This window comes from Lissotriton vulgaris, chromosome 7 (assembly GCF_964263255.1).
Source record: "Lissotriton vulgaris chromosome 7, aLisVul1.2, whole genome shotgun sequence".
Lineage (NCBI taxonomy): Eukaryota > Metazoa > Chordata > Amphibia > Caudata > Salamandridae > Lissotriton > Lissotriton vulgaris.
Genome location: NC_141695.1, coordinates 168,428,704 through 168,572,882, shown reverse-complemented (window position 1 = coordinate 168,572,882; position 144,179 = coordinate 168,428,704).

Below are 144,179 nucleotides of genomic sequence, written 5' to 3'. Positions count from 1 at the left end.
ACGCCTCGTACAACTCTAGTCTTATGATAATCGGCATCTACAGTAAACGTCGGAGGCAACAGATTTGCAACGAAACATGAGCCCATGAAGTCTGCGGGCAACCATGTGTATGCACGATCATGACAGATAAAGTATGTACCCTTGGCAGCCAGAAACACAGGGGACGGGGACATTGGCAGAACGTAACTTTCAGTGCAAGCACTTACTCCAAGTGAGGCTTGCGAGCCACGACCCACAAGACAAAGATTACCAGTGTGGGGTACGACCCATATTGGAGACGAGCTTTTAAGCTGCTTTTCATTAGTGAACATACTATATTCCCCTCTACTTAAGACCCTATAGGCTTGTACCTCTTCTCTAGGGATAAGAAAAGGATCATGGATCTCATCTTCCATATCCTCTATAGCCATCGATAGCAGCCTCTGATACGAGGTAGGACCAAAGTTGGGGGAACGTTGTTCTTGCGTGGGGTGGGAACCCAGTGCGCTTCGAAACATTGTTTGGAATGCTCGAGCTGACCCTTGGGAACTATACGGTAACACCAGATATGGAATTCCCTTACCCGTAGTATGTGGCATCAACCCACACACCCAACAATTAGTAGTGTTAACCACTAACTGATGCTGATGGAGGAGCTGGATAAAGGAATTATTGCGGAATTCTACACGTCTAGCCTGTTCGTGTTCTGGTAACATATGAAAGGAATGAGGAGAAGCAGTAGAAGTAAGGTTAGGGTAAGGAGTAGGAGTAGGAGTAGCAAGGAAAAAGTAAGACATAGTGTAATACACCCCACCCGCCAAAAATGCAGAAGCAGTCAAAAACAAAACAAACAATTGGGATACAAAACATTTCGTACGACTAAGTTTCTGCAGCTTGACTCTATACGCCTGAGCTCTTTCCAAATCATTCAGCTTCGAAAATGCCATTTCCCTACGACCGTCCGCAACGTTTCTTGACGCACTTCGTTCTGTGCAGCAATAGTCAATCCCCAGGAGTTCCTAGGAACCGACGGTCTTTAACCTAGCGTCAAGACCTACTGTCCAGAAGGAAGTACGCGCGCGGCCCTACGGCCCTCAATACACAACATGTATTTATTTAGCACAATATTTCTCAGCTGTGGAAGGAAAAAGATACAAGGAAGAAGCTTGATATATATATACAAAAACTTTCAATGATATGAATGTTCAAAATTGATCATGGGAAACGAGGATATTGCAGTTATCAATCTCAGCAAAGCAAGCAAATTTATTTGTCCTTAGTGTGAGATCGCAAAGAATATCGATGTTTCCCTGGACGTGTCTGCTCGTCGAACAAAGGATCTGTTGAAGAGACAGCGTCCTGCTGATCAGTTCGTTGATCTGGTCTTGAGTCTTTTGCTGACAAATGTTCAACAGTGGCTTTCTGCTGCGCTGAGGGTTCTCCAACAAGCTGTGCGTCGCTAAAAGGTACAAACGCCGGCAATGTTTCTGTTTCTGTTGATGCGATGCCTTTCCTTATCCACGGGTCTGCCGGCAAAGGAATAGGGACTCGCTTACAATGGGTAGCATGTACCCAATTTTTCCGCCCCTCAAGACGAACGGCAGTCCTCGTGGCCAGGAGCACCTGGTAAGGTCCGGTGAATCGGGGGTCCAGATTGTTTTTTCGTGAAAAGTTACGAGTAACCACCCAGTTCCCGGGCTGGAGCTGGTGGCCTGGACCCTCCGTCTGCGTCAGCAAGGCGTCGTAAACCTGTTGATGAATTAACCTCAGTTTAGCAGTCAAGTCATGTAAGTAATCGATCAACATCGGAAACTCAAGGTCAGAGAATATTCCTGGCCTAGGAACCCCCCACACATTCGCAGGACGGCCGAACACTATTTCATAGGGACTAAGCCCTATTCGGGAGTGTACAGTCGCCCTAGTTGACAGTAATGCTAGGGGCAAAGCATCAGGCCACGAAAGTCCAGTCGTAGCTTGAATCTTCGCTAATTTTAGTTTAAGGGTGCCATTGTACCCTTCAACCAATCCAGCTGACTGAGGATGATTGGCGCTATGGAATTTCTGATTGATTCCAAGGCCCTTACACACACTCTTCATCACACTTCCAACAAACTCACTTCCGTTATCTGACCACACGACTCTAGGCATTCCATACCGAGGAAAGTATTCCTTCAGTAGGATTTTCGCAGTAGACAAAGCAGTATTGTCTTTGAGGGGATAGGCCTCAATCCATCGGGAGAATGCGCAAACCACAACCAAAACATATTTCAGGTTATTGCATCGCTCCATATGGACGAAGTCCAATTGGATCACCTCAAAGGGATACGAAGGAGGAGCAAAACTGCCAGGAGGAGTTGGGGTTCCTTTGCCAGGATTGTACATTATACACACCATACAATTCTTCACCAAATGTTCAGCACACTTAGTAATTCCATCATTCTTCCACACATCAGCCAGCAACTTGCAAATACCTTTCGCGCTAATATGTGCTAACCCATGTGCCATTTGCACAACGGCCAGTACATACGCGTCAGGCAACATCCATCTTTTCTGATCCGACAAATCAATCCAGCAACCATTCACATCCAACCTTCCCGTACTTTCTTTCCACTTCATCTTTTCAGTGTCGGTGGCCTCATTCTGAATAGCTTTCACACTCTCTATGGTATTTTCACACATACTTGATTCTGTAGGCCACCTAACCGAACTTGTCACATACATTCGAGTGCTAAGGTTCCGAGCAGTCTCCTTAGCAATCTCATCTGCAAACGCATTACCACGACCAACATCATCCGTCACTTTACGATGCGCACTACACTTAATAATTGCAATTTGAGCAGGCAAAGTCAATGCATCCAAAAGATCGTTCACAAGCTGGCCATGCTGTATTTTCGTGCCATGCGACGTCAAGAAACCACGCTCTCGCCACAACCGTCCAAAACTATGCGCTACACCGAAAGCATACTGACTATCGGTGTACACATTCACACGTTTACCTTTTGCTAATACACATGCTCTAGTGAGAGCAATCAGCTCTGCAGCTTGGGCAGAATTCTGATTCAATCTCGCAGTCTCAACAACAGTATTCAATGTCACCACAGCATAAGCAGTAGTCACATCACCATTCGGCAACTTAAAACATGACCCATCCACATACAGGGTGCCATCCGGGTCTTCCAATGGGGTGTTTTTAAGGTCCACACGACCTTTTGTTTCCTCTTCTGTCCGCAAGTAACAGTCATGTTCTGCTATTTCATCTGACTCTGCACTAACTGGTAACAAAGTTGCCGGATTTAGGACATTACAACGTTTTATCTGAATGTGGCTTGCCAAAAGCGTCAATTCGTACCCAGACAACCTCGCACTCGTCAAGTGCTGAGTTTTCGTACGATTCAAAAGAGTATCGACTGCATGCGGAACCATCACCGTAAGCATATTATCCATGACCAATCCTGCTGATTGTCGGATGGAGACCGCAGCTGCCGCAGTTGCTCTCAAACAACTCGGCAATGCTCTAGCTACTGGGTCTAAGGTCGAGGAAAAATATGCACATGGACGCTGTTTACCACCAAAAGGTTGCGTTAAGACACTCAAAGCACAACCTTCCCTCTCGTGAACATATAACGTGAACGGTTTACTGTAATCAGGGGTACCTAACACAGGAGCCGAACACAATGAATCACGTAATTCAGAAAAACTTTTCTGGCATTCTTCCGTCCATGGTAAAGGAGTCGAAACATCCTTGCACGTAAGAGCCACCAATGGTTTCGCTAGCAATGAAAAATTGGGAATCCACTGCCTGCAGTACGACGTGATACCTAAAAAGGCACGCACATCTCTTTGGGTTTGTGGCACAGCCATGCGTGCAATCGCTGCAATTCTCTCTGGGGTCAATCTCCTTCCCTCCCTTGACAATAAGTGACCTAGGTAGGTTACTTCTTGACAACAATATTGGAGTTTAGAAGGTGACACCTTGTGATTTAACTCACAGAGGTGTTGCAGCAACGACACTGTAGCGATTTTGCAGATGTCCTGAGTATCAGCAGCCACCAATAAGTCGTCGACGTATTGGATTAAAGCCGCACCAACCGGCAACCTAAACGCATCTAGTTGACCCTTCAAAGCTTGACTGTAAATCGATGGACTTTCACAGTAGCCCTGAGGAGCGCGTTTGAACCGGAAGCTACGTCCACCAAGAGAGAAACCGAAAAGGTCCCTACTCTCTTCGGCAATCGGGATGCTGAAAAATGCATTTTTCAAATCAATCACCGAAAACCATGAAGCAGTAGCTGGAATCAGAGTCAGTAGCGCCGTGATGTCAGGCACAACAGGGAATTGAGGAACCACAATTTTATTTACCTCCCGTAAATCGATAACAAAACGATAAACAGGCGGTTTGGTAGGATCAGTACGTTTAAGAATGGGCAGTACAGGACTATTGCACACGTTTCCCCGAGTTTCTTCAATGACATCTTTCTCGATCAAATCATAGATGATCGTTAACAAAGCTCGTTCACCATCAAGGGAGATACGGTATTGGGGAATACGTGGCAAGCGCACATTAGATTTCAACTGAACAACATAAGGGGAGATATCAAGTAGGCCCACATCATTCGGACCCGTCGCCCACAAAGACGCAGGAAGAGAATCCAATTCCGGTGGAAGCTTATCGAGAGACAAGTACATGGGAGAGACTACTCTCTCTCCTAACGTAAGCTTTACACCCGCAGGAGAACAATACAAAGTTGCATACAAGCGTTTAAGCAAATCCAGACCCAAAAGATTTTCGCCACAACCAGTAGACAAAATCAATGGAGCTTCGAGCTCACGAGGCCCAATTTTAAGGGGCAAAGGGCGCGAAACTGGATTGCTAACGGGGGCGCCAGAGAATCCAACGGAAACATTTGTCAAGCCAGACAAAGGTGCGCCAGGGAGTTTCGAATGCATGATAGAACTTTTCGCTGCACCAGTGTCCAACAGAAAAGGCTCAACGACGCCCGATGTAGCAACTGCGACGTAAGGCCCTCTCTGATCAACCGGAACTGATACCACTCCCTCTCCTTGTCTTTGGCTGTCCTAGTAATTACTATCGTCAGTTCCCTGATCGACGTAATAATCGTCTACATTGTACTGCGCAGATCGTCCTTGCGATGATCCACGTTGATCGAAACAGTTATTAGAATTTGATGAATGGTCAGAGCGATCATTCTGAGCACCACGACCTCTACCACGTGATGCGTGCTGTGCACCACCACGGCCTCCTCTAGACGAATTACCACCACTACGGTCATTTAAAGCAGGACAATTGAATTTAATGTGTCCCTCCTGTCTACAATAAGCACATTGGTTGTACCCTAATGAAGATCTTTGGAAAGAAGAATCATTACGCGGCTGCGATCGATTCGATTGCGACTGCGATCTATTCTGCTGAGGCGCATTCTGATTAGAACGCGGCGGATATACTTGTTGTAACAACACTTTAGTTTTTAGCTCTTTCGTTTTTTTATCGGCACGGTCATTTTCCTCTTTTTCTCTATTTTCGTAATATTGTGCCGTAGCCAATATCTGAGCTGAGGTAGAAACGGCCCACGCACTTTCAGAATTCCTTAATTTATGGCTCAAGTCGGGCAATAAGTTTGACACAAACTTATCCACAAACAACCTCTGTCCACCCTCAGTACCCATATCCTGTCCACTATGATCAACGAATGCTTCCTCGAACCTCGTAAAGAAGTCCGAGACACTCTCATCTTTCTTTTGCTTACAGGCTGACAACTTATCCCAATTTACCTTCATAGCTGGCATAAGCGTTTTCATTAATGTAATGATTCGCTGAGGAAGTTCAGCAATCAACTGATCGGGTTTAGTGGCAGCCACTTGTCCAGCGTCTGCCGCTGTAATGGCATTCCAATCGCCACCTAATTCATTTGCGTGATCTTGGTGACGAATCTTCGCCCATACCGGTTGTGGTACGATATTACCAAACAACATGTCGATATCGGCAAGATTCATTATCGTAGCGTCTACGAGCTGCGATAATTCCTTGTAATACCCAGCAGGATTTTTGCGAGGATCGGGCAAAGTTTGTTTCACCTGAAGCACTTCCGATCGTTTCCATGGGAGGTGTATCCACACTCTCTGGAAATGTGCCGGAACTGGCTGGGCACCAGTATTATCAATTGGTATCCAAACTGGCGGAACTTCACGCATAGGATATTGGCCAGACTCGGTTTGTTTTTCAATGTCCTCAACGAACAATGCATGAGGAATAGGAGCGGGACGAAGAGATAGTAAGTGCTCAACAGCACGTCGAACATTAGTGTCGACTATCAGTCCAGTTGCGAACTGGAGCCGAAGTTCAGACAGGGCGGTCAGCACCTCGTCAGGCGCATTAACCACTATCTGATCATGTAAGAACTTGCACATTTCATCAAACACATATCTCTGAGTTGGTATGTTGAATTGATCAAACGTTTCGAGGACAACACGAGGTGGATTTCTAACAGGGTTTATCATCCAACCCATCGCCATATTGTATAGCGCAACACGTTCTCTATTACCAGGAAGCTGGCTACGTCTCTGAGGACCATCAGAACCAGCAGACCCAAAAACAGGTCCGAGCGACTGGAAGAAGTTTGTCGCAAGGGGAGAATTACGATTACGAGTAGAGGGAGAAGAATAAGACACAGGACTAACAAGAGAAGGAGTAGAGACATTAGCAGCAACAGGGGTTAACAACACAGGAGCAGTAGCGGGAACAGGAGTATGTGGAAGCGGAGGAGCAGTAGGAATAGAAATAGGCAAAGGAGCAGGAACAGGCGGAAGAGCGGGTGCAGGTTGAGGAACTGGTGGAGGAATAACAGGTGGAAGAACAGGTACGGCAGGGACCACAGGAGCTGCGGTACCCTGTACGTACGGAGGTGGCGACTTCATAAGATAAGACATTAAAGAATCCTCAACTGCCTCTTCCTTCTTATCCGACTCCGTAGGCAAAGCAGGATAGCATTTGTCTATGGACATACGCTGTAATCTCTCAAACACTTCCTTATCCTTATCCTCCTTATCACGCTGAAACTGCTCAGCTTTCTTCACTATAGTAGCAACAGTATCTCGCTGACTACGTTTATTTTGTCTGATCTCTTTCTGTCGGGCTTCTTTGCGCCAGAACCGAAAGGCATCAAACATGGCCGGCCTAGATTTGCGTTCGAACAACTTTATTTCCAAATTATCTAAGATCGACGCTTCGAAGCTACCGTGAGGTGGCCAACGAAGATCGCCGTCTTTCTTTGTATATTTTATCCAATAATCGTTAAAAGCAATCGGGCCTAGCCCATGTTTGCTATATAAATCATAAGTAGGAGTTCCAACCGGAGGTATCGGACACGAGTCCTCCAGCAGGGAATCCGCACCACAAGGTCTAAAGCAACTGAACAAAGTACTACGACCAGGCATCTTGCACACTAGCCGAGTTTCACAAACTTCAAGGGTTACGGGATTTCGGGATTTACCAAGTCCCAGCAAAGAACTAAACCCTCGGTCTTTGGCGGCTGCAGGCGTCAAACAAATACAACAACAACAAAGTACGCTAGCAAAGTGTCACCGACAAAAACACTCACACAGCGTGTACAACAAAGACACCCGCTAAAGTGTCTACAACAAAAACACTCGCTAAAGTGTTTACAACAAAGACACTCGCTAAAGTGTCTACAACCAAGAACTCTGGGAGCGACCCACAAATACTTAACTCAAAGATCAATGGCGTCCTCAGGAAGGCCCGTCAATCGTCTCGCTATACCAAGGTCTACGCCAGGCGCCAAAACAGGTCTACAGTCAGGGCAGCAGTCCGTCGCAGCCGTTAGGAGGCGGGAATCTTCGCGGGAAAAGTCTTCGGGCCACTTATTTCGACAACAGGATCGATGAAGCGGGGTGCACCTTCCCTCGGAGATTTCACACGAAGTTCCTCACGATCGTCGGGCTTGGACCGGTACCACTGATGAAGCCCCACGTTGGGCGCCAACTGAAGGACTGGGTTCTTTTGGACCCAGCGGTGCCAGGGCACAACACCTGAAACCTTCGTGGGTAACCTGCTCCGGCGTACAAGTCACAGAGACACGGGACACTTCCTTCGGCGTCAAAGAGTCAAGGTTTATTTACTGCAGGGAACACAGAAGTCACAGGAAGTACATCGAGTGTAGTTCGGGGAGACTGCTTCAAATTGTATTTGTGGATCGCTCCTTTTATACAGTTTTTACCCATAGGATAACATGATACACAATAGTTTACAACCTGGTTCCCACAAGTTGCTCTCAGAGGGGTCGCTTTGGTCACTTTGAAACACACAAGGTCCGGAACATAAGTGCGGAAACATTTGGCGGTTCCCAACTGTAAAAACCCATCTTCCCACCATTAGCAAATTCCAATCAGCAGTAAAGTAGATCGAAATAGGAACGAAGACAGGTGCAGAGGAAGACGGAGACAGTAGGGAGATCGGAAAGGGTGTAAAAAGGGGAGGTATCGAGAAGCACGAGATACAGGCATCAAAGGGACGTGCCTAATGAGATGCACAGCTGAGACAATAAGTCCGTGCGGCAAGATGAGCCTCGAGCGGCGTCATCTGCCTTACAGCAGCAACCCCCTCGTCATAAAGACACTTTCAAAGAACATGTGTCTTCCGCAAATATCTTGGGAATCCCAGGGTCGCGAAGCGAACAGCGTCCGTTCGCTGGCTACTTGAGGGCAAGAGACAAAATGGATGCCGTATCTAAGATGGAACCCGTGGGTACAGATGAAAAACCCACGTAACAAACGAACGGTTTAAGTTAGCACAGCGAAACTGCGCACACTTACTAAACTCGTCATTTGCGGTTCATAGATACTAGACTCGCCCATATTCGTGCGAGTCGAAAACACCACTTACAATTGTCACGGAACCTCAACTTGGAACAGTCCGCTCTGCCTCCGGGAGCGCGGAATAGAATGTTGATGTGAGAGACTGCCGCCAAGCTGGGAGCACCTGTATGATCGTACTATAATAAATCTTACTTTGGAACTCACGTCGAGTAGTGCATTATTACTACAATTTGTCATATTCCAAAGAGACTTTTTTTAAGGTTCTATTTAGTGCAACTTTATATACTGGGTGTTAGATTGTGTTATATCTAGAACAACGGTGTCTGTGCTGGACGTGGAATAAGGGAGCCAAAGTACAAAGAGCTGTTAGCACCTTCGAAGGGTGAACAGTTATAAAGCTAAGCTTATTTAAGGGTTGGCTTTTTGTTGAAATCTTTATACCACAATCATATCCAGAATGTTGGTCTTCCTGTGTCCAGGACGAACCAAGTGTTTTAAGCTTTTTCTTAGTATAGAAGGAAGGCTGTTCCTCAAAGCCCCTGTAATAACATACAGTGCTAAAGTTCGAGCAAACGCAATCTATGGAGCCCTCCGCTGGTGTTACTGAGCAGCACCTGCTTGAGCTGTTGTCGTTTGCAACTTGTAAAAGAGAATTCTGTGGGTTCCTCTGGGGAATAATAATTCCATAGTCCTATGGAAGCTTAACTTTAAATGTATAATTGACTAGAATGGATCTGAAAGCCCTCCTGGACTGAGCCAAGGTAGGGATAAGTAAGTAGTCTGTACTGATGGTTGTCTTTGTTACCTGATGAGCTCGAGTGTGGATGATTGGCACAAGGATCGATGTCATCACACAGTTTATCCAGCTCACATCAGTGTATGGAATTGTGTTAAAATGTCCTCATTTTGTTCACATATTCACTCCAGTACTTCTAAAGCCAGGACACCATATCTAAATATTCATACAATTGAATATAAATACTAGTGAGGCTGAGTCATTTGGAAATTTAAGAGAACCAAAACAATTGACACAAAAAATGGTGATATGAAATTGATTGTATTTTGTTCTTTTGATTGCATAAACCTTTTTCTGCCCCTGGTTCTCTTTAAAGCAGGTGCTAGCCGATAAGCCTATAAAGCTAGCACACTAGGTCAATATCCGGTAGACTAAGACGAGGTCACTTTCAGAACTTGGAAATGAAACCTTTAGTTACCGTAAAATGACAGAAAGAGAATAGCACATCCACAGAGTCAGACTTCTGTCCACCATGGCACTCTTGGTATGGAAGGCTTTGTGAACCAATGATATTCAAATAAAGAAAGATGACTCCCTATCGACTTGGCTACCTGTCCTGTATGGCATGGTGGGTGTTCACCGAGAACTGTTTTCTCAAGCTAGGCGGAGGGCACTGGGGATGCTCAAACTAATTTAAAAGGTAGTTTGGTTGATGAACAAGACAGCTGTCCCTAGCTTTTACTGCAGTGTACAGAATAAAAAGGTCATACATTTCTGAAACACCTAGTTGCTGACTCCGGAGGGAGGATAAAATGATAACAAAGCGGCAATTTACCAACAGTTATGTATTGAGATACATTTTCACTGTATTAAAGCCCTTAAATGGCTTGTAATTACTGGCATATGTCTGGAGCTCCGACATTCCAATGTTTGTCTTCATGTTTTTTCTCTTTTTAATTTAGAACAATCTACCCTTAGTGGGTGGAATCTTCTGATTGCCTTATATTCCTTCTGCCTCTGGATATACCAGTCGTTAAAGGCCCTGAACCCGTTACAGGCCCGAGATGCAGGCCCTCGTCAGCGGGCCATAAGGCTATATTAAAGCCTGCCTGACCAGAATAGTATGTTTGTCAATCATGTATTTGATTGCATTCTTAAAACAGTACTTAACTGCAATGTTTAAATGAATCTAGACATATTTAAACATTGTTAAATGGATAGAATACTTGTGAAACATTCTGAGGGGCGCCCGACGATCGCTGTGGGGTTAGGGGTGTGGCATTAAAAGTCTGGTCTAGGGTGTTCCTCATCGGAGAGGTGTGAGGGGCCTGATGTAACACTGTTGGTTAGTCAAATCTTAAAGGGGAGGGCACAGAGACTCAACGCCGATGGATTTCAATGTCAAACCTGTTTATCGCCACTTAATCATCCTCACAATTGCAATAAGTGACTGGATCAGGCCCCCTCCAATCATGTCCAGATGGGCTGCAAACCAAACCTATTCTAGACCCTCCCCAGCAGCACCTGCAGGCGGCTGGCCAGTGCACACTAAACTCTCTCTCAAAAACCCACCTTTAGCAGACAGGGGGGTGAGCACTTCAGGCAAAAACAACAAAACTAGGGCTGCTGATCGACCCCAATCACAGGCCCAGAGTGTTTGGTCCTAGAGATCCACGAGAACTAGTTTTCGTCCAGTGTGGGGCTGAAACGTAACCGGTTCCTTACAGAAATGCTGAGTGGAAGAGCATGGGCATTCAGTGCTTATGACCAGGGGTTGCTCAGCCCTTTAAAATAATTAGAAAGTGCGTAAACCACTAGGACAAAAATACCTTAAACTCCACCCTCATCCCCCTCCCACCTCCCTTTACCGTTCCCATCCCCTTCTCATCCCCCTTCCCTCCCTTGATGAACTCGAACTTAGGAGCTGCGACTGCAGATCCGTCTGAGAGCAACACAGAGGTTTTTCATTTAAACAAGTTATGTCAGGAGAAACTTGAGTGAAACTGTGAGAGAAATATTAAAAAGATGGTTGCTCTTGCGAATATAAGAATGAACATTTTGGCTATTCTGGCCTGGTCAGGTCTAACTAGGAACATCATTAAGTATTCTTAGTCCTCAATGCTTAAACATTAAACCCCAAGCCTCCTCAAACCTTAAACCTCAAGCATATAAACCTTAAGTACTTATAAATTGAGTAACAGAAAGTGCCGTAGCACTTCTTACGAACATTGAACGTTGGGAATTGGAATTCCAGTGATAAGTGACAATGATAACAGTGTGTTGGCACCGCTAATTCAGGAGCAAAAACTAAACTCGCGGTTTAACATGGGGTTTGAAAATTAACAGGACTTACCACACTTACACCTCTGAATATGTCTAACTGTATAGAAGTACATCATGCAGGGCTTCTTTGGATGACATTTGTGCAAAAGCAAAGTAATGGTGTAAGTGTTGTGTGACAAAGAATACAAAGTAAAGGATATCAAGTTTTTCGCTTGTTTGAGGAGCCGCCAGAAAGGTCCATCTCCTGGGCAGGGTTGTCTTCCAGGTGACGTGCAAGGTCTTGGGGGTTTGTAAAGATGCTTGGTTTTCCATTCTCTAATATTCAGAATTTCAAGGGTCCTGCAAAAAAGAATTGAATGTTCTTCTTCCTCAGAATGTCCCGAAGTTGTAGGAATCCTTTCCTTGTGTCAACTGTGTCTTTGGAGTAATCCTGTGTAAAGGTAATCCATTGGCCTGCCCAGGTGACATGATGATTTTTCCTGGCGTAGTTTAAGATGGCTTCTGTCTGTTGGTAGCGGAGCGGTTTGCAGATCATGGCACGAGAGCCTTTTCTATTTAGACGGTTGAACAACAGGATTCTATGGGCTCTGTCCAGTTCAAGGCCCTGTTGGAAGTTTATCCCCATTATCATTGGTATCCAAGCTTCGAGGAAGGCTACGCATGATATTGCATCAGACTCTGACCCTTCCGGAATACCGAAAATACGTATGTTCCCTCTTTCGGTCTTCCAATTCCGCGTTCTGTTTCTTAAGCTCACTGGTGATGTTGAGGAGGTGTTTGATCTCTTTGGTGGCCTGGGAGGTCGTGTCTTCAACATTGCTTATTCGTTGTTCCGCTTCATCAATTTTCGTGTTCATAGTATTCATATCGGCACGGATGTCGGTTAGTTCTAGTTGCATTGCATCAGTGTTTTGTTTCGTTGATTTGGCTAGGTCATGGACTTCTGCAAATTTTTTTAATATCATGTCCATTGTGCTATTTAGGTCTTGTCCGGCTTTTACCAGTAATTCTGAGATGGTTGTTAAGGGCAGGCTTACTCTCAATGAGCTATATCTCTAAGGCTGCAAGGTCGACAAAGATCCCAGGGACTGCGCTTGTCAATATTAGCACATAGATACAGTTAAAGCCCAGGTAGGTCCACAGGTAGGATGATGAGTGTGCCTATGATATCAGCAGTAGGAACAATTGGGACAAGTAGTCAGTGCAGACACAGTAATGCAGATAATGTTAATGTCCAATTGGCAAAGTTAACATCCAAGCCAATGGGTTCAGAGGAAGCTGCAACCTTGATTCTGACCGTATACCACCTGTGAAGGCTTTATAAAATGTTGTCTTTCCTGAATGATAGGTATTGTAAGGCAGACAGACTTAGCTGGCAATGGAGTTGGGTCACCATCAGAAGAGGCTTGCCCCTATACTTGCGCCCAGTAATTAGCGACAACAAACACCTACATGACACAGAATAGAGCCTTATCAGAGAACCTTAATATTGTATCTCTGAACGTTAAAGGCCTCAACCATCCAGTGAAGCGCAGGAACATTTTTTAATACCTAGAGAAAACCAAAGGGGACTCCTCCTACAAGAAACCAAACTCTCAGAAGAAGACATAGGCTTCATAAAACATAACTGGATCTCTCATGTCTTATGCTCTCCAGCAGACCATAAGAAACAAGCATTGGCATAGCTAATAGGTCTCGAATTTGGGACCTTATAAATGTTTGGTTATCCAGCACAATATCCTTGGTGCAACAACATCAACTGTTGCATGGCTAAACACTTATAAGGTCCCAAAGGCGAGACCTATTGGCTATTCCAATGCTTGTTGGTGATGGGAGGAACTCTGGTGTTGTACAGGAACAATGGTGAAAAGGCTGGCACCACTGGGAAGGTGAGAGTTTGAAAGAATGCAATTAGCTTGGTGATTTGGGGTCCAGGAGGAAGCTTTTTGCAGGAAGAACGTGTGCATTACCGATGCCAGGTCCTACCCAGGCAGGTCATAAGGTAACGTTAGTCTAGACAAAGTAAGTGTGCAATTTCACAAGGCTAGGTGACTGCCTAAAATGTATGTTATAAGATGGTGCGGGAGTGGGGTTAGTGCTTACTCATTTTCTGGTACCTACCAAAAGACAACTTACACTCTGATGCGTCTTGTGAGGGCTATGGATGACAATGCTTTCAGCAAATTGAAGCAGGAAGGCAGGTCACCTGTCTGGGGCTGGTGCATGATATACTGGACTATTGTTGATTCACATATTGATCAATAATGCAGGCAAGACATACTCAGGCTTTATCAGTCATGAGAGGTATGGCACACATGCTGTCCTGTTAACAAGAAGGAGAACCCTCTCTGAACAGAAATTTGGAGTTTTAACTTTTGTTAAAGCTAAAGTTACCTGCAATTATTATATTCAAGCTCATTAGCCACTCATGAGCAGGAACAGCCCATATTTAAAATATGCACTGCAGAAAGGGCTTCAAATCTTTGGCCATGTGTATTATGTATTATTCAATGGGCAGAATCATCCCAACCAGTTACTCATTACATGGTACTGAGGGAAGGCAAATCCAGAGAGAGAGAAAAGTAACTCCTTTTAACCAGATTTTCAGAGGTGAAACTGTGCGTATAGTAAAAAGATTGATGAGTTAGGGGTCCGATTCAATCATTGGCCAACAGAGCAATCACCATTGGCCTAATAAAGGACTTTACTTCAGGCAAGACAAGACTACTATACCCGCTAGATTTATAAATACCACCCAGCAGGCAGTTCTTTTCAATGAATTTTACTGTTTGTTTCGATGGAGCCCTGTAACAAATAGTAATCATATTTTTTTTCAAAAAGAAAATCCCAAAATTAGATTTTATTTATGTAAAGAAAAAAACCTAATGCTCCCCTAGCTATGGGAGGCTTCTCCCATGGCGGGGGCAGTCTAAAAAATATTTTTGCTGCAATGCACGTACGTTTTTGGCAGCCAAACTGAATTGATGGCTAAAGGTCTTTTCCTAATGTAGCACATGCGTGTTGCGTATGCGAGACATAAAAAGTACATTTAGTGGGGCTCACACAATTTCCCATTGCCAGCTTTTTACTGGTAGTTTCTCCCTTAACTTTCATCAGCCTCTGACAAACCAAAAAAAGTTACCCAGGAAACTTGGTATATCCACCAAAATAAGCTTCTTGAAGGGTCTGATTGGGTAGCCAACCAATTAACGGAGGCCCGAGGCCCAGGGCCTACCAACCATTGGCTTTCTCCCCCGAATTGTGTGTGTGGGCCAACTATCACAGCTTCCACGCAGTCCAACAGCCTGCCGCCACCCTGAACATGCACACACTCTGGCTGGCTCAGTGTCATACTGAGAAGTATGATGGCCTGACCTGGGATGGCAGAACATAAAGTGGGGCTTGTGTCTGCTCTCTTGCAGCACGGCTCTGAGCAGAGACACTTCCACAGAAGAGATTAAGTTAGAGCGTGTGTTTAAGGAGGTTAATTTGCCCTAGCACAGAACCTTTCCTGTGTTTCTTGAGGTATGTTATGCTGCTAATGCTGGTCAACACACGAGGAGTGGTAGGTGCAGCTAAAACTACATTTAGGTAAAGTTTTGTCAGCAGGCTCATTTGTTTTTTAAAAGTGTTTACGTTTGTTCATTAGCTTTGGGATGGGATTCGCCTTTGCAGGGTCATCTCTGCCCTTCCCCTGCCGCCCTGATTAAGGATTCTGAAAAGAAGAGCAATCCAAGTTGAGAATGCAGTCCAAGAAGAGATGTAAGTCATATTAGTACAAATGATCCTGCTGAAAACTGCAAATGTGGAGATGATCAGTAGAGGGTTATTATCATGAGCAAAGTGTCGCTTTTCAAACCACATATTAATACAAAACCTAAATAAAAAGTATGACAGGGTGGAGGAAAAATAGAAAATCAAAAAAGCATTTTAGCTTGCTTTTTAAACTACTGGGAAGTGGCTCCATGTCATGTAAAATCATCAATCTGTCTTGGCTTTTGAAACATGGATTCAAATTCCCTCACATACAAAGTGATGTTGCCTAAAACAACAGGACAGACTGAAGATGTCACATATGAAATGGAGTCACTCATTTTACAAAGCAGTCCAGTCAATTCGAAAACAGTTTCATATGCAAAATCAAAGTAAACTCTGTTGATCTATTGTGTCTAAGTTCATTCTTTGGCATCATGCATTGATTGTTGTCAATCCCACTCATTTTGGCGTTTGTGGAACGAAAATATATATTTCAGCCTTCACCAATAGTCTAATTAGCTTCCCCACCACAAATAATAGTTAGAAGTCAGGAGGCAAGAGCATCAGGGGCTTTGGTGTGGGCAAAAGGTACTGTCATGTACATGGACGCTGAAAAACCAGGTAGCAACCGGGCGAGCTTTTTCCCTCTCAGAACAAATACAAGAATGGAATGACAGGGCAGGAAGGGGGTAGGGAAAATGAAAGAAGAACAGACAACGTAGGAGGAAAGACACACAAGTTGAATGGAGAATACCGGTGGGGTGAGACGGTGAAAAAGAGGGATGAAGAGCTAGAGTGCAGTACAGAAGGTAGAAGAATGAGAGTTGCATGAGGGTAGGTGAAGAACTGAGTTGCATGAGGGTAGGTGAAGTAATTAGTAGGGCCGGGCAGAGGTAAGGGAAGAACGCTTGTCATTTATCAAATATGTTGCCACAAATTAGCCCCCAGCTCTAATAAAGTCACAGTTCGCGAAACATTTTGATCTACAAATGTGTGACACTTTTTTGTGGTGTCCGGGCCTACTTTTGGTCTCAGTTTACCCCTGGTTCCTTGCTACAGTAACACTTTAAACATACACAGATGCCTTCAGTGAATTCATGTGATATTCAGTGAGTATTTGTCAAAAAGCAACTGATCATCTACCAGCAAAATTACCGCCTGGGTTAAACGCAACAAACGAAAGTAAGTGCCTAATTTGTAAAAGAAAGTATGCCGGTGCCCGAAGCTCAGCGGCCGGTTTAATAAAAAGTGGACGTGCCAAGTGCCAAGGCTGGTAGACTTAAATACCCTACCAGACACCCTCACCCCCCTCCCTCCTCCTCGCCCCTTTCTCTAACTCTAGAAGGTTCCTGCTTTCTCCCTCTGTTATGGTTGTTTCATCTTTCTGATCTGTGTGTTTTCCTCTCTTCAGCTCGGTAAAAATCAGATGCGTTATAAATAGGTACAGGTGGACGCCACCGGAAATCACCGGCTCAAATTAAGCCCTGCTGAAAGCTTGTTTCATGTACTCTTATGCCAACATGGCCTCCTTGGCCTTGCAACTTTCCTTCTCTGACCTTGCTAAATCAAAAATATGTAAGAATGTGAATAGTACCCTCCTTGTCAAGCAACAAATGTGTGAACAATTTATTGCAACTTGGGAAGAAAACAAAAGAAGCATGTAATCAAACCCAGTGAAATAAAATTAAATAGTTCAAATTCTACAAATTGTGAGTAAAATTATTTACAAAAAAGCACAGATACATTATTTTACATTTTCCCAGTGTCCCATTAGCTACAGGAAGGATTTACTCAGTCTGGGGCTTCTTAGTTGTGATTTGATCTAGATTCCGGGCTTAAAACTTTTTTTCTAAATGTTAGAATGTCACAAGCCTGTTCTCTGATTGGCACGCACTTCTACCCACGTGCTTACCACTGTTAAAACAGATCTTTTCCGGGAACTGCGTATCCACATAGCCATTGCAGTTCTCAGGGGATCGATGCAGAGGAAAAGCGACCACACGGATGAGAATTCTTCCAGCGAAATCGGATTGTTTCAATTCCCCGAGCTGTAGAAAAATATCCCATGCCAGTGTTTACCTTTAAAGTGTACAAGTGCATGACTGAAGGAAAAGTTTGTGAGCCTGTTTGTGGGAGCAGCACGAGCGTTCGCAAAATCTACAGAAGAGTTCCAGACTCGTGCACAGCAAATGGCACCCTTTACTCGAGGACGCTTGGATGAGACCCCTAAAACTGTTAGAAAACCCTCAAGCAAACTGAACAAGCGCGCCACGGCTAAATAAAATCCAGATGGCCCTGCACTCCTCTGCTGGCTCCCGAGAGCAAATCGCTCTGGGAGTAAACCTTTTAAAAGAAGCTGGGACTTCCACACACCTTTGGCCAATTGTGTTCTAAAGCCACACATGCACAAGCTTTTAGGAAAGCTGTGCTGATGGCAAGAGGTTGTTTTCCTAGTGCAGCGCATGCGCTGCACTAGGCTCGACATAAAAAGGAGTGATTACCCTCATTGCTAAAAAGACCAACATCACAACTGTATCGAGCTCCCACGATGATGATGGTAGACTTTTAATAACACACTTCCACAGAGTTGATGACCCCATCCGGAGTTCTGGGAGAAGGTCTCCAGTAAACTTGAGAGCCTTCCGCAGGATGACCTTATCATAGTCGGAGGGGACTATAATTTTCCGCTAGACCCACACATAGAGCGCCAATCTAAATACAAATACCAGCCCTCCCGCTCACATGAAATCCTCAAAAAATATGCTCTAAATATAACCTAAGGGATTTGTGGCGCCTCCAACACCCAGACGCAAGAGACAATACAAGTTACTCAGCCCCTCATAACTCCTACTCTAGGATTGACTACATCCTACTCTCAAGTGCTTTCACACATCTCATAGACGAAACAGATATAGCCCCCAAACTAGTCTCCGATCACTCTTGCATTAGTGCCAAACTCGCAGGTACACACTCCATTCTGACCCCAAAGAGATGGCGGTTCAACAATGACATCCTCTCTAACCCAGCAAACAAAACAAAGATCGAATCCGTAATTAAAGAATACATTGAACTAAATGACCGTCCTGAAATGAGCTCATCCACTTTATGGGATGCTCTCAAAGCGACTATTAGAGGTGTCATTATCAGTATTAAGACGCAAATTACTAAAAAACGAAATCAAAAACTGGAGTCGCTAGAGAAAGAAATCAAATCACTCAAGGTAAAACACTCTGCGAATATAGATAATAAAGACATCCTTGACCTTTTGATCAAGAAGAAATATGAATACAACAAGATAATGAGTAAACGCGCGGATGTGTGGATTAATACATTTAAAGCACTAAAATTATGTGAGGGAAATAAGGCAGGCAAATTGTTAGCTTCGTATCTCATGCACAAACAGAAACAATTCCCCATCCAATCGACTAGAGATTCCAAGAACATTGTCCAACCTAAACAAAACGAGATGCTAAAGGCATTCCAAAACTTCTATGAGGACCTTTACAAAAATAAACAAACAATAGATCTAGAGATCTGCACTAAGTATCTAGAGACATTGAGCCTACCAAAATTAAGTGAAACTGAGAGCTCAGCGCTAGGGAAAACCATTTCTGAAAAGGAACTCTCTATATCCATTAAATCCCTCAAAAGCAATAAAGCCCCAGGCCCAGATGGAATCAAGGCCTCCTTTTACAAAGAATTTGATAAGTCACTAAAACCCATCTATTGCTAAAGAGGGCTGTGTAAACCAAATCAATGGGTGAAGCCAACATCATTGTTGTTCCCAAAGACGGTAAGGACTCCCTTTTAAACAAAAATTACAGGCCAATCTCGCTTATCAATCTTAATTGCAAGCTCTATGCAAAAATCCTAGCCAATAGACTAAAGGCAATTCTGCCAAAGCTGATAATTCGCAGGTGGGGTTTTTCAAGCATCGCTTGTCTAATGATAATACGAGATTCTTGTGCCACATCCTGGAAAAAGCTAAGATAACGCCCGTCCCTTCCATCGCCATTACCTTAGCCGAAGAAAAAGCGTTCGATATAGTATCATGGTCTTTTTTAAAACAATGCATGTCATCTTTTAAACTAGGTGAGGCATATATCAATATGGTCCTGGCCCTGTACTCTTGCCCTACTTCCCGAATAGCTATTATTGGAACCCTGTCGGAACCCTTCCGCTTAGAACAGGGAAGCAGACATGGCTGTCCCCTCTCTCCGGCATTATTTATTTTGGCCTTGGAACCACTGATCACAGATATCAAACGTAATAGCGATATAAAGGGTGTGTCATTTGGAGATATCAAAGTGAAGCTGGCCGCTTACGTGGATGATATCCTAGTGGTTACAGAGAACACGCGTGATTCCATCAGAGCATTTATGACCACCATAGAAAGATACAGTAGTCACTCTGGATACATATAAAACCGCAACAAGTCCGAAGTCAAACCCCTGAACATCCTTGGTACCCGAGATATGTTAGGTGACTCTGGGCTTGCTTGGAAACCTGGTTACATAAAATATCTAGGGATTGAATTTGGCAGTACGATCCTCTAGACATTCCATCGCAATGAGGCTAACACCCTTGAGAAAATTAAAGGTCTCCTTGATGCAGGGTCGCCAAGATTCATAACATGATGGGATAAGATTAAGACCATCAAAATGATGATCTCGCCCCTAGTTAACTATATAATCACTATGCTCCCCCTCCATTTAACTGAGGACTTCCACCATAAATTAGACGCCCTGCTCTCCAAATTCCTGTGGAAAGGGTAGAAAGCGAGAAGTCACTGGGTGGGATCAATCTTGCAAATTTCAAACTCTACCAGACGGCTTTTTTAGCAAAACAAGGCTCCTATTGGCTCGTTAAATCAGAGGACTACACCCCAATTTGGCTGGATATTGAGAAATCAATCCTCATGAATCTCTCCCCTGCGTCCCTGCTGACCTCGAATCTCAAGGCGGTTACATGCTCAAAGTCCTTGTTTAAGAACACAAAATGGGCCCTACTGAAGATCGATAAATTTCTGGACAATAGTATTAAGAGCTCCAAACTTGAATCACTTTAGAACAATCATAAAATGTCCTACAAGGGAAACCCTCTATACAATGACTCCTGGGTTAACAAGGGCATCTTTTTTCCACACCAACTCTTCAACGCCGCTTACCCCCTCTCGTTCAAAGAAATACAAGCTACTTATAACCCGGAATCAATTGAGTTCTATAACTTCCTAAAAATAAAATCAGCACTAAATAAAGCGAAGTTACCTCTCCTCTCTCCTTCCCTCCCGCACTATCTCTCGAAGTTAAATAAGCTAGGTCATCAGGTCTCCTGGATCTGTAAGCTAATACGCCCTCAACAATCTTCCCTTAATAAGAAGTTGGTAACCTTTTGGGGATCGCAGTCCTCCTCCCTGATCTCAGAGCTAGACTGGCCCAAAACTTGGGCCTCAATGCTGAGAATAAAATTAGCCCGGTACTCTCCCAGACAAAGTTTTGGCTCTTGCACAAGGCCTACTGGACAGCAGCCCGACTCCACTCACACAAAATTAGGGAGGACACCATCTGCTGGAATTGCAAGGACAAAGTGGGTGACCTTGATCATCTCATACTCCAGTGCATTTGTGTGACACCATTCTGGAATAAGATCTTCGATTTCATATCTAACCTTTTCACTAGTAGAGATATCTTGTCACTAGTTTTTGGTTTCCTTAGAGCAGAAGCATTGACTGAAAAGGACAGGACACTCTTAGACTTACTTCTAACTGCAGCAATTAAGATTATCCTCAACAATTGGAAAGACACACGAAAAGATTCCTTTAATTGCTGGTTAAACTGGGTCTTCAATCTAAGAGGCGCAGACAATATATCCCTCCAGAACTCGCCATGGAAATCTTCTACCAGACACATGTGGGACACTCTCGACTCATATCTTTGCTCACACAAACCGCCCTGATTCACCTCAATCACGCTAGACCGGCTCACCTCAAAGATCTGACTATCGCACCAAGACCTACTAGCGGCACCGGCTATCTTAACCCCCCGCTCTCTGTGATAAGCCTCTCCAACCGGGTATCTGTTCACACCTCCTGACGCTACTGTCATGACGTGCACCTTAAGGCACTCTCCCCTGACACTACATATGCCTCAAAATTGGCCATTTCTGAACTGGGGCGACTTGGTGAGCAAAATAACGATGGATTAAACCCAGATCTGGGACTGGGGGTGAATGTTTTGCCATTGTGCAACATTCCGTCTATCTTCTTGTCTGTGATTTGCTGTTCACCCTATGTGGGAAGGGTATACCCAGACGTGGGTCCGGTGCTCACTAAGCCACTGGAGTCAAGCTATCCTGGCTGAAGACAGCTGATAGTCAGAAACCCATCCTAGGATGCTTGATTCCGCACCAGGGAAGACATGGCTTGGCAGTTCAGTCTGGACTGTTCCCATGAGGCACAGGGTCAAGACTGATTTGCATATGGCCATGTCTGAACTGGGGCGGCTTGGTGAGCAAAATAACGATGGATTAAACCCAGATCTCTGACTGGGGGTGAATGTTTTGCCATTGTGCAACATTCCATCTATCATCTGGTGTGCTTTGCTGTTCACCCTATGTGGGAAGGGTATGCCCAGACTTGGGTCCCGTGCTCACTAAGCCACTGGAGTCAAGCTATCCTGGCTGAAGACGGCTGATAGCTGAAACCGGTCCTAGGATGCTTGATTCTGGTCCAGGGAAGACCTGGCATGGCAGTTCGGTCTAAACTGTTGTCATGAGGCACAGGGTCAAGACTGATTTGCATATGGCCATGTCTGAACTGCGGCGGCTTGGTGAGCAAAGTAACGATGGATTAAACCCAGATCTGGGACTGGGGGTGAATGTTTTGCCTTTGTGCAACATTCCATCCATCATCTTGTGTGTTTTGCGTGGTACTTGTCAGGCCTGTTCCCCTCAACGCAGTGGTGCAAGGCTGCCTGCATTGGTGCTAGGCAGCTAAATTTAGCACCAGCACAGGGTGAAATGCAGGGCTGCACCGTATTCTTGTAACTACGGTGTAGCCCTGCATTTCAGAAGTGGAGAGCGTGGCGTTAAGCCAAGGAGGCCAACGCCGGGCTCCACCACTTCCTTGTAAATATGCCCCTTAATGTCACCAACCTGACCTATTTTATCAAGAGACAGAAAATCCTCTCATTTCAGAAGATGCACCACCTTGATGTAGCATTGCTCCAGGACACACACCTGTCACCTATTGAACATGATGAACTCAGAAGGGATTGAATGAGTACGGTACTACATGCCAGCTGGATCCAGACTACCCTTACACACCCACCTACTCCTTTGGAACATAGGGATAGTGGGTTGGACATCTTATTTTACAACTTCCTGGAGGTTTGCATACTGCAGACATGGCGGGACCCCCTGGGCAGATATATTTTTTACCAAGGTTCAGATTTTCAATGAATTTTTATGTGTGGGCTCTATCTATGCCCCGGCGGCTGACCAAACTCCTGCTCTCTTTTGGGACAGCCAGTGTATTCATGAGGGGGGTGCTGGAATATGGCACCTTGACAAGTCCAGAAACCACACGACCAGGTCATCCCGAAGATAGATTCATCCTCTCTGACATTATTGATGATGGTGCCTTGATGGATCCATGGTGGTTGACGCACCTGAGGGACGTGGACTATACTTTCACCTCCTGCGTCCTTTGCAAACGTTTATGCCTTGATCCTCCCAAACGGAACATAATCTTCGATTGTTACAAACCCCTCAGGCCCGTTGGCATATGTATACAGCACGGTATAAAGCCCCTGAAGACAAGCACAGACGGTGCCAATATCTGAGCCAAGACTTGGAGGAGAACATTGGCTCCATCTCCTCTGCACAGGTGCTGTGAGAGGGCAGGAAGGCCTCTGAGAGGTAATCTGATGAATGATTTGGCTGCCTATAAGTGCCCCTGTGAGGCATAACAGTGTTGGTTGACTGACCTCACGCTTCATCTGACTCAGACGTATAATGCATTGCTGATCCCTGCTCTTCAAGGCGCTGCCTGGAGCCAAGTATGATCTGAACTCCCATTACACAGTGGAGGACCAGAGGGATACGCTCTGTGGACGATATAGTAAGGGACGGTGAGTTGGCCCCCTTTACTACTCTCATGCGTGATTATAGGCTGCCACAGTCGCATCACTGACAGTTCTGACAGCCCATGTATAGCCTGCGAAACATGCTGGGTGCTCCCCCTTACGATCTAGAGACTGACGGTTAAAAATGGGGATCTCTAGTTGGCAGCGGCTGGTGCCGAGGACCAAATAGGGATCCTTCTTCCTAAGCCAGAGTAAGGGGGCTACACCCTTTTATAACCCCTGCTCAACCCTTTGGTAACGTAGCCCAAGCAGACAGGCCTATCTCAGAGGCAGTGTGTGAAGCATTGATGACCATACACAATAACGCAGGGAAGACACTACAAACGGACACCACAAGCAGTTATAGAAAAATAGTTATCGTTATATAGATTGAACACGAGGCGTAAAAGAGCTGAAGGAGCCACAATGCACATAATTACAGATTCACTTCAAAAGCAATAAAGGCACTCAAAAAGCATGTGGAACGAACTTAGTGCGAGGCCGGGGTCCACGCGACCCGGTGGTGCACAATGTACCTGAGATTTAAAGGGGCACAGCACGCAGTCTCACAAGGAAGTTGGGGTGAAGACAGATGGACTCGCAGCGGCCACAGCTCCCAGCTGTAGCGGTCCGAGGCATGCACTCATGATAATCCCGGGACCGGGCTTAAAGGCGGGCACCCAGCGCACACGCAGGTGGTAACAAGACCCTCGAAGTGGGGACTAGTGCGGGCACTCGGCAGCACAGCTCCTCAGCTGCAGCTTCCCGCAATAGCGATTTCGATGATTCTCGTAGGTCGGCAAATGCGGGCACTCAGCGGCACAGCTCCTCATCTGTAGTGGCCCACAATAGCGATTGCGATGATTCTCTGAGGATGGTAAATGCGGGCACTCAGTGGCACAGCTCCTCAGCTGCAGCGGCCCACAATAGCGATAGCGATGGTTCTCGTAGGACGGCAAATGCGGGCACTCAGCGGCACAGCTCCTCAGCTGCAGCGGCCCACAATAACGATAGCGATGGTTCTCGTAGGACGGCAAATGCGGGCACTCAGCAGCACAGCTTCTCAGCTGCAGATGCCCACAATAGCGATAGCGATGATTTTGGTAACACAGTCAAATGCAGGCTCTCAGTGGCAACAGCTCCTCAGCTGCGGCAGCCCACAATAGCGATCACAATGACTTTGGTAACACAGGCAAACGCGGGTTCTCAGCGGCAACAGCTCCTCACCTGCGGCGGCCCACAATAGCGATGCGATGACTTTCAGCCCGCATTCCCCGCAGTAGAACCAGAGGCTCTGGAATTCTCAACAGAGGCCTCACCTGCGAGTAGAATCCCCCTCAAATAGGAATCCGAACTGCTGATGGGTGAAGTCTAATGTCCTTGAGACTTCGGCAGGAGGCAAGCTCAAATCAGGCCCTTGGGTAGTTGCTTCAGCAAGATGGGTGAAAGTTTCAAAGTCCTTTCCCTCTAGTTACACGGACAGGGGTTTGTCTTGACATCCAGAAGTAACACACAATGTGTAGGGGTGTTTGCACAGATCTTTATACCCCAAAAGCCTTTGTTCTCAAAAAGTCACAAATCACTGAACCCAGCCAGAACCAGTTTGGTGTCGTCCTGGAGCACTTTGTTTACAAGGCTGCATCCTTCCCTTTCTATCCCTCGGTTCACATCATTCTTGCCTGCCGCCGAGTCCGACATTTTGGCCATCCTTAGATCTCTGAAGTCTGGCTCATCCACTGATCCATGTCTGGCTCGTGTACTTGCTTGGTGGCCAAGGAGGTTTGTCCCGAAGTAGTGGCGATTGTCAGTCTCTCCCTTCAGACCGCCACGGTTCCTGTGAGATGGAAACAGGCCAAACTGTTACCCATGCTCAAGAAACCTTCGCTGGACCCTTTGGTGCCAGCTAATTATCGGCCCATTTCGCTCTTGCCTGCCATGGCCAAAGTCTGCGAGAAGGTTGTTTTTCGGAAGCTTGAGACTTTTGTTGAATCCTCAGGGGCTTTATACCCAGCCCAGTCGGGGTTTAGAACTACCTACAGCACGGAGACCGCTTAGGTGGAGATGTCGGAGGCGATCAGGGAGTGCCTGGATGGGGGCGGCAGGGTGGCCCTGATTTTACTTGACCTCTCTTCCGCCTTTGATACGGTGCCTCACCAGATGCTTTTTGCCTGGCTCTCTTCTATTGGCATTACGGGCCTGGCTTGGGAGTGGATTAAATCTTTTTTGGATGCTCGCACGCAGCAGGTCTGCATGGCTCCCTGTCTATCCTCTGTCAGGAAAAACGCTACGGGGGTGCCTGTAGTTCTGAAAATTCTGGACTCATGCAACGAACTTTGTCGTAGCATGACGATTTTTATATCAAAAGACCGATAATGGCTAGTACACTATGCACAAGCATTTTCGTCATAATCGAGTAATGATTTCACCTCGAAATCGTCATTTTCGTTTTTGAACCCTTGGGTTCCATTTCACGCTTGGCAGCCATTTTGTGAGTTGCCCTTCACATAGGCTTGTAACCACAGCTGAATTCGATATCAAACGACACATACACCTTAATTGACTTCTCTGTGACTTGGCCAAGCTGGAACCATTGCTCCAGGCCAAACCTGTTCGGTCAGTTCCTCTCCCAGTGGCCGAACGAGATAGCATCAAAGCACAACAGGCCATAAACTGTTCCCATCGCACACACACCCCGCCCAAATCTTGCTCACACCTGTCCCTGCTCTTTTCTCTTCTTTTGCTTTATGATGAGGAGGAGTCCGGTTTTATTGGGGGTACACCGATATCTGATGAAAATGTTGGGCCTTGCCGGGTAATTGATCACGAACTGGACACATTAAAATGTGGGCTTGTCATCATGACTCTGCTTTTTCTTTGTAGTGAAAATATGTGAATAGCTCACTGTAAATCCAAGAATGTTTGCACTGTAAATCTAAGAATGTTTGCCTGAGGCTAAATATTTAGTATAAAAAGAGGAGCCTGACTTTGTAAGGTTGAGCAGTCTCCTGAGAATATACACACCGTGTTGTTGTACTTCTGGGACGCTTGTTACTTGGTTGCAGCCAATTAATTCGATCTTTGACTTCACCTAGAAGACTCGTGTTTCTGTGGTCTGAATCAGGAAAGTACTCGAGGTCTTTGGGTGTTGCCCCTGACACTGCTGGGTTACCGGATCAGTACCGGTTCTGAAAAACCCAGTACCTCATGCCACAGGGCTCTACTCTGAGCCCTCTGCTTTTCAATGTTTATCTGACCCCTTTGATTTATCTGGCAGAGGAGGTTGGGGCAAAAATCATAGTGTATGCGGATGACACCCAGTTGTTATTTACCTGGAGGGGCTCGGATCTGAACACCAACATCGCCCAGACATGCCTAGCGTCTGTATTTCGCTGGCTTGCCGATGCCTCTCTGAAGTGCAATGAGGACAAATCGGAGATCCTCTTGTATGGCCAATTCCCTCTGGCCTTTAGACAATCTCTGTGGCCCCCTGATTTCCCGTGTCCTAGCTCTGTGGGAGCCCCAGCAAAGAAGTTAGGGGTATGGTTTAGTGCGGATCTTCGGTTCGCTGAACATGTTAAAAAAACTGACTGGTGTCTGCTTTGACACCCTCAAGGCACTTAGAAAGTTCTTTCCCCTGCTCCCTAGAGAGGCCAAAGAGACAGTAGCCCGTGCTTTGATTCTCTCTCGTCTTGATTATGCCAATGCCTTGTTCATTGGCATTCCTGGGTATTTGCTGAAAAAACTGCAAACTATACAGAATGCCGTAGCTAGACTCCTTTTTAACATCTCCAGGAGATCTAGTATTCAACAGCATTTGCGGGGTCTGCACTGGCTGCCTGTAGCCCAGCGAGTACAATTCAAAGCTCTCACCCTCGCGCACAGGGCCCTTCATGGTCTTGGTCCTTTGTATCCAAGGAGGCGCTTCGCCCTGTATGTACCCAATCGATCTCTGCGGTTTGCCTCTTTACGCCGGATGGTAATGCCGCGTTTCCGCAGAGCTCGTTTGGGAGGCCAGTCTCTTTCTGTGGATCGTCAGCTTACTCAAGACTTCCAACTTTTTAAAAAACGCCTAAAGACACACCTGTTTAGTCAGCTCCCTTAATTGGTTTCCATCTGTTCCGCTTCAGTTCACTTCCGCGCCAGGACACTAGAGTATTAGTGCGCAATACAAGCTTTCTATAACATATAACATAACATCCTGCCTTTTAGGAAGAGGGGGTCTGCTATCAGACGCACAGTGGGAGGTGGAGCCATCATTCACCTTGCCAGGCACAGCCCTGCTCAGATCAAAGGGTCACCCCTACCATACTCCAACTGCATATATCTTTATTCAATCCAGGTCGGGATCAGCCTGCCCTGACCCTCCAAACCCAGACAGCCAATACACATAACAGCAGAGCACACTGGAAGGTTTAGGCAAGAAATTACCTTCTTTCTAAAAATGGTATTTTCAATCACAGAATATAAAAATAATCATCACTAAAAGATGCACTTTAATATTCGGAGCTCAGGCACACTAAATTCGACTTTCCTATCATGTTCCTTGGGTCAATTAGGATTATACTAATTCATACAGTCAATTTACAATAGGGAGCATTCGCGCTGTGGCACTTTATGGCAGTGGCACAGCACCCAGAGCATCTAACACCAGCAAACACAGAGGAGACAAACGCGAAAAATGGAAGGACGACCCACGCCAAAGGTGCCAGGTCTAACTCTGACCCAATGTTGCATTATAGCCTGATGCGGAAAGGATACAAGGACACTATGGTGGGATTGTATGTTACAGCTGGGAAAAGCCTTTTTTCGAGCACCACTGCCCACAATTTATGCTGTTTGTGGAGCAGAGGCTGGGCCTCTCACTCTCTGAGCAGGACTGGCACGACCTTTGGAAAGACCAAGGCAGTTTCCTTGAGGAGGTCAGGTTGAAATTCAGTTATTTCAAGTTCCTACTCCACTAGCACTGGATGCCGGAGTGGGTCTTTAAAGCACATACAGCAGACGATTCCAAGTGCTGGATGTGTTGACGGTGTGGCGCACTCGCTTATGACATTTTGCATTTCCTGCAGACTGCAAAGAACTTTGTGCTACTGGGGCTCCGTTTGGGATACCTTGATGACTAATCTAGATCTGGCACCACATTTGATGGCCCGTCTGACCTTGCATCACAAAATGTCAATATTTCAGGATTTAACACACCATTGTAAGAGTTATGTGGCTACGGCCTTCGTAATGGGAGTTGGCTTTTTGGGGGGTGACCATGGGGCCTGGCACCCTGACTTTTCTCTCCTGTTCCCATGTACCTTCACCCCGTGTTCCCCCTCATCCTCCTTCCTTGATAATCTGTGGGATCTTCTGGGCCACATCAACTCTATCTGGAGGAGTTATTTTATTCATTGTTTTTCCTGTTATCAATGTCTTCTCACATGTTCTAGTTTATGCAGTATATTGGACTCTGCTTAATCGATAAACTTCCATCCCTGTTATGTGCTCATTGTATATGAAATCATTAAAGAATTGAGGAATTTACAAAAGACACAGGGAGTGGTGTCACTTAACATTTGACTTTGACAATACCAAAGGAAGAGTCATTACTGAATTAATAGACAAGATCAGAACACATGTAAAGTTATAAAATTAACAACCAAGTCTCACTAAAATTGACATTCAATTTAACAATCTACTGAACTGTGTGCAGTACTCATGGTGAAATATGAGAAAGGCTTTGCCAACAAAATGTGCTGCTCTGTGCCGACTAATCATGTGCGAAGTTCTAGTTAATCCCTATAGTTTTGAAGAATGGGCCAGGTTTGAGTGAGACCTCAGCACGACCCCCAAATGTGTTTGTGTCACTCGTGATGGGTGATGCTACAGGGCTCTGATGTATGCACGTCCAAACTAATGTCGCTGTCGAGGCATTCAAGGCTGCTTGCATGACAATGCTACAAAGAGTTGACGCACTCACTAATCAACGGTGTATTGATGATGAGTGTACTGTGATATAGGGGCCTATGTGAAGGAGTACAATATTTTAGAGTAGTGAAATGCCCCTCCCCTGTTCTTCAGACCAGTAACACCCACTCATTTTTATGATACAATGCAAACTGTGTGAGACATTTCTGGTTCTAACTTGATAACACTATCTTAGCAATTAATTGTTTCAAAGACAAATTGCTTTATTTTTTGTCAGTGAATATTTGTTGAGAGAGAGAGGTGGTTACTGTAAACAAAACAACAAAGCCTGGAAGAGGCCGCTATCTTGATAATTTAGGAGACAGTTGTGCTCTTAAATCAGAAACTCAAAACCTAATTAGAGCCTAAATTTCAGTCTTGTTCGAGGATATAAAACCGTATCAAATATAAGGAATAAGCCACAGACACAGGAAAATTGGAAATAAGCTGTGCCTTTAATTGTCGCTTTGACACATGACCTATGCCACATTGTACTTGATCTGGTGTTTAAAACTCCATGGTATTTTCCTTTGTTTACTTTGCTATCTAGCACGTTGTGGATTTGAAAAACTGCAAATAAATAAGCTGCCCAGTTTAATTGCAAAACTGACCCATATATTAATTGAAATACAGATATATTCATTTGAATTCAGATATATTCGAAATACAGATATATTCATTGAAATACAGACTCCCACTTCCAGTTGTCACCTTTCTGTAAATACTCTTTAGTTCTTTACATCAGTGTTTGGAAGATGCTCATCTGAAGTGAAGCTATAAATACTTTTTTACAGCAGCGACCAAGTGTGAGGCCCTGTACTTGAACTGTCTGACCCTTAAAAACATTCACGTCTGTGACATCTGAAATCCCAGGTCTTTACAGGTATAAATGCTTGTTTGTGTGAAATATATTCACTGCTGGAGCCTGGAGGCGGCGGTTCCGTCAGCGGACACCAGAGGGCGCTCCTCGCCTGCTGATGAAATCCACGAAGATACACATGGAATAAAAGGGTGAAGAGTTTCCCCTTCCAGGTCAGCGGCGGCAGAGACAGCGCCAGCAGCGGTGGTGACATCACTTCTAGCCTCTCCTCGTGTGTGCAGCCTGCTGCAGAGGAGGAAGGAGCCCTGTCTGGTGTGCAGTTACCTCCATCTGCAGACCCTCACAAACTCCCCCTCTGACCCCAGATCTGCCCCTGCCCCCCCAGACCCCATATCTGCCCCTGCCCCCCTCAGACCCCAGATCTGCCCCCCCAGCCCCAGGGGGAGGAGAGAGCCTGGACATGTCTGCACAGGTCTCTGCTCAGGTAGGAGATTGTCAGCACCTTCTGCTGTGTTTGTAGAAATAGACTGAATAATCTTGGAGGAATCTCTGCAGGAGCCGGGCTGAGCTGGGCTCTTCTATCCGGGGCCCCTGGGGCTGAGCTGGGCTCTTCTATCCGGGGGCCCCAGGGGCTGAGCTGGGCTCTTCTATCCGGGGGGCCCCTGGGGCTGAGCCGGGCTCTTCTATCCGGGGGGCCCCTGGGGCTGAGCCGGGCTCTTCTATCCGGGCCCTAGGGCTGAGCTGGGCTCTTCTATCCGGGGCCCTAGGGCTGAGCTGGGCTCCTCTATCCGGGGCCCCTGGGGCTGAGCTGGGCTCTTCTATCAGGAGGCCTGGGGCTGAGCTGGGCTCTTCAATCCGGGGCCCTGGGGCTGAGCTGGGCTCTTCTATCCAGGTCCCCTGGCGCTGAGCTGGGCTCTTCAATCCGGGGGCCCCTGAGGGCTGAGCTAGGCTCTTCTATCCGGGGGCCCCTGGGGCTGAGCTGGGCTCTTCTATCCGGGGGCCCCTGGGGCTGAGCTGTGCTCTTCTATCCGGGGGCCCCTGGGTCTGAGCTGGGCTCTTCTATCCGGGGCCCTAGGGCTGAGCTGGGCTCTTCTATCCGGGGCCCTAGGGCTGAGCTGGGCTCCTCTATCCGGGGCCCCTGGGGCTGAGCTGGGCTCTTCTATCAGGAGGCCTGGGGCTGAGCTGGGCTCTTCAATCCGGGGGCCCCTGGGGGCTGAGCTGGGCTCTTCTATCCGGGTCTACTGGAGCTGAGCTGGGCTCTTCTCTCGGGGTCCCCTGGGGTTGATCTGGGCTGTTTTATCCGGGGGCCTCTGGGGGGCCGGGCTGAGCTGGGCTCTTCTATCGGGGCCCCTGGGGGGCTTTCCTTCCGGCCCTGGGTGTGTTTGTGGGCATCATTGGTGTTAAAGAAGGGATCTGTGTGCTGCACTGCATCTCACTGCACTGTGAGGAGTCTGTGCAGGTTGCACTGTATTTCACTGCACTGTAAGAAATCTGTGTGCACTGCCTCTTAGTGCACTCTGAGGAATCTTGGCATACTAGACTTTATATTACTGCACTATAAAGAATCTGTGCACACTGCTCTCCATCTTACTGCACTATTAGAGGTGTGTGCGCTGCATCTTAGTGCACTGTGAGGAGTCTTTGCACACTGCACTTCACCTTACTGCAATAAAATGAATCAGTGCACTCAGCACAGCATCTTACTGCCCTATGATGAATCTGTGCACACTGGATTGCTGTCTACTGCACTATGATAAATCTGCATTCCACTGCACCTTACTATGCTGTGAGACGTCTGTGCCACTGCTCTGCCGTTTACTGCACTGTGAGGTAGCTGTACATGCTGCTCTGCATCTTATTGCACTGTGAGGAATCTGTACGCACCCTGTGCTCTGCTCTCGCTGTTAATTTGTTGACTTGGTCACCCCTACCCCTAGATTCAAGGCATGTCCCCCAGACAGTTGAACGTCAAGGCAATCCGTGCTCCCGCGCGCCCCTTTTCTCCCTTAGTCCTGTTTCCATCTCTCAGATGAGGCAAAAGCTTTAGTCAGTCATTGCAATAGTGTCCGGTGCCTTAGGTTATGAACCCGAAACCGGTCCCAGGATGCTTGTTTCCGGTCCAGGGAAGACATGGCTTGGCAGTGCGGGCTGGACTGTTCCCATGAGGCACAGGGTCAAGACTGATTTGCATATGGCCATGTCTGACCTGGGGTGGTAGAGTAAGCTAAAGAATGGTGATGGATTAAACCCAGATCAGTTGACTGGGGTAAGTGTTTGATTTTCTCTAATGCTCCGTCCATCACCCCCTTTGGTATCGCTTAGGTTGGCTTATGGCATTATCCGCTACATAGGTTGTGTGCCTGCTGCAGGGATTATGTGTGTGTGTGTGTGTGTGTGTGTGTGTGCACAGACCTTGGGCGTGCCATGCAGGAGGCCTGTCAAGCAGTGGAAGGTATGTGTCTGTGTTTTAAGGTATCTCTGTAAGGGGGTGTGTGTAGGTTGGATGTGTGTGCATGTAAACAGGATAGGGTTGTCAATCAATCAATCAAGGATATATAAAGTGCGCTATTCACCCGTGAGGGTCTCAAGGCACTGCCTGGGAAGAGGTGTGGTGCAGCGGCCAGGGCGGCTGACTCCGGAACTCAGGGGCTCACGGTACAATCCCCGGCGCGGGCGGCAGATCAGCCCAGCACCATGTGACTCTGGGCAATAGCTCGCTTAATCATCCAGACGGCCCCCAGCGCCTTGACACCCTCGCTTTACAAATAATGGACACTTACATTTACATTGTGTAGGGTGTGTGTGTGTTTGTATGAGGCATGTCTGCTGTGTGTCACTTTGTACACTGTGTGTCTGTATGAGGCGTGTTGAGGTACTGGGTTTTTCAGAACCGGTACTGATCCGGTAAACCAGCGGTGTCAGGGGCAACACCCAAAGACCTCGAGTACTTTCCTGATTCAGACCACAGAAACACGAGTCTTCTAGGTGAAGTCAAAGATCGAATTTATTGGCTGCAACCAAGTAACAAGCGTCCTAGAAGTACAACAACACGGTGTGTATATTCTCAGGAGACTGCTCAACATTACAGAGGCAGGCTTCTCTTTTTATACAGATTTTTAAGCTTCAGGCAAACATTCTAAGATTTACAGTGCAAACATTCTTGGATTTACAGTGAGCTATTCACATATTTTTACTACAAAGAAAAGCAGAGTCATGATGACAAACCCACATTTCAATGTGTCCAGTTCGTAATAAATCACCCGGCAAGGCCCAACATTTTCATCAGATATCGGTGTACCCCCAATAAAACCGGGCTCCTCCTCATCATAAAGCAAAATAGAAAATAGCAGGGACAGGTGTGAGCAAGATTTGGGCAGGGTGTGTGTGTGATGAAAAAACGGTCTATGGTCTGTTGTGCTTTGATGCTATCTCGTTCGGCCACTGGGAGAGGAACTGACTGAACAGGTTTGGCCTGGGGCAATGGTTCCAGCTTGGCCAGGTCACAGAGAAGTCAATTAAGGTGTATGTGTCCTTGATATCTAATTCAGCTGCAGTTATAAGCCTATGAGAAGGGCAACTCACAAAATGGCTGCCGTACATAAAATGGGTGCCAAGGGTTTCAGAACGAAAATGGCGATTTAGAGGCAAATTCGCCATTCGAATATGACGCAAATGTTTGTACATAGTGTACTAGCCATTATCGGTCTTTTGATATAAAAATCGTCATGTTACGACAAAGTTTGTGGCACGAGTCCAGAATTTTCAGAACCACAAACCCTCCTTTTGCCCTTACATAGGCAATTTAACCTAATCTCATGCTAATCTGAGTCCAGGTCTATATTCCTAAAGTCATTGAGATGTTGCTGTAACATAATTCTGGTACTTAGTTCGTCTTTTGACACAGGCTTCCTTACACATGATGTAGCACAGAGGCCACATATTGCAGGAGCACACTGCGCGCACAGACAGAACAGGAAAAGAATGGCCAAGACCATCCCAATGACCATCAGAATTTTCCATCCCCAGCCGGATATCAGTTCCCAGAACCATCCCATGAAAGACCAATCTCCTTTATCCACATGAATAGATTCAGAAATCTTATGCAGTTTGGAGATGGCCTGGTATACTGTTGGAGCGTTGTCTGGAATAAAAACACAGCAACTCGATTGGATCAGTTTACATACCCCACCTCGGTCTGCAAGTATGACGTCTAATGCAACCCTTTCTGAAGGGTCATAAGACGGTCCGACTGGAGCTCAGCAGTCAAGTTACTAAGGGCACCAGCAGTTTCAACTATGGTGGATTCAACCACCCTTGCTAATTGCCTTATGTTTCTGCTGTTAACCATCGGTCCCTAGAACGGCAGAAAACCCTTTGCGAAATCCCCAAATTCTTGTCCTGCAGTGTCCTCATTACTCAAGACACTTCTAACTATCCTTGTCTTATGGTAATCTGCCGCTGCTGTGTAGGTGGGAGGCAACAGGAACGAAACAAAGCATGTGCCCGAAAAGTCAGGGGGCAACCATGTATAGGCTCTATCATGGCAGATGAAATAGGTACCCTTAACTGCTAAAAGCGAAGGGGAAGTCTGAGATGTAAAAACATACGTTTCAGTACAGACACTCTTCCCTAACTGAGCTCTGGGATTCTTGCCAGTACCTTGCAGACACAGGTGACCCTGATGGGGTACAATCCAAATCGGGGAAGATCTCTTAGCTTGCTGTTTCACACTCAGAGTAGTTCCATATCCGGTCACGTTCCATCCTATGTATACTAGTGTCTCATCTCTAGGGATAATCTCATAGGAAATATCTTCTTTAATCATATCTACTATACCCTTAACTAGAGCACTATTCTTAGGATTGTCTGTTTTAGAACGTAGGGGGTAGACTTCAAGTGCATAGATGAACATTGTTCTGTATGCCCACACAGAACCATTGTGGCTAAATAGCAGGACAAGGTAAGGGATACCTTTATCCGTTGTGTGAGGCCTAAGACCACACACCCAACAGTTAGTCGTGTTCATTACTAGTTGGTGTTGGTGCAAATGCTGAATGAAGGAGTTATTAGTAAACTCTAATCTCCTAGCTGACTCATGTTCAGGAAGGGGTTGAAAAGAATGTGCAGAAACAGTAGGAGGGGGTATGGGCGATGTAGTCGGTGCAAAGGTCGCTTGTAAAGAAAACAATACATATCCTATTAAAAACATCATTGCACTTAATAACAGGAACATGCATAATAATAAAAAACGTTTCTTTGTCATCAATCCACATATTCTGGCTTTAAAGTTCACAGCTTTGGCAGATCTCTCCATTTTGAAAAACTCCATCCTCTCTAAAATGCTGCCCGCGATGGGAGGTTGATTCTGCTAAGGAATGCTTCTGTTGATCCAGGGCAACTCCCTTAGAACAACCAGAACTGTCGACCTAACGTCGTTAGCTGCACCCCAAAGACTTTGGGCAATCGCGGCCCTAGCAGCGGAACCCGGATGGCGGTTCGAAAAAAACAAAAAAAAGCAAGTTTCTCAGATGGGAGAGCTGCGCTTTCAAAAATAGTACTTGGGGGAAAGAAAAACTTTTATTAGTTCATTTTTATTAGTTCGTTTTTCTTGGCCTCAGATTATACCGTTGTTTTCCTGGTATTGTATGGTCTTGAAACAAGACTTCAGGTTCTGTAGTGTCCAATCGGGCTGATGATGGTACAGCTGGTTGCAAAATGTTGTCACTCTCTTGTTCAGTAATTGTTCCTTTCACACGAGCATCACTGAAAGGTAGGAACCGTGGCACAGATTCAGTCTCTGAGTCGGCGACACCCTCCTGGACCCACCGGTCATAGGGCAAAGGCAGGGGGATCCGTTTGCAGTGGATCCCGTGGATCCAGTTCTTCTTTCCTTCCACTCGGACGGCTGATCTTGTGGAAAGAAGGACGAGGTGTGGGCCGGTCCACCTGGGCTGGTCGTTCTTTGATCGCTGAAAGTTTTTCACCAACACCCAGGATCACGGATCGATTTGATGTCCTGGAGCTTCAGAGACCAGAGGCAGGGAGTCATGGACCTGTTGGTGTAAAACACGCAATTTAGCCGTCAATGCGTACAAATAGTCAAGCAAAACAGGGTGTTCAATTTCACTGAACTTGGTGGGTCTGGGCACCCCCCATATGTTGGCCGGACGGCCCAAGACAATTTCATAGGGACTAAGTTTCACCCTTGAATGCACGGTCATTCTGGTGGATAGGAGTGCTAAGGGCAGAGCGTCAGGCCATTTAAGACCAGTGCTCGCTTGAATCTTGGCCAATTTCAGGTTGCCATTATAGCATTCTACTGATCCAGCTGATTGGGGGTGATTTGCAGCGTGGAACTTTTGTATAATGCCTAGCTCTTCGCATACTTCCTTATTCACTCGTCCCACAAATTCACTCCCATTATCACTCCAGATCATTCTCGGCATTCCAAACCTGGGGAAGAATTCTTTGACAAGGGCTTTCGCTGTGGACAAGGCAGTGTTGTCCTTTAGGGGATATGCTTCTACCCATCTTGAGAAGGCACAGACAACAACGAGTACGCATTTTAAATTGTTGCACCTCTCCATGTGGATGAAATCTAGCTGCAAAACCTCAAAAGGATACGTAGGAGGTGCAAAATGACCAGCTGGAGTTGGGGCCCCCCTACCAGGATTGTGTTTCAGACATACCATGCAGTTCTTGACCACGTTCTCTGCACACTTAGAAATTCCAGCATTTTGCCATACTGGAGCCAACAACTTGCAAATCCCTTTCACGCTGATATGAGCCATTCCATGAGCCATTGTAACCACTGCAAGTACGTACGCATCGGGTAGCAACCATCTCTGATGCTCTGACAATTCAACCCAACAACCATTTGCATCCATTCTGCCCGTACTTTCTCTCCACATGCTCATCTCTTTCTCTGTAGCCTCGGATTGGATCGATTTCACACTCTCTATCGTGTCCTCACACATTCCAACATCACCAACCCATCTTGCAGGGCCTGCAACATACATTCGGTTTGTCAAATTCCTTGCTGTTTCTTTTGCAACTTCGTCAGCAAATGCATTCCCACGACCAACATCATCAGTCACCCTCTTGTGGGCACTACATTTCACAACTGCAACTTGCAGAGGCAAGGTCAGTGATTCAAGAAGCTCATTCACCAACTGACCATGTTGGATCTTAGTACCATGTGAAGTCAGGAAACCACGCTCACGCCACAAACGTCCAAAACTATGAGCCACACTAAACGCATACTGACTGTCAGTGTACGCATTCACTTTCATTCCTTTTGATAACACACACGCTCTTGTAAGTGCAATCAATTCTGCTGCTTGAGCTGAATTATGTGGAATATGTGTGGTTTCAACGATTGTATGCAAAGTTGTGACAGCATATGCTGCAGTCGTGTCACCATTCGGAAGCTTGAAGCATGAACCATCCACCCATAAGGTACCATCACATTCAGCAAGAGGAGTATCTTGGAGGTCTATTCTCCCTTTTGTTTCTTCTTCTGTTCTAAGAAAACAATTGTGCTGTTCTTCAGCATGCTCTGTCTCAACTTGAATTGGCAACAACGTGGCTGGGTTTAGTGTGCTGCATCTTTTGATGTGCACATGACTCGCTAACAAAATTAGTTTGTAACCTGACAATCGAGCACTAGTTTAGTGCTGTGTCTTGGTTCTGTTTAACAACGTGTCCACTGCATGTGGAACCATAACCACTAACGTGTTATTCATCACTAAACCAGCAGACTGTCGAATAGAAACAGCTGCTGCTGCTGTTGCTCTTAAACAACTTGGCAATGCTTTAGCTACTGGATCCAAAGTCGACGAAAAATATTCACATGGGCGCTGCTTGTCTCCAAACAACTGTGTCAACACTGATAATGCACAACCTTCTTGCTCATGGACATACAATGTAAAGGGCTTACTGTAGTTGGGGGTACCCAACACAGGAGCCAAACATAATGCTGTGCGCAATTCAGAAAAACTTTTCTGACACTCTTCGGACCACGGCATGGGATTGGGTGTATCTTTACATGTTAATGCCACCAATGGTTTGGCCAGTAAAGAAAAATTTGGAAACCACTGTCTACAGTACGATGTAATACCCAAGAAAGCACACACTTCTCTCTGTGTTATTGGCACACTTAATTTTGCTATTGCCTGGATTCTTTCTGGGGTCAGTTTCCTTCCCTCCTTCGATAAGAGATTTTAGGAGAGTAGGGTCTGCAATCCTATGATCACCCAGATTTTTTGCTTTTGTTTCACTGGTTTACGACTTTCTCTGGCTGTGGGCCTGCTAATCAGACCCACAGCCTGGCTGTTCTCTCTCTAAATTACAACATGTACCTTAGGTACATTTACCAATTGGTACTGGGCCGCCTTATCAGACCCTGTAACTCAGGGCATAGGTGTACCCAGGGCTACCAGGGGCTGCAGCATGTATTATGCCACCCCTGGCTGGCCTACTAAATTTGACACAACTGGCTGCATGACAGCTGGGGCAAAGTTGTGTAATCACCCTTTGCTGTAGGTGTAGTATACCTATACCTAACCCTAAAATGGACGCACAGATTCCTATCAGTCACTCCTATGGCAGGCCTTGACAATCCTGAAGGCAGAGTGCTTGGAATCGTGTGAGATGGTGCTCTGGCATGAGCTGAGCCTGTCTGCAGCTTGCGGAACCAAGTCCTAATAGCTGTTCCATGATATCGCATACCATATACTCTTAAGTGCATTATAATCCTCGCGGTTAAATGCTATCTTTGGTATTGCTTTATCAAAACATGTCGAGTAAGGTGTCATACGAATTGGAATACTAACCCCTCGCCAATTCTGGTGACGGGGTTAGCATTCCACCCTTCTAGAGGGACACGACATGTATGTAACTGTGAACCCCGGTTAAAGTTAACTAAAGCCTCAGCTCCACAAAATGGATGCTGCCACCACAGACACGAGTCTGACGCCCTGCAGCTGGGAGTCCTTCCAGCGAGGGGAGCCTGGACAAAGGGTTTCCTGTCAGGGGCAGTGCTAGCACCGTCCCAGACATGGTTTTGTGTATCCTGGGTAGGCAGGGCTTTTCAGGAAGGTGACTGCTGAGTGGCACCCCGGTGCTCACTACGCATAGGCCGGTCTGAACCAGTTCCAGGGGCACACCAGCCCCTGGCCTGGGGAAGTCCGGCATGGCAGAGGGGTGTAACCACCCCCCTCCTAGTCCCACCCATAGGCAGGACCTAGTCACTGGGTCAGCCCCCTTTTTTAGTATAAAGATGGGAGCGGGCCCCCTGTTCAAATTAGATCATCTTTGGAATCAAGACCCGACTTTCTGCGAAAGGCATCAAGATTTCCTTCTTCAAGATTCTCCCTTGTGGCTAAGGAGTAGTCACCCTGCATCAAGCGGGCACCATCCTAAGAACACTGCGGTCTGCTGCAAGTCCTTCTTCACGAATCCGACAACCCAGCTCGACGAGACCCGGCTTCCCTGGCACCTCTGACCTCTACTCACCTCTACAGCAAAGCTGAGAACTGTGAGTGCGACGAGACCTCGAGGGACCGACGATCGCCAAGACTGCACGACTTCTTTGCAACAAGCCCACCGTGTGCTCCACTGGTGAGTGCTTTGGGGTCCGAGAAGCCCCAACCCTGAGCAGCTCCAGCACCGAAGATCAGCCCTCCAGCATCTCCACGATCTGCGTGGGGCCCTTCTGCTTTTGCGTGCTCACCGCGCTGTGTGGCTACTAGCCGGCTGGCTTGTGGCCTTCTACACGACGCCCGACGACATCACTGCTGCTGGTCTGGTTGCTCCAGACTGGCCCTTGCTTCCTTCTTCAAGAGAGGCACCCCGGACCCTCCTGGTCCACTCCAGACGCCATTTTGAGTCCACCGCGTGGGCTTGAATTTGCCAAGGCTTTGTTGCCCAATCCTGGGTCCAGCGACGCCGACAGCTTCAATCTTCGTGGGACAGCTCGCTCCTCCATCCTGGTCACCGACAACGCCTCCTGGTCCGTGAGATCTGCGAGCACAGCGTCACCCACTCACCTAGTCGAGGTGACTACCATCCGGTGCCCTCCTGGTGCCACCTGACTACTGGCTAGTAGTCTCGAACTTGGTCCCCTCTGCTTTCAGGTGTCATCTTCCTTTGATCCAGGCTTGGATCCATCGAACTTTCTTCACTGGTCGCCTGCCAGCAACTTCTTTCTTCCAGGCTCCTGGTCCGTCTACGAGGATTCCCGACGTCTTTTGAGACCTATGCAGCTGCAGCCCCTGGGCTAGGTAACTTCGGCATTTCGGTGCCCCAGCATAGCCTCACTATCCAAGGGTCAGAATCCACTTTCGTTTTCCTCCCACCAGGTCGGGTTCGCCCGAGAACACTAACTTTGTCTTTACTAGCTACCATAGACTTTGTCCCGCATCACGCGTGAGAGTGCACACTCTGCACCCGAGTCCCCTGGGTCTCCTAGAAGTAATCTGAAGATTCTATAGTCAAGATCTAGCGATTCCAAAGCCTATTAGTACTGTACTTACCTGCTAGTAATTTCGCATTCCACTTTCAGAGTATATGGTTTTCCGTGCCCCTCGGGCATTTGTATATACTGTGCTAACTTAAGTATTTTCGTAAGAGTTTTGTTTTGTGCTTAGTACCCTGTCCTCATAAAGAGTACAGGGCTGTTGTGATTCTTAATAAATATCTTGTTTATTTTCATAACACTTGTGTGGTGTCCTTTCACTTGGTGTTCAAGGGGTATATGTGTGGTAAACAGCTGGCTTAACACGCCCTCTCGAGTCTTTAGCCTTAGACTGCTCGTATCCACGCTACTAGGATAGCTTGTCTATAAGGTTGACTTACAACCAATCATCAATAAGGGTTGCTGGACTGATACATAGTGTTCACTAGAATAGTGAGCACTGCATATCAGGCCACCTTCTCACAGAGATGACCTAAGTAGGTCACTTCTTGTCGACAATATTGCAATTTAGAAAGAGACACTTTGTGATGCAGATCACACAAATGACGCAACAAGGACAACGTGGCTTCTTTACAGATTTCCTCAGAATCTGCAGCAACAAGCAAGTCATCGACATACTGAATGAGGGTAGCGCCTTCAGGTAAAACGATCGTATCAAGCTGTGTTTTTAGAGCTTGACTATATATTGATGGACTTTCACAGTAGCCCTGGGGAGCGCGTTTAAAGCGGAAGCTTCGTCCTCCTAAACTGAAGCCAAAAATATCCCTGCTTTCCTCAGCAATTGGAATGCTGAAGAAAGCATTCTTCAAGTCAATCACCGAAAACCATGTTGCAGAGGCTGGAATCATAGTCAATAGGGCAGTAATGTCAGGAACAACTGGAAATTGTGGCACTACTATTTTATTCACCTCTCTAAGGTCAATCACAAATCTGTACACAGGTGGCTGAGAGGAGTCAATTCGTTTCAAAACAGGCAGAGCAGGACTATTGCAAACATTGCCTCTTGTCTCTTCAATCACATCTTTCTCAATCAAATCATTAATGATCGCTAACAACGCTTTTTCACCTTCATTAGAAATTTTGTATTGGGGAATTCTTGGCATCCTAACATTAACTTTCAATGTCACAACGTATGGTGGTATTTCCAAGAGACCCACATCGTTAGGATCAGTAGCCCAAAGAATATTAGGTAGAGCAATTCTGTCGGAATTTTATCCCTTGACAAATACATTGGAGAAACCACATTCTTACCTAGTGTAAGTTGTACTCCTGAGGGAGAACAGTACAAAGTCGCATACAATCTTTTTAACAGATCCAATCCCAACAAGTTTTCACCACAACCTGTTGTTAGAATAAGGGGTGCTTCGAATTCACAAGGACCAACAGACAGGGACATAGGACATGAAATCGGGTTCCTAACCGGGGCGCCAGAAAAACCTACAGAAACATTCATTTCGCCAGACAAAGGTGCGCCGGGGAGTTTTGAGTGCATCATAGAACTCTTTGTAGCACCAGTATCCAACAGAAAAGGTTCTGACAAACCTGATGTAATCACCTCAACGTATGGTCCACTCTGGTCTACTGGAACTGAAACAACTCCCTCTCTTTTTCTATGGCTGTCCTAGCAATCATTACCTTCCATATACTCATCTTCTGCATAATAATCATCAGCATAGTATTGAGCTGTCCTACCAGATGCGTTATTCTGCTGATCAAACCTATTCATAGAATTTTGAGGTGGAAGGGAGCGTGCATTCTGAGGGACGTTTCCACGTCCTCTACCTCTATGTGTTTGCTGAACACCTCTACCTCTTGTGTTTGACACACTATTTGCGCGTTATAACAGGATAGGGCAACTATACTTAAAATGACCCTCTTCCCTGCAATACGAACACTAATTGGGACCCACAGGAACGCGTGGCTGAGTATACTCTACTCTTGGCTTTTGAAACTGTGGAGGTTGCTGATAATTATTCTGACCGCCATTATTCTGACCACTATCACCACGTGGCGGGTATGCTTGCTGTAACAGGACCTTTGTTTTCAACTCTTTAGTTTTCTTTTCTGCTCTATCTTTCTCATCTTTGTCTCTATTTTCATAATATTGCGCAGTAGCCAATATTTGTGCTGGAGAGGAAACTGCCCATGAACTCTCCGAATCCTTCAACTTCTTACACAACTCTGGAAGCAGATTGTGCATGAATTTATCGACGAACAGTCGCTGACCACCTTCTGTGCTCATATCTTGATCACTGTGGTCGACAAACGTTTCTTCAAACCTGGTGAAGAAATCGGACACCGTTTCATCTTTCTTCTGCTTACATGCAGACAACTTATCCCAATTTACACGCATTTCAGGCATTAATGTCTTCATATAAGTAATTATTCTACCAGGGAGTTCGGCAATTAAAGGCTCGGGTTTAGCACCACCGACTTGTCTGTTATCTACAGCAGCAATATTAGCCCATGTATCACCTAACTCCTGATCGTGATCGGTGTGGCGAATCTTTCCCCATAAAGGCTGGGGAACCACATTCCCAAATAACATATCGATATCGGCTAAGTTCATGATGCATGAGCTTGCAGTTTGTGACAATTCCTTATAATACCCTGCAGGATTCTTACGAGGATCAGGCAATGTCTTTTTGAGGGCTAAAACTTCAGATCTCTTCCAAGGAATATGTACCCACACACCTTGAAAATGCGGTGGAATGGCTGGATTAGCATTTGCGTCCCCTTCCCTCCAAACCGGAGGAACCTCCCTCATGGGGTACCGTTGCTCCTTTTTCCTACCAGGTGCGTCACATCCAGACAGTGATCAAGAAGTGCCCCCTCGACTCCTATATGACAACAAGGTCGCAACCGCTTTTTCAACATCGGCGCCTACAATCATACCCTCCGCGAACTTGAACCGTACACGGCACAATTCAGACAGGTCATGTTCTAGATCATTTCCCACCAGATCTTCACGGAGAAGTACACACATCTGTTCAAAAACATATCTCTGCTTCGATGCTTCCCATTGACGGAAGACTTCTATGATAGACTTTTCATCATATTTTGCAGTATCGACAACCCATTTACGCGCTAACCTATCTAATAATTCTCTCTCTCGATAGTCAGGCAGCTGACTCCCCAACTGCCTTCGTTCTGTATCAGGGGTCGTATTGGGCGACCCAAAGAAAGGTGAGAAAAGGCCAGTAACAGTGTTGGTCATCCTCTGTCGAATAGAAGGAGAAGCTGGCGGAAGGACAGGAGGAAAGACAGATTGAGGTAATACAGAAGTGGAGACAGACACAGAAGGAGTATCAGGATAAACAGTTGGAGCAGTAGGCAAAGTCGTAGGAAACACAGATGGAGCAGGTAGCAGCAGTGGCGGCCCCTGAGGGGGCTGCGCCGGGAGAGTCGGGACCAGCTGAAGAGGAGCTGGCGGTTGTGGTAGAACCTGTGGTCCAACAATGGGGTGTTGCACAACCAAAGGTTGCTGAGGTGCAGTAGCACTCTGCGCATAGGGAGGTGGTGAACTTAGTAGATGAGACATTAAAGGGTCTTGATCAACTTTTTCTTTTGACTCTTGTCCTTTACGTGGTAAAACCGGGTAGCACTTATCTACCGCTAACTTCCTACTTCTAAGCATTTGTTCGCTTTCTTGTTCTTCCTCATTATCCCTGAACGCAACAGCAGCTTGTACCATTGACATACCTCGTTTATTTTTCTTTGCTAATTTTATTTCTTTCTGTTTGGCTTCTTTGCGCCATATGCGAAAAGAGTCAAACATTGCCGGCCGGGCTGTTTTCTTAAAAAGTTTAACTTCGAGATTATCTAGGATTTCCGTATCAAAGCTACCATATTGGGGCCATTTTAAAACACCATCTTTTCTGGTGTATTTGATCCATACTTCATTGTATGTGATGGGGCCTACTCCATGTTTCACATATAATTCGTAGGTTGGAGTTTCAATCGGAGGAACCGGACACGAGTCCTCCAGTCGGGAGTCCCTATTATTACAACCAAGACAAAACAAATTTCCAAGTCTGCTAAGACCAGGCATCTTTGCTCTTTAGTCTAGCTTCAAACTTCAAAGGATTATCGATTACGATATTCTCGTGAATACACGAGTCCTTCAGCTTTGGCGCTTGCAAGTTCCAAATCAAAGCGGTCCCAAGGGGACACCAAACAAACTAAGGACTTGGAGACGCTCCACTTATACTTAACTGAAGTATCGATGACGTCACCAGAAGACTCGTCTATCGTTTCGCTCTACCAAACATCAAGGGTCCAAATCAGGGCGATAGTCAGGGCAGCAGTCCTGACTATCGCCCCGCGTCCCGACTATAGCCGTCGGGACACGGGGAACCTCGCAGCAAAGACCTTCGGATCCACGTCGACATACAGGGGTCACTGAAGTGGCTGGCCGTCCTCCGGAATTTTCACACGAAGCTCCTCACGAACCTCTGGCTTGGACCTGTACCGCTGGTATCGCCCCACGTTGGGCGCCCACTGAGGTACTGGATTTTTCAGAACCGGTACTGATCCGGTAACCCAGCGGTGTCAGGGGCAACACCCAAAGACCTCGAGTACTTTCCTGATTCAGACCACAGAAACACGAGTCTTCTAGGTGAAGTCAAAGATCGAATTTATTGGCTGCAACCAAGTAACAAGCGTCCTAGAAGTACAACAACACGATGTGTATATTCTCAGGAGACTGCTCAACATTACAGAGCCAGGCTTCTCTTTTTATACAGATTTTTAAGCTTCAGGCAAACATTCTAAGATTTACAGTGCAAACATTCTTGTATTTACAGTGAGCTATTCACATATTTTTACTACAAAGAAAAAGCAGAGTCATGATGACAAACCCACATTTCAATGTGTCCAGTTCGTAATAAATCACCCGGCAAGGCCCAATATTTTCATCAGATATCGGTGTACCCCCAATAAAACCGGGCTCCTCCTCATCATAAAGCAAAAGAGAAAAGAGCAGGGACAGTTGTGAGCTGATTTGGGCAGGGTGTGTGTGTGATGAAAAAACGGTTTATGGTCTGTTGTGCTTTGATGCTATCACGTTCGGCCACTGGGAGAGGAACTGACCGAACAGGTTTGGCCTGGGGCAATGGTTCCAGCTTGGCCAGGTCACAGAGAAGTCAATTAAGGTGTATGTGTCCTTGATATTGAATTCAGCTGTAGTTATAAGCCTATGTGAAGGGCAACTCACAAAATGGCTGCCGTACATAAAATGGGTGCCAAGGGTTCAGAACGAAAATGGCGATTTAGAGGGAAATTCACCATTCGAATATGATGCAAATGTTTGTACATAGTGTACTAGCCATTATTGGTCTTTTGATATAAAAATCATCATGTTACGACAAAGTTTGTTGCACGAGTCCAGAATTTTCAGAACCACAGTGTCTGCAGTGTGTCTATTTGCAGGGTGCCTGTCTTAGCAGATGTTTTCAGGGCTGTCAGTCACTCTTCCTGTCCTCTCCTCTACTCTGTACAGAGATCTTTAGGATCACTGGCTGAAAAGAAGGTCTGCTCTGTGCAGAATAGTCGGGTACTACTCGGCACACAGCAGACGTCTGAGCAACGTCACATGTGAAGTTCTAGTTCTTCCCCATAGTTTGAAGAATTAGCCAGGTTTGAGTGAGGCTTCAGCCCGACCTCCAAATGTGCGAGTGCCCGAAGCACACAGGATCACTTGTGTGACAATGCTACAAAGGTTTGCTGCACCCTCCCATCATGCATCGATGAAGTGTGTACTATGATATAGGAGCCTATGTGAAGGGTCCAAGAGACTCTTGAAGTCATTCTGCTCTGCTTGTCACTCAAAATATGAAAGAAATAGGTCTGAAGGGGAGGGAACCAGAGTTAAAAAGGAAGAGCAGGAAAAGAAATGGAATTAACATTATTTATACATTGTAAAAAGTTGAATTGCTTGTTGTGAGCTAAAAATTAGAAGTAAGTGCCATGTGAATGTGATTCTTCAATAGTTATCGGTGTCATTTGCTGTTGAGAGGCACCAATACTTGAACCAACTTTAGTGCTAAGAATCATGGATTTAATTCAAGTCATCAAACATTGTAAATGCATCAACTAGAAGGATCTATGTATTTTCCTGTGAGGTACACATTTCAACTCAAGTAAGATAGCTTAGGGGTCCCAGGTTCCAACTGTTGTCCTGTACAAGTGAGTTAATGCTCAGACTGCACAGATCTGTTACCTTGGCATCACGAGTGCCAATACTAATAAATTCCTAATAAAAATTTAAATAAAATGTACCCCACCAATTTTGCACCCAATACCCCCTCAAGCTGACCCAACTCTAGACGTGTTTGTACTATTAAAAAATAACTATAAATGTTTCTTATTGTCCAGCTAATGTTTAGGTAGTAGGTTGGACAAGTGGATTTCTTTAAAGGGCAAGCTGATTCCTGTATCAAGTTGCCCTTAAAAAAGCAGATTTTTTAAATAATTCCACACCCCTGTAAGGGGTAGACCTGTACGGTGGACTGATTATCACTCACTGTTAGAGGGTGTTTAGAGTACAAGTAGGCTATGAATAATGTTATGTTATGTTATGTTATGTTAAGTGTATTTGTAGAGCGCTCTATCACCTGGGAAGATGCCCTGGAGCTGTGCAGGTGTGAAAGTCTGTCCTTGAAGGTGGCATTATTCAAAGAGCCAGGTCTTCAGCTTCTTGCTTAACTCAAGAAGCGAGGAGGAGGCTCTGATGTGTTGAAGGAAGTCGCTCCATGCTTTAGGAGCGATGTATGAGAAGGTGTGGCCTCCGGATCTGTTTCTGTGTATGTCTGTGATGTGTCTCGGTATGAGTACGGCTGAGCAGGGGTACATAGGGTGTTGTTGGAAGGAGTTGTGGTTGTTAATGTAAGCAGGGCCTTTTTTGTGTAGTGCCTTGAATGTGTGGGTGAGTAGTTTGAACTGTGGATGCATATGTATCTGGAGCCAGTGGAGCGCTCTCAGGTTAGGTGTGATATGTGTTCTGAGTGAGAGGTTGAGGATGAGTCTGGCAGCTGCGTTCTGGGTGGTTTGCAGCTTTCTGGTGAGCTGTTTGATGATTTCTGCATAGAGAGAGTTCCCGTTGTCCAGACTACTGGTGATGAGTGCATGGATGATGGGCTTCTGGTGTTGCATGAGAGTCATTTGAAGATTTTCTTCAGCATTTTTAGAGTGTGAAAGCAGTGACGACATTGGCCTGGGCGATCATGAGCCCTAGGTCACGTGTGTGCAAGCTGGGGGTGGAAGTAGGTCCCAGGGTGGCTGGCCATCAGGTGGGGTCCTGTGGGCAGGTGTTGTTTCCAAAGATCAACCCATCTGTCTTGTCAGTGTTGAGTTTGAGACAGTTGGATTTCATCCATGTCCTGCAGGCGGTAAGCGTGTTCCTTGTGTTGTGGGTTTTATTCAGAGAGGGCAGTATTAGTTGCATGTCGTCGGTGTAGAAGAGGATGGTGATGTAGACATGGATGACATTGGCCAGTGGGGTTATGTACGTTATGAAGAGGGTCCGTCTGAGAGATGAATCTTGAGGTGCTCTGTAGGTGAGATTTCTGGTTTCCAAGGACTATGATGTCAGGTTGACTGTCTGAGTTCTTTTTGCCAGGAAGAAGCAGATCAATCAAAAGGCAGGCCCTTGAATCCCGATCTGGTTAAGGTGTCCGATGAGGATGAGGTGTAATACCATGTGAAACGTTGCCGAGACGTCCAATAGAATTAAGGTCCCACTCGCTCCACTGGCTATGATCATGTGCATAGCATAGGTGGGTGCCATGAGTGCTGTTTTCATGCTGTGGCTGGGCCTGAATCCGGACTTGGTGGCCTTGAGGAGCTGGTTGTTGAGGAGGTAGATGGTCCTACGCTTGTTGATGGTTTTCTCTAAGACTTTGGCCCTGTATGGTAGGAGAGAGATCGGTCAGTAGTTGTGGACTTTGATGAGGTCCATGGAGGGTTTATTCAGCAGGGCTGTACCAGCTGCCTGTTTTAAGGCTCCTGGGAAGAGGGCTGCATTGATGGAATCATTCAGGAAGGGAGTGAGGAACTCACTGATAGTGATCAGGCCTTTTTAGGTATTTTTAGGCCTTTTATGTCTTACCTACGGCAAAAAGACCTTTTCCGATCGCTATGGCTTTTTCAGCCAAACACGTGCACGCGTCCCATTGCCTTCAATGATTGATTGATTGATTGATTCAATGGCAACGCGTGCACATGAGGCGGTTTACTTGCGGGAGGGCGCGCCAACATATGGTAGCAATTATCGCTCCTGCAAGTAAATCGTGCAAGCCTCCCTCCTTCCCCCTGCTGCAGCGCACGCTGGTTTATGTTGGATCACACCCTAACCACTGACGTCTCGTACATTTCTGTTACGCTGGGTCCCCACAATCTTCGCTTGTTACACACTCTTGCCAGCATCGGAGTGTAATGTGCCGCTACGATATCCAACCGTGTCCACTCTCTCAAGGTTCACTGCAGCGGTACGATTCAGTCCCCAATGCGTTTTTGCTGAAGGACCTTCTCACCTTATCTGAGGGCTCTAATTCACAGCGTGTTGCTCCTCCACTTGCTGTATTTCGCTCTGTTCGCCCCTCTTGGTGGCTGGCCGTACGCCTCCTCAGCACTTGGCTCAGCCGGGGCCCATTCCTCGCCACCCCGACCGAGTCACGGCGCCATCTGTGTGGGGGGCTCTGGTGCTATGTGCCAGTGTCTTTGCTCTCCCACACAGGTTTAAGATTTTGGGGTCTGAACCACTGGTTGTAGATGGGCAGTGTCCCTGTGTCTTCCTGCACGCCGGACCCCGTGCCATCACTCCTCCGGCTGCCCGTCGTCCCGGGCCACGATCACTGATTGCTGAGTCGGATACATTGCTGGCGGGCACTCGTTTGCATTGTAGCTGTTTTTTTAAAGCTGTAAAATGCACAAATATTTTTATCTAGCAATAGCAGACTTAACCGAATGAAGGGGAGAATATGACGCTTTACAGTGTCGATCTCTTTGCGGCGCTTTGTTTCCAGGTATTCTTTTTTAGGTCTCGCCTAGCGTATTGCGTAGCACTCGCTCTGCGAGAAATATAGAGAGCTGCTTCACGAAAGCTTGCCAAGGGGCTTTTCAATGCGGATTATCGACAGTGCATGTGCTTCGTGCACGCGCTCGCCATTCACACCCTCTAAGACAAGCCAAGAACATCAAAGCGACCGGCCGCTTTGATTCCATTTGCCACCAGCCACTTCACGCGCTCCACAGGTCATAAACAGGACCATCTTCTTGACGAATTTCACAGATGCATCTTTCTTTGTTTAGAAGCCTCTCCCGTTTCCAGTAGGTTTTCTGCTTTCACTGTTTTTTGTTTCCTAACAAAATGCATCATTGTCCTGAATATGCTTTCTTTATGTTGAGTGAAGTCGGAGTGTCCTCATCGCAGGTTCTCCAAAACATGTCTAGTATTCAGTGCTGGTGGATGGCAGTCTCCTCCTGTGCACGGCACCGCCTAAAAATACAACTTCACGATCCACTCTATTGTGCAAAGAAAATGTTTTTCTTAGCATTATTTATTAATTCATGACGTCATGCAAGAGTAAACTCCTCGCATAATGTTTTATAATGCCAGTGTAATTTTTTCCAATATATAGTACATGCGAGAGCCCCCCATCCACCCCCCTCCCACCCAAAAAAAAACACGCGTGGCTCCGTTACCAGCCTAATAATCTGTCTCTCTTACACACCCATGCACACACACTCTCCCCCCTCCCTCCCTCTTTCCCGCTCACTCCCTCCATCCCTCTCTTGCTCTCTCTTCCTCCCTCCCTCTCTCCATTCCTTCTTTCCATCCCTTCTCTCTTTCTCTCTCGCGTCCACATCCTGTGATTCTGGGCAAATCACTTCATCCATCCCACTCTCTGACTCCCTCCGTCCCACTCTTTCTTTCTCGCGCTCCCTCCCTCTCTTTCTACCTCTCCCTCCCTTCTCTCTCTCTCTCTCTCTCTCTCTCTCCATTCCCCCCTCCCTCCCCGTCTTCCTCTCGTTGATTATGGCACTCCCGGTTATGGATATGACAAGACGTATTTCATTCCCTCCTGCGCTCTTATTAATCCCCATTAGTAGGACCTGATTCTAGCATTCGGCGCATGCGAGCGTATACACACATACCACTGCCCTTGAGTGCGTTCGCCCTTTCAAGTCAAATCATGTGATTTTAGAAGTCCAGGCAGTGAGCTAAACGCCATCTGATCACACAGCTGACTCGGGGGAAAAAAACTGTTTGGGCTTAATGAATCGGCCGCCTTAAAGGGCCCTTGTGGTGCTCTCGAGCCAACCCTCTGCTACCCGTTCTTCATAAGCAGAGCGCGACTGAAGCCTGGAACTCTGCAATAAAGAAGCTTTATGGAAGCCGTTCTTAAGGACCGGCCGTGTAAGCAGCACAAATGCTTGCTGCAAATCCTGTGAACTCCCTGCGAGTGAACTCCAACAAGCGCCTGAGGCTGCAAACGGTTTCCTGCCTTCACCTATCCTAATTGTCGGTGCTCTAGCTTGCTAGGATGCCCACTAAATAAACATTTCAGCCTGCAGGTAACTTTTCTGTGTCGTTTCTCAAGTTTACATATTTGAATTCTTCCCACGTACAAACAATTTGTCCCTGCCAGTCAAGTCGCAATAAAACGTGCAGTGTATTTTGTGGCAGAGTTCTTTCTGTATTTAATTTGTTTTTAGACAATACGTTGCTGGGAAGAGCGGCCTAGAATAATTATCTTCTATTGTTGTCTTTGACCACTGACCACGACACACTGCTGCAAGACACACTGCTGCACGACACACTGCTGCACTTCACACTGCTGCACTACACACTGCTGCATGCCTCACACTGCTGCAAGCATGCAAAACAATAGTTGATGGACAAAATGCAGAACAATGACATACATTCTCCCCAGTACAGAGATCTGGGCCTAAATCCATAGTTTTTTTGCACTCAACACCACCCCAGTTCAGACATGGCCATATGCAAATCAGCCTTGACCCTGTGCCTCATGGGAACAGTCCAGCCCGAACTGCCAAGCCATGTCTTTCCTGGACCAGAATCAAGCATCCTTGGACCGGCTTCTGGCTATCAGCCTTCATCAGCCAGGATAGCTTGACTCCAGTGGCGTGGAGAGAATGGGACTCAAGTCTGAGCATACACATCCCACTCGGGGTGACAAATGCCAAAACAACAGTTGATGGACAGAATGCAGAACAATGTCATACATTCACCCCAGTACAGAGATCTGGGCCTAAATCCATCGTTTTTTGCACTCCACACCACCCCAGGTCAGACATGGCCATATGCAAATCAGCCTTGACCCTGTGCCTCATGGGAACAATCCAGCCCGAACTGCCAAGCGATTTCTTTCCTGGACCGGAATCAAGCATCCTAGGACCGGTTTCTGGCTATCAGCCGTCTTCAGCCAGGATAGCTTAACTCCAATGGTGTGGAGAGCATGGGACTCACGTCTGAGTATACCCATCCCACTCGGGGTGACAAATGCAAAAACAACAATTGATGGACAGAATGCAGAACAATGTCATACAGTCACCCCAGAACAGAGATCTGGGCCTAAATCCATCGTTTCTTTTGCACTCCACACCACCCCAGTTCAGAAATGGCCATGTGCAAATCAGTCTGACCCTGTACCTCATGGGAACAGTCCAGCCCGAACTGCCAAGCCATGTCTTTCCTGGACCGGAATCCAGCATCCTAGGACCGGTTTCTGGCTATCAGCCGTTTTCAGCCAGGATAGCTTGACTCCAGTGGTGTGGAGGGCATGGGACTCACGTCTGAGCATACCCATCCCACTCGGGGTGACAAATGCAAAACAGTTGATGGATAGAATGCAGAACAACGACATACATTCACCTCAGTACAGAGATCTGGGCCTAAATCCATCGTTTTTTTGCATTGGACAGAATGCAGAACAAAGACATGGATTTTGGCCCAGATCTCTGTACTGGGGTGAATGTATGACATTGTTCTTCATGTGCGCGCACACAAGGAAAGGTTTGTAGCTCAATCGTTTCACGATGTGCATAGCAGCCTTGTGGCCTAATGGCACTGACCTCCTAATCCTGGGGTTACTGGTTCGAATCCCACTTGGGGTGGGGTAACAAGCAGTTCTGTTTTTTTTTAGTTTTGACAATTGAATACTAATAACCGTCTAATGCATCAGTGTTTCAGGCAAGTTTGTGAAAGATGACAGTTTTTCCCACATCCGTACCAAATTATTTGGTCAATTCCGCTTAAATTCTGACTTGTGCTCCTGATCGTCTTGAAAATAAAACAAGAAGCAGTGTCAGAATATCGTAATAACAAGCATTTGGTCGTCCGTCTCCCTGACTTTGCTGAAGTGCTGTGATGTGGAAACAACTACCAATTTTCATCTAAGACAATAAATAATGATGTCATCAGGTGTTGCTCTAGTACAGACTATATGCAAAGAGTGGATTCTCAGTGCTGCTCCCGGATCATCGAATCGAAATCTGGGGCAGTCTTAAGGGTTTGAATCCTATGTGACCTTTCAAGCCCCATCGTCCAGGATCCTCAGAAACCCCATGCCCCACCCACTCCCAACCCCATGCCCCACCCACTCCCAACCCCATGTCCCACCCACTCCCAACCCCATGCTCCACCCAATCCATAAAATGACCCTAGTTGCTCCATTGTAGGACATGGCATGCTATGCAGCTGTAAGTAATTTTGGGAAACTACCAGTTACTAGCAAGCATTGCCAAAGTCAATAGGTCTGGCCTATGAGAGCTATTGACGTTCACAATGTTCGTAGCCTTGCTGAAGCTGTACAACATTGTGAATGCTTTGCAGTGTGGCTGACAATTTTAAACAAACATTTGCTTGAGCTATTCACATTATAAATGAAAATGTCTTTTATTTATGTTTTGGTTTTTAAAACAAATAAAAGGCCTTGTCATTTGTAATGTTAATAGCTTAAACTCTTGCAAATGCGTTACCTACTGCACTGCAAATGCTTGTTTAAACTGTGGCGGGTGGATCTAATAGAGCACCGGAGTGGATGGTCTTCATGGTTGCGGCAGCCTCGTGTGTGGTGATGGCGTTCAGCCAAGGCCCATTCTTTGGCTGCGATTGGAAGGCTGGCTGTGAGGTTGATGGGGTCAGGTGGAGGGTTGAAGTTGTCGTATATGGATGTGATCTTGTTCCAAAAGAAGTTACATAGATTGTTGCAGGGGTCTTGTAATGGGGGGATGTTGCTGGTAGTGGCTGCAGGAACCATGAATTATCTAATGGTGAAGATTTCTTTGCTGCTGTTGTTGGCTTAGATGCAGTCGGCATGGGGTGTTCATTTGGCATTTGAGACTTGCTGTTGGAAGCATCTGCAAAAAGAACAATTGATGGACAGAATGCAGAATAATGTCATACATGCACCCCAGTACAGAGATATGCGCCTAAATCCATCATTTCTTTGCTCACTATGCCATTCCAGTTTGGACCCAGCCATATGCAAATCAGTCTTGACCCTGTGCCGAATGGGAACAGTCCAGCCACAACTGCCAGGCCAGGTCCTCCCTGGACTGGAAACAAGCATCCTAGGACCGGTTTTGGGCTTTCAGCCCTTATCAGCCAGGATAGCTTGACTCCAGTGGCATGGAGAGCGTGGGACTCACGTCTGAGCATACCCGTCACACTCGGGTGACAAATGCAAAATGAACAATTGATGGACAGAATGCAGAACAATGTCATATATTCACCCCAGTACAGAGATCTGCGCCTAAATCCATTGTTGCTTTGATCACCATGCCATTGCAGTTTGGACCCAGCCATATGCAAATCAGTCTTGACTGGGGGTGAATGTTTTGATTTGCTCTGCATTCCGTCCAACAATGTGTGTCTTTTACTTTCTCGCCTAGGTGCGCCAGGTATGCCCAGATGTGGGTCCTGGGCTCACTGTGCCACTGGAATCAAGCTATCCTGGCTGAAGAGGGGTAAAACCCTGAAACCCGTCCTAGGATGCTTGTTTTCGGTCTAGGGAGGACCTGGTTTGGCAGTTTGGGCTGGACTGTTCCCATGAGGCACAGGGTCGAGACTGATTTGGATATGGCCAGGTCTAAACTGGGGTGGCATGGTGAGAAAAAGAATGATGGATTTAACCCAGATCTCTTGACTGGGGCTGAATGTTTTGATTTGCTCTGCATTCCGTCCATCAATTGTGTGTCGGAAGCATCTCAAGCAGATTTGAAGACTTCCTTGTTTGCGATGTCTTGGTTCATTCACCACTTGCTTACCTTGCTGAATCGCCATCCTGAGTTCTTCTATGTGCCAGATGACTTGTGTTTGTGATTTTGAATAGTTTTGCTATGCTTGAGGGGTCCAGGGTGTCGGTGCAGGTGGTGATCCATTCATTGCAGTTCTTGACGTCTTCCGTTAGGTTGCTGCTGTGCTTGAGGGGGTCCAGGGTGTCGGTCTAGGTGGTGATCCATTCATTGCAGTTCTTGATGTCTTCCGTTAGGTTGCTGCTGTGCTTGAGGGGGGCCAGGGTGTCGGTCTAGTTGGTAATCCATTAATTGCAGTTCTTGATGTCTTCCGTTAGGTTGCTGCTGTGCTTGGGGGGGGGCAGGGTGTCGGTCCAGGTGGTAATCCATTCATTGCAGTTCTTGATGTCTTCCGTTAGGTTGCTGGCATGCTTGAGGGGGTCCAGGGTGTCGGTGCAGGTGGTGATACCTTCATTGCAGTACTTGATGTCTTCTGTTTGGTTGCTGGCATGCTTGAGGGGGTCCAGGGTGTCGGTGCAGGTGGTGATCCATTCATTGCAGTTATTGATTTCTTCCATTTGGTTGCTGCTCGTATCCTTGAGGGGGTCCAGGGTGTTGATGCAGGTGGGGATCCATTCATTGCAGTTCTTGATGTCTTCCGTTAGGTTGCTGCTATTATGCTTGAGGGGGTCCACGGTGTTGGTGCAGGTGGTGATCCATGCATTGCAGTTCTTGATGCCTTCCATTAGGTTGCTGCTATTATGCTTGAGGGGGTCCACGGTGTTGGTGCAGGTGGTGATCCATTTATTGCAGTTCTTGATGTCTCCATTAGGTTGCTGCTGTGCTTGAGGGGGTCCAGGGTGTCGGTGCAAGTGGTGATCCATTCATTGCAGTTCTTGACGTCTTCCAGTAGGTTGCTGCTATGTTTTAGGGGGTCCAGGGTGTCGGTGCAGGTGGTGATCCATTTATTGCAGTTCTTGATGTCTTCTATTAGATTGCTGCTATTATGTTTGAGGGGGTCCAGGGTGTCGGTGCAGGTGGTGATCAATTCTTTGCAGTTCTGGATGTCTTCCGTTAGGTTCCTGCTGTGCTTGAGGAGGTCTATAGTGTTGCTGCAGGTGGTGATCCATTCATTGCAGTTCTTCATGTCTTCCATTAGGTTGCTGCTCGTATCCTTGTGTGGGGGTCAAAGTTGTTGATGCAGGTGGTGATCCATTCATTGAAGTTCTTGATGTCTTCCGTTAGGTTGTGGCTGTGCCTGAGGGGGTCCAGGGTGTCGGTGCAAGTGGTGATCCATTCATTGCAGTTTTTGATGTCTTCCGTTAGGTTGCTGTTGTGCTTGGGGGGTCCACGGTGTCGGTGCAGGTGGTGATCCATTTATTGCAGTTCTTGATGTCTCCATTAGGTTGCTGCTGTGCTTGAGGGGGTCCAGGGTGTCAGTGCAGGTGGTGATCCATTCATTGCAGTTCTTGATGTCTTCCATTAGATTGCTGCTATTATGCTTGAGGGTGTCCAGGGTGTCGGTGCAAGTGGTGATCCATTCATTGCAGTTCTTGACGTCTTCCGTTAGGTTGCTGCTATGTTTGAGGGGGTCCAGGGTGTCGGTGCAGGTGGTGATCCATTCATTGCAGTTCTTCATGTCTTCTGTCTGGATGCTGGTATGCTTGAGGGGGTCCAGGGTGTCGGTGCAGGTGGTGATCCATTCATTGCAGTTATTGATTTCTTCCATTAGGTTGCTGCTCGTATCCTTGAGGGGGGTCCAAGGTGTTGATGCAGGTGGTGATCCATTCATTGCAGTTCTTGATGTCTTCCATTAGGTTGCTGCTATTATGCTTGAGGGGGTCCACGGTGTCGGTGCAGGTGGTGATCCATTTATTGCAGTTCTTGATGTCTCCATTAGGTTGCTGCTGTGCTTGAGGGGGTCCAGGGTGTCAGTGCAGGTGGTGATCCATTCATTGCAGTTCTTGATGTCTTCCATTAAGTTGCTGCTATTATGCTTGAGGGTGTCCACGGTGTCGGTGCAGGTGGTGATCCATTTATTGCAGTTCTTGATGTCTCCATTAGGTTGCTGCTGTGCTTGAGGGTGTCCAGGGTGTCGGTGCAAGTGGTGATCCATTCATTGCAGTTCTTGACGTCTTCCGTTAGGTTGCTGCTATGTTTGAGGGGGTCCAGGGTGTCGGTGCAGGTGGTGATCCATTCATTGCAGTTCTTCATGTCTTCCATTAGGTTGCTGCTCGTATCCTTGTGTGGGGGTCCAAGTTGTTGATGCAGGTGGTGATCCATTCATTGACGTTCTTGATGTCTTCCGTTAGGTTACGGCTGTGCCTGAGGGGGTCCAGGGTGTCGGTGCAGGTGGTGATCCATTCATTGCAGTTTTTGATGTCTTCCGTTGGGTTGCTGTTGTGCTTGGGGGGTCCAGGGTGTCGGTGCAGGTGGTGATCCATTCATTGCAGTTCTTGATGTCTTCCATTAGGTTGCTGCTAATATGCTTGAGGAGGTCCACAGTGTTGGTGCAGGTGGTGATCCCTTTATTGCAGTTCTTGATGTCTCCATTAGGTTGCTGCTGTGCTTGAGGGGGTCCAGGATGTCGGTGCAGGTGGTGATCCATTTATTGCAGTTCTTGATGTCTTCCGTTGGATTGCTGTTGTGCTTGGGGGGTCCAGGGTGTCGATGCAGGTGGTGATCCATTCATTGCAGTTCTTGATGTCTCCATTGGGTTGCTGCTGTGCTTGAGGGGTCCCAGGGTGTCAGTGCAGGTGGTGATCTATTAATTGCAGTTCTTGATGTCTCCATTAGGTTGCTGCTGTGCTTGAGGGGGTCCAGGGTGTTGGTGCAGGTGGTGATCCATTTATTGCAGTTCTTGATGTCTTCTGTTAGGTCGCTGTTGTGCTTGGGGGGTCCAGGGTGTTGGTGCAGGTGGTGATCCATTAATTGCAGTTCTTGATTTCTCCATTAGGTTGCTGCTGTGCTTGAGGGATCCCAGGGTGTCGGTGCAAGTGGTGATCCATTCATTGCAGTTCTTGACGTCTTCTGTTAGGTACTACTATGCTTGAGGGGGTCCAGGGTGTCGGTGCAAGTGGTGATCCATTCATTGCAGTTCTTGATGTTCTCCGTTTGGTTGCTGCTGTGCATGAGGGGATCCAGGGGGTCAGTGCAGGTGGTTATCCATTCATTGCCGTTATTGATGTCTTCTGTTAAGTTGCCGCTGATATGCTTGGGGGTCCAGGGTGTAGGTGCAGGTGGTTATCCATTCATTGCAGTTCTTGATGTCTTCCGTTAGGCTGCTGGTGTGCTTGAGGGGGGCCAGGGTGCTGGTGCTGATCCATTCATTGCAGTTCTTGATGTCTTCTGTTAGGTTGCTGGTATGCTTGAGGGGGTCCAGGGTGTTGATGCAGGTGGTGATCCATTCATTGTAGTTCTTGATGTCCTCCGTTAGGTTGTTGCTGTGCTTGAGGGGGTCCAGGGTGTCAGTGCAGGTGGTAATCCATTCATTGTAGTTCTTGATGTCCTCCGTTAGGTTGTTGCTGTGCTTGAGGGGATCCAGGGTGTAGGTGCAGGTGGTGATCCATTCATTCCAGTTCTTGATGTCTTCTGTTAGGTTGCTGGTATGCTTGAGGGGGTCCAGGGTGTTGATGAAGGTGGTGATCCATTCATTGCAGTTCTTGAATTCTTCCGTTAGGTTGCTTCTGATATGCTTTGGGGGGTCCAGGGTGTCGGTGCAAGTGGTGATACATTCATTGCAGTTCTTGGTTTCTCCATTAGGTTTCTGCTGCGCTTGAGGGGGTCCAGGGTGTCGGTGCAAGTGGTGATCCATTCATTGCAGTTCTTGATGTCTTCCATTAGGTTGCTGCTATTATGCTTGAGGGTGTCCAGGGTGTCGGTGCCAGTGGTGATCCATTCATTGCAGTTCTTGATGTGTTCGGTTAGGTTGCTGCTGTGCTTGAGGGGGTCCAGGGTGTCAGTGCAGGTGGTGATCCATTCATTGCAGTTCTTGATGTCTCCATTAGGTTGCTGCTGTGCTTGAGGGATCCAGGGTGTTGGTGCAGGTGTTGATCCATTCATTGCAGTTCTTGATGTCTCCATTAGGTTGCTGCTGTGCTTGAGGGGGTCCAGGGTGTCAGTGCAGATGGTGATCCATTAATTGCAGTTCTTGATGACTCCATTAGGTTGCTGCTGTGCTTGAGGGGGTCCAGGGTGTCAGTGCAGGTGGTGATCCATTAATTGCAGTTCTTGATGTCTTCCATTAGGTTGCTGCTATTATGCTTGAGGGTGTCCAGGGTGTCGGTGCCAATGGTGATCCATTCATTGCAGTTCTGGATGTCTTCCGTTAGGTTGTTGCTGTGCTTGAGTGGATCCAGGGTGTAGGTTCAGGTGGGGATCCATTCATTGCAGTACTTGATGTCTTCCGTTAGGTTGCTGCTGTGCTTGAGGGGGTCCAGGGTGTCAGTGCAGGTGGTGATCCATTCATTGCAGTTCTTGATGTCTTCCGTTAGGTTGTTGCTGTGCTTGAGTGGATCCAGGGTGTAGGTTCAGGTGGGGATCCATTCATTGCAGTACTTGATGTCTTCCGTTAGGTTGTTGCTGTGCTTGAGGGGGTCCAGGGTGTCAGTGCAGGTGGTGATCCATTCATTGCAGTTCTTGATGTTTTCCGTTAGGTTGTTGCTGTGCTTGAGGGGATCCAGGGTGTAGGTGAAGGTGGTGATCCATTCATTGTAGGTCTTGATGTTTTCTGTTAGGTTGCTGGTATACTTGAGGGGGTCCTGGGTGTCGATGCAGGTAGTGATCCATTCATTGCAGTTCTTGATGTCTTCCGTTAGGTTGCTTCTGATATGCTTTGGGGGGTCCAGGGTGTCGGTGCAAGTGGTGATACATTCATTGCAGTTCTTGGTGTCTCCATTAGTTTTCTGCTGCGCTTGAGGTGGTCCAGGGTGTCAGTGAAAGTGGTGATCCATTCATTGCAGTTCTTGATGTCTCCATTAGGTTGCTGCTGTGCTTGACGGGGTCCAGGGTGTCAGTGCAGGTGGTGATCCATTAATTGCAGTTCTTGATGTATTCCATTAGGTTGCTGCTATTATGCTTGAGGGGGTCCACAGTGTCGGTGCAGGTGGTGATCCATTTATTGCAGTTCTTGATGTCTCCATTAGGTTGCTGCTGTGCCTGAGGTGGTCCAGGGTGTCAGTGCAGGTGGTGATCCAATAATTGCAGTTCTTGATGTATTCCATTAGGTTGCTGCTATTATGCTTGAGGGGGTCCACAGTGTCGGTGCAGGTGGTGATCCATTCATTGCAGTTCTTGATGTCTTCCGTTAGGCTGCTGGTGTGCTTGAGGGGGTCTAGGGTGTTGGTGCGGGTGGTGATCCATTCATTATAGTTCTTGATGTCTTCCGTTAGGTTGCTGCTGTGCTTGATGGGGTCCAGGGTGTCACTGCTAGTGGTGATCCATTCATTGCAGTTTTTGAAGTCTTCCGTTAGGTTGCTGCTGGTATGCTTAAGGGGGTCCAGGGTGTCGGTCCAGGTGGTGATCCATTCATTGTAATTCTTGATGTCTTCCATTAGATTGCTGCTGATGTGCTTGAGGGGGCCAAGGTGTTGCTGCAGGTGGTGATCCATTCATTGAAGTTCTTGATGTCTACTGTTAGGCTACTGCTGTTATGCTTGGGGGGTCCAGGGTGTAGGTGCAGGTGGTGATCCATTCATTGCAGTTCTTGATGTCTTCTGTTAGGTTGCTGCTGATATGCTTGGGGGGTCCAGGGTGTAGGTGCAGGTGGTGATCCATTCATTGCAGTTCTTGGTGTCTCCATTAGGTTTCTGCTGCGCTTGAGGGGGTCCAGGGTGTCAGTGCAAGTGGTGATCCATTCATTGCAGTTCTTGATGTCTTCTGTTAGGCTGCTGGTGTGCTTGAGGGGGTCCAGGGTGTTGGTGCGGGTGGAGATCCATTCATAGCAGTTCTTGATGTCTTCCATTAGGTTGCTGCTGATATGCTTGAGGGGGTCCAGGGTGTCGGTGCAGGTGGTGATCCATTCATTGCAGTTCTTCATGCCTTCCGTTAGGCTGCTGGTGTGCTTGAGGGGGTCTAGGGTGACGGTGCGGGTGGTGATCCATTCATTGAAGTTCTTGATGTCTTCCGTTTGGTTGCTACTACGCGTGAGGGGGTCCAGGGTGTCGATGCAATTGATGATCCATTCATTGCAGTTCTTGATGTCTTCTGTTAGGTTGTTGCTGTTATGCTTGGGGGGTCCAGGGTGTAGGTGCACGTGGTGATCCATTCATTGCAGTTTTTGATGTCTTCCGTTAGGTTGCTGCTGGTATGCTTGAGGTGGTCCAAGGTGTCGATGCAGGTGGTGATCCATTCATTCCAGTTCTTAATGACTTCCGTTAGGCTGCTGGTATATTTTAGGGGGCCAGGGAGTCGGTGCGGGCGTTGATCCATTCATTGCAGTTCTTGATGTCTTCCGTTAGGTTGCTGCTATGCGTGAGGATGTCCAGGGTCTTGGTGCAAGTGGTGATCCATTCATTAAAGTTCTTGATGTCTTCCGTTAGGTTGCTTCTGTGCTTGAGGGGGTCCAGGGTGTCGGTGCAGGTGGTGATCCATTCATTGCAGTTCTTGATGTCTTCCCTTAGGTTGCTGCTGTGCTTGAGGGGGTCCAGGGTGTCAGTGCTGGTCATGATCTATTCATTGAAGTTCTTGATGTCTTCTGTTAGGTTGCTTCTGTGCTTGAGGGGTCCAGGGTGTCGGTGCAGGTGGTGATTCATTCATTGCAGTTCTTGGTGTCTTCTGTTAGGCTGCTGGTATGCTTGGGGCAGTGTGTGTAGGGGGCAGAAGCCCAGTCCTTCGCTGAAATGTTCTTCCAGAAGCGGCATGACTTCCCGAGGTGGTGAGTCTCTTGTGGTCCAGGATGGTGATCTTGAATCTCATGAGGATGTGGTAAGTTCAGGTCATAGGCGTTGGTTTGTTGACCCTGATGTTGCTTAGTGTGCAGAATATGGCGTCCAGGAAGAGTCCGGCGGTGTGGGTGGGTCTGGTGATGTACTGAGTAAGGTCGAGGTTCCCAAGGCTTTTGAAGAGGGCATTTCAGTTGGAGTCATTAAGTTCCTCGAGGTGAAAGTCAATGTCTCCACGGAGGATGAAAGTGCTGGAGTCGATTATAATCCCAGATCTGTATTAACTCTGATTTCCAATCTTTATGTTACACAGACCTATAACTCTGTGTTGCCAAAGTCAAGAGAAGCCTTTTCCTGACTTTTTATTTTATTTATTTAGTGTTTTATGGAGCGCGAACATGACCCGTTAAGGTATCAGAGCGCTTTACAGGGATACCAAGTTACATACAAGTAAGACGTAGGTAGGGGGGTGAAACATTTGGAACTAAAGCAAGTGCATATAATTTTGAAGTCAAAATGTAGAGAAAGTCCAAGAGTTACAAGTGTGGGAGTACAGGGAGGTGCAAGGTGGAAAGTTACCGGTCAGTCCAAGTTGTGGTAGCAACAAAATGAAACAAGGTCGCTGAACGGTGTGTGCAATGCAAGAGTTATGAGAGGAACTTGCCCATTAGGAAGGTTTTGGCTTCCCTTTTAAAAAGTACCAGAGAGGGAATTCTTTTGATGATGGGCGGCAGTGAGTTCCAGATTCTTGGTGCGACCCCAGAAAATGCATGATTGTAGGTTTTTTTCCTTCGAAAGTAGGGTGGCTGGAGCAAAAGGTCTCTGGAGGATCGGGAGTTTCTGGCTCCTCAGGACACCATGAGTTTCTGGGTGAGAAATGCAGGGGGTTTAGTGTGTAGAGCCTTGTAAGTGATGCATGCCAGTTAGAGTTGGATTCTGGCTTCAAGAGGAAGCCAGTTCAGAGGTTTCAGATGCAGTGAGATGTGGTTGTTTTTTTTTAGCATATTAGTAGTCTGGTGGCGGAGTGGTGATCCATTCATTGCAGTTCTTGATGTCTTCCGTTAGGTTGCTGCTATGCGTGAGGATGTCCAGGGTCTTGGTGCAAGTGGTGATCCATTCATTAAAGTTCTTGATGTCTTCCGTTAGGTTGCTTCTGTGCTTGAGGGGGTCCAGGGTGTCGGTGCAGGTGGTGATCCATTCATTGCAGTTCTTGATGTCTTCCCTTAGGTTGCTGCTGTGCTTGAGGGGGTCCAGGGTGTCAGTGCTGGTCATGATCTATTCATTGAAGTTCTTGATGTCTTCTGTTAGGTTGCTTCTGTGCTTGAGGGGTCCAGGGTGTCGGTGCAGGTGGTGATTCATTCATTGCAGTTCTTGGTGTCTTCTGTTAGGCTGCTGGTATGCTTGGGGCAGTGTGTGTAGGGGGCAGAAGCCCAGTCCTTCGCTGAAATGTTCTTCCAGAAGCGGCATGACTTCCCGAGGTGGTGAGTCTCTTGTGGTCCAGGATGGTGATCTTGAATCTCATGAGGATGTGGTAAGTTCAGGTCATAGGCGTTGGTTTGTTGACCCTGATGTTGCTTAGTGTGCAGAATATGGCGTCCAGGAAGAGTCCGGCGGTGTGGGTGGGTCTGGTGATGTACTGAGTAAGGTCGAGGTTCCCAAGGCTTTTGAAGAGGGCATTTCAGTTGGAGTCATTAAGTTCCTCGAGGTGAAAGTCAATGTCTCCACGGAGGATGAAAGTGCTGGAGTCGATTATAATCCCAGATCTGTATTAACTCTGATTTCCAATCTTTATGTTACACAGACCTATAACTCTGTGTTGCCAAAGTCAAGAGAAGCCTTTTCCTGACTTTTTATTTTATTTATTTAGTGTTTTATGGAGCGCGAACATGACCCGTTAAGGTATCAGAGCGCTTTACAGGGATACCAAGTTACATACAAGTAAGACGTAGGTAGGGGGGTGAAACATTTGGAACTAAAGCAAGTGCATATAATTTTGAAGTCAAAATGTAGAGAAAGTCCAAGAGTTACAAGTGTGGGAGTACAGGGAGGTGCAAGGTGGAAAGTTACCGGTCAGTCCAAGTTGTGGTAGCAACAAAATGAAACAAGGTCGCTGAACGGTGTGTGCAATGCAAGAGTTATGAGAGGAACTTGCCCATTAGGAAGGTTTTGGCTTCCCTTTTAAAAAGTACCAGAGAGGGAATTCTTTTGATGATGGGCGGCAGTGAGTTCCAGATTCTTGGTGCGACCCCAGAAAATGCATGATTGTAGGTTTTTTTCCTTCGAAAGTAGGGTGGCTGGAGCAAAAGGTCTCTGGAGGATCGGGAGTTTCTGGCTCCTCAGGACACCATGAGTTTCTGGGTGAGAAATGCAGGGGGTTTAGTGTGTAGAGCCTTGTAAGTGATGCATGCCAGTTAGAGTTGGATTCTGGCTTCAAGAGGAAGCCAGTTCAGAGGTTTCAGATGCAGTGAGATGTGGTTGTTTTTTTTTAGCATATTAGTAGTCTGGTGGCGGAGTGGTGATCCATTCATTGCAGTTCTTGATGTCTTCTGTTAGGTTGCTGCTGATATGCTTGGGGGGTCCAGGGTGTAGGTGCAGGTGGTGATCCATTCATTGCAGTTCTTGGTGTCTCCATTAGGTTTCTGCTGCGCTTGAGGGGGTCCAGGGTGTCAGTGCAAGTGGTGATCCATTCATTGCAGTTCTTGATGTCTTCTGTTAGGCTGCTGGTGTGCTTGAGGGGGTCCAGGGTGTTGGTGCGGGTGGAGATCCATTCATAGCAGTTCTTGATGTCTTCCATTAGGTTGCTGCTGATATGCTTGAGGGGGTCCAGGGTATCAGTGCAAGTGGTGATCCATTGATTGCAGTTCTTGAAGTCTTCCGTTAGGTTGCTGCTGATATGCTTGAGGGGGTCCAGAGTGTCGGTGCAGGTGGTGATCCATTCATTGCAGTTCTTCATGCCTTCCGTTAGGCTGCTGGTGTGCTTGAGGGGGTCTAGGGTGACGGTGCGGGTGGTGATCCATTCATTGAAGTTCTTGATGTCTTCCGTTTGGTTGCTACTACGCGTGAGGGGGTCCAGGGTGTCGATGCAATTGATAATCCATTCATTGTTATGTTATGTTATGTTATGTTATGTTAAATTAATTTGTTGAGCGCACTAACACCATTAGGTTCCTTGGCGCTGTTTGGAGAGAGCAGAGAGAGACAGAGCTAACATAACAATAAATAAGAATTTAATTGTAGGCTTCAGTGAAGAGGTGAGTTTTGAGGGAGGATCTGAAACTGGAATAGGGGGAGGATAGCCTGAGCGGGAGAGGTAAAGAATTCCAAAAGGACGGGGCTAGGAAGGCGAACCTAAGGCCACCGTGTTTCTTCCGCTTGAATCTGGGAACAGATAAAAGGGCCATATGGGAGGACCGGAGGGTGCGGGGGGGGGACATAGGGATGAAGCAGAGAAGAAATGAAAACGGGGCCCTGACCAGAGAGGGATTTGAAGATGATACAACCCAGCTTGAATTTGCAACGAGCAGAGACCGGGAGCCAGTGGAGATCCTTTAAAAGCGGTTGGACATGTTGATCTCTCGGCTGATGATAAATCAGACGGGCAGCCTGATTTTGAATCAGCTGGAGTCTCCTAAGTTGGTAAACAGGGATGCCTACATATAATACGTTCGCGTAGTCAAGCCTAGACATGACTAACGCAAGTAAGGCCAAAGTGAGGGCATCGGTGGTAAGTAGGCGAGAGATCTTGCGTATCTTCCTGAGCTGAAAATGACTAGAGGAGACTACGGCACTAATCTGGGGTGTCATCGATAGATCGTTGCTGATGACAACACCCAGACTTTTTGCTGAATTGACAGGACAAGGCGGGGTACCCAGGCTGGCCGGCCAGAAGGAGGGATGCCAAGGATTGGAGGGTCCCCCGACAAGCACCAGCTCGGTCTTGTCGGGGTTGAGTTTCAGGTGGTTTGCACCCATCCAATCACTGATGAAACAAAGGGTATTTTGAAAGGTAGAGATGGATTCGGACCCGGAGTCAATGGTGAAGACCAATTGAATGCCATCCGCATAGTTAAATGCGGAGACATTGAAACGGTGAAGGGAACGGATTAACGGGGCCAAATATAAATTAAAAAGAAGAGGGGAAAGGGAAGAGCCCTGAGGGACACCACAGGTCAGCTCGACTTGAGAGGCGGAGAACTGAGACAGCCTGACGGCCTGGTGGCGGTGGGTCAGGAAAGAGCGCACCCAGTCCAGGGCAGTGCCCTGGATGCCAGCCTCTCTGACACGGTCGACCAGGATGTCATGGTCGACCGTGTCAAAGGCGGCTGACAGATCCAAAAGGACCAGGGCCTGACAGATGTTAGTGTCGGCGCCCCTGCGAAGTTCGTCCATCACAGAGAGGATGACTGCTTCTGTGGAATGTGCTGGTCTAAATCCAGCCTGCTGGGGGTCCAAAACACAGGAGTCTTCCACAAAAGAGGTAAGGGTTTGGGTAACGTGAGACTCCAAAACCTTACTGAGGAAGGGGAGGAGAGAAATTGGGCGATAGTTGCTCATGTTGGACTGGTCAGCCGTGGGTTTTTTCAAGATAGCGACCACTTCTGCCCGTTTAAAAGATCCTGGGACCACCCCCATAGTCAAGGAGTTATTTAGAAGAGCTAAAGGGGGGTCCGGGCATGAAGTGAAGGCTTCTCGTAGGGCCGACGGGGGGCAACAATCGCTAGGAGATCCAGAGGAGACTTTAAACAGAAGGGAAAGGAATTTGTCTTCAGAAATGAGTTGGAGCTGGGTGAGGGTGTCGGTGCGATGGGAAAGGAAAGAAATGGGAGGAGGGGAAACTGAAGAGACGTGGACAGAAATGCTGGTTTTAATTTTGACAATTTTGTCCACAAAGAATTGATTCAGAGAATCACACAATAGCTGGGAAGGGAGAGGAGCGATGGTGACTCTCGCCGGATTCGATAATTCCTCAACAATAGAAAAGATGTCTTTGGACTTGTTGATGGAATTCAAGATCTTATTGGAGAAATAACAAGATTTAGCCCTGGCTATGGCAGACTTGTATTCTCTCAGCTGAGAGGAGAAGACCGCTTTAGTCTGTGAAGAATAGTCTCGACGCCAGCGTCTTTCGGCCTGACGAAGACTAAGTTTCAGTGCCTTAAGTTCCTCGGTGAACCACCTATGTGCGTCATGATTTCGCCGCGTTTTAACAGGTTTTAAAGGTGCCACCGAGTCAGCGGCGGAGACCAGCCAGTGGACAAGATTGTCGGACTGAGAGTCAATAGAGATAAAGGGTTCCATAATAGAGGGAGCAGATGAACTCAGGAGGGAGGTGAATTTGTTGATGTCAGCCTTGTTCCAATTGCGTGCCAGAAAGTTGGAATCTCGGGCAACACTTACCAGAGCAGGCTTAGCAAGGGAAAAGGTGATGAGTGAATGATCCGACCAAAGACAGGGAAGAACAAGGGGGATGGAGATATCTAGAGAAGAGGTCCATACCTGATCCAGGATATGACCTTTGGTGTGCGTGGGTGTGTGTATATGCTGGGTGCAATTAAAACCCAGCATAAGCTCAGAAAAGGCGAGGGAATCAGAGGTTTCGTGAGGGTCGGATGGCCAATAATTAAAGTCGCCCAGGACCAAAACATTGGTGTTATTAATGGTCAGCTGCGAGATAAGCTCGCCGAACTGGACGGAGAAATTTGGCATGGATTGGGGAGGACGGTAGACTAGGACACATACTAGAGAGGAGCCGGGTTGCTCCAACCTGAGTGCCAGACAGTCGACCATGGAAATACTAGTAGTAGGCACCATGGAAAACCGGATTGGGTGCCTAATGATGGCTGCAACCCCACCGCCCACTTTACCAGAGGGGCGGTTAGCTTGTAGAATATAATATCCGGGGGGAATAGCCACCAGGATATCAGGAGTGGAATCATCTGTGAGCCAGGTCTCGGTCAGGAATAGGATATCAGGCTGTTCCGATCCTAGAAGATAAAAGATGTCAGATTGGTGGCCGACCAGAGACCGGGTGTTAAGGTACATCACAGATAAAGAAGGGTTGGGTCCTAGTCCCGGGATGGGAGGAGAGGATTTGGCGGAAGAGTCCGGGGGTGTATGGATAGGAGATGAAAGAATGATCTCAGGGAATATAGTCCTAGGAGCAAGCAAACCGCAAACAGCGTGTTTGACGGAAGGCTCTGGGGGGGGAGAGCAGAATTGTGAAGGGAAATGATAAGTGAACGGGGAAGAATAAGGCTAGTAACAAAGTGAGGTGCCCCGTGCCCCGGCCTGCCGCGGACGGGCGCAGACGGGCTTAACTCAGGCGCAACTCCGGCGCGCCTACGTCGCGCCCGCTGCGCTCGTCCGCTGCGCTGACACATAGTGGCCGTTTAAATAGGGGCGGGACGAGGGAGGAGTATCAGGGGAGCTTGATGCAGAGGGAAGCCCAAACTAAGATGGCGCCCGCTGCGCTGGGGACCCGCGATTTCAAACAGCCCCCAGCCAGCCGCTCCACTCTGCAAATGAAATCAGGAATTAGTAACCTGCACAACTTTGAGGTAGGGTTGTTAAACAGTATTAAAAGCAGTGTGCTAAAAAAGACGCCACCGCTCGTAGTCAGCGGGGCGAGATACCACAAATATCACAAGAGGCTCTCTCTCACTCTCAGCTCTCTAATGTCGGCAGAACAAGCCCACTGCCACCGGGCTGCCCGCCAAACACCAGCAGAGAGGTGAAACGCGCTCCTAAATAGGGGCGGGACGAGGGAGGAGTATCAGGGGAGCTTGATGCAGAGGGAAGCCCAAACTAAGATGGCGCCCGCTGCGCTGGGGACCCGCGATTTCAAACAGCCCCCAGCCAGCCGCTCCACTCTGCAAATGAAATCAGGAATTAGTAACCTGCACAACTTTGAGGTAGGGTTGTTAAACAGTATTAAAAGCAGTGTGCTAAAAAAGACGCCACCGCTCGTAGTCAGCGGGGCGAGATACCACAAATATCACAAGAGGCTCTCTCTCACTCTCAGCTCTCTAATGTCGGCAGAACAAGCCCACTGCCACCGGGCTGCCCGCCACACACCAGCAGAGAGGTGAAACGCGCTCCTAAATAGGGGCGGGACGAGGGAGGAGTATCAGGGGAGCTTGATGCAGAGGGAAGCCCAAACTAAGATGGCGCCCGCTGCGCTGGGGACCCGCGATTTCAAACAGCCCCCAGCCAGCCGCTCCACTCTGCAAATGAAATCAGGAATTAGTAACCTGCACAACTTTGAGGTAGGGTTGTTAAACAGTATTAAAAGCAGTGTGCTAAAAAAGACCCCACCGCTCGTAGTCAGCGGGGCGAGATACCACAAATATCACAAGAGGCTCTCTCTCACTCTCAGCTCTCTAATGTCGGCAGAACAAGCCCACTGCCACCGGGCTGCCCGCCAAACACCCGCATGCACATTGCAGTTCTTGATGTCTTCTGTTAGGTTGTTGCTGTTATGCTTGGGGGGTCCAGGGTGTAGGTGCACGTGGTGATCCATTCATTGCAGTTTTTGATGTCTTCCGTTAGGTTGCTGCTGGTATGCTTGAGGTCGTCCAGGGTGTCGATGCAGGTGGTGATCCATTCATTCCAGTTCTTAATGACTTCCGTTAGGCTGCTGGTATATTTTAGGGGGCCAGGGAGTCGGTGCGGGCGTTGATCCATTCATTGCAGTTCTTGATGTCTTCCGTTAGGTTGCTGCTATGCGTGAGGATGTCCAGGGTGTTGGTGCAAGTGGTGATCCATTCATTGAAGTTCTTGATGTCTTCCGTTAGGTTGCTTCTGTGCTTGAGGGGGTCCAGGGTGTCGGTGCAGGTGGTGATCCATTCATTGCAGTTCTTGATGTCTTCCCTTAGGTTGCTGCTGTGCTTGAGGGGGTCCAGGGTGTCAGTGCTGGTCATGATCAATTCATTGAAGTTCTTGATGTCTTCTGTTAGGTTGCTTCTGTGCTTGAGGGGTCCAGGGTGTCGGTGCAGGTGGTGATTCATTCATTGCAGTTCTTGGTATCTTCTGTTAGGCTGCTGGTATGCTTGGGGCAGTGTGTGTAGGGGGCAGAAGCCCAGTCCTTCGCTGAAATGTTCTTCCAGAAGCGGCATGACTTCCCGAGGTGGTGAGTCTCTTGTGGTCCAGGATGGTGATCTTGAATCTCATGAGGATGTGGTAAGTTCAGGTCATAGGCGTTGGTTTGTTGACCCTGATGTTGCTTAGTGTGCAGAATATGGCGTCCAGGAAGAGTCCGGCGGTGTGGGTGGGTCTGGTGATGTACTGAGTAAGGTTGAGGTTCCCAAGGCTTTTGAAGAGGGCATTTCAGTTGGAGTCATTAAGTTCCTCGAGGTGAAAGTCAGTGTCTCCACGGAGGATGAAAGTGCTGGAGTCGATTATAATCCCAGATCTGTATTAACTCTGATTTCCAATCTTTATGTTACACAGACCTATAACTCTGTGTTGCCAAAGTCAAGAGAAGCCTTTTCCTGACTTTTTATTTTATTTATTTAGTGTTTTATGGAGCGCGAACATGACCCGTTAAGGTATCAGAGCGCTTTACAGGGATACCAAGTTACATACAAGTAAGACGTAGGTAGGGGGGTGAAACATTTGGAACTAAAGCAAGTGCATATAATTTTGAAGTCAAAATGTAGAGAAAGTCCAAGAGTTACAAGTGTTCGAGTACAGGGAGGTGCAAGGTGGAAAGTTACCGGTCAGTCCAAGTTGTGGTAGCAACAAAATGAAACAAGGTCGCTGAACGGTGTGTGCAATGCAAGAGTTATGAGAGGAACTTGCCCATTAGGAAGGTTTTGGCTTCCCTTTTAAAAAGTACCAGAGAGGGAATTCTTTTGATGATGGGCGGCAGTGAGTTCCAGATTCTTGGTGCGACCCCAGAAAATGCATGATTGTAGGTTTTTTTCCTTCGAAAGTAGGGTGGCTGGAGCAAAAGGTCTCTGGAGGATCGGGAGTTTCTGGCTCCTCAGGACACCATGAGTTTCTGGGTGAGAAATGCAGGGGGTTTAGTGTGTAGAGCCTTGTAAGTGATGCATGCCAGTTAGAGTTGGATTCTGGCTTCAAGAGGAAGCCAGTTCAGAGGTTTCAGATGCAGTGAGATGTGGTTGATTTTTTTTTAGCATATTAGTAGTCTGGTGGCGGAGTTGAGGCAAGCTTTTAGGGGGGCCATCGAGATGTTGGGTAGTTCAGAGAGGGTAGAGCATCCATATTTAATTCTGGAAATAACTAGTGCCTGGACTGGCATTTTAAGGTCGGAAGTGTCAAGGAATCTTCCTTCTGCATTTTGCTTTGGGACTGCTGGTTTCTGGTAATTCACCTTGTGTTTAACCTACCAAGATATAATAAACACCTTAATCCTTTCAGCTACAACCGGTTGTCAACCAATGCCCCAACTTCCCACCTAATGCCGTCCCACCAACAGCGAGAAATTCTGTTTTATCTCTGTTCATCTGAATATATTTAGTAGTCAACAACAAACATTCTCTAGGCACAAAGAGATAGAATTGAGGTTGTGGTTTTAATATTTTTGTATTTTTCTTCAAGTTATAAGCGCGCCTTTGCCAACACGTGTTTCGTCTCAGGCTGTTCTTGTTACAGCAGACTTCATCTGGGCTTAATATCTACAATAAAGTCATAGTCCAATTAAGGAGGAGTATTTGTGTTCAAAAGAATATCTCAAAACCTGGGTCAGGTGACCCTAGACATGCCATGAGATTTTTAGGGAATGACTGGCATGGTTACACTGGTTCTGGGTTGGCGATATGTAGGTCGGGCCACCACGTTTTAAAGTTGAGAAATTTGGCAAACAGTGTCTGCTTTTCCAGTTACTTTTCAACAACAAAAGATTGACTTATGGCGCAAAGAAAAAGTGAAATTTGCAACCACAATTAGGGGGTGTGTGTATGTGATGGAAAAAACCTCTGTTTTTAAAAGAACCCTCACTCACCAACCTAGTTGGTGACATGGTTCATCATTGGGTTCCCACCAGGGCCTCCGAGTGTGTCCCCGGTGTGCTACGACGCCTGAGTTACAGCGGAGCGGGTTTTTTCCGGACTGTGTGATAGTGAAATAAAGTAGGTGAAGGTATTTAAAAGATGGCAGACTGCTCCCAAAAGTAATTTTAATGAAATAACAGAATTCAATCATTAAAATCAAGTGAGGCGGACACGTGTTGGTTACGAAATTGAACCCGCTGTATCCTAGGTTAGTTGTGAAAAACAGTCGACATGTAATAATAATAATAATAAGGATATTTATAGAGCGCCTGGTTACACCTTCCCGGCGTGTCACTCCGCTGTGGAGACCGAAACCTGTCAGAAGAGAAGACAACCTATTAACTTTCCACAGGAACTAGTTAGTAAACAGATGGGTTTTAAGAAGGCTCCTGAACCTGATCTCAAATCTTAGATAAGTCGGGAGTTTGTTCCAGTTTTTTGCCGCTAGGAAGCGAAATGAGCGACCATTATAGCTTTCTTTTTTTTTTTTATATTTCTTTCTATTTTCATATATAAAACAAAATAAAACAAAGACGTATCTGGGACATCACACTCAGTTACAATGATCAGCAAACATTTTGGATATCAGGATATCGATAAACAATGTGTGGGGCCAACGAGACACTGACGCGTAAATCGTTCAATATTGGTGACTGCATACAATTAGGCTGCGTTAGATGCGCTACGGCGCTCAGTCCCCGCCACCCACCAGGACAGGATTAAGAAGGCGTATCGCCCTTAGATACGAAAAAGTAAAGTCAGGATAATTGACAAAAATATACTCGCCACAGCCTACACTAACTACACTAACACCCATCCCCCCACCCTCCACCCCTGCATATGGCTTTCGCCGAACCTCAGCAGTGTGCCTGTCGCCCCATCTAACTAAATACTAAAAAATAGTAAATGGAGGAGGGCACATTCGTACATGCCCCTGGTCCCCTCTCCCCCCCGCCAGAACTAAGAATCCCCAGGAGTAAAACCACAATTCTATTAAGAAGCAAATATATAACTCAACAGGGGAAACTGTAAAACAGCGCCCGACCTCCCACAAGAATCACAGTAGCCAATCCCACATCCATCAATACCACAATGTCAAATCCAGGCAATAAGTCTTATCCTTGTCCCTTCCGATCAGACACGTGCACCCCTTCCGGACGAATCGCCGCCTCCACAGGATAGTCAAAGTACGAGAAAAGTGTAGCAAAGTTCAAACTGAGGCGAAGCCAAGATGTAAAGTCTCTTAGAACTCCAGCAGGTCCGAAGACTCTCCCAACCACCATGAACTCCCAACGTTGTTTCCTCTGCAATCTCAGCGGAATTGGTGGATAAGAGAGAGACGCGGTTTCAAGCCCAAAACTGTTTTCAGCAGAAGTCTCCGGAAAGGGGCCATCGATTAGAACTCCCACAGTCAGCAATGATAGTAAGCTTGACCTTCCTTTTAAAGCACCCATCTTGGTCTGAGCGGCCATCACATCAGCCAGCGGCTCCGACACCTCTCGTCGCACGGGGCCTTCTTCCTCTCTAGAAATGGCTATTGTGGGTACCTCAAGCTGCCTCATTCCTTGTAATGGAGAAGGGCCCGGTCCAATACGCCCATTTACAAACGAACGGGCTATCATTTTGCGGATGAGGGCATCCACATGAGTATGGAGAGCCCCAATGGCAGCCAGCACCGTTCGAAGCGACAGTCCACTCTCAGTCCGCTCCACAGCTCCTAGCCCGATATCGACCATATTCACGTCACCCAGAAAGCTCGGTCTTCACGGGGGGACAGTCAATAGTGAAACGGACAATAGCAGAGGGGGACTCAACGTTCACCGCTGTTTCGGTCTGCGTTCCGTCACCGCAAGTGAAGATCCCAACCCGGCGAACACCGGTGAGGGGGCAAACAGGCCACCGGATCCGGGACCTCTGCCCACAGCCTCAGTCGAGCTTCGTCAACCCTCCTCCAATGTTTGCAGACTTGGCAGACCGCCATCAAAATCGGGCCAAGAAAACCTCCACTGAAATAGACCGGACCCTTCCACACTTCCACGGCCAATGTTGTTCAACTTGAGCCCAGCAGGGCCATTACTCGAGACCCCGGCTCCTAAGCTGGGCTAGGCCTCAAACTTTCACACAACGTAACTCGGTCCACCCGACCAGTAGAAATCTCGGGATCGCACCACCGAGTTGCCGTCTGGTTCATACACACGGAGGTAGGGCGCAAACACAGGATAAATTACAGGATCATCTGGCAGGAGACAGAGGTCAGCGGAGCCGGGAGCCTAGGCAGCTATCTTGTTCAGTAGCGTAGCTCCTCCCCCCCATTCTAGCTTTCTTGATCCTGGGGATTTCTAGCTGCCCTGTCCCACCAGACCTCAGAGTTCTACCTGGCACATACCTGGTAACCAAGTTCCGCAGGTAAATCAGCAAAGCTTTCATCAGGACCAAAAGGGCAGCCCCCCTGCGGTATACACACGCTAAGGCGTACCCTAACCTGGGGGGTGTGTGTGTTGTGCTAGATAAAAACTCACGATTTTTACCCAGGGGCGCTCCCGGAATTTCAAAGACCCCTAATGTGAAGACTGAAATGGCTTCACCCCATGGGATCCGCGGTGGGGGTGTTGCTCGCCGTATCAATTTTTGATTCAGGTAAAACACTCCTGCGACCTAATCTGTACTCATCCGTGGCCCGAATGTTCGGTTTTTACCTAGCACAACACACACACCCCCAGGTTAGGGCACGCCTTAGCGTGTGTATACCGCCGGGGGGCTGCTCTTTAGGTCCTGATGCAAGCTTTGCTGAATTAAGCAGTCTCAAGCAGAAACATGTCGACCGTTTTTCACAACTAACCTAGGATACAGCTGGTTCAATTTTATAACCAACACGTGTCCGCCTCACTTGATTTTAACGATCACATTCTGTTCTTTCATTAAAATTACTTTTTAGAGCAGTCTGCCATCTTCTAAATACCTTCACCCACTTTATTTCACTATCACACAGTCCGAAAAAAAACCTCAGGCGTCGTAGCACACCGGAAAGACATTTGGTTGCCCTGGTGGGAACCCGATGATGAAGCGTGTCACCAACTAGTTTGGTGAGTGAGGGTTCTTTTAAAAACAGAGGTTTTTTTCCATCACGTACACACACACTCTAATTGGGATTACAACTTTCACTCTTTTGTTGTTGATTAGTATCCATTAGGGGGCTAAGAGTGATTTCTATCCCTATCTCCCCTCATGTTGTTATATGCTTTTCCAGTTAGAGAAAACCTTGGTGGTGTGCCTCGCACAGTTTGCAAATCAGTGCTGGAGTTTCAACAAAATATCAAAAAGAGAGGATATTTCAGTGTACTTCTTCCCATCACTTGGATAGAATTCAACTCAAACATAAAATATATTATATGCATCTTAATTCTTTCAACTTGCTTTGTTTTCTGTGTACCCTGTTGGCTATAATCACATGCTGCTTACCCCGCCTCTGTGCACGCAGGAATCTGATGCCTTATCCCCCCTTCTGTCCTGAAAAAAACACTCCCCCTTGTATTCTACACTCAGGATGCCTGGTCTGTTCTGCTCACGTTACTCTCTTACCTTGGTTTATTGTTTACACAGATCGGCAGTAGCAGAGATTAAGGCATTCTCGCAAATGGACTGCATCTTTGCCCAGTAAGCCAAAGACCCATCTAGCATTGTAGCATAGAGCACCGCCATACTTTCAGATCATGTGACAGAGCTCTAATGGAAAAACTAGAGCATTAACCTACATTTAAGTCAAATAATGCATGAGGTTGGAAGTCGTTTTGTTGCATAAGGCAGCTCTCAATTCCTTGACTTATTTAACCCCTTGCATGCTGGTGATGAACCCCAGCCGTCACGCTCCGCGGTGCTCGTGTGCTGATGACGGCTGGGGTTTTTCACGGCCCCGCCCTGTTCGTTTGTTTACCGCACAGCGGCGGAAACGGGCCAGCAGCGAAGAAGTTAGGAAGCAGATTGAATTTTTGGGTGAATATATATAAAGAGTGGCATGCAATGCAGGTGGTGGTGGGGTGAGATCACTGCATGGTCGGGATAGTTACATATAAAGAGTGGCATGCACTGGAGGTGCTGGCAGGGGGAGGGCACTGCATGGTCCGCGAAAGTTAAATATAAAGTGTGGTGTGGCGTGGGAGGACAATGGGCCACCGAAGACAGGAGGTGGCCATGTAGTGTATGAAAGGGCAACAGAAGAAAAAGAGTTCTTCCAAATAACATATATGCTGCTTGCTAATTTTTCAGTTTCACTTTTGTGAAAGTACTATATGCTCTTTAGCATATAAAGATAGAGATACTTATTTTATCATAAATGGCACAGTGCAGGATGCCATTTGAAATTATTTCAGAATGCAGACAAGTGCACAGTGCCATCAGGTATGCTACGCAGTACTATGTGTGCTACGTGTAGTTCAAAGTATACTACCTGAAGCTACGTGTAGTGCTGCTACGCAAACTACGCCCAGGGTAGGTCATATGGCGCCTAGTTATAACACCCTCCCTATCTAGGAACTATGTTTTATAAACTATAGAAGGTCTCTTAGGCTTGTTTGGAGGACCCCATTAACTCTCAGCTCAGCAAGAGGGAATCACATCAGGATCAGCAAAAGCTCTCTGCATCACTGGAAATAGAAAATCTTCCAAGTGTGTGGAATCATGGCTACAGTGCAATAATAAAGGCGCCAAAATTTCAGTTAGCTCGCAGCTGCCCAGTGTTGTGTCTAAAAACGTGAGCTGATCAGTTCGAACAACAGCTACCTTGTTATGATAACCTTGAAGGCTTGGGCACTCACTGTGCCCTCTAGGGTCACGATGTAAGTCTAGGGATGTCGAAAACAAGCATTTCTCGTGTGAAGACACTCGCGCAGCCTGTCATGGCCGTGTTTTCTGATTAGATGGGATCAGCCCCTAGGGGCCCCTCCGACCCAGCCAGAACGTAACCACATCCCTCCTCAGGACCATCTATCCAGGCACCTGGGTACCTACCTGAGGATGGGGAACTCGCAATATACAAGCTCATATTATTAGAAACACCACTAAATCTATAGGGATACTAAGAATACTCACTGATTACTAAGGATATCCATGCCCTACACTACACTCATACCTTATAGTCTCGCGGCCACTCAGACCCAGACTAATCTACCCTGGGGCAGATATGACACACAATCTGGCGTGTCTACACACGTGGGTCTGCCGCCCCAGTGCTCTCCCTTTTTTCCAAACGGTTTGCAATCCGGCAAACCTCCACGTTGGTCATCCCCCCCAACGCTCTCACTTACACAAGCCACAATCCTGTGGGTATACACACAATCAGTGCTCTCATTAACGCCGTATATCAACGACGACCACATTCCTATGAACACCTTCAGTTTTCTGTCTCTTCACTAAGGGTCTGCTACTACAATAATATTATGGGATAGCCGAATTACTTAGTGTCAACAATTCCCTAGCTCAAGGGCTCCCTGTTCTCCCTGTTTATTCAGACTTACCGGATCAGGGGCAGCATCTGTTCTGGCTGTAACATCTGACTAGGAGGAAAAAGGTTACTTATGCTTTGGAACAGAAGACGCTGTTTACAGGATTATGGGAGGGTGTACTAACTTGGTCCCTTAGTTGCAGGTCCCCTCTCTCCCTAATTATTCACTATTACGTACCTGATCAAGGGTAGCATCTGTTCAAACAGTAATACCTACTAGGAAAGGGGATTACCCTCACTGTATGGGGACAAAGATATACACACTATGTGATTGAGTTATTCCTTGATTTAAGCGCTCCTACTCCCTTCTGATCCATCAGTGGCTCAACGGCAACTGGCTAGAAGCCAGGCTAGCTTTATCATAAAAAAACTCATGCACTGTAGTTCACTAATTAATGGGGATGTTTATTGTAACAATAATAAAGTACACATATACAAAACTATGGGGTCTCTATAACTAGCAGTAACTTTAACACACCGCTGAAAGAAAAGGATTAAACATACAATTTATTTGCGGGGTAACAGGATCTTTTAACACACCGCTGAAAGGGAAAAGATTAGACATACAATAGCCTAGGGAATAAGAACAAGATTAAGGTGTAAGTATAAAGGGGACTAGTTCAGACTACCTCACCTATTAGAAGGAAGATTTCTCTCTGCCTCTGGTGGGATTAGGGCTCTCTCTGTCTCTCCCTCCTTCACCACATCACCACGCCTCTGGTTCAATTGCTCCAGCTGACAGCCTTCTTTGATGCTCTCTGCACTGCTCTCTCTCTCTCCTCATCTTCAGCAATTGTCTGCCTTCTTTCTCCATTCAAGAACTGCACTCTATTCTGCAGCTCCAGCAGACATCCTGTTCTCTCTCCAAGCTGAACTGAGCTCCAAGCTGAACTGAGCTCCAGGCTGAACTGCACACAAGCTGGAATGAACTGAGCTCCAAGCTGAACTGAGCTCCAGGCTGAACTGCACACAAGCTGGAATGAACACTCCTCCTTTCCTGCAGCTCGCTAATATGGAAGCTTGCCCTTTCATGGAAAGTTACGGCCAGTAACCTGCCGCCCACCAAATTCTTGTACCTCCCCGTACCAAGGACACGTTCCCAGCTGGCCAGCCTGAAGTTGTGTCTTCGGAGTGGAGAAAAATACATTCCTTCGATAAGGGCCAGCCTGAGCCGGTTCTCTCCAAGCGAACAACAGCTTTAACTATAAACTTTACCTTTACTCTAAAAAGCCTCTCAGCTCCATCAAGATGGAGTCCCTCTAGTTCTAGGCCTGTAGGCCTGAAAGGGATGAAATACCCCTTAGCTCTGTCAGAATACCTACATAAACCATACCAATGTGTCAAGTATGTCAAAGCCAATAGGCAATAGACAGATTAGAGTCAAGAATAAGGGATCTATCATCATATTAAGCAGCTATCCTCTTCTAGGTCTGGAAGAAAGGGCTTAAAAGGGCCAACACAAGCTAAGAATACATATCCTAGATGTGAGCAAGATTAAAGTCTATATCACTGCTAAATAGAGCCAAAAACCCTGCCAAGACATTCCACCCTTAGACTTTATCTTGCGAGCATCTATAAACAACAACATCCAAATAAACAAACATCAACACAATCTATCAACAAACCAAAAACCAAAAAGACTCTCTAAAAAGAATGACAACTTAAGGAAATTCCACCTGAAACTCAATTGTAGGGAATACAAATCTAACAACCAACTGAAAACAAATCAAAGCACCCTTGACTTGAATGCTGAAACATATCTAAGATTTGATCTGATAACAACAGAAACTAACCAAAGCATCCTCAAACTAAATGTGCCTCAACTTCTAGTGATAACTGGTGAAGTCTAGTGATGTAGGGACTTATGTGTTGAATGAAAACAGCAAGGGGCCTAAATGGGGCCTACCTACTTCGGACAACTTAAGAACTAAATGTGTTTCAACTTCTAATGAAAAAACAAACAAAGGGCCTAAATGAGGCCTACCTACTTCGGACAACTTAAGAACTAAATGTGTTTCAACTTCTAATGAAAAAACAACAAAGGGCCTAAATGAGGCCTACCTACTATGGTCAACTTAAGCTAATGATGACACATGAAATCTATTGGTGTAGGGGCTTATTTGTGGAATAAAAATAACAATGGGCCTAAATGAGGCCTACCTACTATGGTCAACTTAAGGAAACATTTTGGTGAAATCTTAGAAATAGACATGACAAACGGTTCTCAAGGTCTGGGCAAACATTAATACATAATCATACTAAAAGACACACCTCCCAGGACAACCTAAAGTCTAGGGTAACCACCCTTTGATCAATCAAAGTGAAATTGTAATAACAGGAAAATAAAGACAACCCCATTTCTACAAGATAGCTGGTGTAGCACTAACCCTAAAACAGTTAGCACCTAGTTTTCATCACACTGTGGAACACATGTGTGTACCACCATAAAAAAAAAAAAATTGTCCTTCATTGGCAAAAACTGTTTTGCAAAAAACAGGAAAACTATAATTGGTGACTGCATCCTAAAAAGCAAGGAAACATCAAAACCATGATGACATGTTTTTTTTTTAAAAGTGGGGCCTGTTCGTAGTGATTGCAAAGAAAAAACATGGGAATAATGCAGGCCAAGGAATTACATTACAAAATCCTTTTGCGGGAAATCTTATTATGATGGAGTCTGTCACAAATTAAAAAAAATGTGTCTTTGTTTTTTTTTCAAAAATATAAGTCCAATGTCAATTTTGGGACATCAGTGTAGGTCACCACCCGGCATCTTCGGTATCCGGACACTTCCTCCGATGCGGCCATCCACCACCAATCCGGTCTGGTCTGGTCTGGTTCCATCTTCCAAAAATAATAAACTAACATAAAAACATGAAAGTAAAAAACTAAAATAAGAAAGGAAGTGGGGGGGGGCGACCCACACACCAACACCACAACCCAGCAATCCTAGGACAAGAAAACAAGTATCATTAATCTTGCAAAATAAAATTTTCTATTTAAAAAGCACCCCAAGTGCTTTTCATTATTGAAAAGAAAATATCCTGATTAATTAAAAACATTAGCAAAATCTAATTTTTAAACACATCCAGAAGGGCCTAGTCATACCCTAATCCTCTGTGAGACAGCCCCTCCCTTCAGAATACGCAGGAGCCAGGCTACAGTGTGAAGCAATTTGAAACACTGCCAAGTGATGATCTCACAGCAGGAGCAGGGCGCTGCAAGCCTCACTTTCCCCAATTAGGGAAGCCCGCCCAGGCCTACTGTATCTAACTAACTCCAAGGGCCAAGAGTCTGCAAGAATCCCTTATCAGCAGGCAATGAAGCTGTCTGCGCCGACAGCCAGGAAGAGCGAGTTCACCCCTCCCTTACATAAACATTCCGTCCGCAGAACAAAATTGGATTATGGCCAATCATAACAAGACAGGCCGTGTTCGGAGCCTGCAGAGGAAAAAACCCGCCTTCACAAACCAGCTGGTCTGCCAAGGTCGATAAACACATTCTTTGTAAACCGTTCCCAGGCTATATTTTCTAACTAACGAAAGCTAGCATTTTAAAAATAATTACTGCTACTTAAAAGCTCCACTTTCTAAAAAGACTTTTGTCTAACTAATTCAGCTAAAAGGCAAGACATTTGAAATATGAGCAGTTATTGAGCATGCAGATCAACACACAAAAAGGGGCAATTTACTTGTGCACACAAGACTATACAGTCTGCATCTGAAAAAACGAATTATCATGGACTATTGGGTTTAATATTTCTCTGCACATATATCTATCAGGCAGCATGTTTATCGTGCAAGGTATTAAAAATATATATTGTCAGCTGTTGAAAGAGAAATAATTTTAAAACAACATAAAATGCAGACACATTTCACCATTGTATTTTGTTCAACCAGGGACAACATGTAATTATGCATTACAGCGTAATTTATAGCGCAAACTTTTCAATTCAACCTAATAAAAGGGCCACATTCAGATATTATCAAACAGCCATTTATTTTCTAACTGAGTGGGTTAACTTACATATGCCGGTTTTGCTGCATACATTCACATTTGAAAAAAAAGGTTCAGTTTGCATTTGGGAAAATAATAATGAGAACACATTTATTTTAAAAGCACACGGTTGCCTTTCACTAATTAAAAGCACATGTTACCATGCACTGTCGGGCAAGATTGATTATTCTCAACCTGTGATCATTGCAAAACATCGGCCAGCACATTCCTTTCCAGATGGAAAACCCTCAAAGAAATAATTAATGAAAACAGCCCGTAGCGTGCGCACACCAACTGGGCCATCTTCTAATATTTCACACATTTTAAACCATGCATTCAAAAATAATTCTCCACACGTCTGTGGATGCATATTAAGAAGCACATTTAAAAGAACACAGCTCTCTCGGGGCAAACCCTTATCTCAATCCGACTGGTTGATTTATAACTTACCGACCTCTAAGAGTCAGACACATGAAGTCATCAGTTCCAAGGCAAACCCACACAAATTCGTAGACGCATTCCAAAAAAGAATGTTAAATTAACAGAGCCCTTCGCTCAGCACAAGATGTTACCTTTCCTTCAAGAAGCTGACAAAGCACGTAGGCAGACCCAGGAACCAATAAAAGTCAAAATCAAACCACCAATCATCAAAATATTCACTGACTTTTATAGTCAGTTCAGATAACCGTGCATGTTAAACAGCATATTAAAATAAAGACTGCCATCTCAATTCAAGATATTAACCCTTTGGCAGCTCAAGCACAATCAATTCCCAATGACTGCAGATACATGGGAAAATCATGAACTCATCTCTCCACGTTTACAGATAACACAAAACAATTTCTCCAAGCATTTGAAAGAGAACCAGCTCTCTCCTACCTAACGCAACAATAACATGCCCTGTCCAAGCCATGACCACATGGCGCTATTCACAAGCCATATTTACAAGACAGTAAAAAAGTTAAAAAAATGACACGCTTTTCACAAGGAATATATCCAAGGCGCAATGCATAAGGAACACAGCAAGTCAAAATGAGAACATACACCTCACAAGCCACATTAACATGGCGCTATTCACAAGCCATATTTACAAGGAGCTATATGCAAAAGAACTCCACAAATCATATTACAATGAACACATTTCACATTGCACAGCATAAGCAGATGCAGCAAGCAAGTTAATGGGCAATTTAAAAGCATTTTTTACACACATTTATACAATTGGACCATCACAAAGATGTAACTGGCTCCCTCATGTAATGCCATCCTTCAACCCTGACAGTTTAAACACCAAGATGAAAACCATTCCTTCCACCCTGAATAAGCCAAATGCCATGATGTAATGCAATCTCCTCACGCTGCAACTGTTCAAGCCCATAGGTCACACAGGCTACATAAACTGCCAAACTACGCCAGATGGAACTGGCGCTCAGGGCACTCCCTCACAACACATGGGAAACTCTCTAAGCACATGGCCAGGCACACAGGATAAGTAAGCAGTTCGTGACGCCAGATGTCATGGCGGGTTTTCTGATTAGATGGGATCAGCCCCTAGGGGCCCCTCCAACCCAGCCAGAACGTAACCACATCCCTCCTCAGGACCATCTATCCAGGCACCTGGGTACCTACCTGAGGATGGGGAACTCGCAATATACAAGCTCATATTATTAGAAACACCACTAAATCTATAGGGATACTAAGAATACTCACTGATTACTAAGGATATCCATGCCCTACACTACACTCATACCTTATAGTCTCGCGGCCACTCAGACCCAGACTAATCTACCCTGGGGCAGATATGACACACAATCTGGCGTGTCTACACACGTGGGTCTGCAGCCCCAGTGCTCTCCCTTTTTTCCAAACGGTTTGCAATCCGGCAAACCTCCACGTTGGTCATCCCCCCCAACGCTCTCACTTACACAAGCCACAATCCTGTGGGTATACACACAATCAGTGCTCTCATTAACGCCGTATATCAACGACGACCACATTCCTATGAACACCTTCAGTTTTCTGTCTCTTCACTAAGGGTCTGCTACTACAATAATATTATGGGATAGCCGAATTACTTAGTGTCAACAATTCCCTAGCTCAAGGGCTCCCTGTTCTCCCTATTTATTCAGACTTACCGGATCAGGGGCAGCATCTGTTCTGGCTGTAACATCTGACTAGGAGGAAAAAGGTTACCTATGCTTTGGAACAGAAGACGCTGTTTACAGGATTATGGGAGGGTGTACTAACTTGGTCCCTTAGTTGCAGGTCTCCTCTCTCCCTAATTATTCACTATTACTTACCTGATCAGGGGTAGCATCTGTTCAAACAGTAATACCTACTAGGAAAGGGGATTACCCTCACTGTATGGGACAAAGATATACACACTATGTGATTGAGTTATTCCTTGATAGCGCTCCTACTCCCTTCTGATCCATCAGTGGCTCAACGGCAACTGGCTAGAAGCCAGGCTAGCTTTATCATAAAAAAACTCATGCACTGTAGTTCACTAATTAATGGGGATGTTTATTGTAACAATAATAAAGTACACATATACAAAACTATGGGGTCTCTATAACTAGCAGTAACTTTAACACACCGCTGAAAGAAAAGGATTAAACATACAATTTATTTGCGGGGTAACAGGATCTTTTAACACACCGCTGAAAGGGAAAAGATTAGACATACAATAGCCTAGGGAATAAGAACAAGATTAAGGTGTAAGTATAAAGGGGACTAGTTCAGACTACTTCACCTATTAGAAGGAAGATTTCTCTCTGCCTCTGGTGGGATTAGGGCTCTCTCTGTCTCTCCCTCCTTCACCACATCACCACGCCTCTGGTTCAATTGCTCCAGCTGACAGCCTTCTTTGATGCTCTCTGCACTGCTCTCTCTCTCTCCTCATCTTCAGCAATCGTCTGCCTTCTTTCTCCATTCAAGAACTGCACTCTATTCTGCAGCTCCAGCAGACATCCTGTTCTCTCTCCAAGCTGAACTGAGCTCCAAGCTGAACTGAGCTCCAGGCTGAACTGCACACAAGCTGGAATGAACTGAGCTCCAAGCTGAACTGAGCTCCAGGCTGAACTGCACACAAGCTGGAATGAACACTCCTCCTTTCCTGCAGCTCGCTAATATGGAAGCTTGTCCTTTCATGGAAAGTTACGGCCAGTAACCTGCCGCCCACCAAATTCTTGTACCTCCCCATACCAAGAACACGTTCCCAGCTGGCCAGCCTGAAGTTGTGTCTTCGGAGTGGAGAAAAATACATTCCTTCGATAAGGGCCAGCCTGAGCCGGTTCTCTCCAAGCGAACAACAGCTTTAACTATAAACTTTACCTTTACTCTAAAAAGCCTCTCAGCTCCATCAAGATGGAGTCCCTCTAGTTCTAGGGCTGTAGGCCTGAAAGGGATGAAATACCCCTTAGCTCTGTCAGAATACCTACATAAACCATACCAATGTGTCAAGTATGTCAAAGCCAATAGGCAATAGACAGATTAGAGTCAAGAATAAGGGATCTATCATCATATTAAGCAGCTATCCTCTTCTAGGTCTGGAAGAAAGGGCTTAAAAGGGCCAACACAAGCTAAGAATACCTATCCTAGATGTGAGCAAGATTAAAGTCTATATCACTGCTAAATAGAGCCAAAAACCCTGCCAAGACACAGCCTAACTTACAAAAATAGCTATATGCAGTGTTGTGTGTAAAAGCAGCAAAAGGCAAAATGTTGTTTAAACTTCTAACAAGCCCCGGTAACAGGTGTTCAAAGAAGGCCTAGCCCACACTACAAGGATTTGTTGGAGTAGAGTGTAGTAGTGTGGAGTGAAGGATCACAGTATCGTAAAGTGGAGTGGGGGCGTAGAGTGCCGTAGAGAGGATTTATTGGAGTACAGTGTCATAGTGTTGAGTGAAGGATCACAGTGCCGTAGAGTGGAGTGGGGAGTAGAGTGCCATAGAGAGGATTTGTTGGATCACAGTGTCGTAGTGTGGAGTGAAGGATCACAATGTCGTAGAGTGGATTGGGGGAGTAGAGTGCCTTAGAGAGGATTTGTTGAAGTACAGTGTCGTAGAGTGGAGTGGGGGAGTAGAGTGCCGTAGAGAGGATTTGTTGGAGTACAGTGTCCTAGAGTGGAGTGAAGGATCACAGTGTCAGAGAGTTGGATGGGGGAGTAGAGTTCCCTATAGAGGATATGTTGGAATACAGTGTCGTAGTGTGAAGCGTAAGACCACAGTGCCGTTGAGTGGAGTCGGGCAGTTGAGTGCCATAGAGAGGATTTGTTGGAGTACAGTGTCATACAGTGGAGAGAAGGATCACAGTGTCGTAGAGTGGAGTGGACGAGTAGAGTGCCGTAGAGAGGATTTGTTGGAGTACAGTGTTGTAGAGTGTTAGAATCGGGGGTCTCTGGTTAGCACAGGTGTGCACTTGTGACAAGCAGGGACCCTCTCTTCTAGGATAACCCCTGCTCACCCTCTAGGTTGCGTGGAACGAGCAGACAAGGCTAATCCCCACATTTAAATAGGCAATAGTTCTTAAGTGTTTATTGGTATACAAGGTACGCTGAGGGTCGAGGCGCGCTGCGCGCTGGTGAGGCGACCCGTTGTTGAAATGTCGGACGGCAGGGAAAACAAAGGTTGCGGACCCTGGATCCGATGTGAACTCGGGATCGAGTTCAAGTGTACCTTGTGTTGAGCGTCTGAGGCGTTGCAGGCGCGACCACTGGTGAGGGTGTACCTGGGACGAGGCCGACGGTTCTCCGAATATGTATCTGGCTCAGAGCCCTGCGAGGCGGGTGAGCGGGACGGTGTGGAGGGTTGCGGCGATCCGGGGTCTTGAGCAGCTAACTGGGCGAGGCGCCGTTCAGGCCTGCGGGCGTACTACTTTTTAGCACGCAGGATTGTACCTGTGGATCTGTGTGGGGCATTGCGTTCTTAAGCAGACAGGTGCAGCACCGGGCCTCCAGGAGGGAAGGCCTTCTTGAGGTGCGGCACGGTCTTGGTATGCAGAAGGGCAAAGCGAGACAGTCGTGTACGTATCGACGTACGGACCGTCCGAGGCTATCAGATGCGCTTCGTGCAGATTCCGGCTGGAGAAGATGAGAGGCGCACGACGCGCTCCGTAGCAGGCGAGGTGACAGGAGAGCGGGCGGCCCGACACTGAAGCGGAGAGCGTCTCAAGCTTGAGCGGGGCTCTCTACGGCAGGCGACCAGGCTCCGAGCTGTCACGACCTTAGGAGGGGCGAAGGCACCCGAGTCCCAACTCTGGCGAGGGAATAGACCTTAAGGCCCAACAGCAGGCACAGGCAGAATTGAACCCACTGGTCCTGGGGTTCAGTTCAGGGGGCAAGCTCGAGATCAAGCCCTTGGAGATCGTTTCAGGCACAAGTCTTGAGGAAATATAAATTTTATGGTCAAGTCGTGTTCCCTAGCGTGTACCCCACCGTCTCCATGTACCGACTTATAGTGCATGTAACTTCCCTCCTGTGCCAGCTATGAAGACGCAAATACATTTGCGTCCAACGTTAACATGTCCTCTTTCAGACCCACCCTGAATGGGTTGAATAGTCCGTTCCTAAGTATGCTATGCCAACGTCTTTTTGTAGTGTACCTTACACGTTTTTCAGCTCTGGCATAGTAGGCCCTGAATTTCTGCCATCGAGCCTTTTTCCTGGCTTCTGACTCTGAAAGCCTCAGCCCAGGCTGCCTCTGTACCCGTGAACTCTGACTTACTTCCAGCGCGGCCCACTGCGCTTAGCTCAGCCTGCTGCCTGCCAAGACTGACTACAACCTTCGAATTATCTGTTCCGCTCCTCGAAAATACATTCCTGCCTACTAGTTTAAGTAAACATTCCCCAGCTGCAGAGCCAAAGGGCCGGCCTGTCTCCGTGCAAGTAATTCATAGCCTCTGTTACCATGCTCCCATGGAAGGCCCGTGCCCCCACGCTTCTCATGCAGACACTCAGGCGCTTATACACGCACTCACAGTCAGTATAGAATAGCTTCTGTCCCTGCGACCTTTTCCGTTCAGATAATATGGTTCCCAAACATCAGATATTAGATATGATAGAAGTACAAGTTGATCTGACATGCCAGACTTCTGTCTCTTTCCGTCAGTGTAAATGTCAAGTCCCCTGCACCCTCCAGTTTCACGTCAATCACACGTCATGCAGCTGCGCGCGCATCCAAGTCTCTGATTTCTGCTGACATTGCAACATTTCTGTTTAGTGCCACCCCCATGTGACACCTACCTGTGACGTTTCTAGCACACACCTCTAGTTCACGCCTAGTCCACGCCTTCTGATTACGTACTAGTAACACGTGGATGTTGTTATCTTGTCTTCTCTCAGCTGTTACGCCTCCTATATTGGTTTCTATGGTGTAAATTAAGTATATAAGCTATGTATTGTCAATAAAATATTGCTCTATCCCTTCCTGGACCCTGTGTGGTGCCAGGAACCTGATATCCAGTTCCGGAACGATTCCTTTTTAAGGAATAAAACCCCTAAGAACTCTAACACCACGGACTCTGTTTCTTTCTTTCCGATTGAGTTATTATTGATTAAGTACTTACCTGCATAGAAATTAAGACGGTAAATTATATATTTACAACATTTTGGCGCCCGAACAGGGACCCCTTCCCCACCTCACGCGCCGGTTGGTGCGTTGCAAGCTCTGTCCCCTGCCATCAGTTAGAAGGAAACTACGCGTACCGGCAGGATTTCCTGTATCTCCCTCTGGCCCACGGAGGTGACGAAGACTGCGATCAGTACCCAGACGAGGCGGTGAGGAGTGCGGAGGATCCCGACCAGAGCCTAGCCGAAAGAAGCAAGGTCCGAGGTGTCAAGAGGCCCACCAGTTTTCCGAAGTTTTCCGAAGTATCCACGTGTCGAGTCGAGTCCAGTCCAGTCGAGTTTTCCGAGGCCTTCTGTTTCCGTGCTTCCCGGTGAGTACCATTGCTGGGACGTATCTAGACGGGTTTGGGTACACAAGTCCGGTCTGCACTGTTTTTAGACAGTGTATCTGTACTGTTTAGCAGTACATCCGTTATTTCAAGTTTCTGCACTGTTTTAGCAGTGTATCTGTGCTGTTTAGCAGTACATCCGGTATAGGGGTAGTGATATATGTCTCAAATGTCCTTTCATGTGATTAATGTCGTGGTATGAGTGTGAATGTTTTTAATGTGCATTATTGTGTTCTTGTATAACCAACTGTATCCAGCATTAAGTAGCAAGGATTGAGCATTCAGTACTGAGTAAACAAGATGCCGTTTTTCAACAAGTTAAAGCAGATAGGAACGAGGAAAGGGATACTAGAGGAAGAAATTCCTATCCCCCCTAGGGATACTCCAGGAAATTTTATGTACCATAAGCATGGCATAGATGCCATATTGTATCTAGATTTATGGGCCGATTATACTAAACATCTAGACGAAAGACACAGATGGCCTGTTACCGGAACATGGGATGCCGAGTGCATCATGAAGGTAGAGGAAGCACTATGGAAAAAGAAAGCCAGACAATCTCAGAAAGACGCCATAGAGTTTTGGCGTAAGGAATCACATAAGCGTGCTGATAAAGAACTACGCAGAGAAGACAGACTTAGAGAATCAGATAAAGCACAAGAAAATGAATTAGTTACTGAAGGGGTCCGAGTAAAATCAGAACAAGTAGACCGTGCACGAAACAATCTCGTAAACGGTATGTATCTCGCGGCCGAGGGTTCGCCTGAGGCCATTTCAGAAATACCGAACAATCTGCCGCCACCATTGGTTCCAACTAAAGTAACTCACAGGACCACTAAAGACATATTCCTGAATTCCTATCTAGAGGATGTAGCACCCGCTTACACCAATCTGCCTGTCCGCGCCCTGCCTAACGACAGGGACGGGGGTGGTAACCCGCCCCAAGATCATATTCCGCCAGTACCACAACAGATTCCTCCTGTTCCACCACCTCCACCACTTCCCGTACCTAAAATTGATCTACCGAAACCACGTCTACCTGACCCTACTAAAAGACAAATTCAAGTTCAGATACAGACTCCACAGAGAGATAATGCCCAAGCTTCCGCCTCAGGAGGTGCGATGGGGGGTCTCAGGACCCCGCCATTAACACACAGAGTAAACCTTAGGGATATGCAGAGTCCTTTCACGTTCAAATCACCCCGCCTCGACATACTCAAAGAAAACCTTTCAGTTTGCAGATATGATCCAGTACCCGGCAAAGACGATAGAATGATGATGGCATCACTACGGTTAAGATCTGCTACTGATTTCCTGCTGTACTTTGTAGGAATGAAGGAGCGTCTAGATAGAATATATCAGTTCGTCCAGACTGGGAAAGACCCTGACAGTATTAAGGATGCCATGGAGCATCAGAAAGTTGACGTTCAAGCACAGATACTACGTTTTTTCATAAATTGCCTAATAAGAGAACGAGACAGGCCTGGGACAGATCAGAGTGAATTAGATGCACTGAACAAGTGGGGTCAAAATATATCTGAAGGAAAACACGACAAGGGGACTTGCATAGCCAGTATGTACAGGAAAATAAGAAAAGAAGTGATAGACATACACAAAGAAGAGAAAGAAAAGGCTTCCTCCGAGGAGGAAGAAGAACATGAAGAACCAGAAAGGACTACAGACACTATAGCGTATGTAGGTAAGGGAACTTACCTTAGGAAAGGCACTCGTCCAGAAAGCAAGAGAGTTTTTCTCTCTGCCTTAACAAACCCGAATTCTTCTGAACATCAGTTCCAGGAGACTGATAAAAGACTTCGAGACTGAATAGGGTACCATGTACTCAATTCTATGGATGAACAAGAACTAGCCCGGTCAGCCATATTATGGACTGAAAATCCGGATATATATAATGATGACACCGTAGCGCAGACATTCTTGAACCTTTCCCCAGACGAGCAGAAATTAGCAGGTGTATACATGATTCAGCACCTCCTCACGAAATACAGAAACCAACATTCTGATCCAGGTCCCTTACACGAAACATTAGAAGCATTACTGATGGATAGATGGAGAGGTCTAAGTACCAAGTTAATACAAATAATTCTAGAACAAAGACATAGATATAACACTTTTATAAGCTCCGAATATGTTCCCGCTCCACCCCCAGAAAGAAAAATGTATCATATAGAACGTCTGAGTGGCATTGAAAGTCAGAACCCCTTACGAGAAGTGCACCCAGTTATGGGTGAGGATCATAACTTGAAACGTGTGTATGTACACACGCCACTGACTAAGTTAGAACTGTTAGAAATGAAGAAACTAGTCCCGTGCCATGATAAAGACCCTGCAGGTTTTCACAGAGAGCTTAAAGACATGTTACTGATGGGGGATTACACATATGAAGATATCATGAAAATGTTAAAAGTACTGTTGCCTACGGGCATCTACGAGAAACTAAAGGAAAAAGAATGGGAGGTGGGAGACAAAAAGATTGTATGGGCAGAAATAGAAGACGAAGAGAACAAACGTGTCCCAGGGGTAGGCCTTGGGGACAAAACTAAAGCATTACCAGGTTTGATAGTACAGGTTCTGCCAAGGTTACTGACAACTAGAAAGGAAGACTGGGATGCAATCTCAGCATGTAAACAGAAACCCGACGAAGATACTAGCGACTTCTATTCAAGATTCGAGAAATGTTTTATTATTAATAGTGGTCTTAAACCAAGTAGCGAGTCGTACCCGCATCTTTTTGTATCAAAGTTAGTTGAGAATTCCCTGTTAGCAGTCAAAAATCGTGTATACAAGGTTGAGAGTACATGGCAAGCAAATACGCCATCACAGATGTTACAAATGTTACAATACCATCAGAACAGAATTAGAGAAGAACAGGATCAGGAACAGAAACGTATGAAAGACACGAAAATGAAAATGTTAGTAGCCCAGTCAGTTCCAACCGACGGCCACAGAAAGGGTACGACCCAGACAGGTCACGCCGCAGCTCCCGTTAAAGGGACATGCAACTATTGCAAACAGCCAGGTCACTACGTACATGAATGTCCAGTTCTGAAACACAACATATCAACAGGTAAAACTAAAGAGAGACCGCATCCACCAAGACAAGATCAGGCCCAGCAACAGACCTCACAGAATGTACAGCCCATGCAGAACACACAGCCTATGCATGCTTCATCTCATACAGCACAGACAGTAGCGGTATCACAGCCACAGCCCATGGCCGCGACTCAACAAGTTTCTCAACAGATGTACCAGTATGCCCAAGCTGCTTACCCCGATTACCAACGATATGCATGAAACAGCCTAGAGAGGGAGATGGGTTTGCCTCTTATTGAAATTCCTGTAGATCAAGAAGGTCCTTATGTACACAGTCAAGTATTGGGAAAAGACAGAAAGTTTTTAATTGACACAGGGGCAAGCCGCACCACCATAAGCCATGACGAAGTCCCAGGGGCACCCCTCTCAGGCTCACAGAATGTTTCCCTTGGTTTTTCAGGACAGCCCATTGTAAATGAAGTATCAGAACCAGTCCCCCTGGCTGTGGGTCCATTATCACGAGTTACAGACTTGTTACTTACGAAATCATGTCCAGAAAATCTGTTAGGAATAAAAACGTTGAAGGCTCTAGGAGCCATAATTTGCTGTTCCCCGGAGGGAGTTAGACTCTTTCTGCGGGATTTCAAGGGTCATTACGTTTTACGAGAGTTTGACGTCAGATTGAAAAATGTACCAGATCACTTGTGGGCAAAAGGCCCAACTGATGTAGGTTGTATGCATATCACACCATACCGTGTTACACTCAAGACAGGAGTTGTATTACCACGAATCAGACAATACAAGTTACCACCCGATGCTGTAGTGGCTTTACTGGAAATAATTGAAGAGCTCATTGCCCAAGGAGTGGTCGTAGAGACCGACTCCAATATCTGTAATTCACCCATCATTCCAATTCTTAAACGTACTGATCCCAATGCACCGCCAGTATATCGGCTGGTGATTGATCTGCGAGAGCTGAATAAATGCATTGTACCACAGTACCCTGTGGTCCCTGATATCTCTTCCCTATTGACTGCTATTGATTCAGAAGCAACGTTCTTCACTGTCATTGACCTCAAGAACGCTTTCTTTAGTGTACCTATTGATCCAGAGAGCCAATATCTCTTCGGATTCAGTTTAAATGGACGAAGTTTCAAATTTTCCCGCGCACCTCAAGGATTCACAGAAAGCCCCAGCATCTATAGTCAAGCACTGAAAAGACAACTAGATTGTATTCAAATGCCAGGTAACACCGCTTTACTGCAATACGTCGATGATCTGCTGATCACCGCACAAAGTGGGCCCGAATGTGAACAAGCATCACTGACAGTTTTACATTTTCTGGCCGACAAAGGACACAAGGTGTCTCCTTTGAAGCTACAATTCTGTGTTCAGCAAGTTGTGTACTTGGGTCACTTGCTGTCCAAAGTGGGGAGACAGCTCACTCCCGATCGCATTCAGTTAATTGTACATATGCCACAACCCCAGACACAAAAGGAAGTGCGGGCCTTCATAGGCCTCACCTCGTACTGCAGACAATGGATTCCTCAATATGCATTTTTAGCCAAACCACTCATCCAGTTAACGACACAGGAGGCAGCGACTTCGACTGTCCTCCCTTGGACTCAGGAACACACACAAGCCTTTGAGGAATTAAAGAAAGCATTATGTCGAGCACCAGTTTTAGCGACACCATGTTACAGCAAACCGTTTACACTTTTTGTTACAGAACGTGATGGTACAGCATTGTCTGTCCTCACTCAAGACCAAGCAGGATCATATAAGCCTTGCGCTTATTTTTCAAGTACATTGGATTCAGTAGCCCAGGCACTCCCTGTGTGCTTAAAGTCAGTAGCAGCAACAGCACTAGCAATCAGACAGAGTGATTCAATTGTTTTAGGCCATCAGTTAACAGTACAAGTTCCACATTCTGTAGAGGTTCTTTTAAACAGAACCCAGACTCAACACTTGACTATAGCACGACTGACAGGTTACGAATTAACGCTGTTCCAGCCACACATAGAAATCAGACGCTGCAGCATTCTGAACCCCGCAACACTGTTACCTTCAATTAGGACAGATCCAGCCCCGCATGATTGTATAGAGATCATTAATGCAGTAACAAAGCCTCGACGAGACTTAATAGATGTTCCACTGACAAATCCAGACCTGACACTTTATGTGGATGGTTCATGTATGCGAACAAGTACAGGAGAATTAGTGGCCGCATATGCAGTGACCACTGAAACCGAAGTTAAAGAAACACATCGTATTGGCACACTGTCCGCTCAAGCGGCAGAGCTTATTGCTCTGACCCGAGCCTGTATACTAGCCAAGAACAGAAATGTCAACATATACACTGATTCCCGTTATGCGTTCGGAGTTGTACACGACTTCGGAATGTTATGGCAAGAACGAGGTTTTCTGACCTCTCATGGTGCCAAGATCCAACACGGTCCCCTCATTCAAGCACTGTTAGAAGCAATACATCTGCCTTCAGGCATATCCGTCATGAAGTGTAAAGCACATACTAAAGTTACAGATTCTGTTTCCCAGGGTAACGACCTGGCAGACCAGACAGCAAAACATACGGCACTGACGCACACTCAGATAACTGACATGACAAAGACAATAGGACCGACAAATTGTATGACAGTCAGGGATCCCACACTAGATGTTATCGATATTCAGACACATGCTACCCCAGATGAAATAAAGAAATGGATTGAACTAGGAGGGATCCAGACAGATCAAGGTTGGATGACGCAGGGAAAATCTACATGGTTTCTCCCTGATTCTATAGTTCAAGTCATGATCAATACAGCACATAGTCCAGCACATCTAGGAGAGAAAGCGATGTTAGACAGTTTACAAAATCTTTGGAGCAATAAACACTTACGAGCAGCAGCAAAACAGAAAGTGCGTACTTGCATGATCTGTTGTCAGTTCAATCCAGGTAAAAGCGTCCCTGTAGAGCAAGGTGGATTTCATCCTCCCGATCACCCTTTTGAAGTCCTCCAGATGGATTATATCCAGATGGACCGTTGTCGAGGATTCAAGTATGTCCTCGTAATTGTTTGTGCACTGTCCCGTTTGACCGAAGCATATCCAGTCCCAGATTATACTGCTCCGACCACTGCCAAGCAGCTGGTTCGTGAATTCTTCCCACGGTACGGCATGCCTCGTGTCGTGTACTCAGATAACGGTCAGCCATTCTCATCCGAATTAATGAAGCAAGTTTCCTTGCTGCTAGGATATCAATGGAAATTCCATTGTGTCCGACATCCCGAAGCCGCAGGCCTTGTAGAGAGGCATAATCAGACATTAAAGACCCGCCTTGGTAAAATATGTCAAGAGAAAGGGGTCGACTGGATAGTCGCCCTGCCAGTGGCACTGTTCTATATGAGAATGGTTGCCCATTCGAGATCAGGACTATCCCCGTACGAAGTGGTTTTTGGTAGACCACCGAATATGTGGGGGACGCCCATTCCTAAGAAAATTACTGATGTTGATTGCAATATGTTGACAGATTACCTTGCCTCCTTGATGTCTGCACTCCAATCATGTCGTTCACAGGTTGCCGCAGCCTTCCCTGACAACACTGATGTAAAGCCGCATGATGTCCGTCCAGGCGACCTGGTGTTAATAAGGAACTTTGACAGGAAAAGTCCGCTGGAGCCCCGCTGGAAAGCGCCGAAGACCGTTCTACTTACTACGAGGACAGCGGTGAAAGTGGAGGGCAGAAAGGGGTGGATCCACACGAGCCATATCAAACTATGCAATGAACTGAAACCAGACCCAGGCTCGTCCACCCCTTCCAAAGACTGTATCGAGCCCAGTGACTTTAAAGTTTCCGACCGAGAGAAAACTCCCCAAGAAGAGTACCGATTAAAGCTCCGATCTAGCAAGTCAGACAGTTTAATTGTTTAAGTCCTCCCCTAGGTGAATCGGTTAAATAGTTTCTGACATGTATCCCCTAGATCGAGATAGAGAGAGAGAGAGACAATTCAAGAAACGCACATATTGCAAATCACTGCGTAGTCACTGTATAGTGACATTGTTAATAATGTTTTTTCTAAGTCTTCTGATTATTGTTGCAAGTATACTCCTTCCTATCTATTGCCCTATTTTCAAGCGTGAACAATCTGCTTACAATGTTTCTGCTGAACATTCTTTTAGCGAGTTACCTCCACATGAACTTTCTTACAGACTTGCGCTGCGCAACAACACATTCATTAGTATGTTACATCATTCCCATCAGACTAACAATGCTACAAACTGCTGGATATGTGGCCGACTCCCTCCCTTCCAGAATTACAAGGGAGCTCTGCCCCTCTTTCCGTATCCGTTCACTCACAACGGCTCCTGTGGTGCATGGTTTAAAATAATTAATTCCTTAGATCCTGATATTGCTGTTTTCGAAGGGAGCTGGGTTTGGGGAAACTTGAACTTAGTTCTGCTCGACGTCTGTTACCCTGATAAGGAGGGACTCCCCACTAGAATAGGAACTGATCTAGAAAATGAAGTATATGGATTAGGTAATTACACAATTAACCTTATGATTCTTACTGTTGAATCCGAAGCTGCACCAGTTCTGCCCGCTATGTCAGTATTGCCAGTCACTGGTGAATTATGTGTCAGAAAGAAAGGTTCAGTACACTTAGGTCATAGTGAATGTACTACTGTGGTCGAATTCAGTGATCATGGTAAATCGTCCTTTAAAGCTATCCGTCATTCCTATTTTGTTTGTGGTCATACCGCATACATACGCTTACCTCCGGATTGGGATGGTACCTGTTATATTGCATTCCTTCTGCCACCTGTTTTTCTAGCTCCTCCTGATTATCACAGAAATACAAATCTAGTAAAGAATAGACTCAGAAGAGATATCTCGCTTGTCGACTACACAGAAACGGCATGGGAACAATACACCGATTTTAATAAAGGATTCTTTTTCTTTTTAGGCCCTGTCCAAAATAGTAAACTAATACGCAGATTAACCAGAACACTTGAAGCAGTAGTGAATGAAACTGCCTCCGCCCTAGGTAACCTAACCGAAGAGCAGTCCGCCATGCGGGTTGTTGTCCTTCAGAATCGTCTTGTTATTGACGTCATCTTGGCAGATAGAGCTGGAGCCTGTAAGGTCATCGGGTCAAGTTGCTGTGTTTTCATTCCAGAAAACGCGCCATCTGTATACAAAGCTATTACACGTCTTCATAAAATTGCAAATCTGATACATCAGAATCCAGGCACCTGGACTTGGTCCGGTTGGTTCTGGACAACGTTAACCGCTTGGGGATGGAAGATCCTATCCTTCCTAGGCATTGGCCTAGTCCTAGTATTCAGTTGCTGCCTGTGCTTACAGTGTGGGCCAGCGATTTGTGGACTGTGTGCCACATCATGCATTGAACATTCCAGTTTTCTTTCAAGACGTGAAAGAAAGAAAGAAGAGCAAATGATGTTACAAGAACAAACTGATCGATTCATGAGGATCGATATATCATGAAGGGTCCGTAGGGAACAAGGAGGGAATGAGGAAATATAAATTTTATGGTCAAGTCGTGTTCCCTAGCGTGTACCCCACCGTCTCCATGTACCGACTTATAGTGCATGTAACTTCCCTCCTGTGCCAGCTATGAAGACGCAAATACATTTGCGTCCAACGTTAACATGTCCTCTTTCAGACCCACCCTGAATGGGTTGAATAGTCCATTCCTAAGTATGCTATGCCAACGTCTTTTTGTAGTGTACCTTACACGTTTTTCAGCTCTGGCAAAGTAGGCCCTGAATTTCTGCCATCGAGCCTTTTTCCTGGCTTCTGACTCTGAAAGCCTCAGCCCAGGCTGCCTCTGTACCCGTGAACTCTGACTTACTTCCAGCGCGGCCCACTGCGCTTAGCTCAGCCTGCTGCCTGCCAAGACTGACTACAACCTTCGAATTATCTGTTCCGCTCCTCGAAAATACATTCCTGCCTACTAGTTTAAGTAAACATTCCCCAGATGCAGAGCCAAAGGGCCGGCCTGTCTCCGTGCAAGTAATTCACAGCCTCTGTTACCATGCTCCCATGGAAGGCCCTTGCCCCCACGCTTCTCATGCAGACACTCAGGCGCTTATACACGCACTCACAGTCAGTATAGAATAGCTTCTGTCCCAGAGACCTTTTCCGTTCAGATAATATGGTTCCCAAACATCAGATATTAGATATGATAGAAGTACAAGTTGATCTGACATGCCAGACTTCTGTCTCTTTCCGTCAGTGTAAATGTCAAGTCCCCTGCACCCTCCAGTTTCACGTCAATCACACGTCATGCAGCTGCGCGCGCATCCAAGTCTCTGATTTCTGCTGACATTGCAACATTTCTGTTTAGTGCCACCCCCATGTGACACCTACCTGTGACGTTTCTAGCACACACCTCTAGTTCACGCCTAGTCCACGCCTTCTGATTACGTACTAGTAACCCGTGGATGTTGTTATCTTGTCTTCTCTCAGTTGTTACGCCTCCTATATTGGTTTCTATGGTGTAAATTAAGTATATAAGCTATGTATTGTCAATAAAATATTGCTCTATCCCTTCCTGGACCCTGTGTGGTGCCAGGAACCTGATATCCAGTTCCGGAACGATTCCTTTTTAAGGAATAAAACCCCTAAGAACTCTAACACCACGGACTCTGTTTCTTTCTTTCCGATTGAGTTATTATTGATTAAGTACTTACCTGCATAGAAATTAAGACGGTAAATTATATATTTACAACAGTCTTCAAAGTCCTCTCTGGCCTTTTTCTCTCCGTTCTCAGCAAGGCACCACTGCAGTCCAGTCCCTAAGGTCGGGGACAGGTTTCCTTCCTTCAGCTTTCTCTTGGTCCTTCTAGTCAGGCAGAGGTTCGTCGTGGTCAAAACAGAATCTGATTTGTTAGGAGCGGGCCTCTAATTTTATACACAGTTTCTTATGTCTTTGCAGGCCAGGGGGCCTGAGCCTGGTTCAGCCCGGTTTTGGAGTACTCTGTTGACAGGAGACTGCCGTCTTCTTTCAGGTTGCAGGGCAGGGACATCAGACGCTCCGCAGGAGGTGGAGCCAGCATTGTGGTGGTGTAGCACAACCCTATTCAGTCAAGGACTACTCCGCCCACCCTTCCTGGTGTAAGCACTCTATTCACCACCTGAATTTGAATTTGTTTATTGCACAGTTAATAAAAACTCACAATTTTACACAAAGATTAGAATAAATTTAAAAGTCTTTTGACTATGTAAAACTTTTCCTAGCGAAAAGGATGTTGCACATAAATAAAGTCTCAAAGAGTGTGATCGGTTAAGTGGATCGTCCTATTGATCGCTGCTATTGTTAGTTGTAGTTCTTGTAGTTATTAAGTAATTGCAGGATCTATGTTCCCCTGATTTAATTAATTTTCGCTCAGCAGTCTTAATACTTTTATTAAGGGGTCGTATGAGAAGGTTACCTTTGTCCCAGTGCGGTTGGTTTTTCGCGTCCTTGTTCTGTTTCATTTAATTTTTTGGCCACTATTTCGAAATATTTAACTGTTCTACAGTTTAACTGGGTTTCGTTGGGGTCGAAGCAGAGCATTACTGCTTGCCTACATGATCTTACACCCTTCTGGTTCCATAGGGGCCGGAGCATTGACCGCCTTATATCCTCAAAAGCTTTACAGATGCATATAATATGTATAAGGTCCTCCGTTGCAGATTGGCAAAGGCGACATGTGTTGGACGGATCGGGCCTTTTCCAAGGTTCCAGGTGATGTGCTATGGGTATGTTGCCTAGGCGCATGTTTAAGAACTTGCTTTTTATTTTTTGTGTAAGGCCCCTTAATAGATATTCTTGTGGCTTGATGGCTCCATAGCCTTCGAGCACTACCCATCCGTGAGCTCTCCTGGTCAGGGTGGCTCTATCCTCGAGTGAGGAGACCAGTTTTGTGACCTTTGTCACCGTTTTCTTAAAGGTCCCGAAGTCCGTACTTGTTTCCCAGAGCTTATTTAATCCTAGGCTCTCCAATGAGTTTATTAAGTAGGCCCTTGCTGGGGAGATTTCTTTGGCGTGAAGCTCGGTCCATAGGTTCGCATTTAGCGATCCCTGCTCCGATTCTTTGATTTTGCGCCAACTTTTTACATATTGTCCTTTCCTCTCCACCGATTGTTTCAATAATCCGAATTCAAGACGAATTTGGGCAGGCGAGGAGTTTTTTGGGAGATGGAAAATTGCCCTATATGCATGACTGATGGTTTTGTCCAGAGTGCTTGCATCATTACCTCGCATTGATTCGCTGCCGTAAGAGAGCATTGGCAGTAGGCGAGCTTTGATTACCTGAAGAAGTGGCGCTAGTGTCCTGTCGGGAAGGACTTTCTGCAAGGGTCTTATTGATATTTGATTCACCACCTGGTTGCCCAGACTGTCCCCTGGAATCCCCCAGCCCTGTCACTTACACAACCCAGACATCAGATACACATCCTAGCAGAAGCAGGCTGAAATAGTTAGGCGAGCAAAGGATAACTTTCTAAAAGTAGCATTTGCAAACCCAGGATATTAAAACAAACCTTGCTAAAGGAAGTATTTTATTATTCTGAGTTGAGGCATACTAAACTTGACGTGCCACTGTGTTTCCTGAGCCTGTCGGGACTATAGCGTGTAATAGTTCCGGCAGCTCATTCTGGCCTATGAGAACAGGTAGCCCTTCAATAGTGAAGAACGAAAAGGACGGTAATTCACTATTAGGACATGCCACACACATCCGGGCTTGTCCTACCTTATGCTTACAATGCACCCTGCCCGTGGGCCTACCATAAGGGTGACTGATATGAAGTTAAGGGACGGGCAAGTGTGTGCACTTTTGCCGTCAGCGTGACAGTACCAAACTGTACGCAGGTTCTTCAATGGCAGAACCTAGACACATTTTACGAGGCCACTTCTGTGGGTGGCGCAACCAGCACTGCAGGCCCTCTAGCAGCATTTGTAGTTACAAGCCCTGGCAAGCATAGTGCATGTTACTGGGGACTGACAGTAACCCAAATAAGCCAATCATGGAAGTCAATTACGGATACACTTTACATTGGGAGCACTTGCACTGTGGCACGGATTGTCCGTGGCGTAGTACCCTGAGCAGCGAATACCAGCAAAACATCTGAGGCACATCAGCAAAAAGTGGAAGGGAGACTCACGCCAAGGTGCCAGGTCTAACATAGAGTGTAGTGGGGGAGTAGAGTGCCATAGAGAGGATATGGTGAAGTACAGTGTCATAGTGTGTAGTGAAGGATCACAGTGTCATAGAGTGGAGTGGGGGCATAGAGTGCCGTCGAGAGGATTTATTGGAGTACAGTATCATAGTGTGGAGTAAAGGATCACAGTGTTGTAGAGTGGAGTGGGGAGTAGAGTGCCATAGAGAGGATTTATTGGAGCACAGTGTCGTAGCGTGGAATGAAGGAACAAAGTGTCGTAGAGTGGAGTAGAGCGTATTTGTTGGAGTACAGTGTCGTATAGTGGAGTGGGGGAGTAGAGTGCCGTAGAGAGGATATGGTGAAGTACAGTGTCATAGTGTGTAGTGAAGGATCACAGTGTCATAGAGTGGAGTGGGGGCATAGAGTGCCGTCGAGAGGATTTATTGGAGTACAGTATCATAGTGTGGAGTAAAGGATCACAGTGTTGTAGAGTGGAGTGGGGAGTAGAGTGCCATAGAGAGGATTTATTGGAGCACAGTGTCGTAGCGTGGAATGAAGGAACAAAGTGTCGTAGAGTGGAGTAGAGCGTATTTGTTGGAGTACAGTGTCGTATAGTGGAGTGGGGGAGTAGAGTGCCGTAGAGAGGATTTGTTCGAGTACAATGTCGTAGTGTGGATGGAAGGATCAAAGTGTCGTAGAGTGGAGTGGGAGAGTAGAGTGCCGTAGAGAGGATTTGTTGGAGTACTGTGTCATAGAGTGGAGTGAACTATAACAGTGTCGTAGATTGGAGTGGGGGAGTAGAGTGCCGACGAGAGGAATTGTTGGAGTTCAGTGTCGTAGAGTAGAGTGAAGGATCACAGTGTCATAGAGTGGATTCGGGGACTAGAGTGCCATAGAGAGTATTTGTTGCAGTACAGTGTCGTAGTGTGGCGCGAAGGATCACAGTGTTGTCTAGTAGAGTGGGAGAGTAGAGTGCCGTAGAGAGGATTTGTTGGAGTACAGTGTTGTACAGTGGAGTGAAGGATCAAAATGTCGTGGAGTGGAAGAGTATAGTGCCGTAGAGAGGATTTGTTGGAGTACAGTGTCCTAGAGTGGAGTGAAGGATCACAGTGTCGCGGAGTGGAATTGGGATGTAAAGTGCTGTGGAGAGGATATGTTTGTGTACCTTATCCTAGTGTGGAGCAAAGGATCACAGTGTGGTAGAGGGAGTCGGGCAGTAGAGTGCCTTATAGAGGATTTGTTGGAGTACAGTGTCCTAGAGTGGAGCGAAGGATCAGTGTCATAGAGTGGAGTAAGGGAGTGGAGTGCCGTAGAGAGGATTTGCTGGAGTACAGTGTCATAGTGTGAAGTGAAGGATCACAGGGTCATCAAGTGGAGTGGGGGAGTAGAGTGCCGTAGAGAGGATATGTTGAAGTATAGTGTCATAGTGTGTAGTGAAGGATCATTGTGTCGTGGAGTGGAGTCGGGGAGTAGTGTCCTAGAGATGATTTGTTGGAGCACAGTGTCATGGTGTAGAGTGAAGGATTATAGCTTTGTAGAGTAGAGTGGGGGAGTAAAGTAGAGTGGGGGAGTCGAGTGCCATAGAGAGTATTTGTTGCAGTACAGTGTCGTAGAGTGGATTTGCTGGAGTACAGTGTCCTAGTGTGGAGCGAAGGATCACAGTGACGTAGAGGGGAGTCGGGCAGTAGAGTGCCGTAGAGAGGATTTATTGGAGTACAGTGTCATAGTGTGGAGCGAAGGATCACAGTATTGTATAGTGGAGTGAAGGATCACAGTGTCGCAGAGTGGAATTGAGAAGTAGAATGCTGTAGAGAGGATATGTTGGAGTACAGTGTCCTAGTGTGGAGCGAAGGATCACAGTGTCGTAGAGTGGAGTCGGGCAGCAGAGTGTCGTAGAGTGGTTTAGTTGGAGTACAGTGTAATAAAGTGGAGAGAAGCATCCCAGTGTCTTGGTGAGTGGAAGAGTAGAGTGCGGTAGAGAGGATTTGTTGGAGTACAGTGCCATAGACTGGAGTGAAGGATTCAAAGTGTCTTAGAGTGGAGTGAGGGAGTGGAGTGCTGTAGAGAGGATTTGTTGGAGTACAGTGTCGCAGTGTGTAATGAAGGTTCACAGTATCGTATAGTGGAGTGGGGGCGTAGAGAGCCGTAGAGAAGATTTATTGGAGTACAGTGTCGTAGAGCAGAGTGAAGGATCGCACAGTTGTGGAGTGGGGGAGTAGAGTGCCGACGAGAGGATTTGTTGGCGTACAGTGCCATAGACTGGAGTGAAGGATTCAAAGTGTCTTAGAGTGGAGTGAGGGAGTAGAGTGCCTTAGGGAGGATTTGGTGGAGGACAGTGTCATAGTGTGTAGTGAAAGATCACAGTGTTGCAGAGTGGAGTGGGGTCGTGAAGTGCCGTACAGAGTATTCATTGGAGTACAGTGTCATAGTGTGGAGTGAAGGATCACAGTGCCGTGGAGTGGGACAGTAGAGTGCCACAGAGAGGATTTGTTGGAGCACAGTGTCATAGTGAGGAGTGAAGGATCATAACGTCATAGAGTGGAGTGGGGGAGTAGAGTGTTGTAGAAAGGATTTGTTGGACTACGGTGTTGTAGAGTGTAGTTATGGAATGCAGTCTTGTAGAGTGGAGTGGGGGAGTAGAATGCCGTAGAGAGGATTTGTTGGAGTACAGTGTCCTAGAGTGGAGCGAAGGATCACATTGCCGTGGAGTGAGGTAGTAGAGTGCCGTAGAGATGATGTGTTGAGTACAGTGTAATAGTGTGGAGGGTAGGATCACAGTGTCATAGAGTGGAGTGGGAGACTAGTGTGCCGTAGAGACGATTTGTTGGAGTACAGTGTCGTAGAGTGGATTTGTTGGAGTACAGTGTTGTAGACTGGAGTGAAGGATCACAGTGTTGTAGCGTGGAGTGGTGGAGTAGAGTGCCATAGAGAGGATTTGTTTGTAGGGGGCGTGGCTTGGATGCCGAGGAGGTAGGCAGCGTGAGCCCGGAGCTCCGCGCCCGATCCCGAATATCATCCTGATTATCCATGTGGATTCCAGTAAAACTGGGATAATTTATAATCTGAAGTCATCGCGGAGGCTACGGCGTTCAGAGTGGACGACCTGGGGCTGTTCCTTGTCCTGAAATTTGACTTTGAAGACCAGCACCGGGTGTGTTGCCGTCGATCTAAGATGGCGCCCTGAGGCCTGGACAAAGCAACGACGGGGGTACGAGGCCTGATTCTCCTGCTGATCTATTACTGGCAGTGTTTACTAAACTGGAGGGCCCCTCTTGACCATCTCGGCGGGCACGGGTGATCTTTCCTCACGCTGGTGCGAGCTGCTGGGAAACGCGACCACAATTACGTTCGCCGACAAAGTCCTAAAATGGCGGCGGCTTTGTGACGACGGTCCCGATTATCCGAGCACAATCTGGCACCTTGAGGCTCAGCGGCAGCAGTGGACCCCCGGGAACTGAACCATCTAGTGCGATCGGAGCAGAGTCCAATGCCCTGAGGTCATCCTAGGTCCCTGATCCTATTGCCCGGGGAGTTATCCAGTGGCGGAGCTCTGCAGCGCGGAGACAGTGAGGGGGACAAAGGGACCCTAGGAGCCGCTAACAGCTGCAGCCAAGATGGTGAAACCAAAAGGGAAGGGGGACGGAGCGACTGACACAGAGGCGGCGGATGGAGCAGATCGCGACCATTCTGCTCTCCAGCTCATGCAGGATCGTATACTGGAGGCCATCGCGACCACGAAAGATGCCCTGCAGCAGGACATCGCCCAGGTGGCGACGGAATTGGGTCTCCTGAAAGCGGATCATGATAAACTTAAGGACAGAGTCAAGTCTGTGGAAATCACTGTTCAGGAATTGGCCCCGGACCACGCAGCTGTGAAAGCGCAGATGGCGGATGCGCTAGATAGGCTGAAGGTGTTGGAGAGGAGGGCCGAGGATGCGGAAAACAGGAGTAGGCGCAATAATGTTCGCCTCGTGGGCCTACCGGAAAAAATTGAGGGCGACGATATGGTGGGCACTGAGGTGGCACCAGAAGGACTATCTCCTTTCTTCTCCCTGGAACGGACCACAGGAATCCGGCTCGACCTCCGGCCCCGGGCCTGCCGCCTCATCCGGTGGTGTTCAAGTTGCTCCATTACAGGGACCGGGACTGGCTGCTACAGAGGGCGAGGGAACCGGGACCCTTTCAAGTTGATAACAACAGAGTCACCATGTTCCCGGACTACACTTTTGAGACCCAAAGACTCAGGGCCAACTTCTTGTCCCTCAAGCGTGAGCTCCGTGGAGAGGGTATAAAATACTCCCTGCTCTTCCCAGCGAAGCTGAGAGTTGTGGTGGACGAAAAGTCGCTTTTTTTCACGACCTCGGCGGATGCTTGGGCCTGGTGGGACACCTATAAAGCTGGAACGGACGGAGCTAAGGCCAGGGCGGAGGAGGCTAGAGTGACACAGCCGATCAGGAAGTCGCAACGGATTCGTAAAAATCGCCGGAGAACCGGAAAACCATCCTTGTCACAGACGGAGACAGAGAGGAAGGCGGCCCTACAGGCGGTTGTGGACCTATCTAGCATGACTAGAAGCCAGTCCGGGAAGGGCACGGACTCTGATGAGCAGGGCACGGGGTCGGAGACGGGGCTCTCGGAATTTGGTGGAGCCAAAGGCCCTATAGTGACACCGCAGACATCTGGGGAGATAGTCGAGGCATGAACCGCTGGACTCGAGGAGCGGCCTACTGGTCAGACACTGGGGCGCTGTGCCCGTGAGCGCAGTTTACTGTTGTATGGGATTTCGTGAGTCTATCATGGGGGGATCATGGGGCGGGAAATGCGGGATTGATTGGCTTTAACGAACTCTCTCAACATCGTTCCGCGCCCTACTGGCCCTTACGGTCATCGCAGTGGAGACTGCGAATAATAGTGCCTTCCTTTGAGGGGATAGTTGGTTGTGATAGTTTGGATGGGTTTGCTTCCAATTGCGGGGGGGCCTGTCCTGGGGGGTGGGAACCGAGAGTAGTTGGGGACGCTCAGGTTGTTTTTGGGGGGTTGGGTGGTTCGCTTGTTTGGAGTGGGAGGGGGGGGCAGCTTGTTGTTTGCAAAAGCGCATGGTCGATGGCTTTTATTGTTCTGGCTGTGTGTGCAAGAGGACATGGCTAGTACGGGGGCTTTGAAATGTGTGACCTGGAATGTGCGGGGTCTCCATACTATGGTGCGTAGACACAAGGTTCACGCGTACCTAAAGCGTAGGGGTGTGCATATAGCTTTCCTACAAGAGACGCATCTCACCAAGCAGGAGGGAATTGCGCTGCAAAGAAGGTGGAGGGGGCAGCTGTTCAACACAAACATATTCGGCCTTTGCGACGGGGACATTGATTTGGATACGGGCGGGGGTCCCTTTCCAGGTCACTAAGACGGTGGTGAACCCAGAGGGTAGGTTTGTGGCGGTGGAGGGGAGACTCAGGGGCCGGGTGGTATCTCTCTGCAGTGTGTATACCCCAAATGTAGATTTGCCCGCTTTTCTAACGACACTCTCGAGCAAACTGGCGAGTTATTTGCCAGGGCCGATGCTCATGGGGGGGGGGGGGGGGGGGGGCGGGGGGGATTTTAACTCGGTGGTGGATATTGATTTGGATAGATCTCATCCCCCGCTGCACACGTCCCCAGTACACAGGGTAGCGTAGCGCAGGCTGGAGTGGCAGGAGAGTTGGGACCTGGGGGACGCCTGGAGAACACTACACCCCACCACGAGGGACTGATCCTTTCATTCACATTTACATGACCTGCATGTTAGACTGGATGCGTTTCTGTGCTCGTCACATATGCTCTCAACAGTGGGTAGCGCGGAGTATTTGGCTCGCACGGTGTCGGACCACAACCCTTTATTGTTGTCCCTGAACTGGATGGTGGAAATCAACTGTGTACCAACATGGCGGCTGCAACCTGATACCTTAGATGACTTGCTCTTTAGAAAGGCCTTGGGGGAGCGAATAGCGCGCTACTTTGAGGAGAATAGTGGCTCCGCCTCTACTAGAGCTGTGGAGTGGGACGCGTTTAAGGTGGTGGTCAGGGGTCACTGTATTGGGAACACTGCAGGGGCTCGTAAAACTTTGCTAGATGATCTCGAGAAGGCGGAGAGGCGATTGAGGGAGAAGGAGAGGGAACGCCCGAATCACCCCGAGATTCAGGAGGGGATTAGTGGCGCCAGGGAAGCGCTAGCGGTGGAGTTGGAGTGGCTGCGTAGCTTCGACCATAAGGCGTATATGACAAAGGCGCATGCGGAAGGTGATAAGGCGGGGTCCATCCTGGGGTGGCTTGCCAACCCGATCAGGCGGGGCGCGCCGATCATGGCGATTCAGGCGGAGGGGGGAGGGCTTTGCCCCACCCAAGCCGGGATTCTGGATAGGTTTAGGGCGTACTACGAGGGTTTGTATGAGAGCGGACAGACGGGTGGGGCGGACGAGCTGGGCACCTTTCTCGAAGGGTTGCAGCTACCACGATTGGAGGACCCGGAAGCAGAGGAGCTGGGTCGGCCTATAACGATTGGGGAGATAGGGAGTGCAGTGAAGCAGATGGCTAGAAATAAGACTCCGGGGCTTGACGGTCTCCCGATAGAGTTTTATAGCAAATACTTGGAGTATCTGGCTCCGCAACTGCAATTGGTTTATAATGAAGCGCAATCACGAGGTAGGCTCCCGAGCTCCATGTGCGAGGCCCTTATGATCCCATTGTTAAAGCCTGGCAGAGAGAGCGCTGCCCTTTCATCCTACCGATTTACAAAAGGGGGTGGTGATGAACAGAGTGTCTGAATTGAGCAGACCACTCTTACCCAGTCCAAAGATCAGGGCTTGATCCATCACCGTTATTTATCTCACTGCCCCATCCCAGCTCAGAACATGGCTATATGCAAATCAGTCTGTCCCTGGCCCAGTGCATCATGGGAACAGGGCAGACTAAACTACCAAGCCAATTCTTTACCAGAAAGGAGACAAGCTACCGGGGACCGGTTTCTGGCATTTCAGCCTCTTCGGCCCGGCTTGCTTGAATCCTGATGGAGCAGTGAGAAAGGGACTCATGTCTGAGTATACCCTGCCACACCTATAGTGGCCAAAATCGATTTACAAAAGGGGGTGGTGATGAACAGAGTGTCTGAATTGAGCAGACCACTCTTACCCAGTCCAAAGATCAGGGCTTGATCCATCACCGTTATTTATCTCACTGCCCCATCCCAGCTCAGAACATGGCTATATGCAAATCAGTCTGTCCCTGGCCCAGTGCATCATGGGAACAGGGCAGACTAAACTACCAAGCCAATTCTTTACCAGAAAGGAGACAAGCTACCGGGGACCGGTTTCTGGCATTTCAGCCTCTTCGGCCCGGCTTGCTTGAATCCTGATGGAGCAGTGAGAAAGGGACTCATGTCTGAGTATACCCTGCCACACCTATAGTGGCCAAAATCGATTTACAAAAGGGGGTGGTGATGAACAGAGTGTCTGAATTGAGCAGACCACTCTTACCCAGTCCAAAGATCAGGGCTTGATCCATCACCGTTATTTATCTCACTGCCCCATCCCAGCTCAGAACATGGCTATATGCAAATCAGTCTGTCCCTGGCCCAGTGCATCATGGGAACAGGGCAGACTAAACTACCAAGCCAATTCTTTACCAGAAAGGAGACAAGCTACCGGGGACCGGTTTCTGGCATTTCAGCCTCTTCGGCCCGGCTTGCTTGAATCCTGATGGAGCAGTGAGAAAGGGACTCATGTCTGAGTATACCCTGCCACACCTATAGTGGCCAAAATCGATTTACAAAAGGGGGTGGTGATGAACAGAGTGTCTGAATTGAGCAGACCACTCTTACCCAGTCCAAAGATCAGGGCTTGATCCATCACCGTTATTTATCTCACTGCCCCATCCCAGCTCAGAACATGGCTATATGCAAATCAGTCTGTCCCTGGCCCAGTGCATCATGGGAACAGGGCAGACTAAACTACCAAGCCAATTCTTTACCAGAAAGGAGACAAGCTACCGGGGACCGGTTTCTGGCATTTCAGCCTCTTCGGCCCGGCTTGCTTGAATCCTGATGGAGCAGTGAGAAAGGGACTCATGTCTGAGTATACCCTGCCACACCTATAGTGGCCAAAATCGATTTACAAAAGGGGGTGGTGATGAACAGAGTGTCTGAATTGAGCAGACCACTCTTACCCAGTCCAAAGATCAGGGCTTGATCCATCACCGTTATTTATCTCACTGCCCCATCCCAGCTCAGAACATGGCTATATGCAAATCAGTCTGTCCCTGGCCCAGTGCATCATGGGAACAGGGCAGACTAAACTACCAAGCCAATTCTTTACCAGAAAGGAGACAAGCTACCGGGGACCGGTTTCTGGCATTTCAGCCTCTTCGGCCCGGCTTGCTTGAATCCTGATGGAGCAGTGAGAAAGGGACTCATGTCTGAGTATACCCTGCCACACCTATAGTGGCCAAAATCGATTTACAAAAGGGGGTGGTGATGAACAGAGTGTCTGAATTGAGCAGACCACTCTTACCCAGTCCAAAGATCAGGGCTTGATCCATCACCGTTATTTATCTCACTGCCCCATCCCAGCTCAGAACATGGCTATATGCAAATCAGTCTGTCCCTGGCCCAGTGCATCATGGGAACAGGGCAGACTAAACTACCAAGCCAATTCTTTACCAGAAAGGAGACAAGCTACCGGGGACCGGTTTCTGGCATTTCAGCCTCTTCGGCCCGGCTTGCTTGAATCCTGATGGAGCAGTGAGAAAGGGACTCATGTCTGAGTATACCCTGCCACACCTATAGTGGCCAAAATCGATTTACAAAAGGGGGTGGTGATGAACAGAGTGTCTGAATTGAGCAGACCACTCTTACCCAGTCCAAAGATCAGGGCTTGATCCATCACCGTTATTTATCTCACTGCCCCATCCCAGCTCAGAACATGGCTATATGCAAATCAGTCTGTCCCTGGCCCAGTGCATCATGGGAACAGGGCAGACTAAACTACCAAGCCAATTCTTTACCAGAAAGGAGACAAGCTACCGGGGACCGGTTTCTGGCATTTCAGCCTCTTCGGCCCGGCTTGCTTGAATCCTGATGGAGCAGTGAGAAAGGGACTCATGTCTGAGTATACCCTGCCACACCTATAGTGGCCAAAATCGATTTACAAAAGGGGGTGGTGATGAACAGAGTGTCTGAATTGAGCAGACCACTCTTACCCAGTCCAAAGATCAGGGCTTGATCCATCACCGTTATTTATCTCACTGCCCCATCCCAGCTCAGAACATGGCTATATGCAAATCAGTCTGTCCCTGGCCCAGTGCATCATGGGAACAGGGCAGACTAAACTACCAAGCCAATTCTTTACCAGAAAGGAGACAAGCTACCGGGGACCGGTTTCTGGCATTTCAGCCTCTTCGGCCCGGCTTGCTTGAATCCTGATGGAGCAGTGAGAAAGGGACTCATGTCTGAGTATACCCTGCCACACCTATAGTGGCCAAAATCGATTTACAAAAGGGGGTGGTGATGAACAGAGTGTCTGAATTGAGCAGACCACTCTTACCCAGTCCAAAGATCAGGGCTTGATCCATCACCGTTATTTATCTCACTGCCCCATCCCAGCTCAGAACATGGCTATATGCAAATCAGTCTGTCCCTGGCCCAGTGCATCATGGGAACAGGGCAGACTAAACTACCAAGCCAATTCTTTACCAGAAAGGAGACAAGCTACCGGGGACCGGTTTCTGGCATTTCAGCCTCTTCGGCCCGGCTTGCTTGAATCCTGATGGAGCAGTGAGAAAGGGACTCATGTCTGAGTATACCCTGCCACACCTATAGTGGCCAAAATCGATTTACAAAAGGGGGTGGTGATGAACAGAGTGTCTGAATTGAGCAGACCACTCTTACCCAGTCCAAAGATCAGGGCTTGATCCATCACCGTTATTTATCTCACTGCCCCATCCCAGCTCAGAACATGGCTATATGCAAATCAGTCTGTCCCTGGCCCAGTGCATCATGGGAACAGGGCAGACTAAACTACCAAGCCAATTCTTTACCAGAAAGGAGACAAGCTACCGGGGACCGGTTTCTGGCATTTCAGCCTCTTCGGCCCGGCTTGCTTGAATCAGATGTGAGACCCTTGCTCATTGCACCATCAGGATTCAAGCAAACCGGGCCGAAGACGGCTGTAATGCCAGAAACCGGTCCCCGGGAGCTTGTTTCCTTCCCAGTGTAAGAATTGGCTTTTGTAGTTTGGTTTGCCCTGTTCCCATCATGCACTGGGACAGGAACAGACTAATTTGCATACAGCCAGGTTCTGAAACTGGGATGGTGCAGTGAGCTAAAAAACGGTGTTGGATCTAGCCCTGATCTCTTGACTGGGTGAGAGCTTTCTGCTTAATTCAGAGACTCTGTCCCTCACCACCCCTTGTTGTAAATATTTTTGTCCACCCTAACCGTGGAAGGGTATTCTCAGATGTGAGACCCTTGCTCATTGCACCATCAGGATTCAAGCAAACCGGGCCGAAGACGGCTGTAATGCCAGAAACCGGTCCCCGGGAGCTTGTTTCCTTCCCAGTGTAAGAATTGGCTTTTGTAGTTTGGTTTGCCCTGTTCCCATCATGCACTGGGACAGGAACAGACTAATTTGCATACAGCCAGGTTCTGAAACTGGGATGGTGCAGTGAGCTAAAAAACGGTGTTGGATCTAGCCCTGATCTCTTGACTGGGTGAGAGCTTTCTGCTTAATTCAGAGACTCTGTCCCTCACCACCCCTTGTTGTAAATATTTTTGTCCACCCTAACCGTGGAAGGGTATTCTCAGATGTGAGACCCTTGCTCATTGCACCATCAGGATTCAAGCAAACCGGGCCGAAGACGGCTGTAATGCCAGAAACCGGTCCCCGGGAGCTTGTTTCCTTCCCAGTGTAAGAATTGGCTTTTGTAGTTTGGTTTGCCCTGTTCCCATCATGCACTGGGACAGGAACAGACTAATTTGCATACAGCCAGGTTCTGAAACTGGGATGGTGCAGTGAGCTAAAAAACGGTGTTGGATCTAGCCCTGATCTCTTGACTGGGTGAGAGCTTTCTGCTTAATTCAGAGACTCTGTCCCTCACCACCCCTTGTTGTAAATATTTTTGTCCACCCTAACCGTGGAAGGGTATTCTCAGATGTGAGACCCTTGCTCATTGCACCATCAGGATTCAAGCAAACCGGGCCGAAGACGGCTGTAATGCCAGAAACCGGTCCCCGGGAGCTTGTTTCCTTCCCAGTGTAAGAATTGGCTTTTGTAGTTTGGTTTGCCCTGTTCCCATCATGCACTGGGACAGGAACAGACTAATTTGCATACAGCCAGGTTCTGAAACTGGGATGGTGCAGTGAGCTAAAAAACGGTGTTGGATCTAGCCCTGATCTCTTGACTGGGTGAGAGCTTTCTGCTTAATTCAGAGACTCTGTCCCTCACCACCCCTTGTTGTAAATATTTTTGTCCACCCTAACCGTGGAAGGGTATTCTCAGATGTGAGACCCTTGCTCATTGCACCATCAGGATTCAAGCAAACCGGGCCGAAGACGGCTGTAATGCCAGAAACCGGTCCCCGGGAGCTTGTTTCCTTCCCAGTGTAAGAATTGGCTTTTGTAGTTTGGTTTGCCCTGTTCCCATCATGCACTGGGACAGGAACAGACTAATTTGCATACAGCCAGGTTCTGAAACTGGGATGGTGCAGTGAGCTAAAAAACGGTGTTGGATCTAGCCCTGATCTCTTGACTGGGTGAGAGCTTTCTGCTTAACTCAGAGACTCTGTCCTTCACCACCCCTTGTTGTAAATATTTTTGTCCACCCTAACCGTGGAAGGGTATTCTCAGATGTGAGACCCTTGCTCATTGCACCATCAGGATTCAAGCAAACCGGGCCGAAGACGGCTGTAATGCCAGAAACCGGTCCCCGGGAGCTTGTTTCCTTCCCAGTGTAAGAATTGGCTTTTGTAGTTTGGTTTGCCCTGTTCCCATCATGCACTGGGACAGGAACAGACTAATTTGCATACAGCCAGGTTCTGAAACTGGGATGGTGCAGTGAGCTAAAAAACGGTGTTGGATCTAGCCCTGATCTCTTGACTGGGTGAGAGCTTTCTGCTTAATTCAGAGACTCTGTCCCTCACCACCCCTTGTTGTAAATATTTTTGTCCACCCTAACCGTGGAAGGGTATTCTCAGATGTGAGACCCTTGCTCATTGCACCATCAGGATTCAAGCAAACCGGGCCGAAGACGGCTGTAATGCCAGAAACCGGTCCCCGGGAGCTTGTTTCCTTCCCAGTGTAAGAATTGGCTTTTGTAGTTTGGTTTGCCCTGTTCCCATCATGCACTGGGACAGGAACAGACTAATTTGCATACAGCCAGGTTCTGAAACTGGGATGGTGCAGTGAGCTAAAAAACGGTGTTGGATCTAGCCCTGATCTCTTGACTGGGTGAGAGCTTTCTGCTTAATTCAGAGACTCTGTCCCTCACCACCCCTTGTTGTAAATATTTTTGTCCACCCTAACCGTGGAAGGGTATTCTCAGATGTGAGACCCTTGCTCATTGCACCATCAGGATTCAAGCAAACCGGGCCGAAGACGGCTGTAATGCCAGAAACCGGTCCCCGGGAGCTTGTTTCCTTCCCAGTGTAAGAATTGGCTTTTGTAGTTTGGTTTGCCCTGTTCCCATCATGCACTGGGACAGGAACAGACTAATTTGCATACAGCCAGGTTCTGAAACTGGGATGGTGCAGTGAGCTAAAAAACGGTGTTGGATCTAGCCCTGATCTCTTGACTGGGTGAGAGCTTTCTGCTTAATTCAGAGACTCTGTCCCTCACCACCCCTTGTTGTAAATATTTTTGTCCACCCTAACCGTGGAAGGGTATTCTCAGATGTGAGACCCTTGCTCATTGCACCATCAGGATTCAAGCAAACCGGGCCGAAGACGGCTGTAATGCCAGAAACCGGTCCCCGGGAGTTTGTTTCCTTCCCAGTGTAAGAATTGGCTTTTGTAGTTTGGTTTGCCCTGTTCCCATCATGCACTGGGACAGGAACAGACTAATTTGCATACAGCCAGGTTCTGAAACTGGGATGGTGCAGTGAGCTAAAAAACGGTGTTGGATCTAGCCCTGATCTCTTGACTGGGTGAGAGCTTTCTGCTTAATTCAGAGACTCTGTCCCTCACCACCCCTTGTTGTAAATATTTTTGTCCACCCTAACCGTGGAAGGGTATTCTCAGATGTGAGACCCTTGCTCATTGCACCATCAGGATTCAAGCAAACCGGGCCGAAGACGGCTGTAATGCCAGAAACCGGTCCCCGGGAGCTTGTTTCCTTCCCAGTGTAAGAATTGGCTTTTGTAGTTTGGTTTGCCCTGTTCCCATCATGCACTGGGACAGGAACAGACTAATTTGCATACAGCCAGGTTCTGAAACTGGGATGGTGCAGTGAGCTAAAAAACGGTGTTGGATCTAGCCCTGATCTCTTGACTGGGTGAGAGCTTTCTGCTTAATTCAGAGACTCTGTCCCTCACCACCCCTTGTTGTAAATACTTTCATCCTACCGTCCATTGTCTATGCTCACGACGGATTACAAGATCCTGAGCAAAATCCTGGTAAATAGATTATTGACCCACATGACCGGTCTGATTCATAAGGATCAATGCGGCTTTATCCCGACACGTAACACTACCCACAATATCCGCAGGCTTACAAGGCTGATGGGGGCCCAGTGGTCGGAAGCCACTACTCCATTCGTGCTCTCTATAGATATCGAGAAGGCCTTCAATAGTCTTGAATGGGACTATCTGTATGAGGTGATGAGGCGTTTCGGGCTGGGGGATGGGTATATCAACTGGACCAAAGTCCTATATACGGAAGCCACAGCTAGAGTCAGAGTGGGTTCATTGATCTCGAAGCAATATCCGGTACGACGAGGCACTAGGCAAGGGTGCTCCCTTTCTCCCCTCTTGTTCGCTTTGGCAATGGAACCTTTTGCAGCGGAAGCCAGGTCTGGCCGCCATTATACGGGGCTGATATACAGGGACAGGCCGCATGTCATCTCCTTGTATGCGGACGACCTACTGATGTTCTTGGCTGATGCGGAAGCAGAGTTACTGGGGGCGAGACGTTTGTTGGAGCTGTTCGGGCGGCTGTCGGGCTTGAGGGTCAATTGGCCCAAATCTTGTCTATACCCTCTGAGACAGGGAGAGCCGTGCCCTCTTGCGGCGCAGGAACTCCGATGGGAACCGCATTGTCTGCACTATCTCGGCGTTTACATCTACCATACCCCAATGGATATGCTAGATGGCAATATTAATCGCTGTATTACTGCCCTGAGAGGGTGTATGGATTTCTGGGCCACTCTTCCACTCTCACTGGCTGGTCGGGTCTCCCTACTTAAGATGGTGGATCTGCCCAGGCTGTTGTATTACTTTAGGACTCTTCCGGTATGGATTCCGGGCTCCGTCTTTCGACGCCTGAGATCATTGACCATAGCGTTTCTCTGGGGCACAGGCAGGCGACGAATCGCGCTGGATACCCTCTTGCGACTCAAGGATGAGGGAGGCATGGCGGTGCCCGATTTCGAAGGCTATTATCTGGCGGCTCAGCTGCAGACTTTCACTCAGGAGGTCGCGAGGGTGTATCGAGGCCCGGAGCATTCTAGAGATGAGGGCACCCCGCGGCATGTGCTGGCATATATCACGCTACATCAGAAGCTCTTGGTTAGAGATTTGACAGTGGAGGAACAGACGTTCCGACTTTGCTGGAACCGGGCGCGCAAACGAGCAGGTGTCCGCCATATGTATGCTCCGGAAATTCCGCTGGGAATGGTTACAGCCCTGCCTCATGGGGGGACTGGTCGCGATTACTAGGCTGGGAAGAGGCTGGGGTTCAAATGCTGGGCGACTTGTATGAGGATGGTGCGTTGCTTCCATTTCAAGAGTTGCAGAAGCGGTTCGACCTCTCGCGAGGAGATTACTTGTTACATGCGGCGGTAACAGGCGCCATGCAAGACCACTGGGGAGAGGGTTTGCAGGAACCTGCGACATCCATGGCGTGCCAATATACGATGATGGCAGCCGGGACCTTTAAGGCGGGAACCTGCCTGTACTCCAGAATGTTGCGGGAGGCCTTACAGCCGCTCGCAGCTTTGAAAGCTAAATGGGAGTTGGACCTCCAAATGGAGATCCCTGATACAACTTGGGGTCAATTGCTGCGAAGGGCGCGGAAAAGCTCAAGGAACGCTAGGTTCCAGCTCATACTTTTTTATATTATTCATCGGGCATACCTCACGCCTGGGAAAATACGGCAATACTTTGGGGTGGAACAGGCGGCCTGTCCCAGGTTTAACACAGTTGGAGCAGATCTGGGTCACATGCTGTGGGACTGCCCTGCCTTGGGGGAATACTGGCAGGAAGTTGGGAGGGCCCTGAATAATGCCACAGATAGGGAAATACAGTACACCAAAGCAGTGGGGGTCCTACATTGGTTTCCACACACGTCTAAAAATAAAAATACCAGCCGATTTATAGATTTGGGGCTGATCCTGGCAAAGAGGGAAATAACGAGGAATTGGAAGTCAAAAGTGGGACCCTTGTATATTTATTTATTTATTTATTTATAGTGTTTTGTATAGCGCGGACAAGACCCGTGGGTATCAGAGCGCTTAACAAGAAAAGAATAACATATAGACATTATAATAGCAGTAATAACAACAAAATAGATATGAGGCAGAAGGCAATATAATGTATGGACGTGATTAGATATATAATTCTTAATGACTGTGCAATTAGCATTAGATGGCGAGCAAGGCTTGGCTTGTGTCATGGTATCAAACCAAGCTCGGTGAGGTAGGGTTATATGGCATTCCAGTGCATATCAAGGATAATATGGGTAAATAAATAAAGTGAGGTAGAGGTTATATAGTTTTGTCTGTGAGATATACTTATAAGTTCACAAGTATATGAGATAGCAGTAATGTGTCTAGCCTCAGCTTGAACATGGCTACAGTCAATTGTCAGGTATTGATCTTCCAATTTTCATGAAGAGGACAATCCTCTGTTAGCGTAAATGATCATCTCAGTAATCCGTAGGTTTCTCTATGTAGGGTATTTACTCATCAAGTGGCTCTTAAGTTCTCGTTTGAATATTACTGTATTTTGAATCTTCCTGATGTTTGGCGGGTGTGAGTTCCAGATTCTGGGGGCAGCTCCAGAGAAAGCTCTGTTGTAGGTCTTTCTCTTGTGGAAAAAGGCTGGTCGCAATAGCAACTCTTTTGCGCTTCTAGTTGTTCTGTTACCTCCTGATAGCTTAAGTTTCTTGGCTAGGTATCTAGGCGTGTTGTAGTGAACCGCTTTATGTGTAATACAGGCCATCTTCATTTGAATTCTGGCCTCGTAAGGTAGCCAGTTTAGTGCTTTCAGGTGAGGAGATATATGATCGAATTTCTTCGTTCCCGTAATGAGTCTTGCCGCTGCGTTGAGGCAGGCTTTTAGTGGTGCTGTGGATGTTTTCGGTAGGCCACTTTGAGGTACCAGATGGCTAGGAGGACCGATGATGAGAAAGCCATGGAGAGGGCAACAGCTTGGGAAATGATGGTGCAGGCGCTCCGGGATGATAATGATGAGGAGGAAGGAGAGGAGGAGGACTCGGTAGCAGCTGACCCCACCAACACACCTAGGAACACACCTTAGTGAATGTATAGGACCTTCTTGCACACACTAGACCTTAATCTGACTGGGATTATCATACAGCGCTGCCACGGGGGGGGGGGTTGAGTTCGGGACTGTAAGAAGTTGGGGGGAGGGTGGTTGATGGGGGTGGGGGAGGGGCGAAAATTACAAAAGTAGTCCACTTCTTCCTGTGAATGTGACCACGGACATTGAACTATTGGAGGAGCTAGTGGAGGAGTGAACTAGTGGAGGAGTGTGGCTCAATGCTTAGAGCGGCAGATCTCGATGCAGAGCTCTGGCCAGGGACCAGGGTTCGATTCCCGCCTCAGGGGGTTTCGGGCTTAAATTCCTCTGACCAGATATTCTCGCCTCAGTGCCGATTCTAAGCATGGGTCCCACGCTGCAACTCTGGGCAATAGCTTGCTTAGTCTCCACAAAGGCCCCCTGATACACAAGGGATGCCTGGTTTCACCATGGGATGCCCAGGAGTGGACACCCCACAAGGAAAAGCCAGGAGGGGTTCCCTTGTGGTAGGAGTACAAGCGCCGGGATGCCTCCGGGTCACTGTTCGCGCTATACAAATACGCCACATTTACATTTACATTTACTATGCAGCAGGGAATGGACTCAGCACGATGGCAGCTTAGTCTTCTTTCTGGAGACGTGCCTGGTATGGTGGTGGGAGAGAATTGATAATGTGCCTTCCTGCTATGTTTAATGGATATGCCATAAAAAGATATTGTCTGTACAATTATTTTGGTGCTGCAATAAAAACGATGTTACAAAAAAAAAATAGAGAGGATTTGTTGGAGTACAGTGTTGTAGAGTGGAGCGAAGGATCACAGTGTCGGAGAGTGGAGTGGGGGAGTAGAGTGCCGTAGAGGGGATTTGTTGGAGTACAGTATCGTAGAGTGGAGTGAAGGATCACAGTGCAGTAGAGTAGGGTAGTAGAGTGCCATTGAGAGGATTTGTTGGAGAAAAGTGTCATAGTGTGGAGCGAAGGATCAGTGTTGTAGTGTGGAGTGGGGGAGTAGAGTGCAGACGAGAGGATTTGTTGGAGTACAGTGTCTTAAAGTGGAGTGAAGGATCACAGTGTTGTAGAGTGGAGTGGGGGAGTAGAGTGCCATAGAGAGTATTTGTTGGAGTACAGTGTCATAGTGTAGAGTGAAGGATTATAGCGTTATAGAGTAGAGTGGGGGAGTAGAGTAGAGTGGGGGAGTAAAGTGCCATAGAGAATATTTGTTGCAGTACAGTGTCGTAGAGTGGATTTGCTGGAGTACAGTGTCTTAGTATGGCGCGAAGGATCACAGTGTCGTAGAGTGGAGTGGGGGACTAGAGTGCCATAGAGTATTTGTTGCAGTACAGTGTCCAAGAGAGGATTTGTTGGAGCACAGTGTCATAGTGTACAGTGAAGGATTATAGAGTTGTAGAGTGGAGTGGGGGAGTAGAGTGCCATAAAGAGGATTTGCTGGAGTACAGTGTCCTAGTGTGGAGCGAAGGATCACAGTGACGTAGAGTGGAGTCGGGCAGTAGAGTGCCATAGAGAGGATTTGTTGGAGTGCAGTGTCATAGTGTGGAGTGAAGGACCACTGTATTGTATAGTGGAGTGAAGGATCACAGTATCGCAGAGTGGAATTGAGAAGTAGAATGCTGTAGAGAGGATATGTTGGAGTACAGTGTCCTAGTGTGGAGCGAAGCATCCCAATGTCTTAGAGTGAGTGGAAGAGTAGAGTGCGGTAGAGAGGATTTGTTGGAGTACAGTGCCATAGACTGGAGTGAAGGATTCAAAGTATCTTAGAGTGGAGTGAGGGAGTGGAGTGCTGTAGAGAGGATTTGTTGGAGTACAGTGTCGCAGTGTGTAATGAAGGTTCACAATATTGTATAGTGGAGTGGGGGCGTAGAGAGCCGTAGAGAAGATTTATTGGAGTACAGTGTCGTAGAGTGGAGCGAAGGATCACACAGTTGTGGAGTGGGGGAGTAGAGTACAGATGAGAGGATTTGTTGGAGTACACTGCCATAGACTGGAGTGAAGGATTCAAAGTGTCTTAGAGTGGAGTGAGGGAGTAGAGTGCCTTAAGGAGTATTTGGTGGAGTACAGTGTCATAGTGTGTAGTGAAAGATCACAGTGTTGCAGAGTGGAGTGGGGTCGTGAAGTGCCGTACAGAGGATTCATTGGAGTACAGTGTCATAGTGTGGAGTGAAGGATCACAGTGCCGTAGAGTGGAGTGGGACAGTAGAGTGCCACAGAGAGGATTTGTTGGAGCACAGTGTCATAGTGGAGAGTGAAGGATCATAGCGTCATAGAGTGGAGTGGTGGAGTAGAGTGTTGTAGAGAGGATTTGTTGGACTACGGTGTTGTAGAGTGGAGTGAAGGAATGCAGTCTTATAGAGTGGAGTGGGGGAGTAGAATGCTGTAGAGAGGATTTGTTGGAGTACAGTGTCCTAGAGTGGAGCGAAGGATCACAGTGTCGTGGAGTGAGATAGTAGAGTGCCGTAGAGATGATGTGTTGAGTACAGTGTAATAGTGTGGAGGGTAGGATCACAGTGTCATAGAGTGGAGTGGGAGACTAGTGTGCCGTAGAGACGATTTGTTGGAGTACAGTGTCGTAGAGTGGATTTGTTGGAGTACAGTGTCGTAGACTGGAGTGAAGGATCACAGTGTTGTAGCGTGGAGTGGTGGAGTAGAGTGCCATAGAGAGGATTTGTTGGAGTACAGTGTTGTAGAGTGGAGCGAAGGATCACAGTGTCGGAGAGTGGAGTGGGGGAGTAGAGTGCCGTAGAGAGGATTTGTTGGAGTACAGTGTCGTAGAGTGTGGTGAAGGATCACAGTGCCGTAGAGTAGGGTAGTAGATTGCCATCGAGAGGATTTGTTGGAGAAAAGTGTCATAGTGTGGAGCGAAGGATCACAGTGTTGTAGTGTGGAGTGGGGGAGTAGAGTGCAGACAAGAGGATTTGTTGGAGTACAGTGTCTTAGAGTGGAGTGACGGATAACAGTGCTGTAGAGTGGAGTGGGAGAGTAGAGTGCCATTGAGAGTATTTGTTGGAGTAGAGTGTAGTAGAGTGGATTTGTTGGAGTACAGTGTCATAGACTGGAGTGAAGGATCACAGTGTTGTAGCATGGAGTGGTGGAGAAGAGTGCCATAGAGAGGATTTGTTGGAGTACAGTGTCGTAGAGTGGAGCGAAGGATCACAGTGTCGGAGAGTGGAGTGGGGGAGTAGAGTGCCGTAGAGAGGATTTGTTAGAGTACAGTGTCGTAGAGTGTGGTGAAGGATCACAGTGCCGTAGAGTGGGGTAGTAGAGTGCCATCGAGAGGATTTGTTGGAGAAAAGTGTCATAGTGTGGAGCGAAGGATCACGGTGTTGTAGTGTGGAGTGGGGGAGTAGAGTGCAGACAAGAGGGTTTGTTGGAGTACAGTGTCTTAGAGTGGAGTGAAGAAACACAGTGTCGTAGAGTGGAGTGGGGGAGTAGAGTGCTGTAGAGAGGATTTGTTGGAGTACAATGTCATAGTGTGGAGGGAAGGATTACAGTGTTGTAGAGTGGAGTGGGAGAGTAGAGTGCCATAAAGTGTCGTAGAGTGGGGGAGTACTGCTGTAGAGAAGATTTGTTGGAGTACAGTGTTGTAGAGGGGAGTGAAGGAAAACAGTGTCGTGGAGTGGGGGAGTAGAGTGCCGTAGAGAGGAATTGTTAGAGTACAGTTTCGTAGACTGGAGTGAAGGATCACAGTGATGCAGAGTGGAGTGGGGGCGTAAATTGCCATAGAGAGGATTTGTTGGAGTACAGTGGTGTAGACTGGTGTGAAGGATCACAGTGCCGTAGAGTGGAGTCTGGGAGTAGAGTGGCATAGAGAGAAATTGTTGGAGTACAGTGTCATAGTGTGTAATGAAGGTTCACAGTATCGTAGAGTGGAGTGGGGGAGTAGAGTGCTGTAAAGAGGATTTGTTAGAGTACAGTGTTGTAGAGCGGAGCGAAGGATCACAGTGTTGTGCAGTGGGGGAGTAGCATGCCGACGAGAGGATTTATTGGAGTACAGTCCCATAGACTGAAATGAAGGATTCAAAGTGTCGTAGAGTGGAGTGGCGAGTAGAGTGCGGTAGAGAGGATTTGTTGGAGTACAGTGTCCTAGAGTGGAGCGAAGGATCACAGTGTCGTAGAGTGGAGTAGGGGAGTAGAGTGCTGTAGAGAGTATTTGTTGGAGTACAGTGTCGTAGGGTGAAGTGGGAGAGTGGAGTGCCGTAGAGATGATTTTTTGGAGTATTGCGTCATAGTGTGAAGTGAAGGATCACCCCGTCGTCAAGTGGAGTGGAGGAGTAGAGTGCCGTAGAGAGGATTTGTTGCAGTATAGTATCATAGTGTGTAGTGAAGAATGACTGTGTCTTAGAGTGGAGTGGGCGGTACAAAAGGGGGTGGTGATGGACGGAGCATCTGAACCAATCAAACACTCACACCCAGTCAACAGATCTGGGTTTAATCCATCACCGTTCTTTAGCCCACTTAGCCACCCCAGTTCAGACATGGCCAAATGCAAATCAGTCTGACCCTGTGCCTCATGGGAACTGTCCAGCCCGAATTGCCAAGCCATGCCTTCCCTGGACTGGAAACAAGCTTTCGATGACTGGTTTCTGGCATTTCAGCTGTCTTCAGCCCGGCTTGCTTGAATCCAGTGGCAAAGTGAGCGAGGGACTCACGTCTGAGCATACCCTGCCAATTTATGGCGAACAAAGCGGTACAAAAGGGGGTGGTGATGGACGGAGCATCTGAACCAATCAAACACTCACACCCAGTCAACAGATCCGGGTTTAATCCATCACCGTTCTTTAGCCCACTCTGCCACCCCAGTTCAGACATGGCCATATGCAAATCAGTCTGGCCCTGTGCCTCATGGGAACAGTCCAGCCCGAACTGCCAAGCCATGCCCTCCATGGACCGGAAACAAGCTTCTGAGGACCGGTTTCTGGCATTTCAGCCGTCTTCAGCCCTGCTTGCTTGAATCCAGTGGCAAAGGAAGCGAGGGACTCACGTCTGAGCATACCCTGCCTACTTATAGCGAACAAAGCGGTACAAAAGGGGGTGGTGATGGACGGAGCATCTGACCAATCAAACACTCACACCCAGTCAACAGATCCGGGTTTAATCCAACACTGTTCTTTAGCCCACTCTGCCACCCCAGTTCAGACATGGCCATATGCAAATCAGTCTGACCCTGTGCCTCATGAGAACAGTCCAGCCCGAACTGCCAAGCCGTGCCTTCCCTGGACCGGAAACAAGCTTCCGAGGACAGGTTTCTGGCATTTCAGCTGTCTTCAGCCCGGCTTGCTTGAATCCAGTGGCAAAGTGAGCGAGGGACTCACGTCTGAGCATACCCTGCCAATTTATGGCGAACAAATCGGTACAAAAGGGGGTGGTGATGGACGGAGCATCTGAACCAATCAAACACTCACACCCAGTCAACAGATCTGGGTTTAATCCATCACCGTTCTTGAGCCCACTTTGCCAACCCAGTTCAGACATGGCCATAGAGTGGAGTGGGAGCGTATAGTTCCTTAGAGAGGATTTATTGGAGTACAGTGTCATAGTGTGGAGCGAAGGATCACAGTGTCGTAGAGTGGAGTGTGGGAGTAAAGTGCCATAGAGAGGATTTGTTGGAGCACAGTGTCATAGTGTAGAGTGAAGGATTATACCGTTGTAGAGTGGAGTGTGAGAGTAGAGTGCCATAGAGAGGATTTGTTGGAGCGCAGTGTCATAGTGTAGAGTGAAGGATTACAGCATTGTAGAGTGGAGTGGAGTGGGGGAGTAGAGTGCCATAGAGAGGATTTGTTGGAGTACAGTGTCATAGAGTGGATTTATTGGAGTATAGTGTCGTAGTGTGGAGCGAAGGATCACAGTGTCTTAGAGTGCAGTGGGGGAGTAGAGCGCCTTAGGGAGGATTTGGTGGAGTACAGTGTCATAGTGTGTAGTGAAAGATCACAGTGTCGCAGAGTGAAGTGGGGGTGTTAAGTGCCATAGATAGAATTTATTGGATTACAGTGTCATAGTGTGTAATGAAGGATCACAGTGCCATAGTGTGGAGTGGGGTAGTAGAGTGCCGTATAGAGGATTTGTTGGAGTACAATGTTGTAGAGTGGAGTGAAGGATCACAGTGTCGTAGAGTGAGGGAGTAGAGTGCCGTAGAGAGTATTTGTTGGAGTAGAGTGTCGTAGAGTGGATTTGTTGGAGTACAGTGTCATAGACTGGAGTGAAGGATCACAGTGTCGGAGAGTGGAGTGGGGGAGTAGAGTGCCGTAGAGAGGATTTGTTAGAGTACGGTGTCGTAGAGTGTGGTGAAGGATCACAGTGCCGTAGAGTGGGGTAGTAGAGTGCCATCGAGAGGATTTGTTGGAGAAAAGTGTCATAGTGTAGAGCGAAGGATCACAGTGTTGTAGTGTGGAGTGGGGGAGTAGAGTGCAGACAAGAGGGTTTGTTGGAGTACAGTGTCTTAGAGTGGAGTGAAGGAACACAGTGTCGTAGAGTGGAGTGGGGGAGTAGAGTGCTGTAGAGAGGATTTGTTGGAGTACAATGTCATAGTGTGGAGGGAAGGATTACAGTGTTGTAGAGTGGAGTGGGAGAGTAGAGTGCCATAAAGTGTCGTAGAGTGGGGGAGTACTGCTGTAGAGAAGATTTGTTGGAGTACAGTGTTGTAGAGGGGAGTGAAGGAAAACAGTGTCGTAGAGTGGGGGAGTAGAGTGCCGTAGAGAGGATTTGTTGGAGTACAGTGGTGTAGACTGGTGTGAAGGATCACAGTGCCGTAGAGTGGAGTCTGGGAGTAGAGTGCCATAGAGAGGATTTGTTGGAGTACAGTGTTGTAGAGTGGAGCGAAGGATCACAGTGTCGGAGAGTGGAGTGGGGGAGTAGAGTGCCGTAGAGAGGATTTGTTGGAGTACAGTGTCGTAGAGTGTGGTGAAGGATCACAGTGCCGTAGAGTAGGGTAGTAGATTGCCATCGAGAGGATTTGTTGGAGAAAAGTGTCATAGTGTGGAGCGAAGGATCACAGTGTTGTAGTGTGGAGTGGGGGAGTAGAGTGCAGACAAGAGGATTTGTTGGAGTACAGTGTCTTAGAGTGGAGTGACGGATAACAGTGCTGTAGAGTGGAGTGGGAGAGTAGAGTGCCATTGAGAGTATTTGTTGGAGTAGAGTGTAGTAGAGTGGATTTGTTGGAGTACAGTGTCATAGACTGGAGTGAAGGATCACAGTGTTGTAGCATGGAGTGGTGGAGAAGAGTGCCATAGAGAGGATTTGTTGGAGTACAGTGTCGTAGAGTGGAGCGAAGGATCACAGTGTCGGAGAGTGGAGTGGGGGAGTAGAGTGCCGTAGAGAGGATTTGTTAGAGTACAGTGTCGTAGAGTGTGGTGAAGGATCACAGTGCCGTAGAGTGGGGTAGTAGAGTGCCATCGAGAGGATTTGTTGGAGAAAAGTGTCATAGTGTGGAGCGAAGGATCACGGTGTTGTAGTGTGGAGTGGGGGAGTAGAGTGCAGACAAGAGGGTTTGTTGGAGTACAGTGTCTTAGAGTGGAGTGAAGAAACACAGTGTCGTAGAGTGGAGTGGGGGAGTAGAGTGCTGTAGAGAGGATTTGTTGGAGTACAATGTCATAGTGTGGAGGGAAGGATTACAGTGTTGTAGAGTGGAGTGGGAGAGTAGAGTGCCATAAAGTGTCGTAGAGTGGGGGAGTACTGCTGTAGAGAAGATTTGTTGGAGTACAGTGTTGTAGAGGGGAGTGAAGGAAAACAGTGTCGTGGAGTGGGGGAGTAGAGTGCCGTAGAGAGGAATTGTTAGAGTACAGTTTCGTAGACTGGAGTGAAGGATCACAGTGATGCAGAGTGGAGTGGGGGCGTAAATTGCCATAGAGAGGATTTGTTGGAGTACAGTGGTGTAGACTGGTGTGAAGGATCACAGTGCCGTAGAGTGGAGTCTGGGAGTAGAGTGGCATAGAGAGAAATTGTTGGAGTACAGTGTCATAGTGTGTAATGAAGGTTCACAGTATCGTAGAGTGGAGTGGGGGAGTAGAGTGCTGTAAAGAGGATTTGTTAGAGTACAGTGTTGTAGAGCGGAGCGAAGGATCACAGTGTTGTGCAGTGGGGGAGTAGCATGCCGACGAGAGGATTTATTGGAGTACAGTCCCATAGACTGAAATGAAGGATTCAAAGTGTCGTAGAGTGGAGTGGCGAGTAGAGTGCGGTAGAGAGGATTTGTTGGAGTACAGTGTCCTAGAGTGGAGCGAAGGATCACAGTGTCGTAGAGTGGAGTAGGGGAGTAGAGTGCTGTAGAGAGTATTTGTTGGAGTACAGTGTCGTAGGGTGAAGTGGGAGAGTGGAGTGCCGTAGAGATGATTTTTTGGAGTATTGCGTCATAGTGTGAAGTGAAGGATCACCCCGTCGTCAAGTGGAGTGGAGGAGTAGAGTGCCGTAGAGAGGATTTGTTGCAGTATAGTATCATAGTGTGTAGTGAAGAATGACTGTGTCTTAGAGTGGAGTGGGCGGTACAAAAGGGGGTGGTGATGGACGGAGCATCTGAACCAATCAAACACTCACACCCAGTCAACAGATCTGGGTTTAATCCATCACCGTTCTTTAGCCCACTTAGCCACCCCAGTTCAGACATGGCCAAATGCAAATCAGTCTGACCCTGTGCCTCATGGGAACTGTCCAGCCCGAATTGCCAAGCCATGCCTTCCCTGGACTGGAAACAAGCTTTCGATGACTGGTTTCTGGCATTTCAGCTGTCTTCAGCCCGGCTTGCTTGAATCCAGTGGCAAAGTGAGCGAGGGACTCACGTCTGAGCATACCCTGCCAATTTATGGCGAACAAAGCGGTACAAAAGGGGGTGGTGATGGACGGAGCATCTGAACCAATCAAACACTCACACCCAGTCAACAGATCCGGGTTTAATCCATCACCGTTCTTTAGCCCACTCTGCCACCCCAGTTCAGACATGGCCATATGCAAATCAGTCTGGCCCTGTGCCTCATGGGAACAGTCCAGCCCGAACTGCCAAGCCATGCCCTCCATGGACCGGAAACAAGCTTCTGAGGACCGGTTTCTGGCATTTCAGCCGTCTTCAGCCCTGCTTGCTTGAATCCAGTGGCAAAGGAAGCGAGGGACTCACGTCTGAGCATACCCTGCCTACTTATAGCGAACAAAGCGGTACAAAAGGGGGTGGTGATGGACGGAGCATCTGACCAATCAAACACTCACACCCAGTCAACAGATCCGGGTTTAATCCAACACTGTTCTTTAGCCCACTCTGCCACCCCAGTTCAGACATGGCCATATGCAAATCAGTCTGACCCTGTGCCTCATGAGAACAGTCCAGCCCGAACTGCCAAGCCGTGCCTTCCCTGGACCGGAAACAAGCTTCCGAGGACAGGTTTCTGGCATTTCAGCTGTCTTCAGCCCGGCTTGCTTGAATCCAGTGGCAAAGTGAGCGAGGGACTCACGTCTGAGCATACCCTGCCAATTTATGGCGAACAAATCGGTACAAAAGGGGGTGGTGATGGACGGAGCATCTGAACCAATCAAACACTCACACCCAGTCAACAGATCTGGGTTTAATCCATCACCGTTCTTGAGCCCACTTTGCCAACCCAGTTCAGACATGGCCATAGAGTGGAGTGGGAGCGTATAGTTCCTTAGAGAGGATTTATTGGAGTACAGTGTCATAGTGTGGAGCGAAGGATCACAGTGTCGTAGAGTGGAGTGTGGGAGTAAAGTGCCATAGAGAGGATTTGTTGGAGCACAGTGTCATAGTGTAGAGTGAAGGATTATACCGTTGTAGAGTGGAGTGTGAGAGTAGAGTGCCATAGAGAGGATTTGTTGGAGCGCAGTGTCATAGTGTAGAGTGAAGGATTACAGCATTGTAGAGTGGAGTGGAGTGGGGGAGTAGAGTGCCATAGAGAGGATTTGTTGGAGTACAGTGTCATAGAGTGGATTTATTGGAGTATAGTGTCGTAGTGTGGAGCGAAGGATCACAGTGTCTTAGAGTGCAGTGGGGGAGTAGAGCGCCTTAGGGAGGATTTGGTGGAGTACAGTGTCATAGTGTGTAGTGAAAGATCACAGTGTCGCAGAGTGAAGTGGGGGTGTTAAGTGCCATAGATAGAATTTATTGGATTACAGTGTCATAGTGTGTAATGAAGGATCACAGTGCCATAGTGTGGAGTGGGGTAGTAGAGTGCCGTATAGAGGATTTGTTGGAGTACAATGTTGTAGAGTGGAGTGAAGGATCACAGTGTCGTAGAGTGAGGGAGTAGAGTGCCGTAGAGAGTATTTGTTGGAGTAGAGTGTCGTAGAGTGGATTTGTTGGAGTACAGTGTCATAGACTGGAGTGAAGGATCACAGTGTCGGAGAGTGGAGTGGGGGAGTAGAGTGCCGTAGAGAGGATTTGTTAGAGTACGGTGTCGTAGAGTGTGGTGAAGGATCACAGTGCCGTAGAGTGGGGTAGTAGAGTGCCATCGAGAGGATTTGTTGGAGAAAAGTGTCATAGTGTAGAGCGAAGGATCACAGTGTTGTAGTGTGGAGTGGGGGAGTAGAGTGCAGACAAGAGGGTTTGTTGGAGTACAGTGTCTTAGAGTGGAGTGAAGGAACACAGTGTCGTAGAGTGGAGTGGGGGAGTAGAGTGCTGTAGAGAGGATTTGTTGGAGTACAATGTCATAGTGTGGAGGGAAGGATTACAGTGTTGTAGAGTGGAGTGGGAGAGTAGAGTGCCATAAAGTGTCGTAGAGTGGGGGAGTACTGCTGTAGAGAAGATTTGTTGGAGTACAGTGTTGTAGAGGGGAGTGAAGGAAAACAGTGTCGTAGAGTGGGGGAGTAGAGTGCCGTAGAGAGGATTTGTTGGAGTACAGTGGTGTAGACTGGTGTGAAGGATCACAGTGCCGTAGAGTGGAGTCTGGGAGTAGAGTGGCATAGAGAGAATTTGTTGGAGTACAGTGTCATAGTGTGTAATGAAGGTTCACAGTATCGTAGAGTGGAGTGGGGGAGTAGAGTGCTGTAAAGAGGATTTGTTAGAGTACAGTGTTGTAGAGCGGAGCGAAGGATCACAGTGTTGTGCAGTGGGGGAGTAGCATGCCGACGAGAGGATTTATTGGAGTACAGTCCCATAGACTGAAATGAAGGATTCAAAGTGTCGTAGAGTGGAGTGGGGAGTAGAGTGCGGTAGAGATGATTTGTTGGAGTACAGTGTCCTAGAGTGGAGCGAAGGATCTCAGTGTCGTAGAGTGGAGTAGGGGAGTAGAGTGCTGTAGAGAGTATTTGTTGGAGTACAGTGTCGTAGGGTGAAGTGGGAGAGTGGAGTGCCGTAGAGATGATTTTTTGGAGTATTGCGTCATAGTGTGAAGTGAAGGATCACCCCGTCGTCAAGTGGAGTGGGGGAGTAGAGTGCCGTAGAGAGGATTTTTTGCAGTATAGTATCATAGTGTGTAGTGAAGAATCACTGTGTCTTAGAGTGGAGTGGGCGGTACAAAAGGGGGTGGTGATGGACGGAGCATCTGAACCAATCAAACACTCACACCCAGTCAACAGATCTGGGTTTAATCCATCACCGTTCTTTAGCCCACTTAGCCACCCCAGTTCAGACATGGCCAAATGCAAATCAGTCTGACCCTGTGCCTCATGGGAACTGTCCAGCCCGAATTGCCAAGCCATGCCTTCCCTGGACTGGAAACAAGCTTTCGATGACTGGTTTCTGGCATTTCAGCCGTCTTCAGCCCTGCTTGCTTGAATCCAGTGGCAAAGTGAGCGAGGGACTCACGTCTGAGCATACCGTGCCAACTTATAGAGAACAAAGCGGTACAAAAGGGGGTGGTGATGGACGGAGCATCTGACCAATCAAACACTCACACCCAGTCAACAGATCCGGGTTTAATCCAACACTGTTCTTTAGCCCACTCTGCCAACCCAGTTCAGACATGGCCATATGCAAATCAGTCTGACCCTGTGCCTCATGAGAACAGTCCAGCCCGAACTGCCAAGCCGTGCCTTCCCTGGACCGGAAACAAGCTTCTGAGGACAGGTTTCTGGCATTTCAGCCGTCTTCAGCCCGGCTTGCTTGAATCCAGTGGCAAAGTGAGCGAGGGACTCACGTCTGAGCATACCCTGCCAATTTATGGCGAACAAAGCGGTACAAAAGGGGGTGGTGATGGACGGAGCATCTGAACCAATCAAACACTCACACCCAGTCAACAGATCTGGGTTTAATCCATCACCGTTCTTGAGCCCACTTTGCCAACCCAGTTCAGACATGGCCATAGAGTGGAGTGGGAGCGTATAGATCCGTAGAGAGGATTTATTGGAGTACAGTGTCATAGTGTGGAGTGAAGGATCACAGTGTCGTAGAGTGGAATGTGGGAGTAAAGTGCCATAGAGAGGATTTGTTGGAGCACGGTGTCATAGTGTAGAGTGAAGGATTATAGCATTGTAGAGTGGAGTGTGGGAGTAGAGTGCCATAGAGAGGATTTGTTGGAGCACAGTGTCATAGTGTAGAGTGAAGGATTACAGCATTGTAGAGTGGAGTGGAGTGGGGGAGTAGAGTGCCATAGAGAGGATTTGTTGGAGTACAGTGTCGTAGAGTGGATGTATTGGAGTATAGTGCCGTAGTGTGGAGCGAAGGATCACTGTGTCTTAGAGTGCAGTGGGGGAGTAGAGCGCCTTAGGGAGGATTTGGTGGAGTACAGTGTCATAGTGTGTAGTGAAAGATCACAGTGTCGCAGAGTGAAGTGGGGGTGTTAAGTGCCATAGATAGAATTTATTGGATTACAGTGTCATAGTGTGTAATGAAGGATCACAGTGCCATAGTGTGGAGTGGGGTAGTAGAGTGCCGTATAGAGGATTTGTTGGAGTACAATGTTGTAGAGTGGAGCGAAGGATCACAGTGTCGTAGAGTGAGGGAGTAGAGTGCCGTAGAGAGGATTTGTTGGAGTATAGGGTCATAGTGTGTAGTGAAGAATCACTGTGTCTTAGAGTGGAGTGGGGGCGTTTAGTTCCATAGAGAGGATTTATTGGAGTACAGTGTCATAGTGTGGAGTGAAGGATCACAGTGTCGTAGAGTAGAGTGTGGGAGTAGAGTGCCATAGAGAGGATTTGTTGGAGCAGTGTCTTTCATTTTTACATTTTTTATTGTTCTCCCGAGGGGATAAGTCATCAGCACATACAAAACATATATGTAACAAATCATAAAATTCAATATGAGAGCATTTATACAGCCGATTAACCAATCAACATTTCACATCGCTAAATGTTCATGAATTGCACCCCAAATTAACATACCAAGTCTCTGTTTCTTTGCCCCCTTTAAAGCATACAGACTCCACTCCAACTCATAAAGATTATATAATTCAGCTTTTCAAAATTTAAATGCGGGAGGTTCCTCTTGTAACCAATCAGAGGCGATACAAAGACGTGCGGCAGTCATAGCCACAAATAACAAATACCTATATTTGTATAAAACAGTTCCCTTCTTCACGTTATCCCCTATTCCGAGTAGCATAAGTGCTGGAGAAATCTTCACCGTAGTCTTTGTAATCATAGTGAGAAAACTTTCAATATAAGTCAACAATGGGTGCAGTTTAGTACAGCTAAAAAAATATATGAATACTATCAGCATTATCATTTTTACAACTGAAGCATTTCCCATCATATTGTGAGCCCCACTTCTTCATCTGCTCTGGAGTGTAATATAATCTAAGCATAGTCTTAAAAAACTGAGCCTTCAAGTTAGCGGTTAAGAACGCTTCCCTGGACATCACCATTGCATCTTCTATTCTTAGACCAGGGTTCCCCCAGCTGATGCTGCCAATACACGTTGAACTTCTGTAAGTCATCAGGTCTATGATCCATTAATATATTCTACAGAAGTTCAATTTTATTCCGTGTACGAATAGCCTCTACTATAGGAACAGTATCAGGTAGAATATGCCTTTGATTTACAAAATCCCTTACTTGCAGATATTTAAAGAAGGATGATTTAGTCAACAGATCTGGGTTTAATCCATCACCGTTCTTGAGCCCACTTTGCCAACCCAGTTCAGACATGGCCATGGAGTGGAGTGGGAGCGTATAGATCCGTAGAGAGGATTTATTGGAGTACAGTGTCATAGTGTGGAGTGAAGGATCACAGTGTCGTAGAGTGGAGTGTGGGAGTAAAGTGCCATAGAGAGGATTTGTTGGAGCACAGTGTCATAGTGTAGAGTGAAGGATTATAGCATTGTAGAGTGGAGTGTGGGAGTAGAGTGCCATAGAGAGGATTTGTTGGAGCACAGTGTCATAGTGTAGAGTGAAGGATTACAGCATTGTAGAGTGGAGTGGAGTGGGGGAGTAGAGTGCCATAGAGAGGATTTGTTGGAGTACAGTGTCGTAGAGTGGATGTATTGGAGTATAGTGTCGTAGTGTTGAGCGAAGGATCACAGTGTCTTAGAGTGCAGTGGGGGAGTAGAGCGCCTTAGGGAGGATTTGGTGGAGTACAGTGTCATAGTGTGTAGTGAAAGATCACAGTGTCGCAGAGTGAAGTGGGGTGTTAAGTGCCATAGATAGAATTTATTGGATTACAGTGTCATAGTGTGTAATGAAGGATCACAGTGCCATAGTGTGGAGTGGGGTAGTAGAGTGCCGTATAGAGGATTTGTTGGAGTACAATGTTGTAGAGTGGAGCGAAGGATCACAGTGTCGTAGAGTGAGGGAGTAGAGTGCCGTAGAGAGGATTTGTTGGAGTATAGGGTCATAGTGTGTAGTGAAGAATCACTGTGTCTTAGAGTGGAGTGGGGGCGTTTAGTTCCATAGAGAGGATTTATTGGAGTACAGTGTCATAGTGTGGAGTGAAGGATCACAGTGTCGTAGAGTAGAGTGTGGGAGTAGAGTGCCATAGAGAGGATTTGTTGGAGCAGTGTCTTTCATTTTTACATTTTTTATTGTTCTCCCGAGGGGATAAGTCATCAGCACATACAAAACATATATGTAACAAATCATAAAATTCAATATGAGAGCATTTATACAGCTGATTAACCAATCAACATTTCACATCGCTAAATGTTCATGAATTGCACCCCAAATTAACATACCAAGTCTCTGTTTCTTTGCCCCCTTTAAAGCATACAGACTCCACTCCAACTCATAAAGATTATATAATTCAGCTCTTCAAAATTTAAATGCGGGAGGTTCCTCTTGTAACCAATCAGAGGCGATACAAAGACGTGCGGCAGTCATAGCCACAAATAACAAATACCTATATTTGTATAAAACAGTTCCCTTCTTCACGTTATCCCCTATTCCGAGTAGCATAAGTGCTGGAGAAATCTTCACCGTAGTCTTTGTAATCATAGTGAGAAAACTTTCAATATAAGTCAACAATGGGTGCAGTTTAGTACAGCTAAAAAAATATATGAATACTATCAGCATTATCATTTTTACAACTGAAGCATTTCCCATCATATTGTGAGCCCCACTTCTTCATCCGCTCTGGAGTGTAATATAATCTAAGCATAGTCTTAAAAAACTGAGCCTTCAAGTTAGCGGTTAAGAACGCTTCCCTGGACATCACCATTGCATCTTCTATTCTTAGACCAGGGTTCCCCCAGCTGATGCTGCCAATACACGTTGAACTTCTGTAAGTCATCAGGTCTATGATCCATTAATATATTCTACAGAAGTTCAATTTTATTCCGTGTACGAATAGCCTCTACTATAGGAACAGTATCAGGTAGAATATGCCTTTGATTTACAAAATCCCTTACTTGCAGATATTTAAAGAAGGATGATTTAGTTAATTGATATTTTGATGTCAAGCTCTCATAAGTTGCAATCGACCCATCTGATTCAAACATCCCCAATTTGCGTTACCCCCCTTTTCATCCATTCTTTAGCAACCCGGTCCCAAAAGATAGAGGGTGGTATTTTCTCTGCATCGAACGGTGTATAATGTGTCAGTTTCCCTAAATGTATCATTCTGGAGACCTTCCTCCAAACTGCATAGGCAGATTCCAGAACTTTATATAGTGTTCTCTTATAATAATTGCCTTCAAGTTATTTAAATAAGCTGCGTCTAGCGTGAGTCCCTAGCAATAAATAAAATATGGACGGTGCCTCTGCCATATCCTCTACCGATTCCACGGTTAGTAACACTCACAATCTTTGTAAAAAGCATACATAGAAATATAGCAAGAAATCGGGGATAGCCCGACCACCTCTCTCGAGTCTCATTGCCCGACGGGATTTTCCCGGAGCCCAAAGAATTCTCGCATATACAGATTGCAACTGTTGACTGTAATGTGGTGGAATCTCTAGAGGTATAGCTCTAAAGAGATATAGAACTTTTGATAAAATACTAATTTTAATGATGTTCCCTCTGCCAATAATTGTTAATTGCAAGTGTCCCCATATGTCTAACAAATGCTTGATATGTTGAAGTGTGCTGACCCAATTGGTTTCAACAATATCTTTCATAGAAGTCTTGATTATGATACCAAGGTACGTTACTTCGGATACAACTCTAGGGTCGCTAGTTTGAATATTACTGGTACATAAAACATGTGTCTTTGCAGAGTTTAATTTGTATCCTGATAATAAACCAAATTCAAGGGCCAACCGCTCAATCTCTATTAGCGCCTCGTCTGGATTAACATTAGCCACCGCAACATCGTCTGCATAAGCAAATACTGTGTGTGATATGTTTTGCGCTATAATTGGTATAATTGATGCGGTGTTGGATAGTCTATTTAATAAAGGATTAATAAATAAGGCAAACAATAATGGCGAACACGGGCATCCTTGCCGAGTCCCTCTTGTGATTTTTATCAAGGATGATTTCCTGCCCATTGCTGCAATTCTAGCATTAGGGGCAGAGTATAACACTTGAACTGCAGTCAGAAATTTATCTCCAAAACCTGATCTTCGCGTTACCTCCCATAACTAGTGCCATTCTACGCGATCAAACGCTTTCTTAGCGTCAAGTAATATTAAAGCCAATGCACGGTTTTCTGCCTGAGCGATATCAAAAAGAGTTATAACTTTATTTATATGTGTCACTGTACCTCTATTAGGAATAAATCCATGTTGGTTTAAGGAGACTAGCGGGGTGATAACTTTAGAGATGCAGTTAGCTATAACTTTTGAGTACAATTTGCTGTCACAGTTGAGTAAAGAAATCGGGCGGTATGAGCCCGGCATTTTTGGAGGTTTATCTTTTTTACTGAAAACCACAATGGTAGCATCATTCCATGACAATGGTGCTTTACCATTTTGTGCTGTTCTAAAAGTATCTAAAAATATATTTTAGTTGCTCAAAAAATAATTTGTAGACTTCACCGGAATGTAATCTGGTCCTGCAGCCTTACCATTCACCAGACTTTTTACCGCCAATTCTAACTCTTCCAGAGAAAAAGGGCTTTCCAACCACTCCTTATCATTATCACTTAGTTGTATAAAATCCCCCAAATCAAAAATTGAATCTACTCTGTCAACTATTTGTTGCGTGTATAATTCCGTATAGAATTGCTGAAAAATATCTAGAATTTTATCTGGATCTTGTTGAACATTACCATATTGATCCTGCAGTTTAGAAATAGATCTTGATGTTGATTGCATCTTTAACCGTAAAGCGAGGGATCTACTAATTGCCTCACCATATACATGCAATTGTCTCTTATGTACCAAATACTTTCTTGCATTTTCTATACTCCAGATCCCTGAAATCTTAGCCTGACTTCTAGCTACCTTATCCTCCGCTTCTCTTATATCCCTTAGGCTATCAGCTTTTTGTAACTCCTTTATTAGATTCTCCTCCGAATTTTTAAAAGCACTATACAGATCTTGCATTTCCGCCCTTAACTTTTTCTGACGATAATAACCAAAACCCCTCTGAAGCAAGCTTTAAATGTATCCTATACTATGTCTATACTGGCCGAGCACAAATTCACGTTAATAAATTCCTTTATCCATTTTGACATAACCGTCTGAAATTCTTCATCTAGACAAAGTTTTCTATCAAAAGTAAAAGTTCTCCCCTCATAGGCAATCTTCAAGTCAGGTATACTTAAGACAATTGGTGCATGGTCAGATGTAACTTTAGGAAATAATTCAACCTGAGCGTCCGTTAATATCGATAAGGGAGCAAAAAAATAATCTAACCGTGCCATTTTCCTATGTAAAAACGAGTAAGAACTATAGCCTGGTAATTCGGGATTCATGTTACTCCAAGTATCTACTAAGCCATGATCTGTTATCAAATTACATAAAGCCTTGAACACACGGGGTTTACGTCCCTTATAATTATGGAGCACAGTGTCATAGTGTAGAGTGAAGGATTATAGTGTTGCAGAGTGGAGTGGGGGAGTAGAGTGCTGTAGAGATTATTTGTTGGAGTACAGAGTTGTAGAGTGGAGCGAAGGATCACAGTGTCATAGAGTAGAGTGGGGTGTCAAGTGCTGACGAGAGGATTTGTTGGAGTACAGTGTTGTAGAGTGGAGTGTAGGATCATAGTGTCATAGAGTGGAGTGGGGGAGTAGAGTGCCATAGAGGATTTGTTGGAGTACAGTGTCATAGATTGGAGTGTAGGATCATAGTGTCATAGAGTGGAGTGGGGGAGTAGAGTGCCATAGAGGATTTGTTGGAGTACAGTGTCATAGTGTGGACTGAAAGATCACAGTGTCGTAGAGTGGAGTGGGAGTGGAGTGGGAGAGTAGAGTGCCGTAGAGAAGATTTGTTGGAGTACAGTTTCATTGTGTGGAGTGAAGGATCACAGTGTCGTAGAGCGGAGTGGGGGAGTAGAGTGCATTAGAGAGAATTTGTTGGAGTATAGTGTTGTAGTGTTGGTATCGCTTAACGTTGCGGCCAAACTGTTATCAGGAACTAAAAGAAATAACATCTTTCCGTCCTGGAAAGTTCTGAACTGGCTGCCCTACGAAGCAAGAATGCACCTAAAGATAGCTTGCATGACCCATAATGCCCTGCATAATAGTACCTCCAGTTACTTCGCTCTAAAGTTTGAGTGATCAGGAGGATTCAGACAACTGCGAAGTGCGAGTTCACTACTGAAACCACAATCCTTCCATAAAAAAAGAACTGGTTGCAGAGCATTCTCAGGGATTGCACCGAAGGTTTGAAACTCCCTACCTCCAGTGGTACGTGGAATCTCTTCCTTTACCTCCTTCAAAAAAGAAGTAAAAATGCTTCTAATGAACAAATTCACATCCTAAGACTTTAATTCTATGTTGACCTCTAGTCACCTTAGTGATCCATATATTATATTATTGCCTACATGTTTTATATTGAAGGCAATGCCAAATGTGTGTTTACTTCTTCAACCACCTACTGTTTAATAAATGTGTTTTGTGAAACATTCTGATTCCCTCGGGGATCATTCTTTGTTGACTACTAGTCACCTATGCTATCCATACACTACTATCTACCTCTTTTGTACTGAATGGGGAATACGAATGTATGTTTATTACCTCAACCATCTACTGTTTAATAACTAAGGAGATGAAGATGTTAGTATCGAGTCAGGGTATTTCAGTGGTTGCTGAATGTAATGGCTGCCTTTTAGCTGGCTCTTTGGAGAAGGAGAATGATGGAGAGTGACTCCAGCCTATCACCCCCATAGCATAGGGATTAGGACTATAGATAGGGACCCTGTCTTACATATATTAGGGCATTTTCGTGCCATTTTCCTTAAAGTAAGGCTTATGAATTTAAGTTAGGGGATAGATATATAAGTATTAGTTATGATTTGCTCATTTGCTAACATGCTGGGCTATTTTCCATGGAGCTATGCATATTGTGGGTTCCGTAGGCCTTAAACGAGACAGACTCCATTTTGCTTTCTGCCCGGTAGCCGAGAAGGCTTTCTAGGTCAAATGTAGTGTTTTAGTTTCAAGCTGTTGTTCGCTTGGAGAGAACCGGTTCAGGCTGACCCTTATCGAAGGAATGTATTTTTCTCCACTCCGAAGACACAACTTCAGGCCGGCCGGCTGGGAAAGTGTCCTTGGTACGGGGAGGTACAAGAATTTGGTGGGCGGCAGGTTACTGGCCGTGAATTTCCATGAAGGAACGGGCTTTGATATTAGCGAAGGTGTTAGTCAGTTTGTCAGTTAGTCTGTAGGCGGCATCTAGCCGTTAGCATCTCTGCCATTATTCATCTTATGGTGGACAAGTCGCCATCTTTGAAGTCTGAGAAAGATTTAAGACCGAAACTCTCTGAGAAAGACTGAGCGAGAAGCAGCGCGGAGCGCACTGATACAGAGAGAGAGAGAGACGGTAGCTAATAATCAGCAAGGTTCCGGTGTCCTGAAGGGAAGCAGACGAGGTTGAGCCTAGCGGTGCAGACGTGTACTTGTGACGGCTGGGGGTGACTGCAAGGCGAGCCAGGATACAGAGACGAGAAGGGAACCTAGATGACTGCCGAGTCCAGACTTCCCACTAATCAGGTGACCTCTGCCTAACTCTAATAGAATGTGCACTCTAATCTTTACCTTTTCTTTGCAGAAGTTATGTTGCATAGTAATGTGATTTGTGTCTACTGTTAATAAATATCCTAATTCTTATGGAATTATCGTGTGCCTCATGTTCATGTTCAATCTTGGTAAATGTATCTCCTAGCCGAGCGTTGTTTATGTGAGCGGATGTGAAATCCCGATCAGGTAAATAGTGATCGAACAAAGAGTGAGTGAGTGGACCTTTGATGCCAAGAATAGGAGGTACACCATATAATTTGGGAACCGTATCAAACGTCATTATTATAGTTTTATCCCGAGTAGGTAACTGAGATATTATCCTGATGAGTGTTCATAGGAATGTGGTCGTCGTTGATATGCGGCGTTAGTGAGAACACTGGGGAGGATTACCAGTGCCGATACCCACAGGATTGTGGCTTGAATAAGTGAGAGCGTTAGGAGGTCGAACTAGCGTGTAGTTTCGCAGGATTGCGAACGGTTTGGAAAAGGGAGCATTGGGTTCTGCAGGCCCATGTGTAGACGCACCGGATTGTGTGTCAGATCTGCCCTAGGGTAGACCGGTCTGGGTCAGGGTGGCCGCAAGACCAACTGATGTGAATAAGATATTGTAGAAAATCTATGTATATTCCCCATCCTTAGGTACGACCTATATATATATATATATATCCGTACATCTATCCATTGTGAATACTGTCTAAGGAGGGAAGGTGAGTACGTTTTGGCTGGGTCATAGGGGCCCCTGGGGGCTGATCCCATTTCAACGGAAAATCCAGCCATAACATCTGGCGTCACGAACTGTTTACGAAGCCTGTGTGCATTGTGTTGATTTAATTTTGTTGGTTTGCGCTCGGCTTGTACGTGTATAATTTTGTTTATAATTGTGTATATAACGTTGTTGTGTCATTATGTTTGCGAAAAAATCATCGTCGGTTTTCAAGTTACCGATTCAGATTCCCGGCTGGGAATGTACCCCTTACGAGGCTTTGGCCCGTGAGTGGGCCGATTCTACTGGTTTGAGTGAAAATTGGTCATCATGCTTGGAGCAGGCAGAGCCTGCCGATGTGGTGTCGTGCTTGCAGAAAGCGCCAGTAGTGAAGGGTGATGAGCTTCCTATTTTAGGACGCAGAGGGTGGATTGTTCTCAATGCATATAGAATACTGCATGAGAGGTTTGTACAGCTACAAAAGCAATTTAAGGACATGGAGGGACAGTGTGTTGAGTTGCAAAATGCGCATACTCTTTTACGTTGTCAAAATAAATTGCTTGCCGATAAACTTGAAACATATCAGACCATTGCCGAAAGAGCTGTGGTCCGTATTGCACGATATAAGTATAAACATCGTCGTGGTCGTGTATCTACACGCAAAGTGCGTATGGTTGTAGCAAAAGCTGGAATGGATTGGAACCCCGATGAGTGGGACGGTAATATCTGGGATTCTCATACTTCTGACTCCTCGGCGGAGGAGGGTGACAAGCGCGAGTCTTCTCGCTCCAGACGTGATTGTAAATCTGCTTCATGTACTGATCTAGGTCCTGTTAGTGACCGTGCTCGTTCTTCCCGTTCGGATGACGTAGCTTGCCCTGATTGCCATACTAAATCTAAGATGAGGGCTTCCTCGGAAGCTCTTCCTGAAGTTTCTGCTCACCCTGTGTTTCGACGTAAACTACAACAAGCCCCTGGTAACCCGGCTGGTATAGCTCTAGATTGTATTGAGGATTTTACTCAGCAGGAAGTTAGTGACATTTTACAACGATTTCGACAACGGCCTGGTGAGGCCTTGCTTACCTGGATGGTGCGTCTTTATGAACTTGGCGCTGCCGGTATTTTTCTTGATGCTGTTGATTGCTTACGGTTTTGCTCTTTAAGTTCTGATTCTACGATTCAAGATCATTTTCGAAACTATAATGGTGCTGGTCAAATTACTTTGCTCCAGCTTGCGTCTGACGGCTGTAATCATAAATATCCTACTGAATCTGATTGGCCCACTGATGATAAACCGTGGTACACTTTGCGCGATGCGTCGCAACGTTTAAAGGAGGAAGTCATGAAAACTGCTATCTTTCTCAGTACTGCTGATAGGTTGTTGGATGGTCTTTTAACATCTTCTGTGCGCAATCGCATTATCCGCTCTTCTCCTGTTGCTTATAAGCAGGTCATGATGACATTATTGATTAACCAAACTGGCAATCCTTTGTCTGCTGTGCTTGAGTCTGTTCGTCAGCTTGGTGAGCTGGGTGAATGGTTTAAACCTGAAAGACAATCTCGACCTGAGGGTCGTACTGGTGGGGACTATAAGTTCTCTAGACGTGACATGTTTCTTGCTCTCATTGCTGATGGTGTCAAAAGGGAAGACATTGACGGTGAGCCTAATAATCGCCTATGGGACATGTTTCGTAAGCGTGGTTTGGATCGGAAGGAGGGTGCCCGTCGTGTGCGAAAGAATGAGTATGATCGTGGTTCGGATGATAGTGGTGATGAGAAGCGACGTGTAAATTCTGATCGCAATGATGATCGGCGTTATGAACGTGATGGATCCCCTCATTGTAATGACGGGAGGGGGAGAGAGGATGATCGTGAGAGGGGGAGAGATGAGCGTGTTTCTAACAGACGAAAAGATGAAAGGAGTTATTCCCCTGACATGAGAAAGAGAGAGGATCGTAACAGACTTTCTGACCGTAATTCACAATTTTTTGAACATGACACTAATCCGTTTCGTACTGGAGACGGATATGACCAAGAAATATTGATACCAAAGAAAACTGAGAGCATTTACCCTGATTTGTCTTGGTTGACGGAACGCGGGAAGAAGGACTAGGAAATAGGTCAAGCTCCGGTACGCAAGTGGGCTCACAGAGATTACAGACCCTATGTAGATATTGAGATTTTTTGGAAACATCGTAATATCCAAAGGGCCCGAGCATTAGTTGATACTGGGGCGGAGGCCACTTTAATTCATGGTAAGTCAAAAAAATTTCATGGACAGTCTTTTACAATTACTGGTTTGGGTGGTAAAGAGACACCCGCAGTTCAAACTGCACTCGAAATTAAAATTGGTAGGATTCCTCGTAGAGAATACTCTGTGTTGGTTGTGCCACTTTTGGAATACATTATTGGAATTGACATTTTGAAAGGTATGACTTTGCATTTGGATGATGGATACTATCAATTTGGTACACGACAGTACATTTCGACCAGACCCGTACGGGTTGGCCGCTTACGAATGCCACCTATTAAAATACCTTTGGCCACAAAGGTGGTTTGTCAGAAACAGTATCGTATCCCAGGTGGTCATGAGGAGATTACTGCTACTATTCAGGATTTGGTGGACGCGGGAGTCATTACTCCGGTCACATCTGCTTGGAATAATCCCGTTTGGCCCGTGCGCAAAAGTGACAATTCTTGGCGCATGACTGTGGATTATCGAGAACTGAATAAAAAAACACCTAAATTGACTGTTGCAGTGCCTGACATTGTCACGCTGATTCAAAGAATTCAAAAACATCCAGGTACATGGTATGCTTCTATTGACATTGCTAATGCATTCTTTTCAATTCCGATTGCCCCCGAATGTCAGGAACAATTCAGTTTTACATGGAATGGACGTCAAATGACGTTCCGGAGTCTTCCTCAAGGCTATATACATAGTCCTACGATCTGTCACCGGCTGGTGGCGGAGCATTTGTCTGAAGTGCCTACGAATTCACAAGTTCAGGTTTGTCATTATATTGACGACATTTTTATTCAAGGTGAAACGCAAGACCAGGTGCAGTCCCATTTAGATCAGATCATTGACTGTTTGCGAGCGAAAGGCTGGGAAATTAATCCTGACAAATTACAAACTCCATCCCAAAATGTGAAATTTTTAGGTATTAATTGGCATGAAGGTCACAGAGAAGTGATCCCACAAGTAAAGCGTAAAATACTTGATTTTGCAGTTCCCAGAAACAGGAAAGAGGCTCAATGCTTTATTGGTTTGTTTGGATTTTGGCGTCAGCATATTCCCCATTTGAGTCAAATCTTGTCTCCACTGTATCGTGTCACCCGTAAAAAGAATGCGTTTGAATGGGGTGAGTCTCAACAGACTGCTTTTAATTTGGCTAAAGAAGCTATTCAGTATGCTTTGGATTTGTGGCCTGTGAGTGAAGGTGATGTGGATTTGAATGTGTCTGTGGAAGGCCTGTATGCCAATTGGAGTTTGTGGCAAAAGCAGGGCAGACAAAAAGTGCCATTAGGTTTTTGGACCAAAAAGTTACCTGAGGCTGGTGAGCGCTACTCACCTTTTGAAAAACAGTTGCTTGCTTGTTATTGGGCTCTGGTGGATACCGAGCAATTGACCTTAGGCCATGCTGTGATTTTGAGGCCTGAAATTCCCATTATGCAGTGGGTTTTGAGTTCACCAAAGTCCCATCGAATTGGACATGCTCAGGAGGCTAGTGTGATTAAATGGAAATGGTACATTCAGGACAGGGCACGTGTGGGTCCGAAAGGTGTGGCGGTTTTACATGAGCGAGTGGCGCAGGCGCCCTCCAATGAGATTGAAAGTGAGTGTTCGGTTCCCGTAGTGCAGGAGTCTCCCGTGAAGTGGGGTTAATCATTTGATGATCTGTCCGCGGAGGATAGAAAACATGTTTGGTTTACGGATGGTTCTGCGAAATTCATTGGTGACAAAAGACATTGGAAAGCTGTTTCATATAACCCGATTACACAGAAATTGTTGAGCACAACTGGAGATGGTAAGAGTAGCCAATATGCTGAACTCTATGCAGTTTACCAAGTTTTGAAACAGGAACTACCAGGCACATGTCATATTTTCACTGATTCCTGGTCCACTGCGAATGGACTAGCGGTGTGGTTGCCAACATGGCATTCTCATAATTGGGAATTGCATTCAAAGGAACTGTGGGGCAAGGAACTGTGGCAAGAAATTTGGGAATTGCTCCCGCAGAGTACTGTAACAATCTTTCACGTGGATGCTCATACTCCAATTGACTCCCTTGACAAATTTTTCCATAATATTGCAGATGAACAGTCTAAAATTTCTGAGGCAGTGGTGGACATGCAGGATTCTGATTTGGCGGGATTGGCGAAGTGGGCCCATCAAAAAGCAGGACATTTTGGAGAGAAAGCCACTAGCAGGTGGGCTGCCGATAGAGGAATTCATATTCCCTTTTCTTTAATAAAAGATGTCATTCTACATTGTCCCATTTGTCAGCATTCTAGGAAAAAAGAGGTGCCCCAGATTGTTCGAGGTCACTTGCATCGAGGTAAATTGCCCGCCCAAATTTGGCAGATTGATTATATTGGTCCGCTCCCTATGAGCAGAAATTGTCAATATATTTGCACAGTGGTTGATACTTATAGTGGCCTTCTGGTCGCTTTCCCTTGCAAGAACGCTACCCAAGTGAATACAATTAAAACCCTGGAGCTGATTATTCTGTACTATGGTGTCCCTTTTCAAATTCAATCAGATAACGCATCCCACTTTCGTGGAAGATTGGTGCAGGAATTCTGTACGGAAAATAATATTGATTGGGTGTTTCACATTCCATATTATCCACAGGCTTCAGGACTGATTGAGAGAATGAATGGCTTGTTGAAAGAACAGTTGCGCAAGTTGACTGATGACCGTTACAGCCAATGGAGAGATGTCCTACTTCAAGCTTTATTAATTTTAAATAATCGCCCTTTGTTACATGCTGAATCTCCTTTAATGCGTTTGTTTCCTCCAAATGTTGATGCAAAACCAAATTCTGTATCGAACACTGTCATGTATTGGGAAATTACCCCCGGTGCTTTGGCTCCATGTAGACCGACCCCGGGTTTCCTCAGGCCTCGACCTGCATGCTTTAAATGATGCTGAATTTCCAGGAAAGGATCGAATCATTGTTGAAACTGGCATTGGTGTCTGTATACCTGCCGGTAGCTTTGGATTAATTGCCCCTAGATCTGGCCTGGCCCTGAAAGGTGTACAAGTGCTCGGAGGAGTAATTGACAGTGATTATCAGGGAGAGATTAAAGTTCTCCTGCTTAATAGCAGTGAGACGGATTTGTTCATCAAAAAGTCTGACCGTGTTGCTCAGTTACTGATTATGCCTGTCTTCAGTGGTGAGATCAAAAAAGGCTCTGCCCCAACGTTGCTAACTGTGCGAGGACAAAAAGGCTTCGGATCGTCTGATCTTCCTGGAGCTAAGATATGGGTGCAATCGCCTAAAAATCCTCCTGAACAGGCTG